The sequence below is a fragment of the Sitophilus oryzae genome, unplaced genomic scaffold (assembly GCF_002938485.1).
Source record: "Sitophilus oryzae breed Bouriz unplaced genomic scaffold, Soryzae_2.0 scaffold_1590_pilon_pilon, whole genome shotgun sequence".
NCBI classification, from domain to species: domain Eukaryota; kingdom Metazoa; phylum Arthropoda; class Insecta; order Coleoptera; family Curculionidae; genus Sitophilus; species Sitophilus oryzae.
Window position 1 is genome coordinate 715,884 of NW_022146270.1, and position 144,179 is coordinate 860,062.

The 144,179-nt window shown below is 32.8% G+C and overlaps 3 protein-coding genes across 4 annotated transcripts in view; 2 read left to right on the top strand and 1 right to left on the bottom strand.

The window, feature by feature from the left end:
- The first annotated feature begins 43,763 nt into the window (after positions 1–43,763).
- On the top strand, positions 43,764–101,896 carry LOC115879960. Of its 2 annotated transcripts, none has more exons than XM_030897027.1 (3): positions 43,764–47,543; positions 65,229–65,452; positions 96,731–101,896. In XM_030897027.1, the coding sequence occupies exons 1-2, from the start codon at positions 43,906–43,908 to the stop codon at positions 65,284–65,286; spliced, it is 3,696 nt and encodes a 1,231-aa protein (XP_030752887.1). In that variant the 5' UTR covers positions 43,764–43,905; the 3' UTR covers positions 65,287–65,452; positions 96,731–101,896. The 2 variants fall into 2 exon arrangements, with proteins under 2 accessions (XP_030752887.1, XP_030752886.1); XM_030897026.1 differs by having other exon boundaries at positions 96,727–96,816.
- Positions 101,897–104,490: 2,594 nt separating this feature from the next.
- LOC115879938 lies at positions 104,491–106,629 on the bottom strand. The gene is made up of 2 exons (XM_030897005.1): positions 105,775–106,629; positions 104,491–105,722 (listed from the first exon to the last, which is right to left on the bottom strand). Exons 1-2 carry the CDS (start codon positions 106,574–106,576, stop codon positions 105,082–105,084), a joined length of 1,443 nt encoding a protein of 480 aa, XP_030752865.1. The 5' UTR covers positions 106,577–106,629; the 3' UTR covers positions 104,491–105,081.
- Positions 106,630–141,978: 35,349 nt separating this feature from the next.
- The window catches only part of LOC115879964 (ATP-dependent (S)-NAD(P)H-hydrate dehydratase), a 62,373-nt gene continuing 60,172 nt past the window's right edge, over positions 141,979–144,179 (top strand). Inside the window, exon 1 of the mRNA XM_030897041.1 lies at positions 141,979–142,587. Within this exon, the coding sequence (XP_030752901.1) occupies positions 142,151–142,587 (437 nt within the window). The 5' untranslated portion in view covers positions 141,979–142,150. The remainder of the gene's footprint in view (positions 142,588–144,179) is intronic.

Sequence of the window (144,179 nt, forward strand, 5' to 3'; positions counted from 1 at the left end):
ATGGGTCCTGCCGTTCTTGAATTAAGAAAGAAAAAAAAAAGAAAAATAACTCAAAATAAAAAGGAGCATATAGACATGTATAAAAGATCTAGAGACTAATCTATACATTGATTTGTTTTGTATCAACATATACAGGGTGGTCCGAACTGTATTCCGAAAACTTCAGCAGCATATTCTGCAGATAAAAATAAGTAAAAAAGTTTTTATAAATGTATGACCTAAAATGCTTAGTTTCGGAGATGCAGGGTGTAGAAGTTTCATTTTTATTTCGATTTTTTCCAAATAATTTCTGAAGTAACATCAATATTTGGATGAAATTTCGTGTCTGGCAGTTTTTTGATGTGAGAAATTCGATTTTGATGTCAGTATGGCTCCTACCTGTGCCCTCTACAAGTACATATTTTTAACTAGTTTGAAGAGTAATAACTTTTCGTCCGTACCTGTATAAAACTAATAATTAAAAAAATATACATTTACGACGTTTTTAACGTAAAAAAGATCTCTTAATAAAAATCGCTACGAATAATAGTTCTCGAGATATTTGAAATCGAAATTATCAATACCTGTCATCATTGACATAAATTAAACATGACTAAATAGTTAATAGACGGAAATCATAAATTTGAAATGTTTTTGTGCCAAACCATCATCAAGCATCATATTTTCGAAGAAAATTTTATGATTAATTTAAAAAAATAAAATTTTTCCAATTTTATCTTTTTAGTCAATTAACTATCTACTCAACATGTTTATTTTTTGTCAATAATGACATGTGTTGACTATTCCCATTCTAAATATCTCGAGAAGGGTTGCTCGTACCCACTTTTAGAGATATATTTTACGTAAAAAAATACGAAAATGTATATTTTTGCATTCAGCAGTTCTATACAGGTACGGACAAAAAGTTATTACTATTCAAAACAATTTAAACACATGTAGGTGGCGCTCTCTACAAATAGGAGTAATAATGATATCAAAATCAAATTTCTCATGTCAAAAAACTATCAGACACCAATTTTCATCCAAATATTGACGTTACTTCAGAAATTATTTGGAAAAAATCGAAATAAAAATGAAACTTCTACACCCTGTATCTCCGAAACTAAGCATTTTAGGACATACATTTATAAGAAGTTTTTTACTTCTTTTTTCAAACACATATATTTTATTCATTTTCTTCACTAGTACCTTTGCTTTTATTATTTATCACAGCTCCAACATTCGGTCTTTCCATTCCGTCTTTAGTCTTGTGGAATTCTTGAAAAGCAGATTGGTTCAAGATATGAACAATTATTAACTTTTAGTCAGATCCCTCCCAGGTTACTTTTAAATTGAGGTTATTGTTTTATTTTTAAAGCACATTTTGGTGCTGACTTGTGACATTTTTTTGTCCCATGTCTCACCCTAGCTAGGCCCATGATTATTTTTTTGTCTGATGTTCCCCGTACTAGTAAAATTAATAAAAAATATAAATAAATCCATCAAAAACGGACAAGAAAAAAGAGTATTCAGTTTGCAGAACACAAGCCTGCTATATACAGGAAACTGCAACCTTAGCGAAACTTGGCACTGTTGCCCGGCAACCGTCTGTCTAATGACGATGCACCCCTCAGCGGAATTTTTGTGAAACGTTGCGTGATTCGTGTGTATTTGGTGGGAGCACGTTTTCTTCCCCCTTGGTCCCCCAATTCTTCGTGCTCGCCCGTTTTCCCTTGGCTCCTTTCTATTCCATACAGATTAGCATCTTTGATTGCCATTGGGGGCAGTGTTTTTTGTCTTTGTCGAAAAAGGAGGTAGTATTATATTGAAGGGTTGGTTTTTATAAATAAAATTGTTTGGAAATATAAAGATTTATTTCGATGGCATAAAATGCTATCGATGCGATGGTTTCTTTCTAAAATATTAATACAGATCTTTGAATAAAAAGATTAAGGAAGGCTATCTGTGTATTCTAACATGAGTTGGAACCGAGAGGAACCGTCTCACTTGGGTAAATGTACCGGGTGGGTCAAATTCGACGCTTTTAAATGGAAACACCCTTTTCTATAGGAGACGAAAACTAATATCAGTGTCTGGAGCTCAATTTTCATCAAAAACATGATGGTGAAAACCGCACATCAATATCTGTTACTGTTTCGGAGTTACGGGGTGTTTTTAAAAAATATGCATTTTTAACAAATCGCTGTAACTTTTTTGCTAGGGGGGGGGTGAAGAATAATATTAAAAACACATTTTTTGAATAAAACGTTTACATGAATTTATCAATAAACTTCATAGACTTGGTTATCAAACCGTGTTCCTGTAGATTGCTTAAATACCTACAAATTTTCTAAATAAATAAAAATAAACACATTTTTTGGGCACAAAAAAATAATTTTAAGTAAACAAAACTAGAAAACGCCATTTTTACTACATCACAAGCAAATAAAAATTAATACGTAGCCAAGAGTCGTAATTCAAGATTTCTCTGGGGTTGCCCAGCAGTACCTGGTGGTGACCCGGCACCCACGGGCGCCACTGTAGTTACGCCAATGCTGATTCAGCACTCAAGTCACTTAGCGAAGTAGAAGATCAGTTTATTATATTTTATGCTTAGGTGAGAATGTTTTTCTAGGTTTTTAGTTAATGTTTCTTCTATAGTTTTAATCTTATAAAGCTTTACTTGCACTTTACACTATAACTATAATTTTTGTACTAAATTATTAGCTATCGACATTGACGATGTCACTAAGGAAGTCGGCGTCAACATTACACTCCACCTTAAAGCCCAAATTACATTTACGAGTAAACCGTATACGGGTACTTTACGAGTAACTCATATAGGACTTATAGGAGTACGAGTTTTATTTACATTCAAAGGTTTCGACGCTAAAGCTTCATTCAGAACCTCGCAATTAGTGGAATAAATTAGTGGTGTCAATTACACTTTTTACCTACTATTTAGTTTACGATCATTCACAATGTTTAAAAAACACAATTAAAATTAATATAATATCCTAGCAACAGCTTGAGTTAGGCAGTTGTATCCATAGCGAACGTCTAATATTTATCTTATAAACAATGAAGTTTTGATTTCTAACAACAATTTCTCTTGACGGAAGATAATCAAAGACCAAAATGACATTTCTCACAAATTTTGAAGTATAATTAGTGGAAAAGTTAAAAGTTTGATAACTTTTTCTATACTAATTGAAGATGTCTACCACTAATTTTGACGTTCTGTATACTTAAGCTTCATTCAGAACATCGCAATTAGTTGGAATAAATTAGTGGTTTCAATTACACCTTATACTTTTTAATTTAAGATCATTCACAATGTCTAAAATACACATAGAGAAAGCCAAGTATTTAGCTTATGAAACAATAAACTTTTTATTTCTAATCAAAATTGCTCTTGAGGAATGATAATCAAAGGTTAAAATGATGTTCCCCGCTAAGTTTGAAGTATAATTGGTGGATAAGTCAAAAGTTGGTTAACTTTTTCTACTAATTGAAAATGACTACCACTAATTTAGACGTTCTAAATGTTTACATTAAAATTAAAGGAACAAACTTCTACGCTAATTGAAACCACTAATTGCGAGGTTCTGAATGAAGCTCAATGCTTAAAATTGCCAACGAATAACAAGTATTTCATTGGTAGAATTTAAATTCTGACATATCGAAACGAATATCAAAAAATAAATAAAACCTAAACTCTTACAAATAACGTTTCGTTATTGACTTATTGTTATAAATAAATTAGTTTATCCCTACCCGAACCGGAAGGGACAGTTCCCAAATTGACTTCGTCCCTTTGTACGTCCATTAATTTACTAATTAAACGACAGCGGTACTTCGCTTTTTGCATATATCGGAGGGCGAAACGAGCGACGATACAGCGAGTATAATACAAAAAACTCGATTCGCATGTTAAATGTGATCGCTTTATAATTGGACAGTTAGTGAGAACGGGACTGGTTAAATCAGGGGGTGAAGAGAGACAGGGGGTGTATTGTCCCCTTTTGGAAGGGGTCCCGTTTTGCAACCCTAGGCCTTACTAATCGCTGGTGGTAGAGGAAGGTTTGGTCCAACGGTTGATCAGAAAAACAAACCTAAATATTGTGTGCCGACTTAGAGAGAGTATTATGACTATTTCAAATTCTATCAAAAAATGACAGAAAATGTACTTTACTTTTAAGGTCGAGTCCGGTAGTAAAACCAGGTTTTTAAACTACGCTAATGCTTCATTCAGAACCTCGAAGTTAGTAGAATAAATTAGTGGTTGCAATTATACGATAAGTATTAATTATCAGTTTACGATCATTCACAATGTCTAGAAAATACGACTAAAATTAATAGAATGTTCTAGCAACAACTAGCGTTAGTCAGTTGTATCCATAGAGAAAGCCTAATCATTATCTTATTAAACAATAAACTTTCTATTTCTATCCATATTTTTTTCTTGACGGATGATAATAAAAATTCATTATTCGCTAATTTTGAAGTATAATTACAAAACAAAAGTTAAAATTTGTTAACTTTTTCTGCTAATTGAAAATTACTACAGCTAATTTGAGCGTTCTGAATGCTTAGATTGACATTAGTGTAAAAAACTAAATGAAACCACTAATTTATTCGAGTAATTTCAAGATTCTAAATACCTAAAACTTAAGGATTTTCACATACGGATGAATGACATACAAACTAGAAAAAGTTCTTCTTTGCTGTGGATAATTTCGTAAAAATAATGACAGATATTTTTCAGAAACTGATGTGCAATAATACAAATTTCTGGCAACTTACAGAAACAGAACGGAAGACCATAACCAATGTTAGAAAAGTAATACAACTTCAATTGAAATGGCACATAACAGTAGTTATAGTCATATAATATTTCATGAGACAGACTGTATAGATATATATATATATATATATATATATATATATATATATATATATATATATATATATATATATATATATATATATATATATATATATATATATATATATATATATATATATATATATATATATATAATGCTTGGTGGATGGACTGAAGCGTATCGGAAACAGCGTTGTCAAGTTCTTACATTTGTACCAGCTCTTCGCATCTTAATTAAATTTATTACCTTTTTCAAAAGATAGAAATTTTTGAAATAAAACTGTCGTAATGATATAAATTGTAAAATAAAACACTAAATCACCACAATACACCAAAACACTTTTACTTTTACATTGGACGCGCGTTTCGCTAACCATGTTAGCATAATCAGCAGATGATTATAAACTCAGTTTATCATAATCATCTGCTGATGATCAAAACATGGTTAGTGAAACGCGCGTCCAGTGTAAAAGTAAAAGTGTTTTGGTGTAAAAAACTAAATGAAACCACTAATTTATTCCAGTAATTTCAAGATTCTAAATACCTAAAACTTAAGGATTTTCACTTACGGATGAATGACATACAAACTAGAAAAAGTTCTTCTTCGCTGTGAATAATTTCGTAAAAATAATGACAGATATTTTTCAGAAACTGATGTGCAATAATACAAATTTCAGGCAACTTACAGACAACTTATGATTATAAACTCAGTTTATCATAATCATCTGCTGATGATCAAAACATGGTTAGTGAAACGCGCGTCCAGTGTAAAAGTAAAAGTGTTTTGGTGTATTGTGGTGATTTATTGTTTTATTTTGCTGTGTAACACCAAAGGTTCCAACCCTCAACTGTAATCTTGGACGGCTTCACGGTCAACGGAACTGATGTTTATAATCATCTGCTGATGATGCTAACATGGTTAGCGAAACGCGCGTCCAGTGTAAAAGTAAAAGTGTTTTGGTGTATTGTGGTGATTTAGTGTTTTATTTTGCTGTGTAACACCAAAGATTCCAACCCTCAACTGTAATATAAATTGTACAATAAAAAGTATGGAACTGATACGGAACGGAAGCTTACGTATAGCGTCAATACAATAAAAATACGGAACGGATATGGAATGGATATTGAATGGAAACGGAAGGTGTAGTGAGAATCAACCTTAAAACGGACATCATAAGGAAACTGCAGGTCGTACAATTCACAATGGAACGAAATATGCTGGAAATAACCAAGAAACACCGTAAAAAAAAAGTGGATACGACAAAAGACCAAGGTAATAGATGTCATCCACACAATCAAATCCCTCAAGTGACAATGGGCATGACAGCTGGCAAGAAGGGCGGACAACGATGGGTAGGGAATAATGTCATCGATCGCCATTTTTTTCATCAACTGGACGGCGTTCATAATACGGTACATAACACACAAATCACTGAAAATATAACATCAGTTATGCTATGAAGCAAAATAATTATCTCCATAAAGAACCACTCGCTACCATCCTATTACCTAAAAACCTCAGAGCTAAAAGCATATGTACCTACTAATACAAAACAAACTTTTTACTTAGATTTTGTCTATAGAAGATTAATTGAATTACAAAGTTTAAAATACTATTATTTACTATTATCCAGTATACAGCTGGTGCAGATGGTCATCTCCCAGCTAAACTTGATATTCGGTAATCCTTTCTCGCTAATGTTTCCTTAATCCTGGCGCCATCCTTTTATTCTGCCGTAAATCAAATAGAATGTTTGCCAACACGGCATCGTATTTATGCCACATCGATCTTTAGCAAAATGTAAAGAAACTGGACGAGCCTTTCCAGCATTTTGCAAAACAAATATGTATCGAGGATAAAAATTTATACAGGGTGTTTCAAAAAACATATGTCATCTCTCGTGAGGAGATTCCTCACGTAAAAATAAAATTTATTTTTCATATAAATATAGCGATTCTGCTTTGTTTCGTAGCTACAGGGTGTTAAAGTCTTAATATTTTTTTGATATTATATTATAATTTTCTTTCAAGTACTTTTAGCGTTTCCAATGAAATTTTGATGGTAAAAGTTACTATGAATGCGACATATTTTAAAGCTAAAAAAATGTCAACTTATTCACCAGGGACGTGCGTATGGGTTATCACTGAAATATTCTTCTAAAAAAAGCATGTACGCCACTGATTTTTTTTCTCTTGTTAGCAAAATAGTGTATGCGGATTAAAAGTTGTCTCTTGATATTTTGTCGTTTTCGGCGTCCTTGATGCAATAAACGCAATTTTATTAATTTGTCTTAGTCTAATAGCAACCTCTAAAAAAATAATATAATTAACTTGCGAAAGTTTTAAATAAGTACTCATTGATTCCTCATTAAAAAATATGAAAAATAGTTCATATAAACATGGATATGGAAATGTATAGTTTTAGAGTTACAGGATGTTAAAACTTTTTAAAATTAGGTTTTTTGTAATTATCTTAAATACCATTATTTTTTATTTGAAATTGCTGTATGTTGGACTAATAGTAAAAATAACTAATAGTAATAATAAATAATAATAAATTAGGTAAAATATAAAATTTATTAATTTTATTTTTATTTTAATTTTATTAATTCTGATTAATAAAATTGCGCTTATCTCATCAAGGAGGCCGAATTCGACAAAGTATCAAAAGATAACTTTTAATTAGCATTAAACGGCCTACACAATTCTAATATCAAAAGGAGAAAAAATTAGTGGCGCACGTGGTTTTTTTTTGAAAAATATTCCATTGATAACCCATATGCACGTCCCTGATGAATTTATTGGCACTTTTTTAGCATTAAAATAAGTAATACTTATAGTAACTTTTACCCTCAAAATTTCATTCAAATCACTAAAAGTACTTGGAAGAAAATTACAATAAATCGAAAAAATATTAAGATTTTTTTAGATTTATTTTGCATATCAACATATGGGTCCGATTCTATTTTGTTTGGTAGTTAGAAGGGGTTAAAGTCTTAATTTTTTTCGATTTATTGTAATTTTCTTCTCAAGTGCTTATAGTACCTATACTTTTACCCTCAAAATTTCACTCGAATCGCTAAAAGTACTTGAAAGAAAATTATAATCAATCGAAAAAATAATATTAAGACTACAACCCCTATAGCTAGGAAACAAAGCAGAATCGGACCTATGTTGATATGAAAAATAAGTCTTATTTTTACGTGAGGGATCTTCCTACGAGAGATGGCACATGTTTTTTGAAACACCCTGTAAAATGCTGGAATCTTGTGAAATTCTACTGCAAGGAATATTTACTTTAACCTAACTGTAATTGTATTTTATATTGAGTGTTTTTCAAAAGTGGCTCACTCCCTATAACTTTTTTATTCTTTCAGATAAAAAAAACGAAATTTGATATGATATAAATCAGGAGTGATTGACGGTATTCACCTATTTTTAGTCATTTTCTATTTTACCGGAAATTACTTCAGATTTTGACTTTTAAATGGTGCCCTCGGTATTTTGTCATTTTATTTGATAGAAAACGACACTTAATAGAATTTTATTTGATCGTCTAGTAATTTTCGTGACTTTTCCTGGGCATTTAAAAGGTGCCCAAATCGTATTTTTAGTCATAACTCATTTTTTTCAAATGGAACGAAGGTGGCTCATTAGCATATTTGAAAAAAGCACTTTTTTCCGTACACTCTCTGTGATTGATTTTTCGTTATTTTTTTTAATGTTAATATTACATTGATTAAATACAATACTTATAGTTATAATATTAATACTATATACTAATTTTTCTTTAAGGACAAAAACCAAAAAGTCCAAAAAGGTGTCTTCAAAAAGTATGTCAATTTTTAATTAATTAGCGGTATTTGATTAACTACCAGCTATGCAGTTATTTTGTAATGTTGAACAATATTTATGTGCTGACCCTGACTTTGAAATTCTAATCTACCTTCAAATTATCGGTTAATTCCAGTAGTCAATTAACTCCATAACCTACTTTACATAATGTGCTACAAAATTTTGCGAAATTGCGATGCAAAATCTGTTGCAAAACGAAAATTAAGCTGTTCGACCAGAAAATGAGAAATAGTGCACTAACTTCAATAACTCCTCATAAAGTAAATAAAACACCTCTATATTAATTACTAAATTCTTTGCATCTCCGCCCTTCTATGATAGACTAGGTACTTTAGATTTTAGGTTACTTTAGGTAGGTATCTTCTCATCACATTTCTTGTATAAGTGTTTACCTTGTTTTGTCACTCAGTGTATTTTGTAATCTAGAAAATATTAGGTCATCATTATTTTCCAAAATACCTTCATATCATCGTTTAATTCCAGCAGTCAATTAATTCCCTAACCCACTTTACATAGCATGCTGCAACATTTTCGAAATTGCGACGCAAAATATGCTGCGAAATGAAAATCAAGCTGTTCGAGTAGAAAATGAGAAATAGTTCGCTAAAATCGGTAATTCCTCAATTAAATCGTCGCTTGCCAATTCCAATTTCGTCCAATTTGCACCGTGTGTAACGTTTAACTAAATAAAAAATGGGAATTTGCCATTATGCACTCTATGTTCGAGTTCTCTGTGCCTGATTGAAAAACATTCCGCTGTTGTCGATTAATGAAAAACTGAACAGCATGTGATATAAATAGAGCGAAATAAAACTGATTTGGCATATGACAATTTGCGATTTATCCAATTATTCGTTTATTTACGATTTTTGTCGCTTTTTTAAAGTCATTCTTTTTTAAATATCCCTCCTTTTTGCTAAAAGCGTGCTTATGAAATTTTATAAATAACATTTTTAATACTTTAAGAATCCATTTCACCAAGTACGAAAAAGTAATTATTAATTTACCGTTTTATGTAAAACTGGCTTGGTATTTTTACACAAATGAAGAAAGAAATTAAAGAAAAAGTCGTATTGTATCCGTATTGTAGCACATTTTTAGACAACTTCTTTATTTTTAAGATTCTGATCGTCAAACATCAACAAAATAGTCCTTATGTTTGGAATAAATTTTCTCGAAAATATAGACATAATTTAAAATTCCGTTACAATACGGAAATAGATTGAAGTTTTCTGATTACAATGATATATAATTTAAATTGTTTTGTAACAAATTGCTCACTATTTTATGGCAAATGCTGAAGCACTGCAAACCTTAATAAAGGCTTAATCCAAGCACGTGTGTTTGGAATTCGTGGTGTGGCTTTACAAGATAGGATCGGGCTAAGCCTTAGCCCGTGGTTACATTGGATTCGTATCCGTACGTTTGGTCGTACGTGCACAGGCGTGCACGCAGCAAAAAACAAGCAAATGATATCTACTCAGGCAGTTACATTGCATCGGAGTTTGCGCGTCCGTGCACGTACGTCAATTTCCGTTGGTCGGATAAAAACAAACTACTGGTTTATTTTTTTAATACGTGCACGTCCGAGCATTCAAATTTTTATATCTCTGGGCCCAATACATTTGAATATTTTTGAATACTAGGTTTATTTTTATTTTAGATATATTAATGTTGCTGGAAACATTCTAAAATTTTAAAAAAAAATTGACCGGTTGCTGTTTTAATTCACCAAATATTTTACATATTCATTTTTTCCTCTTTTCTTGCATATAAATAATTTACCTAACATTTTCTTCTGTTCATAAGTAGTTATATTAACATTAAATCCTCAGACAGCATCAAAGTAGTGGCGTCCGTTTTGAGAAACTCGACACACAGGACACCATGAACGCGCATCATCTAATGTAACCACTAAAATAAAATAGTCGGGCGAGTAAATTCCGTCAGAGCTCGCACGTTAAAATAACGCACGGACCCGCATCCAAAGTAACCATGGGCTTAGGCAGATTTCTGAAATATCATATATATTTCCTTCGGCCGCACACCCGCTTTACCCGACCCCTGAGAGCGATCCAAACAGTACAGCGTAATGGACACTTATTAGTACGGAGGGATAAAAAATGATTGAAAAAGTTGGCAAACCTGTCATAAGAGATTTTTCAGAAAAATTTCACACAAATACATAGTGAAAGATAGGTATATTTTATCTGCTAAAAAAATTGTCTATACAAAAAGGAGTTTGTCTTTGTTAGGACTAAACTTAATATTCTGATCAGAGTATTAATTATGATTTTGTAAATTAATACTTAAAATAAAGACAACAAAAGTTATTTTTCCCATGACATATTAAAGAGACAAAGAGTTACTCTTCAAGAGTGTAAACACTTCAACACAAAAGTCAAGTAAATCGGAATTCCCTTAAGATGCGTAACGATTCTATTAGAGGGACATAATGTTTTTCCCGTCTCCCTTCCCATTCGACACTCTTTATCTTCCATTTCGCTCGGATTTGTTTCATTCGGGACAATTGGCTCCATTATTTCCAATAATGGAGAAACGGCCCTTTCATTTGTATCCTTTTCGTTGAGTAATAGAGGCTTTCAATTTTCACTTATCTGGATGGGAACATTGGAATGCGGGAGATAGTGCAAAAGACATAATTTTAAAAATGGGGATGTGTAATACGTTTTAAGCAAAATGACTAATAAATGGTTTGATAAGTTTAATGATTTTTAATTATTAATTTTAGAATGGTATATTGTTTGAGAGGGGAACATTAATCACCACGACTTTATAGATCTATTGTGTCCCCCTTTCTTGAGTTATAACTCATCATACAATCTCAGGGCTTTGACAAAAGCCAGTATTCTGAAACGGTTTTCCAGAGGTTAGTCGTCCATCTCCGATATCAGTCTTATATAGTAGTATCTATAAAGTTTATGGCACGAATGGTTGTCGTCTCGGTACACTCAGTGATGAGGTGTTCTGGTGTTTCCACATTGTTTCCCCTCCGAATCTGCATTCACCGTTATTTCTTACCTTTAATCCACTGAGGTACTCATTGAGGAGACAATATCTTGTTTAAACGCCCGTGATAATCCGAATACTGTTCTCACTTAAGTCAAGAAGAATATTTGATTTGTCTTGGTAGTACTTCTTGAGAAATTTCTTCGAGTGTCTTAAACCGTTGGAAGTTACCCATTCCAGGTTACAGGTGGGGTCTTCCAAGTTCCTGAGTTCTGCTTTAAGTTGATTTCCTCTTGGAAAGCAGAACGATTCTGGTCCAACTAGTGGAGTGTTCTCCTGTGGAGGCACCTTTTCTAGCTAGATCGTTTGCTTTTTCATCACCTTTTGGTAGGTTTGGTAGTTTCTCTCTATTCTTTGATCAACTTCAAATTGATGGTTAATGAGATGATCTTTTTTAAGGCTGCTTGACTATCAGATAAGATGACTATTTCTGGTTTCCGGTAGGATCCTATCTAAGACAAGTTGTACGCAACTTTCCATATACCTATTCCTGCTTTTGTTTTGGAAGCATCAATATACAACGTTATGGTATGGTTTTTTTACTGCTGAGCAAATGTTTCTCTATTCCAATTCTTTTTGTTGCTGTTGCTCAATACTACAGTGAAGTGTTTCTCAAAGTTGTACATTCTTGGTATGTCATCGACTAAGAGTTGGAGGAGTGGAATTTTCCTTGTGAGGGTGTTCCAAGTTCCTGAGCTGACAATTCTCCCAGTACAATGACCATTATTATCATTGTCGCATTGGTATATTTACCAATGACGTGCAGTGGTGTTAGGTCTAGAATGACTTCCATTTCTGATGTTGGGCAGATTCTGCTGCTGTGATAAATGCAAAGAAAATGCAGAGACTGGCATACATCTGCATTTTACAAACGTTCTTTAATTTAGAGTACCAAGCAACTACACCATAAGTAATCATGGGTCTTGATGGTATACATCCAGCGCAAAATGTTAGCGCATTTTTTCCCCAATCTTTGCATATCTTGAAAGCCTTTGTGGCTTTGCTGGAAATATTCTTAATATGTCTGTTCTGCAGGAGTTTACTGTCCAGGGTTATTTCCAGATATTTGACTTCCTGTGATGGCAGTATTTATTTTCCATCTAGTTGGATTATTATCAAGTTTTTCAAACCGCGGTCTTTTGTGAGTTGATGGTTATCCCGACAGTCCTTCACCATTTCTCAGTGATAAGGAGCCTTCTTTGGATAATATTACACAGGATGCCTTCATGTTTCCCCCGAGCCACCATGGCTAGTCGTCTGCCTATCCTATGCAGTGTACGAGTATTCCTGCTAGAGTTAATTTGTCTAGTATAATAGTTGATCCACTATCAAACTCCACAGTAAGGGGGAGGTCATTCCACCTTGTGGAGTTTCTTGCGTTATTCTAGCAGCTATAGTTCTGGATACAGACATAGAAATATCCCAGTGTTTCCGGCATAGGATGGACCCATAATATTGAAAAAAAGAAAAAATCTATATATAATTAACTATACTTTTTAAAAGAGTGGCTTTTGTTCTTTCTCTATAACGCATATGCACATATAATTCGTTTTACATCACCCTTCAATTACATCAGGCGAAAACGTCCTTTGGCTGAAATTTCCACTCGACGCATTTTCGCAGAAAAGGATCGAAATTACCAATTACCGGGTGCGTTGCAGTGTGCATTAAACGGACGGAAAATGGAAAGTAGCCTGGATAATTCGAGTATAGCGAGGGGGAGAGCCAATTACCCGATCCCACCTCAATTTCCCCCCTTTTTGCTGCACTCGGTCCATTAGCGATAAAACTGTTACTGTCACTTGTGAAAGGTCCCTTAATTCGGTTAAAACGTCCACAGTTAGTCGAATCGCTGTATTTATAATTCGATTAATGCCGCTGAATGTTGCAATCGGGGGGATTTTTTTAAAAAAGGCTCGTTGGGAATGTTGGGATGTAAATTAAACGCAATTACAATCTAAAAATTTAATCCAATTTCAGTAAATTCTTTATCGCCAGAGTTGGGCGGCGACACGCCGACTATGTAGTAAATATCGACAATGTCGAGAATGTCCCAGGCATTGAGAAAAAATCAGTACTTACGGAATCAAAGATTTTCCTAGATTTAAGTAAATTCAATCTTCAGATTATCCCATGGAGTGTTTAACAGGACACTGTCTCCTCAATAAACACCTTAGTAGATTGAAGCTTAGAAACAACGGCGAATGCAGATTGTGTGGGGAAAATGGAGAAAGAGCAGAACACTGCACACACCTTTTATTAAAGCCCTCTGAGACTATATGATGAGTTATAACTCAATAAAGAAGGAAGGAAGGATTTTGTATAAGCCGCATCAGCTGCTAAGCCATTTAGCGGCATTCAATAAAGAAGGACACAATAAATGTAGAAGGTCGCGGTGATTAACTATCCCCTGCCGTACATTGTACAATGTACATAGGCACAGATTTGAGGTTAAGTTTGTCATAAGAAGAGGAGTTATTAATTCACCCCCCTTTTTTTGATTGATTAATAATTACTTATTTCTCCGGGTATTTTTGGATATTTAGTTTGACTTAGGCTATCCTGTGAAATTTACAAGCGTGGTTATTTTTTCCGTGTGTTCAATTAATAATTGTGATGGCACATTAGACTTTAGGCCTATAATTATGAGTTTTTAAAAATGTTGAAATATATCAGTAGTATTATAATACTTAATCTTTTCACGTTTTCCCTTCTTGTTAAAATAAGCACTAACATTTTTTAGACATATTTGAAACACTAGAAGATTACGCTGTACTTTCGGGTCGCTCTCAGGGGTTGGGTAAAGCGGGTGTGTGGCCGAAAGAAATCTATACTAATATATAAAATCCTTAAGTGACTGACATACTGATTAATCACGATCCTGCTCAAACCACTCAACATAAGAAGCTCAATTTTGGCATACAGGTTGATTCTAGGGTGTAGAGGTTCGATAAGAAGGGATTTTTCGAAATTCCAGTTCTAAGAGGGTAAAACCACCCCTCAAATATCACAATATTTTTTATTTAAAAAACGGTCAAGTTTCCGAAAAAACGCTTAAACACGTATATTTTATTTTGTTTTTTTACAAATTTTAAGATTTTTCAAAAATGTATACAGGGCGTTTCGAAAAATCTGGTCATTGATTAATCACGATCCTGCTTAAAGCGCTTGACGTAAAAAGCTGATTTTTGGAAAACGGATTGACTTTAGGGTGTAGAGGTTCGATAAGAAGGGATTTTTCGAAATTCGAATTCTAAGGGGGTGAAACTATCTCTCAAATATTAAAATATTTTTTATTCAAAAACTGGTGAGTTTTTCGGAAGAACACTTAAACATGTGTATTTTGTTTTGTTGTATTACATATTTTAAGATTTTTAATAAATTTATATAGGGTGTTTCATAAAATATGACCATTGAGTAATCACGATTCTGCTTAAACTGCTTGACGTTTAAAGCTGATTTTTGGTAAACGGATTGACTGTGGGGTGTAGAGGTTCGATAAGGAGGGGTTCCTCGAATCTCAAATTCCAAGAGGGTGAAAACGCCCCTCAAATATTACAATATTTGTTATTTAAAAAACGGTTAGTCTTTCGGGAAAACGCTTGGACAAGCATAATTTATTTGGTTTTTTACATATTTTGAAATTTTTAAAAAGGGTGTTCCAAAAGTTGGGTAATTTCTTAACCACGATTCTGCTTAAACTGCTTGACGTAAAAGCTTATTTTTGGCAAACGGATTTTTCGAAAGTCAAATTCCAACGAGATGAAACTACCCCTTAAATATTACCAAGTTATATAATAATATCGCCATATTGTTTTTTCTCATGCTGACATAAATGTGAGAAAATTTTATCCAGTTTGTATGTTAATGGAAATTCTTGCTTTGCTTTATCATCACCATTCCAAATGATTAATTCGACGCGAACGAAGTCGCTGGTACACGCTAGTATATTTATATATTATACTAGCGACTTTTCTTGGAACTTTAGTTTCGGAGATATAAATTTAATCGGACCTTTTTAAGAAAATTAATTTTATTTTTCAGAAACTATGTGAGACAGAGTTTACCAAAAATGCTTTTTATATCTACTAGTTGGTAAGTGAATTTGTAGATATATTCCGACTTTTCTTGGAACTTTAGTTTCGGAGATATAAATTTAATCGGACCTTTTTAAGAAAATTTATTTTATTTTTCAGAAACTATTTGAGACAGAGTTTACCAAAAATGCTTTTTATATCTACTAGTTGGTAAGTGAATTTGTAGATATATTACGAATTTTTTTGGAACTTTAGTTTCGGAGATATAAATTTAATCGGACCTTTTTAAAAAAATTAATTTTATTTTTCAGAAACTATTTGAGACAGAGTTTACCAAAAATGCTTTTTATATCTACTAGTGGGTAAACGAATTTGTAGATATATTACGACATTTCTTGGAACTTTAGTTTCGGAGATATAAATTTAATCGGACCTTTTTAAAAAAATTAATTTTATTTTTCAGAAACTATTTGAGACAGAGTTTACCAAAAATGCTTTTTATATCTACTAGTGGGTAAACGAATTTGTAGATATATTACGACTTTTCTTGGAACTTTAGTTTCGGAGATATAAATTTAATCGGACCTTTTTAAGAAAATTATTATTATTTATGAAACACCCTATATAAATTTATAAAAAATCTTAAAATATGTAAAACAACAAAATAAAATATACGTGTTTAAGAGTTCTTCCGAAAAAGTCACCAGTTTTTAAATAAAAAATATTTTAATATTTGAGAGATAGTTTCACCCCCTTAGAATTCGAGTTTCGAAAAATCCCTTCTTATCGAACCTCTACACCCTAAAGTCAATCTGTTTTCCAAAAATCAGCTTTTTACGTCAAGCGCTTTAAGCAGGCTCGTGATTAATCAATGACCAGATTTTTCGAAACACCCTGTATTATACATTTTTAAAAAATCTTAAAATATGTAAAAACACAAAATAAAATACACGTCTTTAAGCGTTTTTTCGGAAACTTGACCGTTTTTTAAATAAAAAATATTGTAATATTTGAGGGGTGGTTTCACCCTCTTGGAACTGGAATTTCGAAAAATCCCTTCTTATTGAACCTCTACACCCTAGAATCAACCTGTATGCCAAAATTGAGATTCTTATATGTCAGTCACTTAAGGATTTTATACAGGGTAGCCCATCGAAAATGTTCCGCAAGGCATAACGGCCAGATTATTTTTTTTTTCAGAAAATTCAAAAACACGTCAATTTTGTTTGTGAGGGGGACAACTTTTGTCCCAAAAATTATTGCAAAATCTTCAACCCTCTAAGCGGGGGTGTCATCCCCCAACTTTTTTCAAATAGGAAGGGGCGTCAAGTGGCGCCGCAATGAAAAGAGCTTTCTATTCTCTATATTTCCCCGCTTAGTTTTTCAAAATCGGTCGAGTCATTGAGAAAATATGAAGGATTGAAATTTGAAAAGTTTATTTAAACATTTATCAAAGTAAATGATAAGGATAAATTTTTTCTACAAATTTTCTGTTTTTTCTTATTATTTCTAGATGTTTACGCATTTTTTCACTTGCCATAAGGTTGAACGATCAGGTGCGGTAGTTGCTAGATAGCTGTTCTGTGACTTGTGCGTTGAAGTTCTTCTCAATATCGTTAAACTTTTTAACAATCATGGTGTACTCACTTGCAGAAAAATTGGAAATAATCGAACTTTATTTTAAAAATAATGAATGTATCGGATTGCGCACATATTCATTGAACGCTATCCTGACAAACACCTTTATGGCAAAATTGTTCGCGAGTTAGTAGCAAATTTTCGCGAAACTGGTTCCGTTATGAATAAAAAGAGGCAGAGGGAAAATCCTGTAGTAAATGAAGCTATGGAGGTATTCGTATTGGGTCAAGTTGCCATGGATAGTACGCTGAGTACAAGAAGTTCCACCCGTACAAAATTCAGTTGGTACAAGAATTCAACGAAGACGATTTTGATCGTCGCTTGCAATTTGGTGAAACTATGAGTGAACGAGTGGCGAATAATAATAATTACCTATTTAAAGTGTGTATTTTGCGGATGAGTGTACTTTCTTTTTGAACGGTGTAGTTAATCGGCACAACTGTCGGTACTGGGCTGAGGACAACCCCTGGGTTTTTCACGAGGTGCACACACAAAACCCTCAGAAATTGAACGTGTGGGCTGGTATTGTTGAAAATTCTATTGTGGGTCAGTTTAACGATATTGAGAAGAACTTCAACGCACAAGTCACAGAACAGCTATCTAGCAACTACCGCACCTGATCGTTCAACCTTGTGGCAAGTGAAAAAATGCGTAAACATCTTGAAATAATAAGAAAAAACAGCAAATTGATCGAAGGAATTTATCCTTATCATATACTCGATAAATGTTTAAATAAACTTTTCAAATTTCAATCCTTCATATTTTCTCAATGACTCGACCGATTTTCAAAAACGAAGCGGGGAAATATAGAGAATAGAAATCTCTTTTCATTGCAGCGCCACTTGACCCCCTTCCCATTTGAAAAAAGTTGGGGGATGACACCCCCGCTTAGAGGGTTGAAGATTTTGCAATCATTTTTGGGGAAAAAGTTGTTCCCTTCACAAACAAAATTGACGTGGTTTTGGATTTTTTGAAAAAAAAATACCCTGGTCGTTAAGCGTTGCGGAACGTTTTCGATGGGCCACCCTGTATATTAGTATAGATAAGCAAGCTATAGTCATAAACACATCACGGTGCGTTTTATGATTGCCTTCGACTTTTATAAGTTCATAATAACGATCGATATGACCTCAGCGAAACCGCGACGCTTTAATGCCTTTCTTTCTGGCCTTTTAAAGCCTTGGCAAAATAATGCGAATCTCATTAAGCTGACTTCAGACGTTTATGTTAATATTCGCGGCGAGTACATCTCTTTATATGGTAAGAGTCAGAGACGGATTTAGTGGGATAGATCATTAATCACGTCGCAAAAATTAATACTTTTTTGACATTTGAAAAAAAAATAGTTTACACTTCAATGCTTCAAAAATGTATCACTGTCAATTTCATAAATTTTATAATAAATTACTTGTGGTCGGAGTATTCCAGAGCCTGATCTAATCCAGTATTTTAAAAAGTCCCATTAAAAATTTCTTCTAAAATCATTAGGAGAGCCAATAAACGACACCCTTAAAATTTATATGGGATTTTTACTTACAATAAGGGATTACTCTTTCAAAATTACTATTACTAATTACTCTATCAAAAAAGTGAGTTTATAATCATCTGCTGATGATGCTATCATGGTTAGCGAAACGCGCGTCCAGTGTAAAAGTAAAAGTGTTTTGGTGTATTGTGGTGATTTAGTGTTTTACTTTGAAGGGATTACTCGTTTGGATTTTTTTTTGTTATTTATATTTTAAAATGTTTTATTAGTTTTTTATTGCAATTCTTCATTCAAAAGTAAATATTCCCTACTCCTGAAAAAGAACTATTTTTCTCGTTTTTTTTTCCACTTTTAACTTTGGAACTCCTTCGACGTAAAAACCTTTCTACTAAATCAAATATTTTGTCACGGTGGGAATTCTCTGCAAAACGCAGAAGGCGTGTGATCAAATAAGGCGATTTGTTCTTCTTGGTTTGGTTTCTATATTGAATTTGAAGCTTTACTGCTGTTTGTCTTATCTTGCGAGGAAAAAAAAAGTTTAAAGCTGAGAAAACTGATATAGGCTAAAACTTTTGAATAAAAAGATTATAAGGAAGGGTCATATCAATAATTTTATGTAGAACGCGATGGGGGAATGGGGGATATAAATTATTTTAATCGGTACCGTTATAATAATTATTATTTAAAACGTACAAAAATATAATATAGGTAGTGCGGACTCAATAATTTGTTGGTTTCGTTTTAGATTATCAATATATGTTAGTAGTTATTAAAATTGTTAAAAATATATTTCTAATAAAATACATAAGTTATTATAGAATTATTATTAATAACAGAAATATAACAGATACGCTACTGAAAGACCTAAGTCAAATTGACGTACCTATCATAATTATTCATTTTACGAGAATTGCACCAAGACGTATAACGATGCCGATTGGACTACCCTGGGCTCAACTTTCGTTTAGCTGAAATCTGTTATATAAAAAATGACTTTATATATGCGTTCTAGAAGGCGTTAGGAGTACAAATATACAAAAATTTTCCTGCGGAAATGCGTCATTTTCATTTTTCGGACTTTAGCATAGCCGAAATCTGTTACATCAAAACTAGTCTTAGGGGTGTGCTTTAGACATTTTTCTAAACATAAAAACACAAAAAAGTGTCTGCGGAAATTTTTGATTTGTATTTTACATATAAAAATGCTTTGACGTTAGAATAGCCGAAATCAGTAACATGAAAAATGACCTTATATTTTTATACGAGCCTTTACGAGCAAAGAAATACAAAAAAATTCCTGCGGAAATATGTCAATGTCATTTTGTGCATTTTGTTTTTCATACATTTTTCAGTTTAGAAGCTTACGGGACCCGGGAGCGAATAGGGGTGCTGGGTAGGGTAAAACATCTTTCGGAGGAATAGCAATTCTTGTAGAATAGATAATATAGGTTCTTGTAAACTATAAGTACCTCGGAATGTTGCACTTATTCTTGTTTTTTATTAAAGCTTTACGAAAATAGAGCTGATTCAAAATAAAAAATCATTGGATCATGCAGTTTTCTTTTATATTTTAATAATTAACTGTGATTTTGCAAAAATATTAGATTGGTTAGCATTTGGGTTGCTTTGGTTAGCTTTTCTTTGTGGAGGGTGTTAAGCTGTGGTTTTTATATTTTATTAATTAACTGTGATTTTGTATAAATATTATTAGGTGTACTATTAGATTGGTTAGCATATTAGACACTTTTAAATATTTTTTTTTGGTTCAAAAGTGATAAAAAGATATTTTTTTATGTATTTATGCTTACAAAAATGGAAAATAAAAATCCAGCATTTCCGCACGAAATTTTTTATTTTCCTGAGTTTGTAAACGCTTCTAAAAGGCGAAAAAAAATATTTTTTATATAACTGATTTCAGCTATTCTAAAGTCTATTAAATTTCCTCAGAAAATGGATACAGTTTATTTCCGCAGGAAAATTTTTATTTTCCTCATTTCGTGAATGCTTCTAAAAGGCAAAAATATATTTATTTTTTATATAACTGATTTCAGCAATTCTAAAGTCTATTCAATTTCCTTAGGAAATGAAAACAGCTTATTTCCGCAGGAAAATTTTTATGTTTATATGTTCAGAAAAATATTAAAAATTGTATTTTTTTATAGCAGATTTGTTATTCTAAAGTGCGAAATTTGGAAATTGCGCATTTCCGCAGGAAAATTTGTGTTTTCCGTGGTTCATAGTAGCTTTTTAAAGACAATTTTTTTTTAATAACTGATTTCAGCTAAACGAAAGTTGACTCCTACCCTGTTCGTCATACCAATCACTCTCTACAGTCTGTGGTCATGTATCACGAACAGAGGGGGGGGGCTTAGGCTTATTAAAATTAAGTAAAGATTTGAAATGGATAAGATGTCATTAGTAATATTATATTTGTGTAAAAAGCCTATAAAAATGCGGGATTTACAACAATAATGACAATAAAGAGCAAATATAAGTGGATAAGACGGATTTTGCTGCAGTGACGTAATTTGTAATGAATTTTATATAGGGATAGGCGACTTTTACTGCAGTTGGAACCTGAGGTTGGAACTATGTTTATGTAGATTTCAGGATCCACTATTAATATATGTCATTACTAAGAAAAATAGTTTTTAAAAGAATATTTTTCAATTTAGTACTAGGTAAATAACGTCATTTTATTATTTCTCACATAATAGAAATTTTTCGCATCATATTTCATTTTTGTCATCTTGTTTTTATTGGCGAAATTTTATATTAAATATGTAATACATTTTACTATCTAGAAGGCTATGTAACACGAACGATGTTTATATGAAATTCTTTTAAGTGATGTTCTAATGTAATAATATCGATTTTGCCAGAGGCGTACTGGAAAGAAAGAAAAATTATGCATAAAAACAAAATTTAATTCTCAAACTCATTCATTCTAATTTTTTGTAATATATCTAAATTACATAAAAAGTTTTTAAGACTGCAACTACTTTAGAAAGTAACGAAACAAGACCGGAAATATCAAAATAAGAGAAAGAGTGCATCTACCCGGTACACTGTAAAGGCAGTGAGTCGTATTTTAGAGGTGACAATAGATTAGGCGAGACTGGAACTATCTGTCAACTGGATGTAATCGGAACAAAAACATTTTTTTTCAAAAAAAATAACGTATATCGCTCAGGGATAATTGACCGCGACCTTGTGAATTTATTGTGTCCTCCCATTCATAAGTTAAAACACATCATACAATCTCAGAGCTTGGTTTGGTTTGGTAAAAACAATCTCAGATGGTTTTACAGAGATTAGTTCTCCATTTACATATTAATTAGTCGTATCAAAGTTTATAGTACGAATGGTTGTCACTCACTGATGAGGTGCTCCGGTATTTCCTCATTTTCTCCACAGAATATGCATTCGCCGTTGTTTCTTAGCTTCAATAATTTACTGAAGTGTTCAATGTAGAGACAGTGTCCTGTTAAAAACCCCGTGACAATCCAAAGATTCTTCTTCCTTAAAACAAGGACGATCTTTGATTGTTCTCTGTCGTAAGTCCTGACTAATCCTTTTGAGTATCTTAGACCGTTGGCGGTTTCCCATGCATTTCAGGTTACAGATGGTGTCTTCCAAATTCTTGAGTTCTGCTTTAAGTTGGTTTCCGCTTGGGAAGCAGTACGGTTCTAGTTAGTGGAGCGTTCGTTCCTTTTCTTCGTTTGCAGTTTCATTGCCTTCTATACCTTGGTGGGCTGGCACCTATAGTAGGAGGACTTTATTCCCTTTGCCTAATTTGTTCAGCTTCTCTAGGCATTCTTTAACCAACTTCAATTGATGGTTACTGAATTGATCGCAATGAAAACTGACTATCGGATAAGATGGCTATTTCTGTATTGAGCCTTAACGAGCATAAAAAAAATATACAACATAAAGTGGAAACACGGATTGTTGAATTTAAGTAAATTAGTGGTTTCAGTTAAGGTAGATGTTTGTTCCTCTCATTTCACTGTATTCAGAACCTCAAAATTATTGGTAATATTTGTCAATTAGTAGAAAAAAATTAAACTTTTAAGGTTCAGAATCTCGAAATAGAATAAATTAGTGGTTTCAGTTAAAGTAGAAGTTTGCTCCTCTAGTTTCAATTTAAGCGTTCAGAACGTCAAAATTCGTGCGGTAGTCATTTTTAATTAGTAGAAAAAGTTAACAAACTTTTAACTTTTTCAGCTAATTATACTTTCAAGAGAAATTGTGGTTATAAATAAAAAGTTTATTGTTTTATAAGGTAATTATTAGGCTTAGTCTATGGATAAAACTCACTACCGCAAGCTGGTGCTAGGATATTCTATTAATTTTAATTCGATTTTTTAGCATTGTGAATTATCGTAAATTCCTTAGTATAAAGTATAATTGAAACCACAAATTTATTCCACTAATTTCGAGGGTTAGAAACTTCTACGCCTAATTAAGACTATTATTTTTTTCTAATAATTTTAAGGTTCTGAATGAAGTTTTAGTGTTTTATCTTGCTGTTGTAACACCAAAGGTTCTAACCCCAACTGTATTATATTAAAGTATCTGACGCCAGATTTTTTATTCTATTCCACACAGACCAGCCTAATCAATCATTACCATCTATCCCCGGTTGACTTGCATTTTTTTCCTTATTCTTCCTTTTTCCACCCCTCACATATACCCCGCCGCTGCTCCCAGCGGGACGGCCTGGCCGATCAATACTCCGCCGCTCCATGTCAAATCTACAATTCTCCCCCCATTCGTCCGTTCTTCACTTGCTCCCCTCTCGCCGCCCCGATACAGCCCAGGGGCGGCAAGTTGGGGCCGAGGTGGCCCTCGACCTAGGGGAAAAACAGCTGTCCCAGTGGACAAGAGATGCACTCACTGTTATAGAGAATATACACGGCCCGGGGATTTTTTGGGGGGAATGTTGGGGTGTGCTGAATTGCGCCAGGGGCTGAAATATTATAGAACAAGGGTTATTAAAAAAAGAACTGGTTATATTAAAAGGCTAGATAAAGCTGATACCTACGCACTTCGCTGTAAAGTAAGATATGGAACGATATATTTCTTTAATACAGGGTGAGTTTTAAATACGTGCAAATAGAGGGTGAGTCTTAAATAAGTGCAAATATTTCTAGGGGTAGTGTATTTCAATCCCAGAAACACGATTATGAGGTTTTTTCGCGAAAAAGTATTTTTTAAAAATCGGAATTTTTTGTATACAAAACATAATCCTAATCATAACCATAGAAAACAGTTAACTCTTCCAGTCTAGTCCAACCTGAAAGTCATTCCTTTTGTCTTTTATTCGTTTTTTCCAGGGAAATCGATAGCCACGGCCACGTCGTAGAACTTTTCCAGTCGCAGAAGAAAATAATGCATTTTTGATTTTTATGTATTATGAAACGAAAAACTGTCTCGTCTGGTCTGGCAAACTTTTGTGCCGTCGGTGTAGCAAACACAAGATAAACGAAAACTGAAAGCTGTCCGAAAAGTTTAGGCTGGAATACGACGACGACGTGGAACATAGAGTGTGAGATAAAACTGAGGCATATTTTAACTACTAGTTGTTATGTAAATTTATCTAATTGCCTTTTCTCAAACTAATTATACAGGGTGAGTCTTAAAAAGTGCCAAAATTTTTAGGACTGGTAGATCTCGAAAAAATAAACATATTTTCTCTTTATTGTTTTTCAAATAAGTCCAAAATAACCGAGTTACTTTACTTCGAAAATTTAAAAAAATATATTTTTTGCTTAAATTATGAGAACCAATGTTGGTATATTATCAATAAATTATGTTTTTAAGTAAAAACTAAATAAAATTACTTTAAAATTTTCCAATTCCAAATTTGCAATCTTTTTTTGCGAAAAAAACCTTGTTGTCGTGTTTCTGGGATCGAAATTTAATATACTGCCCCTAAAAATATGTGATATTATTTCATGAAAAAGATGCATCCAAACTCGTAATATTAACAAAACAAAAAGATAGTATACTAGTAAGACAGGAGAATGCAGATCATTGAAAGAAGTTACTTAGTAGAGCTTTAATTGAAAAGACATATGCCATTCGCCATGAATAATTTATTAACAAAATTAAACAAAATCCTGCTCTTGATCGATTTTTTCCAGTAATTATTTTAAAATGTTATAATTTTCGAAAAAAGAACTGATATATCATCAAACCCTAAGACACTAACTTCTTTTTTATTAAAAGACATGATGAGGCCAATGATTAAAAGCCTTCCATTCGCTGTTTCGGCGATTCCAGTAATTGGTATCGTCGTACACACCCCAGACAAGGCAATTAATCAATTTATTAATCCATCTTAAGACGGTAGCGCTATAATAAATGTATCGTACTTATCGAGCGCTCGACGCTAAGCTCTTATTTCGATCTAATTTTTGGAAATTAATAAAGTTATTAGTGTCAGGATCGATTGTATGAGAAATATTTAAAGAAAATGATTGCAACTGTAAAAATATTAATTTGTGAATTTAATAACAATTTTGAGGGTTATTTCTTGCCACTGATTATTGTAGTAAATTTACCATCCGTTCTTTAGGTTTACAACTCGTTTGTAAAATCGCTGTATGGCATGTATGTAAATATGTTAAAATATATCTTTATATTCACCAATATTCTTTGCGAATTTATTTAAAAAATGTGTATCTCATAGTAAATTTACTTATTCAATGTAAATTTATCTTTTAAAATCGCCAAATTCTTGTAATATTACTAAAGAGTAACAACAAATTAAAACATTTTATTATAGTGAATTTATTTTTATAAATTCACAAAGCGTTCGTAAATTTAATAAAACACATATTTATAATTATAATATTTATTATAAAGGTTAACAAAAAGTCACAAAACAGAACTTATGTATGTAAGATACCCATTGTCCATATTCTTGTCTAAAAGAACCTTACTGGAATTCTACGCCTAACCAAAATAGGAACAAAATTGCCCATTAGATACAAAATAAAAAAAAAACATGCAAGAAAAAGGTATCTAATCAAAACAGTTAACTTACCAGCTTAGAGACTAGGATGTATAGAGGTCCTCTATTAAATTTGTCCTCCGAAACACAGTCTAAAAGAATAAATAATACTTAGAGATATGTTGATAACTTGATATAGAGAGATCGTAGAACAATTATGTTTACATAAAAGAGATTGTATTTTCTTAGAGAGCTGGCTTTATATTTACAGGAACTACATATAAACATAATTAATATAATATACTTACTCTTAAATTATAAAAAGACTAATCAACCACGCTCTGAGGCTTTCTCCTGAACTGTTCTTCGTCTTTCATCCTAACTACGTTTTCAATCGAATAGGTAATGCACATAAGTTTTACAAGAAATCACGTGACGTGGCGTCATTTACAAACTAGTGATACAGATGACTGATTGGCCAAATGAAGTTTTGAATATTCTATTTGTCCACTATTTTCCGTGGAATTTCTATTCTATAATGTCTAGTTTCTACATTTGGACATTTTCATTAGTTTTTCTTTATTCATTTTATGTTTACATTTGCTCAACACTAACTGGTAGATAATCCATTACTGAGTACAAGCTATGGGTTGGTTATGGTTATGGACGAAAAGACAAAGCAAACAAGCATCATTTGAATTAATTATGCTATAGAAATTTGTAGTTTTCGTTAAGTAATATGTCTAATATTTATATTGTTTAGCAAAATACACGTATTTTGAAATTATTTTTATACTAAAGAGTAACAAAGACTGTCTTTTCAGTTGAATGCTTCTGTACCCTTGAAAATAATGAAAAGAAAAAGGCCAGAAAGGTATTTTTGTTAAGTGCCGCGACCTTAAGGGCACACCGCGCTTACAACCGCCTGTATAAATAAAGACAATCGTAGTAAGGTATTTTCCCATGTACACGTCCTCGGTGTCTCGGTGAAGTATCCTCGGGGCTGCGTTGCTATACGCGCAGAGTCAACGGCCTGCAAGGGGACCCCACTCGACGCAAAGGGGAAGTCCCCAAAGGGGGGACATGCCGCCGAATTACACCTTAGAACGGAAATAACAAACGTATTATATGTGGAAATCAGTCAAAACTACGATATATTATTGTCATTGAATACAATATTATACCGGGTGCTTCTCAAAAGTAGCTCATTCCCATAACTTTTTTATTTTTTAAGATAAAAAAAACAGATTTGGTATGTTAGTATATGACATAAATTAGGATTGATTGACGTATTCAATTGTTTTTGGTCACTTCCTGTTTCACCGGAAATTACTATAACTTTTGATTTTTAAACGACTGCCTCAGTATTTTTTAACTTTATTCGATAGAAAATGACACTCTGAATAGAATGACATATCATATGTCAACTGTTGACATTTTCGCAAACGGTTTATTTGAAATTGTAATAGATATGCAGTTCATAACGACAAATATTGCATTCAAATAGGGTCATCAAAAATAAGAATAAAATCGCAAATACTCGGATTTTTTCAAAAAATCTTTGGAAGAATTTGAAATTAATTAACTTTTAAAATAGAATTTTGATCAGCATTTCGCGTTCAGCAAACCTATGTCGATTAATTCCTTTTATCTCAATTCTTTGCCATAGGTACTATTTTAGATCTATACCCAAGATATAAAGACGCCTCTACCATATTTAGAGCTTTAATTAAAACTCTATAAAGGAAGCCATTTCGTTAGGTCTAAGATAAGATTATCCAGACACCACATACAGAACACCTATTTTTCTCCCCAAAAAAGGTCACCCCACGCACAGCATTATTCGCACAAATATAAAGCTTTTATTTTTAATCTCTTGTATGTATGTGGCTTGGCCCTTTGTGACTTTTTTATCCAGTAATCTATTGTGCGGACTTTCCAAAACAAAAATTGGAATATAAATTACTAAACAACCCTTTTTTAATTAACTTTTTGTGGCTGTTTGAGGTTTTGCTGATGAAGAAAAATCACATAAAATCATATTAAAAGTTATCTTTAGATTATAGTAAATAAATAATAAAATAATGTTGTTGAACAGACTTTTTGTAGTAGCTTCTATAGGTATACCGGGTTATGCTATGTTGTTAATAAATTTGAAAACAATAATTAATTATGTTTTAGTTTTATGTTAGATCGATGTAAGTTCTATATATTCAGTCACAGCTTTGTTGTCAAGAGCATTTATTATTTTCTTTAATATTCAAACCCAATTAATTGGTCTGTTCTAATAAACTGAGGTTATAGATAATAAATGAGAAAGAGACTGCGAAAATCCAAACTTTCAAAAGGCAGGATATTATCCCCTGTCAAAGATAAAGGTTCTAAATTGAACAACAGCGTAGACAAAGCAGCGGTTGGGATATATAAGAGAGACCCCACCGATTATTTACTAGTCGAAAGTCAATTATTGGCGGTTGTTATGAATGGAAAGACACAGGAAGCATCCAGTTCCATTATGGAAGTACATAGAGATTGTAATTAAGTTTATTGTTTGCTTGTCTGCCTATTTTGCTTAGAAAAAAAATAATCAATCTGTATACATTAGATAAAACTAGTAAGAAAAAAACATATTAAAAATATTATTGTGCAAAACTCTCCAACAACCCGGTCTAAGACACTCGAAGAAATTTCTCACTACTGACCGAGAAAAAACCCAAGTAGCAAAAAGAAATTCTAAAAGGATTGAATTATTTTATAACAGTCGAATAGCGTTGTCTTAAGGACTGCTTGATTTTATTAAGCGTTTGGTTTCGACCATTCTGTTTTTTAATTAAAGTTGTCATATTAAACTATTTTCTAATGGTTTTTACCACGTATCCTATAACGCATTAAACGATAATTTCTTTTAGTATGATATAACACTTAATAAGACAATGCTATATGATAACAAACATATTATTTTATTAGACTCTTATACCCACCATGTAAGAGTTCTATAATATTCATATAACTAGTAGTCACAATATCATATAATAGTTACTTAAACTTGTCTTATTAAAGTTGTATTACGTTGTATGATAGAATGTTCCTGCGTTAAACTACGGTGCTGTATACAACACCAGTTATATAACCTTATATGATAAAATTGTGATTAACAAAATAAATTCGCTGTAATATCTGCATTATAAAACTGGTAATGTATAATATAACCTCATTTTAAATTTAATGGTATACCTAGTACGAATTTATTTGTTATTGTTGTTGTTGCAAAAGTAATATCTACGTACGAGTATAATCAGTCACAGCTATTATGAATTCTGGACAAAGTTGGAAAAAAATTAACAAACGCAGTGGTAGTTATAAAGAGCATGTAAGAAAAAACTCCTCGAAATTACGGCAAATAATCCCGAGAATTCCCTGGGTTCCCAAAAGCCAAAATATCTCGTGTTGTCTGGCTTCTTTAAAGCATTGTTGCCACATTGATGTAAAAGTTTTACTGTAGTAATGTTTGTATTGTTTTATTGTTGTTTTTCCAAGTCCTTAGGTTGCCGCTCACTCGTCGGGCACGCATGAAATGCATTGCGTGCATGAATCCATGAAAATCTGATCATGTTTGTTAGTTTAAATACTAATCAAATGAGATTTGGCAACATCTATTTGTCACAAATCCCAATATGTCCAAAATAGTTCTATAGTGCCTGGAAATTCTGCGTAATGATAGATATTTATCCTATACCGTTTTATTTTACAACAAAGACTTATTTAAGGGATTCATTTATAATAAAATTGTTGCATTATAATTCGCCATGTTTAAGGCAGAATTTTTGTATGGCCTATGGTCGCCATTATATGAAGCAAAATTAAAAACATCAAAATAAATTGTAAAATGTTATTTTTGAGAACTATTTTGTGATAAGATTCCCACATACAGTAATAAAGTGTTTAATTAAATTAAAAACAGGAATTTTTGAAAATTTTATTTTATTTTATTGTTTAAATTTATACGTAAACCTTAATCGAAATTAAAGCGCTTTATTTTTTTGCCAAATACATACCTATAATCTACCAGTAAAATTTTCGGCGCAACAAAAATTGTCCCTACATTTCAAACCCTATTAATGATTTTTTATATTACATATTTGTTGTACCTTCTGGCTCTACCCGCCATTTTCATTGTCGAGTGAAGTCTCCTTTTTAACAATCCACATCCTCTAGATTCATTTTACGACACGCTTAAAATATAATTTGCTCCTAATATTCTTCGGTAAAAAATAAAATACTCTTTTACCTCGCTAAATGATCAAATGTTTTTATTGTTCTGTTTCTTAGATGTGACCATGTAATACACAATAAAACAAGTTTTATAATAGTTATATAACGCTGTGTAAAATAGTTGCATAAGAGTTGTATACCCTTTTTATAGAACTTCTATACTACTAAACGGTTGTATAAAAATGAGCCTTTTTTGGTTGTAAAGCTATCATATTACGGTCTTATAGCACGTTATATGAATTGAGGTATCCTATAAAAATGATCACATAGCTGTTTATACAGCCTTTATAAAATAAAATTTGCTACTTGGGAAATGCAAGATTTACCTGGATTTAAGTACGAACAATATTCGGTTTGTCATGGGGTTTTTAACAGAACACTGAATGCAGATTCTATGGGGAAAATAAGGAAACACCAGAATACCTTCTCACTGAGTGTACCGAGGTGACAGCCATTCGTGACATGAACTTTAGTACGCCTGATATCGGGCATGGAGAATTAACTTCTCTAAAACCGTTTCAGATACAGGCTTTTGTCAAAGCCCTGAGACTGTATGATGAGTTATAACTTAAGAAAGGGCGACACAATAAATATCGCAGTGATTAACCCTCCTCCCATACATTCTACTGCATTTATTTTATTATTTATGATGTTTCTATTCCAATTTGCAATTCAATTTTTTTTTTGTTTTTAATAAAATGTAAAACGAATCTAAAACTTAATAAGTTTAAAGACGCTATTAAAAATGCAGAAAAAAGAACGGACATAAATTTTAATTAAAAAAAATCTAAACGAACGAAATGCCTTCCAATAAATGCCGGTATTAAGGGACTATTCCAATTGAATTCTAAGCGTGATCAACTTAAAATTTAAATGAAATTGCGTCCTGCAACGGGCCCTTATAGTTCATATCTCTCTCTGAAAGCGCGCTAATGAAGAACGAAATTGCCGCATTAATTAATAAAGCTATTTAAGAAGGCTTAATGAGTCTCTCTTCTTTTGTTCCGGCTTCAGATTTTGTCGTTCGACGTTTAAGATTTTTTATAGACTTATAGGCAGTGGGGATGTACAACCTTAGTTAAATATTCACGCGATCATGACCAACAAAAATACTTTTCAAATATATCAAATCGTCAATCTAAGGCTTTAGTTATAGTGAGATTGTTTAATTTATAGTGTCACTATCCGTGATAGATCCGTCACCATCATTTAATATTAAAAAATAGCCATGCATTGCTAACTTAACTACAAATGCCTGAGCAATACATTTATTTAATTAGACTGTATTAAAAATAACAAAATATATAAATATAATTAGACTGTGTTAAAAACAAATAAAAAATAATCATATAAACGTTGAGGTTTACTTATTTCACTTCAGTCCTTTGTTTCGAGTGTAGAAACCGAAACATGCAGAATGAGTGGGAAGAAGCAGCACACAATATAGAACGCAATGGAGAAAAACTACACTGAAAAAACTAATGCTTTAATGGCAAATGATTCCGCGCATTTGCCGTTTTAGCTTTTTTGCCAAAGGAGACTCCTTAAATTCAATAGCACTGCTTTTGTGCCAAACAAAACCACTGCAATTGGGGTAAATTCACTATGCATATGCCTTGTTGTGCCTTTCAGGCAAATAAATTACTTTTATGTCAAATTTAAGAGTTTCAAATTAAAATCCATGCTTTTTTGGCAAATCGGATTTTAGTAGAAAATTATTGCATTTGGGCCAAATTTTGCGTGTATTCAACTTACTCCTTTCATTGGAATTATATATGCTTTTATCTCCAATGTGAAACTTTTCAGCTGAAAACCATGCTTTTGGTAGGAAGTTGGCGCTCTTGGCATAAATAGCCATTGTTGCCTATATTTGCATCGTGACGCGATCAACCTTTTACGTGCGTGTTAGTATTAGTAAAATCATCGGTCCCTTTGAACAACCAGCAAGTGGTGTGTGTTTTGTCGACGAATATGAGCAGCGTGGAAGAATTTTTGGCCAAGTGGCACCTAGAACAAGCTATCAACATTTCAAGGTACGTAGAAACAATAAGGCGTTGTTTCATTTTGTTTATGCATGATTTCCTAAGAGGATTTATATAAAAACAAATATAAATAAATGGGTGGAATGAACAAAGGTAATATGGTAAAAGGTTTTGCTTAAATTTCTGGAAATAAACTTATACACAGTTTATAAATAACAAACAAAGAGAGTACAAAGAAGCATTTACTATTTACTTTGTTTTTTTTTCTATATTTCACCCATGGTTGGTTATAGGTACTTTTGACTATTCAATCACGGCATAGAATGTTAAAAAAATATGACACAATATAAAGCCGCGATCTACGATTGGGTTATAAATGATTTTTACATAAATTCACCTTGGTAGCACAGTATAATAATATTATTATAGCACTGTGTTGGTTATAGTTTATTTGTTTAGCGAAATAATAGAAGTATCTTAGAAAATTCGTGATTTCATCAGAAAGAACTACAGACAATAAGTTGGTGATGGACGTCCATCTTTTTTCACCTGAAATCCTTCGTGTCCTTAAATTAAATGCGCGGGCATTTGTAGCAAATGCTAAATATTTCATTACAATTGAGTCAATTTTTTTATCAGCTCTTGTTCATATTTTGTATTGTGAATGTCTTATTGGTAAAATATGCTTTGTTTTCTTGCAGAGCAAAATATCGACGGAATCGCTGTAATGCCTTTTACAAGAAGAAGTGAGCATTCTAGTAAATAATGTTCTAGGGGACAAAATCAAATTAATCAAAGCTATTGAAAGTCTGAAAGTAATAAATGAAGTATCCATCAGCCAGCATCAACTTGATGAAAACATTGATGCAAATGATATATATTAGTTTTGTTTATTTCAAATATCAAACTTAAAATGTTCTTTTATTTTTAGCATAAGTTATCTTTAAAAAAGTTTTATTTTGTTAAACAAAGATACATCCAAATAAGCAATAAAATATTTTCAAAATTTTGTATTATTTTTAAATTTACCCTAACCCGAAACATACAAAGTCAATTTTTAATTCAAATATATTTGCTGCAAATAATTGATATTGTTGGGTACTTAATTAGGTATAAATAACGCTACATATACACTCAAATAACACTTATTTGCAAATATATTTGAAAGAAAAATTGACCGTGTATGATTCGGGTTAAGGTGAATTTTTGTTACAAATTCCCAGTGCTTTAGTTACAAAAACCACAGTGCCTTTGTTACAAATTCGCAATGATTTTGTCGCAAATTTCCACTATGTTGTTACAAATTTGAAGTGCTTTTGCCACAAATTCACAGTGTTTTATAACAAATTCGAAGTGCTTTTATCGCAAATTCGCAGTACTTCATAACAAAGTTGAAGTGCTTCTGTCGTAAATTCGCATAGTTTTGATAATGATCTTTGAAGATTTTGGTATGAAGTCATGCAAATCGCAATACTTTTAAGAAAAAGCTGTAGTCTTTGCAACCAGCGATTCTAAAGCGTTTATCCCAAATACATCTTGAAATTACCCCAATTGAACCATGCATTTGGCATATATCAAGAGCATGGCGAAATTGGTTGAAGTGCGTTCGCCCTTGGGCCGATAGATTTGTTTTTTCAGTGTAAACTCAGTTAACAGCGACAACCAAAAAGTAAAGAGGCAACAAAGCAATGAGATTTTTGAATGTCCGCAGTGCGGAAGAGAGATAAAATCGCGTATCGGGCTGTTCAGTCACAGAAAAGCTCATGAAAGAAAACCTTAAGTAACCATATCTTCTGATGCGTGTCAAATACTCGTCAGCGAGTAATGGCAGTATGTAGTATGTATGTATGTATGCAGAAACCGACACGTCATGAAAGTGTCTCGAGACAAATCGAAATTGAATGAGACAACAGGAGACATCCAAAAGTCGCTAAAAATCCCCCCACGCCCTTGTCCGCAATTTCACGAATAGTTTCGAGGCGTTTTAAAGAAATAAAAGTAGGTCAGGACAAATGGAAACAAGCCGAGACAACCGGAGATAAGCCGAGACGAGACAAAATTGGGGAAGGAAACATGACCTTGACCTACTTCGGAGTGTTTTCCGCATAGTGTAGAGGGTGAATTACTCTTTGGCTATTTCAAAATAAGGAGGCTCGGAAAATTGCTAACCTAACTTAACCAACTTTCCGATAATTAACCCTCGAATTTGGCATACTCTGTATAGAGCAGAGAGAAAACTGATTCGAATTCAATCGCTTTCTTTTTAAACGCGGAAGTGTCCGGGGACAGAATGGCCACAGAACGACAATTAAACCTTTCCACAAGACCAACGGTAAGTCAAGGCCCACTAGTGCTTCCTGCGTTTTGTTTTATTAGTCCTGAGGGCCCCGTTAGGTGCCAAACTCGGCAATTTCTTAGACAATAAACCGGCATAATGCCGGGCTTCGATGATACTCTTGGTTAGGAAGCGGAATTTACGATAGCTGCGCTTTATGGGATGAGGCGATAGCCGTTATGTGGTCAGGATATTGAAGAGGTCTAAAAGAAAGAAATATTTTTTGTATTCCTGGTAATGTTTTCGAAAAAAGGATAAATATTGTACTTATTTCTTACTAAATTAATATAAGCTTATATCGTCTTGGTTATGCTAACCATAAAAATAAATTCATAACTTCGTTGGGAAATTTTCAACGGGAATTAAGATGCCATTAGTTTTGAGTAAATAATATAAAACGAAAATGGACACGCATCTAACTACTCCAATAATTTATTTATATCATTAGTGTCACATAAAATAAATTTACTAGAGAACAGTTTCATTAAAATCCCCTGCTTCAATATTTTTCTGCCCCAAAGCCACTGAAGGTATTTTTTTATATTCCTTTTAGCAAATGGATTCACTTTTAAGTGGAAGTAACACTTGTCGTGATTCTTATGCTTTCTTTAACATTTCCTTCATTTTAATGGAAACGAACTGGAACGAATCTAACGAACGAAAGAATACCTAATATAGATATAAAAAAATATGTGTATATGTATTGTGTATGAACTGAAGGTGATAAAAGTACGAATTTGTCACGAACGACGAACAGTTGTCAAAACTCAAAAAGAAAAACATTTTATGGCGTGCAAGCTAAATTTATTGACTTTCCTATGCTTTTATTTTTTATAGATACTACAGCTTTTTCTGAAAAATAAAAATGTGTATATAAATACCTATAAACTGTTATAAATAGCAATCTCTGAAGGCGTTCTCTTCTATCCTAGTGTATGGCCCGGGTCTCCCTCACCCCAGAGACCAGCCACTTGTCATTGACGTAGTCAATATGTCAATTATCACCATCGGGGGTGATTATTTGTGGTCGAGGGACACGGGAGCTGAAAGGGGACAAGCCGGAAGTTCCAAAGAGTTCCGATAGGGGCCCAAGATAGGACATAGCGACTAAAGTTAAGGGAATGGGGTTGTAATTTAAATGGATCTGGTTAAGATTTTTTATCAAAAAGTATTTTATTTTTTTATAGCAAATATTTACACGACAGCTGAGGTAGAAAGTATCGAAAACAAGAAATAACCATTTTAACCGATCGTCAGGCAGCCTTAAAAATGATCAAATCAGTAACCATCAAATCGAAGTTGGTTTAAGTAAGAAAAATTTTTGTCCGTTAAATGCTATGAAGAAGGTGAGTTTTGTTGATGTAAATATTAACTGTTTATACAGGGTGTTTCAAAAACATGTGCCCTCTCGTGGAAGAGATTCCTCACGTAAAAATAAGATTTATTTTTCATTTCAATATAGGTCCGATTCTGCTTGGATTCGTAGCTACAGGATGTTAAAGACTTAATGTTTTTTAGATTTATTATAATTTTCTTCCAAGTACTTTTAGTAATTCGAATGAAATTTTGAGGCTAAAAGTTACTACAAGTGCTACATATTTTAATGCTAAAAAGGTGTCGATAAATTCATCAGGGACGAGCATATGGGTTACTATTAAAACATTTATCAAAAAAAAACATCTTCGCCACTGACTTTTTTTCTTTTGATATCAAAATTGTTTAGGCCGTTTAATGCCAATTAAAAGTTATGTCTTCATATTTTGTCGAATTCGGCCTCCTTGATGAGATAAACGCAATTTTATTAATCACAATTAATAACATTAAAATAAAAATAAAGTTAATAAATTATATATTTTACCTTATTTATTATTAAATATTTTTACTATTAGTTATTATTACTATTAGTCCAATACAGCAATTTCAAATAAAAAAATAATGGTATTTAAGATAATTAGGTACAGAAAAACTAATTTTAAAAAGTTTTAACATCCTGTAATTCTAAAGTATGCGTTTCCATACCCATGTTTATAGGAACTTTTTTTCATATTTATTGATGAGTAATCAATAAGTACTTTAAAACTTTCACAAGTTATTGATTTTTTTAAAGGTCGCTGTTAGACTTGGATCAAGACAAATTTATGAAATTGTGTTTATCTCATCAAGGAGGCCGAAATCGACAAGATATGAAGAAACAACTTTTAATCGCTAAATCCATATGCACGTCCCTGGTGAATATGTCGACATTTTTTTAGCTTTAAAATATGTCGCATTTATAGTAACTTTTACCCTCAAAATTTCATTCGAAACGGTAAAAGTACTTGGAAGAAAATTATAATAAATCGAAAAAATATTAAGACTTTCAGACCCTGTAGCTATAAAACAAAGCGGAATCAGACGTATGTTGAAATAAAAAATAAAGCTTATTTTTACAATCCCCCCACGGGAGATGGTTTCACATGTTTTTTGAAACACCCTGTATATTTATAATTAATTTATTTTTGTTTACTAATATAATTAAAGGAAAATATGTAAAAGTTTGCAACACTGTGCCGGTCAAGCTTAATCACGTGACTAAAAGTTTATTTGATATGAACTATAGATACATTGATGCTGTGCTGACCCATTCCACTAAACTAATCTTAATGTATTCACAACATATCACAATATGATAATCCTATCATAACAACCCTAAAGACGATTTACTTTATTACCTCTTCCAGGGTTGTTTACAACAAACCTCCCGCTCTAATCTATGCAAATGGTATTTGCTCATTCGAATGTAGCCTATTTACATATCAAAGTGTACGAAAAACAAAGCACTTTCCACTTCATTTGGGGTTTTCGGGGGTGTGAGTTATATGAGACGCAGGGGGTATAAGAAATAGAGGGATGAAAGGCGTTTGCACGCACGATTCAAAGAGCAAAAACCATAGAGAATGGAGCCACCACGCTAAATGGAGGGGGTGACTGTGCGAGAGATGATTTAGCGAGATTAAATTGACCATATAAAAAGAGAGAGTTTGTTTTTTTAAGTTAGAATTTTTATGGAGTGTCTTAAAATAGTTATACATAAAATCATGTATTTTACAATAATTCTTTTATCTAAGTATGTTGCTTTTCCGAGATGGCACTGACCTTAGATACAGACAAGTCAAATAAACATGTTCGATAAGAAAATAAACTGGAGGTAAAAGTAAAAACAAATCATAAACCATGTAGAGAAGAAGTTACGTTATGTGACAAACTATTGAAAATTATATCATTTTAACCTTTGAATAAAAAGATGAAAAAGGAATATAATGCTATCCATGTATTCTTCAGTGGCGGCTTAACCATAACATCAAATGGTCAATGCTCCCTAAAAACATCAGAAGAAAATTAGGAAAAACCTATTTAAATTATACTTTTTTGTAAATAACTTTTTTTCATCCTAAGATATTCTAAACTATTCCCAAAAACCATCAATTTATCCAATTTTCGCTTCAAAACGTTTTATTTTACCCATTTTCTCTACTGCCGGTCAAAATTTCATTTTGTCCTTGGTTCCCGCTATGCTTTGCACGTATTAAACTCCAAACGCTCGTAACGCCAACAAGGTAAGGTATAATACATATAGAAAATATAACGGGTTAAGGTGCGATAGATATAATTTATATTGGCCATTGACCGCGTCATTCATAAAAGGATTTTTTTGGAAAAATTTCGCCGTGTGGGTAGTTTAAGTGACTATAAAAACTCAAATTATAAAACAACCTAGGTTTTTGTATCGTTTATCGCGTCTAATGTTTGGTTTAGTCAATATAAAGCAATATTTAAATCTCGCGAAATTTGTGTAGGTAATAATTCATAATTTTCTTGTTGACTTGGTTTTCTGATTGACTGATTCTGGAATAGTTATTTTAAAATAGACAACATGGTGTTTAGTTTTAGTTTGTGAAATTGTGTGGTTAAAAGAAAACAATTGCTTAAATTTCGAAAAACGTTTAGAGAAAGAACGCCGCATTGACATTGATGAAGATATAACAAAATGTGAAATAAAATTTTTAGAATTGTGTAGGTATGTGTATATATGCATTTATATTTTTGTGACATTATTATTTATATGTATTTTAAATGCTACCCTGGAAAATTTGTGTAATTTGACTAGATTTTTAGTGAAATGGTACTATAGACCACCGGTTTAAAAATGTAAGGGTATTAGGTTTCATTTTAACAGATTTTATATTTATTTTCCTTTGACTAAACGTACAAGTACCTTGTAAGAAACCAATTAAATTTGGCCGCGTCCGAGGGCGCGTCTTAAAAAGAACCACGCAATATTTTTAGATATTGACTTCCCTACAATAATGACCACGAGCCGCCACTGGTATTCATGCATTAGAAACGGAATCGACATCAAGAATCTCCTAATTTTTTTGAATTTGATTGGAAATTATGCGAGTTTTTTGTACTTTTCAAAGCTTATTTTATGTCATTTGTTATTTATCCTACAATTATTTTTGTCTAGAGATAGTAAATAAGAAAGACTTTATACAGGGTGGCCCATCGAAAACGTTCCGCAAAGCATAACGGCCAGGGTAATTTTTTTTTCAGAAAATTCAAAAACACGTCAATTTTGTTTGTGAGGGAGACAATTTTTGCCCCAAAAATGATTGCAAAATCTTCAACCCTCTAAGCGGGGGTGTCATCCCCCAATTTTTTTCAAATGGGAAGGGGGTCAAGTGGTACCGCATTGAAAAGGGCTTTCTATTCTCTATACTTTCCCGCTTCGTTTTTGAAAATCGGTCGAGCCATTGAGAAAATATGAAGGATTGAAATTTGAAAAGTTTATTTAAACATTTATCAGAGTAAATGATAAGGATAAATTCCTTCGACCAATTTGCTGTTTTTTCTTATTATTTCTAGATGTTTACGCATTTTTTCACTTGCCACAAGGATGAACGATCGGGTTAGATAAGTGTACTTTCTTTTTGAAAGGTGTAGTTAATCGGCACAACTGTCGGTACTGGGCTGAGGACAACCCCAGGGTTTTTCACGAGGTGCACACACAAAACCCTAAGAAATTGAACGTGTGGGCTGGTATTTTTAGAAATTCTATTGTGAGTCCTTTTTTTCTTCCTGGAAATCTAACAGGTGATATGACTTGGATTTACTGGAAAATACCATCGACCCAGCCCTAACTGACATCATAGAGAACAATCCTGGACACGTTAAAGCGGAACTAATATTTCAAAAAGACGATGCACCTCCACATTACTCTCAAAATATGCGTAATTATTTAAACAATAACTTTTCCGTTCGGTGGATAGGACGAAGGGGTGCAATTGAGTGGCCTCCCCGGTCACCCGACTTGACTCCTTTAACCTTTTTTCTATGGGGACACATAAAAAGTAAAGTGTATAGCACTCCACCCGCCTCATTAGAAGACCTGCGAAGACGAATTATTGATGTTTGTTGCGAAGTGACCCCGCAAGTTCTTCAGAATGTTCTAGAACGGATTGAAAATAATTTGTATTACTGTATGGAGGTTGACGGGCAACATTTTCAGCATTTTCTTCATTAATAAGATAAGTTTTTTTTAATTAATTCAATTTATGCGTTTTTTGCAAAAAAGTACTTTTCAAATTTCAGTCTTTCATATTTTCAAAATGACTCGTCCGATTTTTAAAAACGAAGCGGGGAAATATAGAGAATAGAAAGCCCTTTTCATTGCGACGCCACTTGGCCCCCCTTCCCATTTGAAAAAAGTTGGGGGATGACACCCCCGCTTAGAGGGTTGAAGATTTTGCAATCATTTTTGGGAAAAAGTTGTTCCCCTCACAAACAAAATTGACGTGTTTTTGGATTTTTCAAAAAAAAAATATTATTGGCTGTTTTGCCTTTCGGAACGTTTTCGATGGGACACCCTGTATGTTCGTCAGTCATGGCAAATGTTGTCGGTTATCATGAGATTTTTATTTAGATTAGAACAAGCAAATTTTTTTATGAAGAATGCATTTTTGCCAAATTGTCAATAATAAAAAAGTTTTTCCTCCTGTAAAGACAAATTCTGCAATACGATTATAAAACTTCATTGTTTCACCTCTTTGCATACCTATTCCTTTGTTTTTTATTATGTTTATTAAAATGGTGTTTCAGATATATGCTAAATAATTTTATTTTGCTTCAAAGGGTGGTTCTCTGGGGTAGGTATATGGGTAAATTCTATATACATCGATGAGTATTTGGAGCATCCGGAGGTTACGCAAAGCGTTTTCCTTCACGACCTTTACTCTGACTGAAAAGCCCGTAAAAAAAATACGTTATGTTATCTCTCTTCCACACTTCAGACATTCAAAAATATCATTGCTTTGTTGTCTCTTTACTTTTTGGTTGTCGTTGTTAACCGAGTTTACAATTCTTCTCCATTGCGTTCTATTGTGAGCTGCTTCTTCCCTAATGCATCAAACTGATGATGCATGCTTATCCCCTTTAAGTTTTCGTGAAAAATATCCTTGTACCTTTTGAATTGTCCACCCGGTTTCCTCTTACCCTCTACAAGCTAAGATAAAAATAGTATAAGTAAAGAAGATATTTTGAAAAATAAAAATATGCCTGGTAGTGGACAAGGAGTGTTCCAGTTCTTAATCTCGAGATTATTCCGATTATCTCGTCATAATCCTCAGCAGTAAACGTCATTGTGGTTAAGCTACGGAGCAAAAACCGAGGCTGCCGCTTGTCTTTTTTCCAGGACGTCTCGACGTGTTCGGCATCGTAAAGAATCGGTTTTATCGTCGCGTACTCTAGGCTTCACAATTATAAAGGTGGCCCCAGACGAAACAGAATTTGATCTAATGAAGTAATGAATCAATTTAAGATCTAAAAAGGTCTATCGGGGAACCATTAACTGTCCTAAATCGTACTGGTATGTTCTAAATCGTACTGCTCAATTTGCACAATACAGCATGTAGTGTTACTCTTTAGGTCACATCATTGAAAATAACAAAATAAATAGAAGTAAAGTGATATTTAGCCATGTGGAATGTAATCATTAATTATTACATTCTCTCAAACCATACACAAAATCACTTACCATAAATCATCGAATTAGGTATTTGAGCAGAGGTACAAAGAATCTTTGATAAGTATTATTCTGCAAGCACTCGTGCTACTCGAAAAAGATCTGTTACTGGACGTCTTATTGAGTTTACTAATATACCACAAGGTGTCTCGTCATTGCAGTTATGAACCAGATATTGAAGCGGTAAGCGGTAATTATAGTAGGTAGATACGGTATCGGCAACTTTCCTCTAATGTTTTCTTATGTTAAACAGCCGTGAAAAGATAAAAAAAAAGACTTAAGTATTTGTTTTGTTGTGAACAATAAGGTAGGTCTGAAAATGAACCTAAATGAAACAAAGTAGGTACGTGTTGGTACCTACAACGAACTGGTAGATAAACATTTAGAATAATATTACAAACATTTGAAGGTAAAATTAAAATAAATCAATTATCGTCAACTACTTCTAATGCAGTAACATTTGAAGTAGTAGTTGAGCGAATAGATAAGTACCAAAAACAAAAAACTGCCTTGAAATTGTCGTGTATGGGTACCCTTAAGCATTATTTTTATGGTGAAGTACTGGTCTCGGGAGATCGTAAAACGAGGTACGCGGTTGCCGCTCTAATCGCGCGTAATCGTAGGCCACGATCAGGTAATTCTAGTTACACCCCCTCAAGTCTTTGACCAACCGCGAAGTTGAGGCTCAAGGTTACGGAATCTCGCTGGCGCGGTTGCGTTCAACGCCGCCAGATGACGCCAGCTGTCGGGTTGAGGAAGCCACGTTGTCGGTTGTTGCGGTTTCTAGGATTTCGTATGATTTTTTAGGGAAGTCATAAAAAAGATGTTTTACTCCATATAAAAGCGATTTTGTGTTATTTAATTATGTTATGAATTATTTTTGAATTATAAAAGTAAGCTTATAGTTTAAAAAATCAGGATTGATAATACTTTATATAAAATTGTATCAAAATAAAACCCTAATTTACTACGATATAAAAAAACGCTTACCCTCAAAGCTAAACTCGTAAAACTAGTTTTGTGTTAATGTTTAAAGACAGAAAAACAGGCAAAGCTGTAGCGGGTCTCCTAACAGGGCACTGTAATCTTAATAGAAATCTCAAGCTTAGTTAGTCACTCTGAAGAAAAAAACACAGAATACATTTCATGCCGCTGCGGCAGCCTGGAAAATGTGCAAATATCTTTGTATTATACAATGATAAGCCATTGGAGGGTTCAGTCTCCAAGTTGTTAGACTTTTTAAAAAGGATAGGACTGGAGAATGTGGCCCAGAGATCCAAAGAAGACCACAATGGATCTGAAAAGGCTGCAATGGAAGAGTAGCTACCTCGCAGAATCTAATCTAATCTGTTTAAATGCGGATGTTAACATAATTAGAGAAACGCACGTCCAGTTTTATTATATTTTGCTGTTGTAACACCAAAAGTACCTCTATTATATTAGGGATCTACTGTAAAATTATATAGGTTATAACACCTATCGTCGTTTTTAAAATAACATTGCGTTTTTTTCAATCCTACTGTAACTAAATGAGTATTTATTAATTTTACTAATAAACAAAATTTCAAAAAAATACTTTACCATAAATTATTAAGTAGAACTGTTGACGTCGTTTAAAGAAAATTCATTTTTTAAATGTTTTTTTTTTATATTTTTTTTAATAATTTAAAAGTTAGTGCATATTAAACAACAAAACTATTAACAGAAACTTTTTTTATACATATTTTTTTCCATGCAATTTTTAACAATAGTGTAAGAAGATACAAAAATTTGATTAATATTTTGGAAATCTAACACAACAGAAACTACTTTTATCTATTTACGCGTTACCTTTAACCCGGTAAAGTGTTATTTATTATTTATTAGGTATATACAACCCAAACCAAACCAAACAATACAATAATTGCTATAAGCTAGGTACACAAATTTACTTAAGTCGGTTAAAATGCACATTTAATGTTTTTCAAATAAACGTTTCAATTGTATTATGAAACTAATTTATTAATACGAAAGTTGATAAAAATAAAAAGAATCGCGCTAAAAATGATAATCGAATAAAAGTGGATAATTAAACGAGATAATAAGATTTTGCGGATGAGTGAAGTGGCAACTGCGTGAGCAGATATTTTGCGCAGCGCGCGCACTTGGCACCTCCCTCCGAGGTGGGGTTATCTGCAGCCCGCCTCCAGGCCAACAAACTCTACGCAAATGTTGGAAAGCGGCGAGCAGTTTGCCGCGGCCGTCGATCCGCAACGTGGTCCGTAACACGGTACGAGACACGAGCCCTTCGAGCCCCCAGTTCGCAACGTTGGCGGTGGTGGCCCCGTCGCCGCCATTCTGCCGCCCCGTGCCGCCGCCTGCTGTCCGGATGCGGCGCTCCCCATGAGCCTGGGGCCGGCGCGGCCCCCCGTGCCGGGCCTTATCCCCCTGGCGGCCCTGGCGCGCCCCCGCCGCCCCCGCGAGGCGATCGATGCGGCGGCGGCGCCGTCACGTGGTCCGGAGCCGCGCGCCGCTGCCGCCCCTCGCCGCCCTCACCGGGGTCGGAGTCGTCGCCGCCGCCGGGCCGCTTCTTCTGTTGGTAAACAGAGCCGCAGCTCGTCGCCCGCGCTAGACCGCCCGCCGCGAGTTAACCCCATCTTCGTGTGGGTCCGTCAGGAAGATACGCGCATCGTGGACGTGAAATGCGAGGATTACGACAAGAGGAACCGCATCCTGCTGACCAAGACGGCGCACGGCTGGCGCGCTATCCCCAGGACGGAGATGCTGGCCGCCCCCAGGGCGTCGGCTGAGCTCGAGACCTCGACCGACCCTTGCACGCCGCCGCACCATCGTCACCACAAGCGTCGCTCCAAGCGATCCAAAACAACACACCTCAAGTCCGCTTCCGTACAATTCCCCGAAAACGACGACGAAGTGGCCGATCATGAACAGGAACAGGAACCTGAACATCCCCCACCTCCAGAACCCTCCTGGGTAACATCGGAGAACGTAAACATCGAGTCTCTCCTCCCCTTGCACACGATCCAGGTAAAAAGACCACCCTCCTCAGATGAAGTGAGTCCCTTAGAAAACCTACTGGCTGTAGCCGAACTCGAACTGAAACAACACATCCAATCTGAAAACTGGAACAACCAAAATGATTCAGGTGAACGACCACCGAGCGTGAAATCCCATACCACGGAAGATATTGACGAACTCCTAAAAAGCAAAGCTCAGGAGATGGACATCGTGAGCCAGATCGACTTGACCGATGACGAGCACAAGTCTCAAGGCTGTAGTTATAACGATGACGACGAGATGTCCATGAACGATATTCTGACCAAACTGGAAAGGTCATTGCAAAGCCCTCAAAGCTACGACGACGAAAATGAGTTTGATGGAGAAATAAAACAAGAGGAACTCAAAGATTTCCCTTCTAGTATTGAACCTGTATCTGAATATACTATTCCATCTCTAGAACCAAACGCTCAGTTTGATATAGAAATAAAAGATGAGTTTGAGCATCCTCTTTCTGATGATTTGCATTTAGGAGATGAGAAAGATGAGTCTATTGATAAGCACATAGATGAAGTTGCTAGCCTGTTAGTTGAAAAGATCTTTGAAGAAAACATTTCTACACCAGAAGAAAATATACTTCAAAATACTAATACTGATGATCAAACAGAAAATGTAGAAAATTTGGAAAATGCATTAGAAACAAAGTCCGACAATGAAAATCTTGAAAAAGATGAAGAGACTTTAGCAACACAAGATCTAAAACCTCTAATAGAAGCGACTTCGGAACCGAAAACTCCTGAAACTGAACCTAAAGAATCAGAAACACAAATTGATGTTCCATCATCAGATACTCCAAAAGAAATAGAAAAATCTCCAGATACCCATGTAGAGGAGATAAAGGAGCAAAAAGAAGAAGAACCAGCCATATGTCTTGATTTATCGGTAAAAAAATTACCTGCCCTTACCATCGATGTCAATACCAACCCACCAGATGATAATGAAGACGGGCCTACTGATTTAAGTATACGCAAAACTCATTCTTCTCCTAAGCTTGACTCAACTCGACCGCCATCTCAGAATTCCGAAGCAGTTCAGTCACCCCAACCCAGTGGAATACCTGCTGTTCCTCCATCTCCTGATATCGTCTCGACCAGTACCACTGTTTCAAAGTCCAGGTCAGCATTTTTGGAGTCTCTTCTGTCCAGTTCCATTCAAAAAATGCCTTTGAATTCGGAGGTTACCATCACCAAACAGAAAGAACCTCTTGATTTAGGGAAATGTAGAAAATCTGCCAGTCCCACTGTTACTTGCTCGGAGGAAATCCATAATCCTGATTCTGAACCACCACTAAAGAAAATGAAGCCTGATGACATTACTTTGAAGACTTTGCTGGATAAAGACGTAGAAAATCTGGATCATACTAAAGAGAAAACTCCAAAACCTGCATCTCAGAATCATTCCAGAATAGGAAATTTGTTAAAAACTGTAAGTAATGAACCGCAGGATCCTCTGAGAGAATATAAACAGCTCCTGGCTGAAATGGACATTCCAAATCCCATTATGGTACCAAAAGACTGCTTTGCCAACCTCCTGAAACATCCCAGAAAAGAAATTCTAAGAATTCTTAGTACTCAACCCGATAAGAATATTCCTCTTGATGATATTCTGGTCGTGTACAAAGATAGGCTACTAGCTGCTTTGGAGTCCAACGCAAACAGCGGTGCATCAAGTTCTAACAAAGTGGAAGTTTCGAAGTTACTCCCTAAAACACCAAGTCGACAAACTGAGAGGAACAATAACGAGAAACTTCCAGTCAAAAGAAAACATTCTGAAAGTGCTACTAAACCATCAAATTCTGTACCTGATACATCAGCTAAAAATATTCTAGCAAGTGACATCGAAGCAGCCAACGAAGCTTTGAATCCCCTGTTCTGGTCTTCTTGTCCCAATCCTTTCGAGGCCATGGCGAACTACCAAAACCATAACGAATTCATTCAAGCTTTATATGCTGCATCGTCACTACCATACCTTCCCAATCAGCTTAGTGAGCTTCACCCAGGTCTACAAATGATCCTAGGAAACAAGGCAGGTCCTCCTGTAGGTTTTCCTTCGATGCCTCCAGTGAATTTCAACAATCCTCTTGAGTTATCGCTTTGGCAAGAAGCAATGATGCAGGCCAGTATGCTGAGAAACAAAAATCCTTACGAGAGCTCCATTTTGAATCAGCCGAACTTTCGAACGAATTTGGAAAATAAGAAAGCCCATTCCCATCAAACTCATGGAAATAGACATCATTCCAGGCATCCTTCGAATGCCAATAACGATCACAACAAGAGTATGACTCAAAATCAGGCTTTGCAACAGCAACAATCGTTGCTTCAAGGACTGTATGGACAAAGCTCCATGAGCAATCAATCAGGCTGGCAAAATCCTTATTTGGGATTGGGTGGATTTCAGCAAGGAAGTAACAACCTGGCTCTGAATGTACCTCCATTTAATCCATTCAGTCACAAAAATAACGTCAGTTCGAATAACAAGCACAGTCAACAACTTAGCCCGTCGTTTATGCAAAACTCTAGCAAAGAATCTAGTCTTTTAGCTCAGTTTAATGAACAGGAGAAGAGACTGCATCAGCAAATGATGCAAGAACAACAGAAACTTCAGCAGATGCAACAGGAGAAGATGATGAGGCATCAGCATCAACAGTATCTTCAGCAGCAGCATCAACATCAAATGATGAGGCAAGGTAATGGAACCAAGGCATCAAAGTTTCCATTTCTATTCAACAAGGAAGGATCTCAAGTCGAGAAAGCTCATTCTGATCACCCAAAACAGCTTCAGGGACCTATAGATCTGTCTGGCCCACCGAATATTAGAGCTAAAAGCAAAGGAAGTGGAGCTAATGGAAGCCTAAGAGGAAACCCAAAAGCGATGCTGGATGATGTGCCGGAAGTCGGGAGTACGACGGGGAGTATAGATGAAATGCAGGAGGCGCACGCGCTATGGCATCCTTTATTCGGAAGGTAAGAAACAGCATAAAATTTTATCGATCCTTTATAATAGAAATAAAGCACAGCGCCTACAGTCTTTATTGCAATTTTTACGGTGCATTTCATAAAAGTTTACTGCTATACCGATATTTTAATATTTTATTTTTTAATATACTATTTTTAGTAGTTATTTATTATTTAACAGTTTAAAAGCGAGAACGTTCGATAAAATGCAACTAAAACACGAATTTAATAGAACGTTTTATCACAGTTTAAAGAGTGGTTTTATCCACAAATACATGTAGGTATATATAAAATAGCTAAAATTATAAAAACTTGATGGAACAATGAGCTTTATTTAAATCGAATTAAAGATTTTGTTATATGGTAACTGTGTTAATAAGTACTGAAACAAACAAATCTTGACAAAAGTAAAATAAGAAAAAAGAGAAGTTACCCATAAATATCACACAATAAAATATTATTTACTAATGATATACAAGGTATTCCAAAAAAGATCATACTATTTTCATTTAAAGGAATAGAAGATGCAATAATTATCAAGTTGAGGATGTTAGAGAAGTAGGTTATATGTAATTACTGTAAAAATGGTCAGTAATGTTAAAATTATACCATTTAAGACTCACATGTTTAACTACTTTAATTCAAGAATGCGGTCAAGAAACAGAGAATGGTTTATTTAAAATTAAAATAAAGAATCTTTTAGAAGAAACGAATATGCTAATTTTCTGAAAATAAATCTTAAAAATATTTTTAAAAAGTGTTATTTATAGAGGGTGTTTCAAAACAAATGCGAAAAACTTTAGGGGGCGATTCCTTGTTCAAAATAAAGGGTAGTTTGCTTTATAAACGTTGGGTCAAAAGTCAACCATTAGGGAGATATCGCGGTACAAAGATGGCGGAAAAATAATGTTTTTATTTTTTATCTTGAAAACGAATAGAGATAGACTAATGAAATTTTATGGAAGGATTACTGTTATGAAAACACACTTTCAGGTAATTTTTTTACTTTTTTAAAATGAGTGGAAGGGGTTGAAATAAACTACCCCTATCATTCTTGTTAACGAAATTTAAAGAAAAATCTTATCAAACACATGCAAATGCTTTAATTTGGGTAGTTTAGTTTGTTTAGAAACTTTTTTACCTCTTTTGTTTTTTTGATAAAACTCACCGATTGGAAATTAAAAAATAAAATGTAAAGCATTACATGTCAGGACAAAAAACATTTTTAGATTAAGATCTAGTGATAATAACGATAATAATAATCTAGATAATAACGTATTGCAGTAGAGTAATGTCAAATAAAATAATATTAGGAACATCCTAAAAAGTAAGAGCGGCCGACTAGATTTTTTCCTAAATAAATTACAGCAGCCCACTAGATTTTTTATCAGAAAATGTTTTTTTGTCCTGACATGTAATGCTTTACATTTTATTTTTTAATTTCAAATCTGTGAGTTTTATCAAAAAAATACAAGAGATAAAAAAGTTTCTAAACAAACTAAACTATCCAAATTAATTTTTTTGCATGTATTTGATAAGATTTTTCTTTAAATTTCGTTAACAAGAATGATAGGGTAGTTTATTTCAACCCCTTCCACTCATTTTAAAAAAGTGAAAAAATTACCAAAAAGTGTGTTTTCATAACAGTAATGCTTCCATAAAATTTTATTAGTCTATCTCTTTTCGTTTTCAAGATAAAAAAATAAAAACATTATTTTTCCGCCATCTTTGTACCGCGATATCTCCCTAATGGTTGACTTTTGACCCAACGTTTATGAAGCAAACTACCCTTTATTTTGAACAAGGAATCACCCCCTGAAGTTTTTCGCATTTGTTTTGAAACACCCTGTATATCGTTAGAATTACGAAAAAATATTAAATAAACAAATTTTAGGGAAGCTTGATTTAAAATCATTTTTCATCGGTATACAGGGTGCTTCAAAAGTGTGTGACTGATAAAACATATATACATATTTTTGTAATGTGTCACCGTAATATTTATTTTGTAATTATATTCTGTGTGAAATTCGATAATTTTTTTATACAGGGTGAGTTTCCTACGATGTTCTCTATGGGTATCTCGGAAACTACTGGAAATAGAGAGTCGGTTAAATTGGGAAAGAATTGCAGTTTTGTGGGGTCATAAATATGCGCCTTTCAGATTTTTGAAAAAGTTCATGGCTTACTAGATATTTAGAAAAAAACAAATTTCGGCTATTTTAAAAATTGTCCCTAATTCCATTATAAGCTGTTTTAGACAAAAAGTTTTCAGATAAAAGTTGTAGATAATCACATCCTTAATGAGATTGCGTCCTCCGTTTTTTTCTAAAGCCTGCCATTTTTGACATTTGACACAAACATATGTTTTTTTAAATGGAAACCATAGTTGGCCATGACTTTATAAAAATTGCCATTTTTTAAGCTTTTCAGCGATATAAGCTATAATATGTTTTCTTCGAAAAATTATCGAGTTATAGCCAATTCTTATAATTTTTAGATAATTTCACTTAGTTAGCCATGGAAACAATCGTCTTTGCTCTTATAAATGTGAAGCTGCCACATCCAAACTTTGTAAATTAAAATAAACAAAAATTGTAAATATGAATTTTTCAAATGAAGAAAAGCGTGTAAGATTATTGGTTCAACTTTCTTGACCATACATTTTCGAGGATACGTTGACCGGTGAATGTTATGTTTTTTAGAGAACGATTTTCAAGACTTGTTAGAAAAGTTAAATTTAGTTATAGCCAATTCTTATTTCTCTTGACTAATTTCACTTAGATTGCATGGCATTTTTATTCTTTTGTGATTTATAACTTATAAAAAGTCAGAATATATTACTAAATGTAATGTAAATTCTTTAGAATTTACATTACACAAACTAAAACTTAAAAAAATAATATCGCTGCAGTCGAGTCACTGCATACACTTTAAGTTATTTTAGAAAATGTTCAAAAATTCCATTGTTTTGAGTTACATCTTTTTAAAACTGAATTATTACCTATTCTCACAAAAGGACCGGTTGATTTAATTAAACTTCTCTCGTACCGCCACTTCGAGTGCCTCTCGTAATTCATAAGTTCTTTTGTAAACCTTATTTTAAAACTTAAATTTAAACCTTAACCTGAGTTTATATTATTATGATATCAATAATTTTTAACATTTCTTTCATTATGCGGGGGGGGGGCATAATGGAATCACTCTATTGATGCGCGAGTATCTACACGCTTTTCTTCATTTGAGAAATTCATATTTACAATTTTTGTTTATTTTAATTTACAAAGTTTGAATGTGACAGCTTCACATATCTGAGAGTAACGGCGATTGAACTTGTTTCCATAGCTAACTAAGTGAAATTGTTTAAAAATGATAAGAATTGGCTATAACTCAGTAATTTTTCGAAGAAAACATATTATAGCTTATATCGCTAAAAACTTAAAAAATGCCGCTTTTTATGAAGTCATGGCCAACTATGGTTTCCATTTAAAAAAACATATGTTTGTGTGATATGTCAAAAATGACAGGCTTTAGAAAAAAACAGAGGACACGATCTCATTAAGGATGTGATTATCTACAACTTTTATCTGAAAACTTTTTCTCTAAAATAGCTTATAATGGAATTAGGGACAATTTTTAAAATAGCCGAAATTTGTTTTTTTCTAAATATCTAGTAAGCCATGAACTTTTTCAAAAATCTGAAAGGCGCATATTTATGACCCCACAAAACTGCAATTTTTCCCCATTTAACCGACTCTCTATCTCCAGTAGTTTCCAAGATACCCATAGAGAACATCTTAGGAAACTCACCCTGTATGTAATATTAGATACCTAAAACTAGTATTTTGCGTTAATATTTGTTATAGACAAAATTTTAACCATCATCAAAATTCGCTCAAAAACCAGGGTTTCTAAAATTAATTTTCTAATAAATCCAGAGCATTTAAGCTCTAATAGTTTTATATTTTTAAATATATAAAATTTCCTACAAACACTGTAATTTTCAAAATTTTATGACCTGGTTTTATATGATCTGTTTTTCTAAGAGCCTCAAAACCAGATAAAAAATAGCCATAAATGGGCACTTTTTTCCCTACACATAGTCATGAAAATTGGAATTTTTGGACATGTCAACGATTTTGATAAAACTTCTAACTAAGGGATAGAAAACGAAAATAAAGGCCATTGTGGTCTTACATTTAAGATCCTTTGATGTAGGAAAAGTTTTAACCAACATCAATATTCCCTCAAAAACAAGGGTTCGTGAAATTAATTTTCTAATAAATCCAAAACATTTATCCAAACATTCATATAATTTTTTCTCAGAGCCTCAAAAGCGGGTAAAAAATAGCCTAAAATGGGCAATTTTTCAACTTTTTTCCAAACATATAGTCATGAAGATTGTTGATTTTGGGCGAAATATGTCGATTTTAATAAAACTACTGTTATTTATTGACTAGAAGGTGTAAAAACGAAAATATTTGGCCTTGCATTTAAGGTCCTTGATGTAGGTAAAGTTTAACCATCTTCAAAAACTACTACTACTACTACTGCCATTACTCGCTGACGAGTATTTGACACGCATCAGAAGATGGTCACGCAAGGCGTTTTCTTTCATGAGCCTTTCTGTGACTGAAAAGCCCAATACGTGATGTTATTTGTCTACCGCACTCCGGACATTCAAGAATCTCACTGCTTTGTTGCCTCTTAACTTTTTGGTTCTCGCTGTTAACTGAGTTTACAATTCTTCTCCCATTGAGTTCTATTGTGAGCTGCTACTTCCCACTCATTCTGCACATTAACCCCCTTTAAGTTTTCGTGGAAAATGTCCTTGTACCTTTTGAGTTGTCCCCCAGGCCTCCTCTTCCCGTCTACAAGCTCACCGTAAAGCAGAGATTTTCGTATGCGGTTTTCTTGCATTCTGCATACGTGACCAGCCCATCTTAAGCGGGATTTTGTAACCATGACTTCAATACTCTCGCAGTTAGCTTTTTCAAGGACCGATACGTTTGAGACATGATGGAACCACCGGATTCTTAAGAGTTGGCTGCTGCAACTTGTTTAATGCGTTCATGTGTCGGCGGTACGGCACCCAGGTTTCGCTCCCATATAACATGGTGGGGATTATTATTGCTCGGTACACTGCAAGTTTCGTTTTTGTGCTCAGGTCATGGTTGTAAAAAACCCTGTCTTTTAATTTCCAGAATGCTCTTGAAGCGCTGCTAATCCTGTGCTGAATTTCTGAGTCGATACTGGCCTTTTCCAAAATCAAACTGCCGAGATAATTGAATTCCGCTACATATTCCAGTAGTTCTTCTCCGATCCTTGTTCAAAAACAAGGGTTCAAAAAAAAACAATTTAAAATCTTTAATGAGTGTTGGTTATTATTTATTCATTTGTGTAACTAAAAATTCATAGATTATGTGTTAACATTTAACCCTGATATTGACATGAATTAACATTGTTTTCAATTTGCCTTAAATCTATTTATAGTCACAAATACATGTTAGAAAATCTGTACGACTATTTTTCAAATTTGTTAAATTAAAAATAATTAGTGGTAATATATTACTAAAACAAATATTTGTACTAAACTTAATTTGAGCAAATATCATTTATTTTATTAACATTTTAACACATTTATGTCTAACCTCCAAACCTAGTATCAAGTGTGTTTGTCTAAACCTTGCAAATGTTAGTTATGCGATAATATTGAATTAACACGATTAGCAAATTTTTCAAAATACAACGTTTTTGGCAGACGACCTTAAAAATACAAAATCTCGAAAATACAATTGGATTTTGGATCAAGGTTCATATATATATTTTAAATTATTGTCTAAGTAGTGTATCAGGAAAGATTAAGATTGATGATGGTGATAAAAATGTTTGCAATAATTTTAATTAGATATATTATTCGTGTTTGAAAAAAAATGCACTCTAAAAGTACTTTAAATCAATAAAAATCTACTTGAAAATACACGTTTTTTACTTGAAATTGTATTTTCAGGAGAGGTGATGTGAGTCTAGAAGATCTGTGTTGGAAATACCGCTAATAAAATAACACTTGAAAATCAGAATATCGGATGTTCAGTATTATTGATGTCTGTGGAGACAGAAAATAGACGTTTTTAGACTAAAATTATTAATAATAATAGAACCAAAAAATAATATCTAAACCTTTGGGCCGCGTTGCTAATTGCTTGCAAAGATTTTTTTTGCCACTGAAAGAAAATTTACAAAATAAAAAATAGTTATTTTTTGGAAACACAAAGAAGACCAGTGTTTTTTTACTCATAAAAAAGTGCCTAACCGACAAAGGCAAGGTTACAAGGAAATAGGAGAGTCACAAGTCACAATGTTGCAAAAAAGTTACCTGGACATTCTCTGTTGAAGGAAATCATTCAAAAATCAGAGGAATAACAATCTGCTGATTTTCACAATCCCAAATTAACTAAAATCATCAATAAAGTATAGTGGAAAGAACTATGTATTTTTAAAAAATCTGGCACGAGTTTTGGTCCCGTCCAAATGGTCTTTTGAATATCTGACACACCCGAAAATTTTTTTTCTCATTTTCTAGCTCTTCGTACGACTACTATAAATTACGTACAACCCCAAGCGCGGTTTTAGGGTTAGGGGAGGGGTAATGGGGGTAATTACCCCCCTTAGACTGATCAAACTTCAAAAAAATAATTTAGTAAATTTTACATTAACTTAAACATCAAATGAAAAAATCCCCTTTAGCAATTTATTATTATCTATACTAATATCACAGATAACACATAATCCTAATATCACAGATAACACATAGTGTTATCTGTGCTAATATATAAAATTCTTAAGTGACTGACATACTGATTAATCACGATTCTGCTCAAACCACTCAACGTCTGAAGCTCAATTTTGGCATACAGGTTGATTCTAGGGTGTAGAGGTTCGATAAGAATGGATTTTTCGAAATTCCAGTTCCAAGAGGGTGAAACCACACCTCAAATATTATAATTTTAGTTTCCGAAAAAACGCTTAAACACGTATATTTTATTTTGTTTTTTTACATATTTTAAAATTTTTTAAAAATGTATACAGGGTGTTTCGAAAAATCTGGTCATTGATTAGTCACGATCCTGCTTAAAGCGCTTGGCGTAAAAAGCTGGTTTTTGGCACACAGATTGACTTTAGGGTGTAGAGGTTCGATAAGAAGGTATTTTTCGAAACTCGAATTCTAAGGGGGTGAAACTATCCCTCAAATATTAAAATATTTTTTATTTAAAAACCGGTGAGTTTTTCGGAAAATCTCTTAAACACGTATATTTTATTTTGTTGTTTTACATATTTTATGTTATTTTAAACATTTATACAAGGTGTTTCATAAAATATGACCATTGAGTAATCACGATTCTGCTTAAACTGCTTGAAGTTTAAGCTGATTTTTGGCAAACAGATTCACTGTGGGGTGTAGAGGTTCAATAAGGAGGGGTTTCTCGTATCTCAAATTCCAAGAGAGTGAAAACGCCCATCAAATTTTACAATATTTGTTATTTAAAAAACGGTTAGTTGCTGGTACACGCTAGTATATCATATTTCTGTTAGAATAAGGACGATTTGTTAGAACTAGTAAATAGTATTCAAAATTTCAAATCAGTAAACGTAATTTTTTTACGCTCGAGTCGTATGTTGCCCGGATGAACCTTGTCTCACCCTCCTAAAACGCCGACAATCTTAATTGTAGTTCAGAGTATAGCCTGGGCACCTCGACAATCAGCTCGATGTGCTTCCTTTGCTTATTCTTTTCTATTACCAGTATTTCAAATCAGTAAACTGACTGCGGCACACAACAGTATTTATTAGATCAACATGACATGCCAGTAAGAATCCCTCAGTCTCAGATTTAAGACCAGCAGGTTTAAGAAAAGCAAATGTAAGAATAAAACATTTATTATTGATATTATTTCTATATTAAGCTTCATTCAGAACCTCGCAATTAGTGGAATAAATTAGTGGTTTCCATTCGCAATGTTTAAAAAACACAATTAAAATTAATAGAATATCCTAGCAACAGCTTGCGTTAGTCAGTTGTATCCATATAGAGAAAGCCTAATATTTAGCTTATAAAACAATCAACTTTTGATTTCTAACCACAGTAAGAGAAATTAGTATAATTAGTGGAAAAGTCAAAAGTTTGATAACTTTTTCTACTAATTGGTTCAGAACCTACTAATTAATGGAATAAATTAGTGGTTTCAATTACACTTTATACTTTTTAGTTTACGATCATTCACAATGTCTAAAAAACCACAATTAAAATTAATAAAATATCCTAGCAACAGCTTGCGGTAGTCTGTTGTATCCACAGAGAAAGCATAATAGTTAGCTTATAAAACTTTTGATTTCTAACCAAAATTTTTCTTGGCGGATGATAATCAAAGGCCAAAATGACATTCCCCGCAAATTTTGAAGTATAATTAGTGGAAAAGTCAAAAGTTTGTTAACTTTTTCGACTAATTGAAAATTACTACCATTAATTCGTTCTGAATTCGTTCTAAGACGTTCTGAATGCTTACAGTAAAAATAGGTGACCAAACTTCTACGCTAATTGAAACCACTAATTTATTCCACTAATTGGGAGGTTCTGAATGAAGCTTATGTGTTTTTAATTAAAAAAAATACAAAATTACCCCCCCCCTGGAATTGTTTTCTTTATAACCGCCCTTGTACAACCCTAATTACGTAAAATGTAGGACTCAATTTAGACGTTATAAAAGATAAAATTTACTTTATACTGGCTACTCTATTCAAGATTCAAGTTAGCCAAGGGCAATAATTTTTATTTTTTTATTTCCAGTTTGTTATATATTCGATACAATCAGACATTATAATGACAAATGCTTGTTTCTCCATCAAGTTATTATAGATTATATCGCTGAATTATTTAACCTTGTATCCAAAATCGATATGAATTTTGTAGCACTGAATAATTAATTTAAAAAAAAATGTTTTAAAAAAATAATTGAGGTAATATTAACGAACAATATACTAAGTGATATTGCCTTATCTATGGAATGGAGAGTGCTTTAATATCCACTATAGTTTGACAGTCTGTTGGTCTACCACTAAGTAGTTAGCGATTAGAATTTAAACCCAAAAAAAGTCACGTAAAAACTGAGATATTCTGCCTTGACGTGTTGAAGATCCAGCATCGATTGGATAATGTGGTTAATATTTTCTTGGTGTTTTGTATCCCAGGCCACCTGAACTTCGTTGCGTAGATCCTCTAGTGTTTGTGGGGGGTGCTGTAAATTATGTAGCCTTCTTCCCATCATATCCCAGACATATTATCATGTTATAGGCAAGTATATAAGCTCAGTAGTTTTAGGATTTAGATTATATAGTTCATACTTGATAACGGGCAGTGATAATTCTGGCTTCCGTTAATAAACAAAATAAATAAAGGCAGTGGAAATCCGAACTTAATTTAGTTTCTATTACATATACAGGGTAGTCCGAACTGTATTCCGGAAACTTCGGCAGCAAATTCTGCAGATAAAAATAAGTAAAAAAGTTTGTATAAATGTATGTCCTAAAATGCTTAGTTTTGGAGATACAGGATTTAGAAATTTGATTTTTATTTCGATTTTTCCAAATAATTTTTAAAGTAAAGTGAATACTTGGATGAAAATTGGTGTCTGGGAGTTTTTTGACATGAGAAACTTGATTTTCATGTCAATATGACTCCCACTTGTAGAGGGCGCCACCCAAGAACAGTATTATAAACTAATAGGATTGCTCACCCTCATAAGACGTACGTTTGCCTCTTCCCGCACTTCAACTGACAGTTGTGACGTCATTGTAGTCCTTGTCATGATAGTTTGTATTATGGTAAACGTATAAAGATAACAGCTGAGAAATTTTGACATAATTATTTTGTCGATTTTAAATATGAAAAAGGTTGTTTTTAAAGCTTGTAGAGCTATAGAATGTATAAATACGTTCATTTTGTGTTGTGGATTGTGACTAAGTGCCTACGATATTGTTTATTAATTAATTATTTTAAAGCAAAATATGGAAGTACTCTAAAAAGAATACCTGCAGAAGGTGATGCTGGGAACTGCAGTTCTTAAAAATGCATTATCCGGGTATTTAATTTTCCGAAATTTTCTATATTGCATACATATAAGGTGTTTAAATAAACAAACTAAATAATGAATGTTTTGCATACGGCAACCAATAATACACACACTATCATGACTACAATGACGTCACAAAGCGAGGAGTTTTCGAATGCACCTGGCAGAATTCACCTGGCACTTTCGGCTGAATCAGCAGTTCTATTAGGTTTTATCTGTTCTTGGGCGCCACCTAAATATTTTTTAACTGGTTTGAAGGGCAATAACTTTTCTCGTCCGTGCCTGCATAAAACTACTGAGTGAAAAAATATACATTTCCGTGACGTAAAAAATGCCTCTTGGTAAAAATCGCTACAAGCAACCGTTCTCAAGATATTTAGAATAGAAATAGCCAATACATGTCATTATTGACAAAAAATAAGCACATTGAGTAAATAGTTATTTGACTGAAATAATAAATTTGGGAAATTTTTATTTTTTTAAATTTATTTTTCATCGTTTTTTAAATAATTTCTTCGAAAAAATTATGATAAAACAGTTTCTGTTGAGCTTTTGACACAAAAACGTTTCAAATTTATGATTTCAGTCTAATAACTATTTAGTCAACATGTTTAATTTATGTCAATGATGACAGGTATTGATAATTTCGATTCCAAATATCTCGAGAACCATTACTCGTAGCGATTTTTACCAAGAGACCTTTTTTACGTAGAAAACTTCGTAAATGTATATTTTTTACACAGTAGTTTTATACAGGTACGCACGAATAGTTATTACCCTTCAAACCAGTTAAAAAATTAGGTGGCGCCCTCTACAAGTAGGAGTCATATTAACATAAAATCAAATTTCTCGCATGTGAAAAAACTCCCAGGCACCAATTTTCATCCAAATATTGAAGTTACTTAAAACCAAAATAAGAATGAAATTTCTACACCGTGTAGGTATCTCCGAAACTAAACATTTTTGAACATACATTTATACGAACTTTTTTACTTATTTTTATCTGAAGAATATGCTGCCGAAGTTTCCGGAATACAATTCGGCCCACCCTGTATACTTATTTCACTGAACAATGCTGAAAGGTGTCTTAATGTGCGCACTATGTAAATACATATTGTATAATTAGTGTTTTAATATTTCCACAGAACATGTTTACTGACATTTTACTGTCATAATATCAATAGAGTGTTCGCGAAGCTTAAGAGGCGAAAAAATTTCGAAAAAATTACAGAGAACAAAAAGTTATCGCGTGCAGCCATGGCGATGAAATCAATTATGTAAATTTTTTGACTTAAATTGCCCGGTAAGAGCTGTTTATCTACAACGATCTTTCATGTTGCAGACTGTTGTTGCTAGTTGTGGATTTGAAAGGTTTTAACTTTATTAATGCCCCGACAGAAAGGATTTCAACACGAACTTTAAAATGAGACAGAATTAAATAAAGAACAGAAAATAAACCATGTTGTTGATATTGTGGTATCAGTGTAATTTTAATCAAACTTAATATTTATGTAAGTTTTTGTTTTTATTTGGTTTTCCAATTTTTTACATTAATATTTATCTATTTATATAATTTGTCTGTTCGACTGCGACCTTTTCAGATCTATTTTGGTCCTCTTCTGATCCTTAGGTTACATTCTCAAGTCCTATCCTTTTCAAGGTGGTCCGAACTGTATTCCGGAAATTTCGGCAGCATATTCTGCAGATAAAAATAAGTAAAAAAGTTCGTATAAATGTATGTCCTAAAAAGCTTAGTTTAGGTGATACAGTGTGAAGAAGTTTCATTTTTATTTCGATTTTTTCCAAATAATTTCTGAAGTAACGTCAATATTTGGATGAAAATTGGTGTCTGGGAGTTTTTTGACATGAAAAATTTTATTTTTGATGTTAATATGACACCTACTTGTAGAGGGCGCCACCTACATATTTTTAACTGGTTTGAAGAGTAATAACTTTTCGTCCGAACGTGTATGAAACTACTGAGTACAAAATAACATATTTACGACATTTTTTACGTGAAAAAGGTCTCTTTGTAAAAATCGCTACGAGTAACGGTTCTCGAGATATTTGGAATCGAAATTACCAATACCTGTCGTCATTGACATAAATTAAATATGTTGACTATGACTAAATATGTCGATTCCAAATATCTCGAGAATCATTACTCGTAGCGATTTTTACCAAGAGACTTTTTTTAGAGACCTTTATTTATTGACTGAAATCATAAATTTGAAATGTTTTTGTGCCAAAAGTTCAACAGAAACTGTTTTAATATAATGAAACTGTTAATATAAAATTCTGAAAAAAAATTATGATTGACTAGCGTGTACCAGCGACTTCGCTCGCATCGAATTAATCATTTGTAATGGTGATGATAAAGCAAAGCAAAAATTTCCATTAACATACAAACTGGATAAAATTTTCTCACATTTATGTCAGCATGAGAAAAAACAATATGGCGATATTATTATATAAATTGGTAATATTTGAGGGATAGTTTCATCTCGTTGGAATTTGACTTTCGAAAAATCCGTTTGCCAAAAATAAGCTTTTTACGTCAAGCAGTTTAAGCAGAATCGTGGTTAAGAAATTACCCAACTTTTTAGAACACCCTGTATGATTTTTTAAAAAATTTCAAAATATGTAAAAAAACCAAATAAATTATGCTTGTCCAAGCGTTTTCCCGAAAGACTAACCGTTTTCTAAATAACAAATATTGTAATATTTGAGGGGCGTTTTCACCCTCTTGGAATTTGAGATTCGAGAAACCCCTCCTTATCGAACCTCTACACCCCACAGTCAATCCGTTTGCGAAAAATCAGCTTTAAACGTCAAGCAGTTTAAGCAGAATCATGATTACTCAATGGTCATATTTTATGAAACACCCTATATAAATTTATAAAAAATCTTAAAATATGTAAAACAACAAAACATAATATACGTGTTTAAGACTTTTTTCCGAAAAACTCACCGGTTTTTAAATAAAAAATATTTTAATATTTGAAGGATAGTTTCACCCCCTTAGAATTCGAGTTTCGAAAAATCCCTTCTTATCGATCCTCTGCACCCTAAAGTCAATCTGTTTTCCAAAAATCAGCTTTTTACGTCAAGCCCTTTAAGCAGGATCGTCATTAATCAATGACCAGATTTTTCGAAACAGCCTGTATGCATTTTTAAAAAATCTAAAATAATATGTAAAAAAACAAAATAAAATATACATGTTTAAGCGTTTTTTTGGAAACTTGACCGTTTTTTAAATAAAGAATATTGTAATATTTGAGGGGTGGTTTCACCCTCTTGGAACTAGAATTTCGAAAAATCCCTTCTTATCGAACCTCTACACCCTAGAATCAACCTGTATGCCAAAATTGAGCTTCTTACGTGAGTGGTTTGAGCAGGATCGTGATTAATCAGTATGTCAGTCACTTAAAGATTTTATATATCAGTATAGATCTAAAAAAATATAAAAATTCTCAAATTTATCATTTCAGTCAAATAACTATCTACTCAACATATTTATTTTTTGTCAATAATGACATGTATTGATTATTTCCATTCTAAATATCTTGTGAACAGTTGCTCGTAGCGATTTTTAACAAGAGACATTTTTTACGTAAAAATCACGGAACTATATATTTTTATAGCCTAGTAGTTTTATACAGGACACCCTCTTTATCTCCGAAATTACGCATTTTAGGACATATGTACATTTATACGAACTTTTTACTTATTTTTATCTGCTGAATATACTGCCGACGTTTCCGAAACACAGTTCGGACTACCCTGTATATTTCATTTTAAAATTATCGAAATGATATCTTATTTTTTATAAAATTGACATATCTATGAGCAATCGATAGAAGAAAATTAATTCTATTCCCTTGATCGATGTTCGTTTCAAGATAGTAATTTATAAGTCTTCATAATGAAAAAAGAGAAAGAGAAAAAACATCTAACACAGAAGTGACACGTCAATGAGAAACAACCATTATTAAAAACCGTCTGTCGTTTTAAATGAAATATGCCACATTTCATTTTGTAAATTATAAAACGAGTTCTGAAAGTTCTGGTAGCATTCGCATTTAAAATAATTTATGTGACACAGAAACGGAAAAAAAATGAGGTCGTACGTTATTATTATGACATGAATTAATAAATATCCTTATTGGAGGCTTCACCTCCGTCAATATTGCTATTAAGTACCTGCTTATGTCAAGATCGATAGTAATTATCTGTAATTAAAGGAACGTAGTCTAAAATATTTAAAATTTACGTCAGTTATATATAAAATGTAGAAAACCCCTTTACTTATACAATATGATCGAAAGGAACCGACGTCAGCGATGGCTATATGAAATGAAGATCGCTGTCATTTTATATGTAAAATTATATGGGGAATGTCATTGATTGTCATTTCTAAGCCAACTGAATGCCGATGAGCTAGATAGGCCATCGGCATTATATCTTGATCCAGAGCCAGTATTGGGAATACCCAAATGTATGGCCCGTAGCGCATTAAAATTCTGGATCAGGGAAAAGCAGAATGTCCATTGGAGAAACAGACAGGGACACAGACACAGCAAGGCTTTTATCAAAGGACCTAGCTCTAATACCGCAAAAGAACTGCTAATGCTTAGCAGGAATAAAGTGCGGATTACAACTAATAGTCCTCTAAACAGGACACATGGCTGTCAAGTGTTTCCTGAACAAGCTCAACCTGTATAAAGGAAGTCTCTGCTGCAGACTCTGCGATAAAGATCCTGAAACAGCGGAGCACATAATATGTCATTGCGAGGCTCTGGATCGCAAACGACACTTTTTATTTGGGAAAGCTAGGCTAGAACCGGAGAAACTATGCTCCCATCCTATCAAGGACCTGCATAAGTTAGTGCAGGGCACAGGGATAGGAGAATGGGTGCAGATATAAAAAGGAGAAAAACACAATAGGCCTCACAGGTCGCAGTGTTTCCGGCAGAGGACGACCCCTTGTTATGGAAAACCCTAACCAACTTGATGATGTTTTTTTTTTCGATCATACGGTACCATTATCATATTCAGTTAAATTTAGTTGTACTATACTAGCAGTATACAGTAGTTGGTACATATACTAGCCGAAACAGTTTGAATGAAGTGAGAGTTATTTTTGTCTTGTAGATTGAAACTTTGTCCGTATCAATTGATTTGAGAGTTGTAATTTGTTCTCTATATTTTTGTTTACATTTCTATTCAAGTATTTTCTATATGTTTCAATTTTCCCACTGTTTTCCGTTGAATTTCTATTCTATCATCATCATCATCCATTATTTTAGCTTATTCAACCATTTACAATTATTATGATGTAGCCTCCCTTACATACTTTTTTTGGAGTTGGGCCCATTGTTGTCTATTATTGGTTATGCGGCCCCAAGTTATGCCTGCTAATTTTCTAATACCATGGTCCCATCTCAGGTTCGGTCCTCTTATTCTTAATTCCGTAGTTACTATGCTGTAATTTTTGTAGTCCATCTGTTATACATTCGTCTTGCCAGGTGTCCTGCCCATTGCCATTTGAACGATTTGACTCTATGGATGACATCTATTACTATTATTATTATTTTATGGGTCTTTTGTGGTATCTACTCTATCTATGCATTCTATTCTTTTACGGTCTCTCTTGGTTATTGTCAGCATATTGCGTTCCATTGAATGTTGTGCTACCTGTAGTTTCCTTGTGATGTCCGTTTTAAGTGTCCAGGTTTCGGATGCATAGGTCATGACGTACACATGATGATGAAGTCTAGGTAGTATACATTGATTGAATGTTTTCTTCTTTAGATAGAGTGGCATTCTAGATTTGAATATGACTGAGTTTCTTCCATAAGTACTCCATGCTACTTTAATTCTTCTGTTGATTTCTGGTATTAGAGATCCCGAGCTGTGTATTAGCTGTCTCAAATATATATATTATATTCTTGTACTATTTCCAGTGTTGTGTGATTTATTAGAATGTCTTGTCTTTCCTTTTCGTTCGTTGTACATTACTTTAGTTTGTGTTGGACCCACTTTATTGCTGGCTGTATTTTGTTCATTAATTTGTGCTTGTAGTTCTGAAGGACTATTGGCAATTAGGACTATATATCATTCGCGAATCTTAGATGGTTATATGGCTCCATTCATAAAATATCTTTTAAACAAAATCTTTCACAAATAAATTTTATAGTGTATTAACGGTCTTACACAGTTTAGTTCTCCATCTCCAATATCAGTCATATCAAATTTTATGGTTCGAATAGTTGTCGTCTCGTTGTTTCTAGCTTCAAAATAAATCAAATGATTTATAAGATTTTATGTTTTTTTTTAATTTCGGAACCATAAATTATATCTATATATAAATAATCAAATAATTATTATGTTCTAGGTAGTATAATTCAGGTATCTATGTGGCGTTATAATTTAAGTTTTTATCACAGTATTAAGTATATGAAAATTTAGAAAAATATCGAAAAAAGATAAACAGATAAGAACAAATATATTTGGCTTAAGCTTTTATTTTTAAGTAGTTTGATTGCTGGTAGTAAATATTTACTACATAATTACATTATATTTAATGTATGGTGTATTTTATTTATTATTGTAATAATTTATATTGTCAAGAGGATATTTTAAAAACAGTTAAAATTTTCCATTTAAAAATTTAATTTATATTTGAAGGCGTCTCCTAGAGAGACTAAACACAAAAAAAGCAAAGAGGTGAAACAATGAAGTCAAGTATTGCAGACCATGTGTGGATGTGTGGACCAAGCCGCACAACATAAAATGGTCGTAAGCCCAGATTGTCTACAAGAAACCTCATTTTAAAAAGCATAAATTTATAGCATACAATATATAGTTTTTTATGTATCAAGGAAGTTATACTAGCGAGGGCAAAATTTTTGGCCCGAAAGCTTATGGTTCGAGGGATAATAATTGCTCCAGGTTACTAAGACTTTATAATTCCTATAGTATATTATAAATAGATAATTTTATTTCGTACTGAATTTAGTATATTTTGTCCCATTTTAAAACGATACTAATATTTCATTTATTAATCCTCCGATATATTTGTATTAACGCTGCCGGTAGGAACTTTCTTTGTTGCCAGGTTACTATTGGAAATGGCCTGTTTATAAATTGACGGTTGTTGTCAATCGAGTTCAGGTTTTTTTTTTCAAAAAACGCCTTACGCACGAATTCGAGACACATTCGAGTAGGTACGTTTCCATTAAAATGTAGGGAGTAATAAAAAAAGCTGAAGAAGCACGACAAGCGCTACTTCCACTTAAAAGTGAACCCATTTACCAAAAATAATATAAAAAATACCTTCAGTAGGTGGGACAGAAAAATATGGTAGCAGGGGATGTCGATGAAACTGTTCTATTGTAAATTTATTACTGTGACATTAATGATGTAAATAAATTATTAGAATTGTTAGATGAGTGTCCATTTTCATTATATTATTATATTTATTATTCAAAATCTTTATTGTATTACACTTTATTACATGTTAATATATATTAAATTACATGTTACCCCCCTTTTTTTTTTGTTTCAGTCACAATAAGGGCTACAACCCTTGGACTCTGCCATCGGTGACAGCCACGGGGGAATAACACAGGCTTCCACCTCCAAAAAACCTTTTTTGGAGGACAAACAACTCACACCAGCCGTCCTCTAGGACTAACCAGCCAGAGGCCTCTTTCACAGGGTTCGATCTAAACTCCTTCTTTTCCAAATGAGTGGACAGCGAGCAGAAACATCTTTGGACATCATCAACAGGTCTGTACATTCTGAAATATATTTTTTTGGAATTTATTTTTTTTTAGTATACTGCAATTAGTTAATACTTATATTAATTGGAGAACATAGAAACCCAAAATAAATATATAGGTTGATTACGTTTTGTGGATATTAAAATATTTTTTCTTAACATGAGAAATTCGATTTCGATGTCAGTATGGCCACAGATTATACAGATTATAAACTTATCGTCAAAAGCATTGTTTTTCGTGGTTCCAATTTTCGGAGGCGCGCACTAGTTAGGTTACTAGTTTGCGCACATAGCACGCCCCCACTTATGGTCTCTAAAATTGTGCACAGAGCCTGACCGGCCCAATTATTACGCTGTTTAAATGCGAGTTTGTTTTTGCGCACAGGAAATTTTACTCGTTTGCTCATCATCATAAAAAACAAGATTTTTATCTGTATACATAGTCATACGTACATACCTAATCTGTGGTATGGCTCCTATTAGTGGGAGGCACCATACAAATTTTTTAAGTGTTTTGAAATGTAATAGCTTTTCGCACGTACTTGTATTACATTATTGAGAGAATAGATCATTTTCGCTATTTCCCTGCTACGTAAAAAATGTCTCTTGGTAAAACTCGCTACGAACAACCCTTCTCAAGGTATTTGGGAATGAAATAATCAATACATGTCATCAGTAATAGAAATTAAGCATGTTCACTAGATTGTTAACTTTAAAAAAAGAAACCATGTTTGTTGTAGTTGATAAAACTTTCTGTTTTTCAGTATTAAGAGTACTTACTACAGGGATAATTTATAATATATGAAAGGTCCAGGGAAAAACTTGATAAGCCCCAATTTCTTTATTTTAGGATTTTATAATATTATAGTAGATCTAGCTGGTCCCTGCAAAATGTATAAACTCTGCAGGGAATATACAGGGTGAGTCTTAAAATAAGTGCAAATATTTTCAGAGCTGGTCGATCTCGATAAAAGAAACAAATTTTCTCTTGGGCGTTTTTCAAATAAGTCAAAATAACCGAGTTATTTTGCTTTGAAAATTTCCAAAAAAAAATGTTTTTTGTTTAAATTTTGAGAACCGCTGGATCTTTTTGCATGGGTTTTTCTTTCTTGTAAATTTAATCTACTACCTATGTTGCCATATTGTCAAGAAATTGTCTTTTTTAACTTAAAACTAAAAAAATCGCGCTTATCATGTTTTCCCCTGGACCCTTCATATGCGTTAATATTTTGAAACAGTAATTTAAAAAATCTAGTTTAGGTATCACTTTTTGAAGTTTTTCAGTCTAATACTGAATCATCTTGTGTATTTATAGTTTATGGCACATATGGCATAAAAAAAACATTTCCAATGAACTAGAGCTAGAAAAATTTTCTTTGAATTAACTGACCAAGACAAATATACACTAAAAGTTATTATATTACTTCCAAGTAATACGTTTTTATAACATTTTTACTTAATCACTTTTATTATTATTATTGTTATACACTTTTTAACTTTATTACATTTTAGACAGGACACTCGTGACCGAACAATCGAAACTGCAACAATAACTTATTAATTTTTATTACTTTCGGATTTATTACACAAGGCGCGTACTGAATCGGTAATAGTGCATGTATCATGTGCGAAGTACCACAAAATCCCAAGGCCTGGTTGTACTTTTAATGCTTAAAACTTCAAACTGATTAAAGCAATCATTCTATTTCCACGCTTAAAGGTCGCGCTCGTAAATCCCAGCCATAAATCTATATTTTTTCGTATTTTATGACGGAAAATTGTAGCTTCGAAAATAAGAATTTAAAATAGAGAACGAGGGCATACTTTTATTAGCACCTAGATCAATGGTAAGAATCCGTATATATTACAAGAATTCATACAGTGTGTTTTCAAGAAACTAAATGTTTTTATTAAGTTCCTCAGAAAAGGTTGATTTAAATGTTTCCTAGAATGTTTCAATTTTTAATAGATCTTGAAGTATCTATTACTTGCGGATTCATAATTTATGTAATAGGATGTGTTTTAATTAAAATTTATTAAATATGTTTATACTTGATTTGGTTTCCGCCAGTCCTAATCTCTAGGTAATCTCTCCATTGGCAGTTGAGGAATTTTCTGTAGATGACGTCTGTTATCTTGCTTTTCTACCTTAATGACTCTTCTCTCTTTTGGTCTATCATAAGGACTCTGGAGTTTCCTTATGATTTTTTGATACAATGCCCAAGTTCTACAGCCATATGTCACAACTGCCTTACCATATCAGTTTAAATATTCTTTTGGGCCTGTGTTGGGCCTACATGTGTGTATTCATCTACTACTCCCAGTATATCATTATTTAACATTACTATCCGTAAAATCACTGCTTTATGGTACCCCTGTATAAATCCGTTAGATCACTGCTTTTTGGTACCCCTGTATAAATTTAAGGCAGCAATAACATTTTTCAGTAAAGTTTATTTCTTTGCCTTTAAACTCAGCACAAGAATTAATTCTGAAAAGTAATGTACAGGATGCATATTTAAATATCTTTAAATATCTCAAAAACAAATGATTTTAAACATATTTAACCCTTATGATAAATGTCTTTTTTGGGCCCAAGAATCCAAAATATAATACCTGGTGTTCCATAAGAAAAAATATAACTTTGGTATATTTCAAAATAATTTTAAATTGTGCACATTGACTCCCCACACATACCCATAAAATATTTTGTTTCTACATCTTTCCGTTCTCGTATAATCAACCGAGGCGAATGAGGTGCGCCACCCTGTATATATGTACTTACTATACGTATACAGGGTGTTTCAAAAAACACGGAGATTTGTAAAAATAAGATTTAAGTAAAAATAAGATTTATTTTTCATATCAACATACGTAGTGATGGGATAACTCGAGCGAAAATTCGCTCGATTACTCGATTATTGAAATGATGTCGGTTATTTCAACGATTATGATGCAAGTGACGAGTTACGAGCGACGAACGCAAGCGATCCTAGAATGAAATAAATTGAAATCCGATTTTAATGTGACATACTCCATACAAAGCCGAGCGAATTTTCTACATACATTGCAGGTAGCAAATTTATACGACGTTATCCGTTGCGTTACAAAATGTTACGACCTACATCGACAATACTTCAAAGTAAACTAAATCAAGCGATTACTCGTCGCTCAGTCGCTTGCTACTTGCCATTCATTACCGAAAGAATAGTGGCGTTACGAGTTGCAAGTACAAGCGACGCGCGAAAAACCGTATTTGTAATACGAACGAAAATTCGCTCGAGCGATCGCTCGATTATTGAAATCGCTTAAAACTCGAGTACTCGATTATTGAAATTAATCGGTTTTTTCCGAATCACTAAACATACGGTCCGATTCTGCTTTCTTTCGTAGCTACCGAGTGTTAGTCTTCATTTTTTTTTCGATATATTATAAGTTTCTTCCAAGTGCTTTTAGCGATTCGAATGAAATTTTGAGGGTAAAAGTTACTATAAGTGCTACATATTTTAATGGTAAAAAAGTATCGACAGATTCACCAGGGACGTGCATATAGGTTATCACTGGAATATTTTTCTAAAAAAAACATGTGCGCCACTGACTTTTTTTCCTCTTGTTAGCAAAAAAGTGTATGCGTGTATGCCATCCAATGCCCATTAAAGGTTGTATCTTGTTATTTTGTACATTCCAATTTCCTCGATGAGATAAACAATAATTGTGATTGCAATTGCAATTCATCCACAATTAATAAAATAAAAATAGTAATAATAAATTATTTATTTAATCTAATGCATTATTAAATATTGTTAAAATTTATAACTCTGACGTACACGCAGTACACAGTGATATCTATAGCAAATTCACTAAAAAATAATCGTATTTAAGATATTTACAAAAGACCTATTTTTTAAGTCCTAACATGATGTAACTTTAAAACTATGCATTTCGGCACCCAGGCTTATAGGAACTTTATTTCATATTTTTTGATGAGGAATCAATGAGTACTTATTTACCATTTTGGCCATCAGTGGCGCACATATTTTTTATTAGAAAAATATTCTAGTGGTAATCCATATACACAAATTATCAGATAATTTAAAAATCTAAAAATGCTATCAGTTAGCTCTAATAAAGTGGCATTTAGAATGTGCAATTAGTTTTTTGATTTTCTAAAAAGTAATGAAAGGAAAAAATAAAATTGATTTTCAAAAAAATCCGTTTTCCCAAAAAACTCAGCAATCCTTGAAATTTTTTAAGTATTTTGATAGCATCTTGGTGAACATCCGAAGGCGCAACTTTGCCCCAATTTAACCATCTTCGTATCTATTACGGCTTCTGAGATACCAATGATCGTACCTCGAATTTGTAGCACCCTGTATATGTAAATTGTATAATTTATATTTTTTACTGCATTCATGTAGTGGAAGTTTTTTCTCTCACGTTTAACACAAGACCTTTTGACGTATGTCCAAAGCCTCAGCGCTAATCGAAAATCAAACACGAAACCGAATTTCGTTTTATTTAACGTTGTAATAACTGTGTCCGTTCTTTTGTTGTATTAACAATGGCGTCGCGTTATTCCTTTGTACTTTACCTCGCCGTACAGGAAAGAATATTGCTATTTAGCCAAGAAGAAACCTATTAAGTTCATTGACTCGCGAGTACCTCCCGATGATGGTTTTGTGGAAGTGCCTACTTCGATAGATTGTTGCGAGGAGTAGGCCGTGAGAGAGGCAATAGAAAAAAGCGAAAACCATTAGTGGCATGAGATGAAACAGATAAATCTAACGGATTTTAATTTGAACGTAATTTATTACGATATCAATGAGTTAGAATTGGTTATTAATAGTATCGACCGCATTTTGTTTTAACTCTGATATTTAGCATATGTGGTACTTATTAGACTGGAAAGCATCAGCTCTTCAAAAAAAGTTCGAGCCTCGAAAACTGTTAACAAATAATGGCAACTTTTCTTTTTTTTATGAAAATTGACGATTTTGATTGTGTCACCGATGCGAAAGTACTGTACTATTTACTAATTAGAAGGCGTAGAAAACGATAATATGATCCATTATAGCCTTGCGTTTACGCTTCTTGGTTTGGTGTAGGTAAGGTTCTTTGGTTTTAACCATCATGAAAATTCGCTCAAAAACAAGGGTTCAAAAAATCAATACTCTTGTAAAACCTAAAAATTTAAGCCCTAATAGTTTTATATTTTTTAAAAGTCCATAAAATTTCCTACACATGTAACTGTAAGTTTCGAAATTTTATGATCCAGTTTACTATCTTTCTGACAGCCTCGAAAACCAGGTGAAAATAGCCAAAAATTGTCAATTTTTCGACTTTTTCACGACGATGAAACAGAGGTGAAAATAATAGACGCAACTGAGATGTACTACTGGCGACGATGACTCAGAATATCCTGGACTGCCCGACGAACCGATAAATCCATAAGTCACGAACTGAACATCACAGAACGTCTCTCAACTTCAATACAATCACGTATATATTTAAATATTTGTGCCACGTTATGAGGAGGGATACTGATTGTATGGAAAGACTCATTATACAGGGCAAGGTTCCAGGAAAAAGAGCAAAAGGCCGCTCTCCCTCCCGATGGATAGACCAGCCATCAAAGCTCACCCACAAGCCATTGTACACGCTGGTACATGAAGAGGAAGACAGAGAATTATGGAAACAAACTATACACATCACTTGACCACTACATTCCTCTTTTAGAAATAATAGATAGAGAGAGAGAGAGCCATGAAAATTGACGATTTTGGTCAAATCACCATCAATTTTTATAAAACTACTGGCATTTACTAGTTAGAAGGCGTAGAAGACGAAAATGTAGGCCATTGTGACCTTGCATTTACGCTCATCGGTATGGAAAATGTATGATGCATCATCAAAATTCACTAAAGAACGAGGGTCAAAAAAATCAATTTTAATATAAAACGTAAAAATTTAATCCCTAATTCCTACAAACTCTGTAATTTTCAAAATGTATGACCGGGCTTACTATCTCTCTAAGAGCCTCGAAATAGGTAAAAAATAGCCAAAAATTGACGATTTTGGTCATATCACCAATTTTGATAAAACTATTATTATTTACTAACTATTTTTTCTTAATCTAACGTGAAATATACTATTTATTACTACACCAGCATTGACAACTAAGTGTTATTTGATTACATAAGACCATTTTTTGTCTCTACAAGTTTTTATTTTAGCCCGATAAACTTTACACAAACTAATTTTCTGATTTGATCGATATTAATCTGAATTCGCTACGCCACTGTCTGGCTTTGGCTTTTGCCGGACAATTTGCATTTGAATTCGGACATTGTTCGGAACCGGAAGTACTCTAGCTCCGGCTCTATACGAACGTCGAAAAGCCATTCAATGCCAGCGCGCTTTTAAACAGAATAGAGTTCGTCAATTGTCGTGACCTGTCACGATGACATCGATAGCTCATCACAAAGACGAGGAAATACAGCAGGCAATATTATATAGAGTCACCAATTGTTGCTCTATTTTTATATTTATATTGATAATATTTGATGTATGTTAAAAAATGTCTATATCTATGTGGCGGATTCATCTCTCCAAAAAATCCTATATTATATTTATAGGATTTTTTGGATTGATGTATGTTTTCACATTCTGTCCCTTCTACCAGGAAAATGTAGTTTTGGAATTGGACGTCAAGGCGTCAACTTGTATTGTTGACCTCTGCACGTAGATAATACGTCGACAATGTCGAGAATACCACATGCCCTGTTTTGGTTTGTGATTTGACGAGGAGTGATTAAAGGCTGATTCTCACTATACCTTCCATATCAGTTCCCTTCCGTTTTCCTTCCGTTTACATAATATATCATATCATGAAATGAATAGGACAATGCATACTATCCGTTCCGTTTCCCTCCCGTTCCATATCCTTTTCTACCATACATTTTTTGGCGGACGGACTGAAGCGTATCGGAAACAGCGTTGACAATTTCTTACATTTGTACCAGCTCTGTGAAAATTTTGCTGATATTTATTTATTCTTTCACCTCTTAATTAAATCTATTACCTTTTTCAAAATATACAAATTTTTAACATAAAATGTTCGTAATATTGTAGAATAAAAAGTATGGAACTGACACGGAACGGAAGCTTACGTATAGCGTCAATACAATAAAAATACGGAACGAATATGGAATGGATATGGAATGGAAACGGAAAGTATACCTTATTCTCCTCATGAGAGTCAACCTTAATTCTCCTCATGGATTAATGATTACTCATTCCTCCGGATACTTTTGATTATTTAGTGTTTAGGCTATCCGGTGAACACAAGCGGTGGTTATTGTTTCCCTTTGTTCAATTAATTGCTGTACATTAGACTACATTAGAATTTAGGTCTATAATTATGAGTTATTAAAAATCTTGAAATGTATCAGTTTTACTACTTAATCTCCTTATTGTTAAAATAAGCACACATCATTTTTTCAGGTATATTTGAACTTTTTAGAAAAGAAGTAAACAAGCCTTTATTACTCGACTTAGCGATTATTCGCAAACTGGGGATACACACACCTCTTCGACTGTCATTTGAACATTCAAAAATGTTGGTCCACTTACATTTTACTGTTCCAAAATCAGAATACTGAAAGGAATCTTGATTCTGATTCTGATGGAGCATTCAAGTCACTCAGCAAAGTAGAATATCATTTTACTATATCTTATGCTTAGCTGAGAATGTTTATTCTTTGTTTTTAATAATGATAAGTTTATTCTATGGCTGAAAGTTTTAGTCATATAACGCTTTATAGCTATAATTTTATCTGCCACTTCCGTCTTATAATAAATATTCCACCCTCGCAGTCGGCTCTCAATCGATATCTGCTGGAAACAGCTGAACTTTCCTCTCCAAGGCACCGACCCAGCCTTAGAGTTTTATATTGACTGTAAAATATATCAGAAAACAAGAACATTTTTGTTCTCTTTTGAAGTCAAAATATTACTTAGGCTTCTTTTTTATAGTCTACTAATTTGAATTCTACCAAGTTGATAATACAATTTGACCATTTACAAAAAATGAAATTCATAGGTGAAACAAAATCTCGTTTTTCTACAGTTTTTTTTAAAGTATCTATTTTTGAGTAGGTGACATATAATATTATTATATAAGTCATTGCCTGATAAATGTGCGATTCTTTGTAATTGACAATGATAGGTGAATGACAACGAGCTATACTGTGGATAGACTTTTTGAAAATGATTGGACTGGAAAATGCAATCTAAGGATCAGAAGAGGACCACAGTAGATCTGAAAAGGTCGCGGAAAAAAATCGTGGAAGAGGCCGATAGCCATCTCAAAAATGTAATCTAATTTAAGCAAAGACAAAATAACTGTAGATTTCATATCTTTATTATATCCTTAGACCAATAATATCATATGGCATAGAAATCCGAGAGGAAACAACCAAACTAAAAGAGACAGAATTAAAAATACCGATATCAGACAACAATGTCTAATACAGGACGTAGTGAGATGGGGTAGACTAAGAAAAAGACAATGGTTTGCACACATTGATGAAAACATAGAAGAAACACATACAGGAAACACACAGAAGATTACACATAGAAGAAACCAGGCTACCATGTACCTACAGCTCTGGAAGGGAAACCGGTGGGTAAGAGACAATCTGGAAAACCTCTAAAAATATAGAAAGCCCAGTCCACCTCTCAAAAACAGATCAACAGATCTCAAATAAGTAGAAGAAAATATTAGATCAAAAATAAAGTTGTAAGTTACTGCTGAAACATGCCATGGACGTAACAAAGTTACGTAATAACTTAAAATAAATTGCGTTAGCACCCTCATCCCTATCGAAATCTCTGAAATTTACGTTCTCTATATTAAATAGCCCCACTCGTTCTAAATCGATATCAAGCCGACGGAGACGGCTCAACGAAGACGTACGAACAAACCTTATAAAGGACGGACGGAAAAAATGTAGGTTACGTCAGCTCATCCCCCTGGAAATTGGGCAACACCGCTTGCAACTTTAATAACGAACGCACTTGCTCGCGGTGTTCCTTCAAGATTTTGACACCGGGCGCTACAGGGAGGTACAGGGTGGTGTTGCCAGGTCTTGCATAAAGGATTTCGTGGGATCTCTATTCTTCTATGCGTAGGAATGTCATGAAGCCAGTACCGGTTCCTCAAGAACACATAATCATAATAATACCATATTAACCACACATGAAATACCAACTGCAGAGATAAAAGTAAATTACCAATTGTCTATAAAAAAATTATAAAAAAATCCTATTATACATATAACAAAAGTAGAAAAAAAGATCGAAAATTAAATATGTAATTAATGACTTTTTGTGGATATAAGACACTTTTTAAACAGCATATTTCTTTCTAAGATCCATTTTCCTGCCCAAGTATGAGGCAAAAGTTCTCAACCCGGCAACGTCGTCTTCGATCCGCAGGAAAATCAATAAGGGGGCTAAATACGCTTGGGCCACGAGCGAACTTGTCCACGTTTACGTCGCCTGCCTGCGGTGAGGCATAAAGGAAATGGGGTTGTGGCGGGAAAGTTTTTGTTCATTGAGGAAAATTCGATGGGGAGAAGGGAACGCAAAGAAAACGAAAGGCGTGTTTTTTTCGGTTAGGGTAAACAACAATGGACGAAAAACGAGTTCTGGTGCGGTGAGTTTTGAAGGGCTTTGTCTTGAAAGAACTTTTTTGGTCATTCGGTATTAAAATTAGAATTTAGTTTATTAATATCCTTGCTATCTACAAAAAATATATTGCTCATATATCTGTAAAGTCTGCCCAACGTGTCAGAAAACGTGTCGACAGACGATATCTGAAGAATGACAGAAAGTACAATTTACTTGTGAATTAAAATGACAACAACTAATTACTGTCATTTCATGAAAAAAAATCTGTTTTTTTTGGTAGAAATTCTACAAAATAAAAAAAAATATTTATTAATAATTATAAATAAATTAAAAATAATTTGTAAACACCACTGCATTTAATTCAAACGGAAAGCAGCTTGTCCTGCTTGTCAATGGTGATTATAAATAAATAAATAAATGCCTTTATTGTCAAAAAATTTTACAATTTGTAGACAAAGGTAAAGTAAACAAACAAAGTAAACAAACAAGCTACACAAACAAACAAACAAAAGATAATACAAAACATTATACAAATAATATTGTCAGTCTTATTGTTTAAAATAAACATTTGTAAATGTTTACAATGTCAAAGAATAAAAAAAATAAAAATAATATTCAAAAATATTTAGTTAGTTTATAATAAATATCAATGACCTCTAAATAAATTTATTTCGGTGTCATTGGTAAATATAGCAATAGCAAACATTAGACCAGTGTTTGTGCCAGTGTTTACAAGATCAAATTCGATTATCAAAATATAATTCATTTACGGCCTAGAAAGCCTTGTCTAGTAAATAAGAGTTCAATGCTTTGCGAAATGAAGAAAATGATGTTATGGATTTGATTTCAAATGGCAGGTGATTGTGCATTTTTTTCGAATTGTATAATATTGAACTTTTAACTAACTCTAAGCGTGGGGTAAGTAGATAAAGATCTTGCTCCGCGTTCCTGAGTGGATAAGTGTGAGATGGCCTTTCTTGAGAAGCTGATATATGCTTACGTATTAGGCAAACGGATTCAAATATAAATAAGGAAGGAAGAGTTAATATTTTTAATTTTTTTAAAAAGTCCTGGCAATGAGTTCTGCTGTTTAGTCCCAGTGAATATCGAACAGCTCTCTTCTGGAGCTTGAAAATGCAGTCAAATTGAGTCGCACAACACGTACCCCAGAATGGAAGGGCATACCTGAGGTGCGACTCAAAAAGTGCATAATAAAACAGTTCTAGCCACTGACAAGTTTAGCTCCTTAGAAACAACAAGCCCTAAGAATTTTACAGATTTTACGACGTCATTGGTGGTGTTGTGTAAGTACAAAAGGCTGCAGCGAGTTTTTATACGACAAAGCTTTAGTTTTAGAAATGTTGAGACTCAGGAGGTTCGAATCGCACCAAGATTTAATGGTGATTAAGTCATTTGATATAATCCTATGAAGTGCCGTGACGTCCTTGTTGCTCCAAGTGAAGCTAGTGTCGTCCGCAAAAAGACAGATACACAAAGGTTCTTTACTAGTAAAACAAATTTGCCTAACCGACTAAAAATGACAACGTTTCAAAAGGTATATCTCCTCTCGTCGTCAGAAGCAAAATAGCACAAAGGGAGAACATTATATTTAAGATATCTAATTTGAATATAATAAAATGGGATACAGGAATGTGGTCGGATACAACATTTCTGCAGGATAGACTAACTCGGGTCAAAGTCCGCTGACAGAACAGGAGCTGGAGTATTTGGGAAAAACCAAGGACAAGCTTATCGATTTCATTGGGTAAATACTAGTGATGGGAAAAACCGATTAATTTCAATAATCGAGTACTCGAGTTTCAAGCGATTGCAATAACCGAGCGATCGCTCGAGCGAAATATCGCTCGTATTTAAAAATACGGTTTTTCGCCCGTCCTTTGTTGTAAATACTCGTTAACGCCAAGCGCCAAGCAGTAAGTTTCGTGCGAAGGGCTCATATTCTTTCGGTGATGAATGGCAAGTAGCAAGCGATTCGCTTGATCGCTTGATTTAGTTTATTTCAAAGGATTGTCGATGTAGGTCGTAAAATTTTGTCCCTCGGATACGCAATGGATAACGTCGTATAAATTTGCTACCTGCAATATATGTAGAAAATTCGCTCGGCTTTTTATCGAGTATGTCACATTAAAATCGGATTTCAATTTATTTCATTTTAGGATCGCTTGCGTTCGTCGCTCGTAACTCGTCACTTGCATCGCTCGTTCATAATCGAGCGATGTCGGTTATTTCAATAATCGAGTATTCGAGCGAATTTTCGCTCGAGTTATCCCATCACTAGTAAATACTCATATTCCAGGCAGAAACCCTCGCCATTCTACAAGGCGCGGGAGAAAACACGGAAGAAACTCATCAATATATACTATATGCTCAGACAGTCAGGCAGCACTTAAGGCGCCTATGAGCCCAAAAGTATCGTTGAGACTCGCCTGGGAATGCCAAAGGAATCCAAGACGAAAAAGTCCATGAACTAGCAAGGACCATCGGAATCCTATCTTGGTCCAGAGCCAGTACTTTTTACCCGTATTACATTAAAACTCTGTATCAAAGAGAAGCAGACTCTCCACTGGAGAAACTGCCAGGAGCACAGGCATAGCAAGGCCCTTATCTAAGGACCTATAATTCTAAAACCACAAAGGAACTGGTAATGTTTAGCAGGAATAAAGTGCGGACTATAATAGGTCTCTTGACAGGACATATAGCTGTCAAGTGCTACCTGAATAAACTCAACTTGTATCAAAGAAGTCTTTGCGCAGACTCGGCGATAAAGATCATGAAACAGCGGAACACATGTCACTGCCAGACTTTGGATAGCAAGCGATACTTTCTATTTGGAAAAGCAAGGTTAGAACCGGAGGAACTATGCTCCAACTGCTGAACAGTGCTGAACTATCAAGGACCTGCAAAAGTTGGTGCATTGTACAGGAATAGGAGAGTTGGTTCAGAGATAGAAAGGGGACAAACATAATAAGTACCTATCACAGAACACAGTGTTTCCGGCACTGGACGGCCACTTATCATTGAAAAAAAAAGATATCTAATTAGAACTATTCAAGAAATTTAGTTTTTATCAGATACGTCTAAAACAATTGTATTTTAGGATTCTAAATATAAACGATATAACTCCGAATATACAATTTATACAGACCCATACGATACTACTACGAAAGAATACTTTATACATAAACATGAAAATATTTTCATTGAATATCGAAGATAACGCATTCCTTTATAAATCGAAGAGATTACAGTTTGATATCATTTATCGACATTTTTTTTGAAAACATCATTAATGCCGTAAACAGATGTGTGCGCTTCATTGACTCTCTGACGCACTGCATTGGAATCCGCGTGTAATTCGTCGACCACAGATCCACATTTAAAATGCAGCCGATGTTCGCCTCGGATGATGTGATTCGATTAACGAATTTAATAAGGTCAACGGCGTACTGTCGTGTCGGCCTCCCTTTGATGTTTCGCAACGAGGCGTAAGTGCGTATTCCAGTTTGACCACACAGGCTGGAAATAGCGCTAGTAAACGGAGTACGGGAAGCAGCGCGGCAGCGTTTCAATAGCTTGATCTAATTTTTAAATTAGACCAAGCCATTAGATTTTTTTTAGAAATATATATAAAGCTTATATATTAGTTAGTAATCATAGGAACTACCGGAAACAAAAAATAGCCATCTTGTCGGATAGTCAAGCAGCCATAAAAGCGATCAACTCACTAACAAACAATTCCAAGTTGTTCAAAGAACGCCTAGAGAAGCTGAGCAAATTAGACAAAGAAAATAAAGTCCTCTTACTTTCGGTGCCAGCCCACCAAGGGATAGCAAGTAATGAAAAAGCATATGATCTAGCAAGACAAGGAATGACCACTCCACTAACTGGACCAGAACCGTTTTGCTTCCAATTTAAAGCGGAACCAATTTAAAGCGGAACTTCTGGAAATTCCCATCCTGGAATGAGGATCCTCCAACGGTCTAAGACAGTCGAAGATATTTCTCAAGAATTTCCTTGAATTAAGTAAGAACAATCTTAGGTTTGTCACGGTATTTTTAACAGGGCACTGCAGTCTCCTCAATGAACAACTCAGTAGATTGATGCTAAGAAACAACGGCGAATGCAGATTCTGTGGGGAAAATGGGGAAACACCAGAACGTCTCATCACTGAATGTGTCAAGACGACAATCATTCGTGTCATAAACTTGGTACAACTGACATCGGAGATGGAGAACTAACCACTGTAAAACCGTCTCAGAACTGGTTTTTGTCAAAGCCCGAGACTGTATGTTGAGTTATAACTCAAGAATTTGGTGTTGTCAAGCGTGAGGTTGCCCATTTTTTTCTCAATATTAAAGGACGGCCCTTATATCCTATGCCAAATATATCCCATATATGTATATTCCCCTATGCCATATATATCCATTTATATCCAAACCAAACTAAACCAAACACTGCTACCTGTAATGCCTATTGTATTTGTCCCCTTTCTATGGCTGCTATCCCTTACCCTTCACCAACTTGTCGGGGTCCTTGATAGGATCGGAGCATAGTTTCTCCACTTCTAGCCTTGCTTTCCAAGATATAAGGGATAGTTGTGATCCAGAGCCTCGCAATGCATATGATATAGAGATATTAAAGAAAATGTCGATAAATGATGGCAGCCTAAATTATTTTGTATTTACAGAAGAATTTGATATCTTTTTATGCTATTAATTGAAAGTGTTATTTATGAGTTAATTGTAGTTACTGGCAGGAATTAACACTGCCAAAGTTTTAATTGAAAAATAATCTAGATTGTTGTTCTCCAGAAAAGACAATGCAGCTCGTCCAGAGACACCCTGTTTTAACATTTAAGGATTTTTTCTTAGTTAGATAACTAGAGGTTTATTGCCCATCTATCAGGCAGCGTTCCAACCATCCTCGCTACTCGTTTAATGAAATAATTGGTAGCGGTAATATGGCGTCGTTTCTGCCGAGTGGAAAGCCACTTCCAGCACGTACCTGCCTCATAACCGGCACAAAAGTTTTACGAGACGCGTCTTTTATTAACGAAACGACGATAATCATCAGAATAAAACCGGAGTTTAATGTGCTTCTGCTATTTTTAACATTACAAACACAGATAGCCACATACCAACGACTTGGAAGCTTTCTATTACTATCTTTTAACTTGCTAATATTCAATATTATATCACGAAATTCAGTTTTATTCTTCATTTAGTTATATACCCAGTTGCGGTTCCTCAACAAGTACACATGTGCACGACGTGAAGCTCCAAATTTAATCAATCCGCTTCTTGAATTTTCTTCTGTGTCATAAAGTGAAGAGATGTGGCTATCTATTTCAAAAATTAAATTGTTCGAATGTCATATAATAATGGCCGCAGCTGTCATGGAATTCTTCTTCTTGTAGTACCATCTTCTAATGAAGGTTGGCAACAATCGCGGCGAAACACTGTCTGTCCTGTGCAGCTCGAAACAGTTCGTGTGAGTTCAGTCCAGTCCAGTCTCGTAAGTTTTTCAACCAAGAGTGCTTGCGTCTCCTAAGTCCTCTTCTGCCTTCTACCTTTCCCTTCATAATCAACTTCAGAAGCTTTGCTCTGCTACTGCGCATGACATGGCCCAGATATGCTGTCTTTCGTTTTTTCATGGAATTAAGCGATTAAAAAATTATCATAAATCCAACAACCCCATTTTTTTATTTCACTAATGAAAAGGCTTTTCAATTCGTTACTTTTTGACTATACATATTCCTATACCTTAAATAAAAGTTATTTAAGATTTACTTTTAAAGCATATATTTTTCTTGATTTTAACGAGTAGCCTATGACTTTAAACGTCAAGCGATGTAAAACAATAGATCTGGTCCAATGACTAAAGAATATAAGGACATGTAACGTCCCTATACGGGCTGCAGCAGAATTTGTGACCTTTTTTTTTGTTTTGGTGGCAAACAATGAGTCATCATTTGGTCACCAGCGACAATTTTAGCGATTTTTAATAGTTTGTGTGTAGTAAACTTTGTATAAATTTTATTATAATGGTGATTAGTTGTTCAGCTTTCAAGTGTAAAAGCAGCAGCGATAAGAAAGAGCCAGGAGTTACGTTTCATAGGTAAATAAACAGTCCACTCCAACCTTTTAGCGTTTTCTTATTGAATTCGATAATTATTCTTCAATTTTAATTAATATCTATATGTACTTATATGTGCTCTACGTCGATACTAGTTTTGTACCTTTTGTTAACATTTTAATACGTTTTTTTCGTAATTAATTAGGATGATACACCATAGGCGTAGTCAAAACAATTATCAAAAAATATAAATATTGCTTCAAACAGCTAGGTTAAGAATGTAAAATATGTGCCACGGCACTGTTTGATGGCATCGTCACAATTTGCTCTCGGGTGTTATTTGTCCTTGGATTCTTTAGTCATTGATCTGGTCATGTCATATTGTGATATGTGCGAAAAGCAGTATGTTATCGATTACCATTTCCAAGCCAACTTTACGATGTCTTTTTATTTCGATCATACGGTATATAATTAATAACACAGGGGAACAGTGATTCTGCGGCGCGGGTTCTAAGAGTCGATTTTGAGTAGTTGTGGTGTCCCAAATACGAGGAGTATCGTAAATAATCTTAATTGACTCTAGTTTGTGAGATAAAAAACTTTCATATAAATTAAAACAAAAATAAAATGAAAATTATTTCTATTGAATAGCTATAATTTGAATGCCACCAGCTATTATAGTATGTTATATTAAACTAAAACTAAGCTAATGAAACTAAAATATTTAAAAAAAAGTTAGGAGAAACGTTTGGTATATGACCGTCTCTTGTATCTTTGTTCTGGGCAATCTCTTTGTAAGGTCCAACAGTAATCCGCCATCATGTGGCGATCCCACCGGCCTTGGTATCTTTCTTCCATTACTTTTATGTCCTGATGGAACCGCTCCCCTTGTTCTTCGCTGTAATCGCCCAAGTTATCCGGGAATCGATCTAAATGGCTATGCAAGAAATGCATTTTTATACTCATATTAGCTCCTAGTTTTTCAAAATTTTTTAGCATCTGGGCGACAATTTCGCAATATTCTGCTGCCTTGTGATTTCCTAAAAAGTTTTTCACAACGGATACAAAGCTCTTCCATGCTTCTGCTTCCACCTCACTAATGTGATTTAAAAAGTTCTTGTCATTTATAAGAGTGCGGATCTGCGGACCATCAAAGATACCTGCGTTTAATTTCTCCATGCTAAGGCTGGAAAATGTCTGACAAATATATTTAAAACTATCACCATTTTTATCCAGAGCTTTAACGAACTGTTTCATGAGCCCAAGTTTAAGATGAAGTGCGGAAGAATTATTTTTCAGCTTATTAGGGGTTCATGAATAATATTGGCATTCCCAACAGTCATATTTTCTCTCAACGGCCAATCCTTTCTAGTCCAGTGCTCTCTTTTTGCCCGACTGTCCCATAAACAGAGAAAACAGGGGTATTTAAACAGAGAAAACAGGGGTTATTAGTAACAGTTCACCATTTTTAAATCTACGCATACAGACCACTGATGTTGTACAAACAAAATTTTCTCTAAAACCAGTTTAATGTTTTGGGATTCCTCTTTAAGTTTAGTTGAGTGACCTATCGGGATTGAAGCTAATTTATTTCCATTATGCAGTAAAACACATTTTAAACTGCGTTTAGAACTGTCTATAAAAAGCCTCCAATCTTCTGGTCGGTATTTGGAAAGACCCATTAAATGTAGAAGTCCGGAAACATCGTTACAATAACCAAATTATTTTACTCGGCAAAATACGGAAGAATGGTTTCCTCTCTCGTTCGATAAGATGTTATGTTTACCTCAGGCTGTAGGCACTGTTTTTCTTTAAGTCTTGATGCAAGAAGCTCCGCTGATTACTTACACAAATTTAAATCTCGAATCAAGTCATTTAACTCTCCTTGTGAAAAACCCCTCACTGTTGCAGTTGCACTACAATATTCGAATTCACTGTCGCTGTCACTTTGAAGGTCTATCATTTCGACATCATCACAGGTAAGGTTCGAGAAGGTTCTAAATATCGGCACTGGCAACGAGTCACTATCCAACACTGACGATTTAGCCGACTGTATATTTGGAAAAACCCAAGTACGCTTTTATATTTATTCATACCTTTTATATTCACGGCACAAAAGTAACAATCACCAACATGGTTTGATGGCTCGCACCACGTCATCGGCACACCAAATGGAAGTCCTTTGCGTCCTCCTTGGGTCCAGTACCGAAGTGACTCTACACAAGATTTACAAACTTTATGAGGCACCCACCATTTATCCTGCTGTCCAAGATGCTTGCCAAAATATGCTTGGTATGCTTGTTTTACAAAACCGTTAATGTTTCTTTGTTGTTTTTCTTGACAGAATTTTCCACATATGTAGCAAAATTTGTTGGAATGGTTCATACAACACTTGCGTGAAGAATTCATTGTTGTTTTTAAATATAACACCAACTTAAACGACTTAATGAACAAACTGATATAGTAGCAATTAAAACTAACTTTCTTTTATAAAATGCAGACGGTGACAAAAAAGCACTTGATATCTATCAAAATAATTTTAAACAGACGAAATGAAATGTCAGTGTCATAAAAAGATTTAAGCACTCGATTTTGTTTCATGGCCCGCTTAGATGCGATAAGTAAATTCGCAGCATAGGCATTTTAACTTTCTGTTGCATAGAATAAAATGCGTTAACGCTAACAGCAAATGAAAGTAGAGCCAATTTAAACAAAAAAGTTATATAGTTAGAACTTATTGTGTTTAATGTCACTAAATTTACTACAAAAACTAATGCCGCAGAAAAAAAATTTCTTTTTGTTCCCCAGTGTAATTAATAATATCAACTATTAGATATTACTAAAGAGCAAAAATACGAGACATATTTTCATAAATACACTTTTTAAACTCTTACGACAGGCAGTATTTATAATATAGTAAATTCAAATACTTCGTTTTCTGACAGATGGAAATAAATTTTTGACACTTAATGTCAAAGGAAGCTAGATAAAATCAAGAAGAATATATGTTTTCAAACTAGTTCTTAAATAACTTAAAAACAATTTATTTTAGGTATTGGCACATGTATAGTTAAAAAGTAACGAATTGAAAAACCTTTTTTACTAATGAAATAAAAAAGTGGGTTTCCATTTGCAAAAAATGATTTATGATAATTATGAACCGCTCAATTCCATTAGAGCTACCGCCATTATTATATGATATTTAAACAATTTAAAATTTATTATTTTTTCGAAATAGATAGCTACATTTTTTTTCTTTAGTTATGTCACAGTAGCTGTGGCAATCACTAAATGTGACTTTTAGGCTATACAATTTTTTTTGACAGGGAGTTTTTTTCGTCCACAAATTTTAAATATTTTTTTTTTCTTAAAAACGGTTAATGTTAAGTATAGAGTGTTTAATATCAATATTCATAGAATTTTACAGAGAATTTAAATAAGAAAGCTGCTGTATATTGAAAATAGTTTTAATCGATAGGTCTCAAATGATGTGCAAAAAATCTCCGATCTAGATATTATGGTTCTCTAGAAACGTTTAATGTACGCTCAGCCTGGGACACCCTGTATATATATTCCTGGTATTATATCGGGTATTTACTATGCGGTCGTCGAGAATCCCCTTATAAAATTAGGATATTCACCTAAATTGCCCCATTCGGTTGCAGTTTTGACAGAATTTACTAGCTTTTGTGCATTATTCTACATGCTAATTACTGCGAACAAACAATAATCATAATTAAAAAAATATATTTTAGATTTCGTTCTAGAGTGTCACGACAATAAAGATTACGACAATTTGACTCGAAATACAATGTATGTGGTACCAAATTATTCGTAAAAAATAATTTTTCCTAATATACTAATGATCCACTCCCGTTCCATTTGGCAAAATTGAGTTATGATTAAAAATACGATTTGATCAACTTTTAACCGGCCAGGAAAAGACACGAAAACATTCCACAATCAAATCTATTTTTCCAAGGTTCCTTGAATAAAAATTAGTCGTTTTACCACAGCCATGGCACTTTAGATTGAAATTTAAAAGAACATTTTATAACTCAAAATGTCAAAAGTTGTGATATGATATGTCATTCTATTCAAAATATAATTTTCTATCAAATAATGTAAAAAACTACCGAAGCCGCAATTTAAAAATTAAAAGTTCTAGTTAACTCCAGTGAAACAGGAAGGGACTAATATACCTAATCTCGTTTTTTTCCATAGCAACTGTTAAAATTGCCTTATATCTATCAAAAATAGTAGATAAAATAGTACTTTAACCGCAAGGGTAGATTAAATGATACCTTGACAGCGAGGATAGGTTAAAAAATTTATTTCTTCTTGCACGTTTTTTAATTGCTTCCATTTTTGAAAATTTTTGTATTCCTTTTCATAAGTTATTCGGGATTTAAATGGAAGTAGTTTGGATATGGCGTATGTCGCCTCAGCCTGAATATATGTTGGTAATTTACTTATTTCGTTTTGAGCCATTTCTGGCTCCAATTCAATCAGCAATCGACACAAAAGAGAATTAAAAAATATTGACTCAAAACTGAAAACTAAAGAGACAGCTTTATTTATTTGTCAAATTACATAAAAACCAACGACAAGCCATCACAATATTTTTTCTACTCGTAATAAATTCCTTGAAATAATAATTTCTGAATATTTTTTAAAACGTAACTCGCTATGGAAAAAAATATTGTTTTAGACACGACGATAAAATTGCATTATCGTCTCCCGAAATTAATTCACTCGCGATTTCATAGCTCTAGTGAATTAATCTTTTCGGTCGACGATAAACTACCATTTTATCGTCTTGTATAAAAAATAACTATTTTTTATCTAATAAAATAAAAAAGTTATAGGGTTAGTTAATAAAAGTCGATGTTAAAAATTTTTTATGAATTAATTGTATACGTCAATGTGATGATAAATCAGATTAATAACACCTCTCCCATATACGGTAAACAGACCGACAGAACAGATAGATGGAAAATGCGAAACCGCTATTAAAGTATAATGTGGGCATTAATAGATGATAAATCATCGTAGCGAGCGTGATGTATCATCGCGAAAAATCGAATCGTTTTGGCGGGACGCGGCGACGGCATCAACAAACAGTCCGTGCGATTCTCGCGAGTTTTCAGCGAGAGAGAGAAATTGATGGAAAGCATCGGCAGCAACCTCGACTACTACTGTCATTGACCTAAACGATAGTAGTATTCGCAGTGAAGCGTGAACACTGGAAGCCTGAAATACCTTGCATATCTAGAACTGTTCAATTTTAATGATAAACTGTTAAATATTCTCTAATAAAAGTTTATTATGCAGTTGTTTCGCATCAAAGAAAATCGTTTATCTCTCCACGTTTACATTTCAACGATAAAATAAGTTTGAACCTGGTGAATTATTGTGTCCCCTTTCTTAAGATATAGCTCATCGCACAGTCAAAAACAGGAAGCACAGTCAGCTTTGACAAAAGCCGGTATCTGAGACGGTTTTGCAGAGGTTAGTTTCCCATCTCCGATATCAGTCCTACCAAAGTTTATGACACGAATGGTTAATAGAGAAAGAAATGGTTTTTATTTTGACGCACTCAGTGATGAGGTGTTCTGTTGTTTTCCCACAGAATTTACTGAGGTGTTTATTGAGGAGAGAGTGTTCTGTTAAAAACTCCGTGATAATCCGAAGATTGTTCTTACTTAAATCAAGAAAAGTTTTTGTTTTTTCTCGGTGGTAATCCTGAGAAATGTCTTTCTTTTCTTCGAATGTCCTGTACCGTTGAAGAATTTCCACTTCAGGTTTCGGATGGATTATTCCGGGTTCTTGAGTTCTGCTTTAAATTCACTGAAAAAAATATTGTTCATAATATTAATGAACATTGATTATTAACTGTTGTTTCATTGGGACAATGATTTTTTTCATTAATATAATGATTTGTTAATCATAGAATGATGTCCGATTTATTAATACTATGAATCTAATTTCATCCATATAATGAAAATCTGGTTATTAAATTAAAGTAAGATTTTTAATAATATAATGAACGCGTTCATTATCCCAATGAACGCGTTCTTTATTTTAGTGCTGAAACTTTAATAAACACATATTCATTATATTAATGTACTAAATCATTGATTAATGAGTTGTACATTGTGACAATGAACAATGTTATTAATACAACGAACACACTACATTATATTAATGTACGTGGTTATTAATATCATGAATAAAATATTAGGGCTTAAATGTCGGCCATGTTGATCGGTTACTTTGGCACTTTAATAACGTCTGTGTGGTTGAGTTATTCAGTGAGGCTTTAGTTTCATTAGAGCGGTAAGTATTCTCTTCAACATATATTAAATATTTTAAATAAAAGTCCTATCGTATTGTAGTTAATTTGTTGTGTTGTCAAATCAAATTCCGCTGTGTGAGATCTCTGGTGTGGGTATTCATTAAAACAGCGGTTTCCAAATATGTTTCAGAAGATAAAAAACAAAAAGAAGAAAAACATAGTAACAAGTCGAGGCATGGAACTGATTATGGTAAATTCGAATGTTCTTTTAATATTTGGCATTTTAATTATTTTGATATACGTCTTTTAGAACCGGAAGATGTTGAGACCTGCCTTCAAGCTCTCAAATTCGACAATTTAACATCGGACCCACTTGATGCAACTTGGAAAGCCTGTTGCAAATTCGTCTAGACGTTATCAAGTCTAAGGATACAGCTAATATAATGAAGAAATGGTCTTTTTATAGAAATCCCTCAGGATATCGACTGGTAAATTAATTTTCTTATTATAATTTACCCTAAAATTAATAATAACATTACTATTCTCTTCGTCGATTCGATTTTTATAATTTCTAATTTGTATATGCTATATCGAGTTTAATAAATTATTATTAGTTTATTGCACTTGTTTCTTTATTAATAACCCCTAATGGAAAAATTTACTGTGCTCGTAAGTAAGTCGGCACTATTAGTAATTTTGTTAAATTTGTAGCTAAGGGCTTGTTCAAATGGAAATCTATTTATAATAGAATTATTTCAGGTAGTTGGCTGGGAAATGCCTATCAATGACATTTCATATCAATGACAGCGATCTTCATCATCGATTATACGGTGTAACAAGAATTACTAATAGTGTCGACTTTTAAATGTATAACTAAATAGATTATGAAATTATTTCATTGTATTAATGATACGGTTCATTAATATAAGGATTTAGGTACATTATATTAATGGGATCTGTTCATTGTACCAATGAATGTGTTCTTCAAATTAATGAACACTGTTCATTGATTTAATGAACTTAAAGTTCATAGAGTTAATGAATTACTTTTCATTGTGCCAATGAAATCGTTCATCGGCTCAAAATTAATGATTTAATTCATTATATTAATGAACTTTTACATTATATTTATGTCGACTTTTGGCTCAGCGTTGATTTCTACTAGGGAAGCCAAAAGCAGATAGCTCATTTAGTTTTTTTATTACCTTCTATACCTTGGAGGGCTGGTTTGGTTTCCGAGTAAAAGGACTTTATTTTCATTGTCTAATTTGTTCAGCTTCTTTAATGCCCAAGATAATGGGCATCAAATGATAATAATTTCATCCAATATTCAATTGAGAAAGGGAAAAACCTCTGTCTACCATTTCTAGATGTTCCTGTCAGTAGAAATGGGGAATCTATTTGCATTTCTGTATATAGGAAACCGGCACACAATTATCTGTATTTAAGTTTGCAGTCAAATCATTCTGAAGCAATGAAGAAAGAAATAGAAAATTTTATGTAATCGAACAAACATCATATTATGCATTATGACCAAGCATTATTTAATGTTGAACTAAATAATATTAAAACAGATTTGCCTCAGAATGAAAAGCCTGAAAAGTCCCTCCACAAAATTATATCGAACTGCAAAACATCAGACTCATTAGCGCGCCAGCATGAAGGAGCTGGCTGGATCCTTTGTCTAAAATAGAGTTTTCTTGAATTATGCATAAAATGTTAAAGGAAGTGATACTAATTCAATATAATACATTGAAAATTTTCATTTTTTGAAAAAATTTTCATCAAACCAATATTGTTTGTTTCTTTAAAATTTAATTAACAATTAAATTACTTAAAATAATATTTATTTAAAGATTTTCTATGTAGAAAGTGCCTCTAGCAAAAACCTTTCTTGCAGCAAGACCAAGACTGGACCCTGCAAAACCCAGACTAAGACTACTTATACTGCTCGTCATTAATTGACTCCCTTGCCTTCCTTGGTATAGTCCCCATAACTCCAATGTCTTCAATCAATCAATAAATTTATAAAATCAGTTTAAGAATAATAACTGCCCATTTTTTAGCTCGACTGTATCAAATTAATTTTAGTGTCACAACGACACGCCCTACAACCTCTTAATCCAAGGCGATCCGAATCTTGAGCTTCGTACGAAGAAACAGACAAATAAATAAGCGAAATAAGAACACGAAGAGAGACAGAGAAGGCGACAGGACTAGTCGGTGAACAGGTTTAAATTGGGTTAAAAATTAATCAATCAATCAAGGGCAGAAAGGCGACGCGGACGGCCACAAAGAAGTGAAATCCCTACTTACGCCGCCGTTGGTTGTTCCGAATTCCTAAATAAGGAAAAGCTGATTAAACAGAAACGGTAGCGAAGCGTAGGAATAGCAACATTGCCAGATCGAGACAATAAATTAACATAGGGGCGGGGCGGGGTTGCCAGTGGTCCTACGAAGAGTATATCATTATTAGGAAACGGTCATTTCTTAAGTTGTGAAACTATTAAAATATTGTTTTTTTTTTGGAGTATTATTACTATTTTGTTACAGTGAATATTTCTAGAGCCCGACCAAGCAGGTCTGACAATGCAAAATCACCTCGAATATTCATTTAGTTTTTCATGGGCAAGCAGACTTTGAGGGATTTCCATTCCAGGTTACGGATGGAGTCTTCCAGGTCCATGAGTTCCGCTTTAAGTTGGTTTCCACTTGGGAAGCAGAACGGTTCTGATCCTGTGGAGTGTACGCACCTTTTCTAGCTAGATCGTTTGCTTTAGTGGGATATACAGGGTGTCCCAGAAATGAGTGCAGATATTTTAACTGGTAGTATAGTTCAACCCCAGAAACACGCCTATGAGGTTTTTTTTGCGAAAAAAAAATGTTGAAAATTTTATATTTTTCTTGACATTTTCCGGAAAATGTTGAAAAACTTTTGAGTGCCACTGTTCACTCCCCAGGAAATTCGTTTACCGGGCATAGAGAAGTGTCGGAGAGATGCAACGTTGCCACCTCCTACCATACCCACATTCTGCATGTTTATCTATAAATTCAATTATTTTAAGTTGCTACAGAAAAAAATACGAAAATTAATTTTATTCATATTAGTGTAGACTGCTCTACTAATTGTAGAGAAACGCGCAATATTTTAAATACTTTTTACAGTGGAGTAAACTGAAAAAATAAATCTTAACAATTAGCTTCTTTTTTCGCCATATTACGAAATATTTTCAATCGTTTCGTTAATTATAACCTTTAATGTTTAGTTAGAGCTTACCCTTTTAATGAAAGTGTTTTTTATCCAGCACATACAGGGTGTCCCAGAAATAAGTGCAAATATTTTAACTGGTAGTATAGTTCAACCCCAGAAACACGCCTATGAGGTTTTTTTGCGAAAAAAAAATGTTGAAAATTTAAAAATTTTCTTGACATTTTCCGGGAAATTTGAAAAAACTTTTTAGTGCCTTGCAGTGTTCCTCTATGTGCCTTGCAGTCTTACCTCCTATGTTATCCACATTCTACATAGTTCTACATTTATAAATTCATAGAAAAATTTCTACTCAAAAATTAAGAATGTTAAATTTTCATCAGTGCTCATTATTAATAATTATTATAGAAAAAAAACACATTAATTATTTTTAGTACTTACCCTTTCAATGAAAACTTAACAAAAACCACCGAAAATTAACTAAAACATTACGTTTATGACGTTTACGAAAATGATTCATCATATTATTCACAACCAGGTCACAAAAAGAAATTCCTAAAATGTTTATCGTAATTTAGAATTCAATATTTGTTTTTCTTTCATGTTTCTCTGTTTATTTGAACCACTGATTTACAAAACACCTTGAAAAGCGCACATTACTTTGAATGCCGTCTCTTATCGCCACTTTACGAACTACTTTCAATTTAAGACATGTTTCACTCAACAATTTTAAATACGTATTTTGTTTTTTCGCTATTTTTTCGATGTATTTTGACAACCCGACCGTCGCGTGTCGGCCAAGAGTGCCACGTGTGAACTGGTCCTTTGAGCCGCGCCGTCGTGGCAGGCTTGCGTCAGACGACGATGTTAAGCAACGTTGCCGTAGTTACAACAATTTCAAATTCAAGAGATTCGAAGCAATCAAATTTGTATTAAATTTTAAAAATAAAACAGAGAAACATGAAAGGGAAACAACAAAACGAAAATGAATTGATTATTCGTCGGGCTGTTTTCGATATATTGAATTCTGAATTACGATAAACAATTTAGAAATTTCTTTTTGTGACCTTATCAATAATCAATTCATTTGTTTTTGTTTGTTTCCTTTCATGTTTTCTGTTTTATTTTTTAAATTTAATAAGAACTGATTGCTTCAGTGTCTTAATTTGAAAGTATTGAAAACAATGGCAACCTCTATGACCGCAAGCTCGACACGCCGGCGCGACAAAAAAGCACTGGGCAGTTACCAGCCAGTGATGCGTGGCTGTCTTGGCCGACGGATGGTTGGGCTGTTGACAGGTTGTCGAAATACATCGAAAAAATAGCGAAAAGCAAAATACGTATTTAAAATTGTTGGAGTGAAACTATATTCTTAGATTGAAAGTAGTTCGTAAAGTAACGATAAGTTTAATAGTCTCAACATTTATTCATTCAGAAAGATATTCAAAGTAATGTGTAATGTGTGCTTTCAAGGTGTTTTGCTAAATCAGTGGTTCAAACCAATGATAACCTATACGAAAATAATGTGTTAAGTTAAAATGGGGGCTGTTATTTTAGCAGTTTTATAATAGCACGTATAAGTAAAAGCAGCACAATGAAGTGTATTTTACTTAAGTGTGTATCGAAAAAGAGAACTGTCGCAGGATTACATCGATCTGTCATAAGTATCTTTTTTTTAATGTTGGGGTAAGTTTTTAATTTAACTTTTAAACATTTAACTTTTAATTTATTTTATGTAATAATATCACAATCTTAAAAATGTAATGCATCTCTGCAAACTCCTCAGGTGTTGTGATTTTATGACTTACTTGTAAACATATACTTTCTTGTCCATATGGCAACACAGTGCGTCAATTAACTGAAATCGGGCTTGATCCGGGTAATTGGATGTAGTTGGCAATACCTGCCGGCGGTTCTCAAAATGTTGCGATTATTTTTTTAAATTTTCAAAGTTAAATAACTCAGTTATTTTCAATTTATTTTAAAAATGGTAAAGAGAAAATATGTTTATTTTGACCAGATCTACCACCTCTTAAAATATCTGCACTCATTTCTGGGACACCCTGTATATATACTTGCTTATGTACTGTAATATCATGGATAGACTACTGTGTCATTTTATTTTACAGGTCTATCTTAAGTCAATTCTTCTCAATAGGTGCCTATTGAGAAATGTTCTTATATTACACCTCATCTGGGTCTTCTGTCTTATCCACTCTATCCTTTTGTGTTATCCCTTTTTAATTCTATACACACGTCACTCCGAAGACCTTTTTGCAATATGGAGTTTTCTTCTACCAAATTTTAATTAAATGATATATCAGTTGACTGAAGGATAGTAATATCGTTGATTGAAAGAATTTGGAAGATACGTAACCCATTGGGCGAATTCGTGACAAGGCTGATTTGATTTTCCCTTACCTCTCAAATGCTGTACGGTGGGGACATCAATCGTTTTGCGGTCAACGCATAAAACACTTATTTTCTCTAATTCGGCCAGCGAAGGCATATCGAAGACGGTGTGGATCTGCAAGCGACAGTGTTGTCATATTAAAATGTATAATATTTGTAATACGTTTGACGAAAATATCTTTGGATTAAAATCCGAGTTTATGTATTCAAAATTTATTCGTGTTAAACATAGAATAAACAACAAAAATAAAAGTTCTGTTATAGGTACTGAATATGATCGAAAAAAGTCGTTTAGTTGGCTTGGAAATGACGATTATTGACATTTACCATAATATTTTACATATGAAATAACAGCGATCTTCATCTCCAAGCCTACTCTGACGCCGTTCTTTGTGTAATCGTATAATATTATATTCCATTCCAATCCAAAATCCATAAATCTACGGATTAGTCAGTAGTCTCCGGCAACTCACTCTGTCGACTGAAAGTAGAACTACGGTACAGTATTCTTTATCCGCTGCGCTATAAACAACTATCACCGTGCAGCGGCGCAGAGCTAAACTAAATCTCGGATAGACTGATGGTAACGCCAGCTACATCTCAGACAAGTTTTGTGCCACAAAATCGCCCATAAGGTTGCGCATTTTCTTACTTCTTCAATTAACGATAATATATATGATATTTGTGATTGCTACTTTTGAAATTATCTCCTTGTATACCTGGAAAGCAAAGTTTTTCTCGAGATTTTCTTAGAGAATACCCAACCACACTCCTGTTGCCAATGACCTTAGATCCCTCGAGAAGAAAATTCTTTTGTGTCATTGCATTGTTTATTGGAACGGTTCGCCCATTCTAAGTTGCGAAGAACGAATAGACCGTGAAAATAGTGGAGGTATTAAGTTGGCGACAGCTGGAAACCATCGAAGTAAAAAGGCGTCCGGATTGCGGTTAATCGCTTCTTCTCCGTGAGCATGCTGCGTGACAATGTCGATTTTTCAGTTCAATAGTCATAGATATATATATATATATATATATATATATATATATATATATATATATATATATACTATATCTATATATATATATATATATATATATATATATATATATATGTCTTTGAGCTTTAAATTTTTGCATTTAAGACACGTGATGTATTTAAAGAAATAATTCGTTTCATATGTATATATGTTACAGTGAAAGTCGGAAATCCAGTAATTGTTAACAATAATCATTAGGAAATGTTAACAATTACGCATTGGACCAGCGAATGTGCTAAGTTTAATTCAGCAATAACAATATTCGGATAGTCAGGAGTTTTTGAACAAGACACTGTCTCCTCAACAAACACTTCAGTAGATTCAAGTTAAGAAACAACGGCGAATGCAGATTCTGTAGGGAAAATAGACACACCACAACACCTCATCAGTAAGTGCGCTGAGACAACAACCATTCGTGTCATAAACTTTGATACGACTGATATCGGAGATGGAGAACCAGCCTTTGTAAAACCGTCTCAGTTACTGGTCAATGCCGTGAAACTGTATGATGAATTTTAACTCAAGAAAGGTGGACACAATAGATCTGTAAGGTCGCGGTGATTAATTCCCCTGCCATACACTCTACTAATAATTTAGCAGTCGCTAGTAAGAGTAACATTTACTAAATGCTGTCAGTAAAAGTCATTCTATTCTATTCTACATTAGGGAGTGCGCTGCTGAAAATTAATAGGAACAAATAAAACTTTTAAGAACATTAAATCACCTTCATATATTTAAGCTGATTCTCTCATCTTCAGAAGCACCAAAACTAAAATATTTGCCTTTATAGTAGTTAACATTAAAATTCATCAGTAGTTTAGCCCTGTGATTCCCAAAGTGGCTCGGGTGGACCCCCAACCAACTGCTTACTAATTGAACCCCATTTACCAACAATTTATTAATTGAACCCCATTGGAGATTGGAGATCCAGTTAGCAAATCAGTGTTAACATTCACGGATTTCTGGCTTTACTGTAACATAAATAACGAGTCAGTCTCTAACCGTAAATAAAGCCATGCGATAATTAAAAAAATCAACATCGTTACCGACAAAACCATCGAATTGTAACAATGGGTAATTTTTTCTGCCGTCTCATTGATGAAACGTATACCGAGTTATTGTTTCAGAGCAAAGAAATGAAAAAGCACCGTTCATGTAATCCTCATCGGAAAACAATCTGAAACAGTAAACACTGTCAAATCACGCAATTTTAAATGTCGGTATACCAAAAAAACAGAATGTGCACATTACGTTAAAACTGTTAAAAAATATATATTCAAAAATGTATATCTATTTCTAATCAAAATAGATAAATTATAATAATTACTTTAATAACAAAATTATCAAATAGACTGAAACACCTAAACTTATTATCGTAATTATTTTTGACAAGTTGTTTGCAATAATGTCACTGTTAATTTAAGTCAAGTTGTCACACAATATCCTTCTAGATTTACTACCTCTGAAGAAAACCAAATGTATAATAAAATAAATAATAAATAACATTCGGAAAAGCAAAACACATCAGCAAAATTTTCAAATCAAATTCAAATGTGTCAATTGAAACGTCAAACAGATCTGTCAAAAATGGGGGTTCATGATGTCAATTCCGTCTCTCTAATGCAAGAAGCAAGAATGCATATGGATAGCATATACTCCTTTCTTAATTCTGTATACAGAGTCCGGCAATAGTGTGACCCTTTTCTACCAAACTAGCAATAAATGAAGGAAAATAATGAAAATACTAATTGAATTTCCTAGATATAAAAAGATAATATAAATAACTGTTAATACTTATACAGGCGTAGAGGAAATAATAAAAAAAGCGGGTACGGGTACACGCATTCACAGTTATATTTAACGTTGTGGGGTTGTGGTTTTCAATAAGTAGAGCTGTTTTAAATTACAATGTCTACTTTAGTTGGTTAATTTTTAGTCAAAGTTTATCTTAAAGTCCCGCCTGCACTTACCTGCTTAGTCATAACTTATCATGTAGAAACGGTGGAATATCTAACAAACAGTGTGTAGATGAGAAAACGGTCTTTTTGCTTTAGAGAACTGACGGAACTGATCATTCGTCGGTTTGTCTACACTGAAAAAAATATAAGTAAATTTATAAAACAATAATATGGATATATTACAACAGCATCTTTAATCCACACAGAATCTGCTTTCGTCGTTGTTTCTTAGCTTCAATATACTGAGGTATTAACATAATTATTACACAAACAATATACTATTTTCACAATTATCTTTGTGTGTTTAAAAATAAAATATAAACCATAAATACAATTTTTTAGTGCAATTTCATGTTTTTTCTTTTCAACTTCACTAAACATAACGGTATAATTTATAAAACCTCAAATAAAACTTAGTTTTTAACGCTAGTTTTTAAACCGTCTTACCTGACAGGTAAAACTTTACGTATATGCGGGAATAATTTAACTAATATAGTAACATATTTTTTTATTTAAAAATAATGTTATAAAAAAACAACAAGATATATACATATTTAATTTTATTTTCTTTTTTTTTCAGATAGTTAGCTGCAATTTTCTTCAAGAGTGACACAAACCGTCTGAAATATTTCCCTCATCATCAATACTGTTGTGCGTATACCAAAAAAAACTATTTTAAAGATAAAAGTGTAAATAAAAAAACATAAACATAAACAATAAGACACAAAGTGTTTTGGACTAGAAAAGCAAACTAGGCTTTGTCTTCTGTACCGAGTGTCCAGGAAAACAGTGACATTCCACGCTTAAACAAAAAGTAAAAATGGTTCCTGATGTATTATATATAAAAAGAAAATGTTGCTATATCTAAAGTAGCGGTACAAAATGTGTAAATAGTATTCATAAAAACGTTTTAAGAGCAAATAAAACAAAGTTAGAGATTGAAATCTACACTCTGTGGGCTGGAGAATATATTTAATAGGATATTTTGATGAGAAATTTGATTTAGATTAAGAGTCGCTCTACACTACGCGGAAATTATAAAGCCCGGTTTACGTTCCGTTGAAATTGACATCTAAACTCGACTATAACGTTTCATGCAAATGTTTTATTACATTTTTAATATGCCGTGTTGAGTTACAGTCAGGGTTGGGTAATGTAACAAATTAATAATTTACTACGCTAAATTTAAACGTAATAAATTTAGTTTAAATTTAACCACAGTTGAGTATGTAACAAATTAGCAATTTGTTACACTCTTCTTTTGGTAAAATTTTTGTTCAAGCTGTACTATGTATGTGTAACACGAAACTTTATTTTACTTCTAAAATTAATCAGGGTTGTGTAAAAAACTAAAAAAAACATTTCTTACACTTTTTAGTTTGTTAACATTTTAGTTGCTCTCTCATGAAAACGAATTTTACTTCTATAAACTACCAGGTCTATCATAAACCTAAATTTTACTTCTAAAATTAACTAGAGTTGGGTAAGTATATAACTAATTAACAGTTTGTTACACTTTTATGTAACATTTTATTTCGAACAGCTATATGTTTATCATTCAAAATTAATTTTTGTTTTAAAATTAACCAGGGTTGGGAATGATTCTAATTAACAATTTGTTACACTTTTCATTCTATACTAACCAGTTCCAGCTGTGTTTTATGTTAACCATTTTCATTTAAATGAACAATAATATGACTCTGTAAGAAATTTCAATTGGTCAGTGATAGGTGTGTAACAAATTAACAGTTTGTTACATTATCTTACTTTTACCACTTTACTAAAATAAACAATTGGTTTCAAAGAGTACTTAGACTAAATTGTTGTTCTCTTCAACCACAAATATGTTCTTACTTCTTTAAACTTGTTCTAAGAGGTTTCTTTTGCAGTTATAACAATTGTTACGTTTATAACAATTGATATTGTAAAAATAAAGATCGTAAGAGTTAAATAAATAAAATTTAATGACTTTACTGTATACCAAAATTGAATGGTCTGGTATTTTCAGTCGTAAATAACATTTTAGAACGACAATACTTCTCATAAATAAAGATTCAATCTCCATTCTTTTTCTTTGCTCTTGGAACGGACATAATATAGTATTCTCTCTGGCGTTATATTTTGTGTATGTTTTACTATACCTACTGTATATAGTCACTGTATAAACTAAAATAAAGATGAGATTCGTTAGATGTTAGCTTTATTATGTCGGTTAAAGCAACTTTTTTAGCCGCCCTGTAATCAAACCTATATTATTAGGTAACATTACAACCCTTATTGTTACGTTATTAAAAAAAACACAAAAAGCTTTATTTTTGGTACGATTTAAATGTGTTAAATAATTACTGTCAGTTTTTAAATGTAGAAAAAAATATTTGGTTTGTTAGAAAGTTGGAAACATTGATATATTATTTATTAAACATAGATGATTTAATAAAATACATTTATTTTTATTTAAGTAAGTTTATTTAATTAAAATGTATGCAGGATGTAAAAAAATAGTATACTCTAATCACTCTATCACTTCAGTGAGTTCCTGTGAACATAATATACCCTAATATGCTGCTTGAGGCAGTGGCGGTTCGTTAGTTAAGAAATTAGGTGCAGAGTCTATTTCTTTAAATGGCGCCGCAGGCGAAAATTTTTTTGGCGCATTCACTATTTTGTCAACTTTTTTTAAAATATTATTTGAAAAATTTTTGCTGCATTCACCATTTTGTCAAGATTTTTTTGTTATTATTTATACACTAATACCTATAATATTTTCGTTTTAGTTTGGGCTAAAACGCATTAAGTAAAAAGAGATACAATCAGTTTTCGATAAATACATTATTTTGCATTCCACTGAAAATATAATTAAATTTAATAAACATCAGTGTCCACCATAAAGTTGGATCCATATAGATGTTTTTTTTTTATATTACAGTTTTAAAAATTTTTTTTGTGGCAATCACTTCTGCTTTGAAAACAACTTAAAATGCACCAAGCCAAAATTAACAGCTAACAACTGGGAGCTGTCAAATACAAAATATTTAAAAGAAATTTTTAAAAATTGGTTAAATTATTATTATTTTAACAAAAGTGACTAATTGCGCACCAAGTCATTAATTGGGTTCATTTTTTAACACATGCACACACACAAAACAGTTTTAAAACACAACAACAAAACAAACAGCAAAAATCGGCAAAAATTAACAAGTTAAATCAACAAAAGCCATTAACAAACAACAATAAATAACAACAACAACTTTACAGTCTTTACACTTGGTTACTTCGGCGAGTAATTAACCGAATATTAGCATAAATGCATAAATTATGCGCCGCCGTCACGCATTTCCTGGACAAAAGGAAGACGAAGAGAACTGCCCAAAACCAAAAACTCATTCACATCGGTCACCGATAATAAACTTCGGGGCGGGGATTACATCTGCCGCTAGGCTGACGTCACGTTACCATGGAAACCGTGCAGGCCGCTTGGCTCAGAAATAGAAACATTTTCACCATGATACAATAATTTTCACTGGCACTTCTGACTCTCAATGCTACTTTTTCGGCCGGAATTAACGATGCGGTGGACCTATTATGCAAAGGTCCGCTGGGAAAAAAATAAATAACATAAAAAATTACCATTTTATTATTTAGATGCATGTAAATATATTAAACTAAATTAATATTTTAAGCAGTGAAGTTTTTTCTTTAATTTGAGTATTTCTTCGGTGAAGTGCCCCTTCACCTACTGCACCTGACGAGCCGCCACTGACTGCCTGAGGAAGTTACAACCCTAGGGAGGGTTGTAACCTACGTGAAACATATCTTGTAAATTTTTAGAGCATATCTGATATGTAACTACGTAACTAAATTGTTAATTGTTTTAATACACTGCATTCATTACTAGTTACCTATAAAATTTCTTGGCATCTCATCTATACTAAAATCTAACTAAACGAAGAGCACCTTTCTTACGTAAAAAAGTGGTAGCTTTTTATATCATTTGTTCAAATTACGATACCCGTTAAGATAACAAGTTTTGTGATGAGCTGCCCCCCATCCTAATGGAAAGTACCCTCTCAGAACGGATTTTGCACTCTTTTGATCTGTAGAATCATCCACTGAAGTTTGGTAAAACTATTCTCTTACATTCTGTATATAAAACTGACTCAGTTTATTTAACACATTAAAATTCTCTTTATTACCATATTAATTTTTTAATATTTCTGTGCAATAGTTTTGTTACATTTTTCTTGATGGTTTTCTGTTATGTTTCCATATGTTACACCTACCCCAAGAAATAGAAAAAATGAACTAGAATCGAGCAAAATTCTTGTAGTTTTGTGTAAATATATTTTCCCTTTTTGAGATTACCGCTACTTACATCACAAAAAAAAATTAAGATAACTTTTTAGATAGTTCAATTATTGTACTTTGTTTTGGGGTATTTTTTGATTGGAAAAAATACTTGTTGTTGAAAAAATATTTTAAATGTTTTAATATTTAAGAAAAAAAATTGCAACTATTTGTAGTACATGTTTTCTGACTCATATTCAACGTTTTTGCAATTATATTGGGATATGTTTATATAGGACATTTTCAATGTAGTTCTCCTGTATCTATCTTTTCAAATATTCTTAATAAATATTCTATATTTTTAGATGTTAAATTATATAAATATTATCTGTATCTGTACGGGATATAAATAGATGTTTTTACCTAATTATAACTACAAGATGAATGTCCTAAAGTAATATTCAATTTGTGTTAAAGCTTATTTATGGAATTTCATTCAACACAATGTAAAATAGTAAAAATGCTACGTAGAAAATCATAAATTATATCTTTATCAGTTCTATCTCCGATGAAGAGTTAAAAACTTTTTTACAACCACAAAAGAGCTTTTCATGGAGTAGCATGCGATATAGGTACAATACTACAGCAAAATTCTACAATGCTCATAATTATACAGGGTGTTTCAAAAATCATGTGCTATCTATCGCAGGGAGATTCCTCGCATAAAAATAAGATTTATTTTTTATATCAATATAGGTTCGATTATGCTGTTTCCTATCTACAGGTTTTTTCCGCTTGTTAACAGTACTATGTAGTCCGTTTAATGCCGATTAAAAGTTGTTTCTTGTTATTTTGTCTATTTCGGTCTATTAATTTGCCTTGATCCAAGTCTAAGAACCGCCTTTAAAAAAAATTAATGTCATTAACTGACTAAAGTCTTATATAAGTACTTATTTGAGAAAAAAATTATAAAAAAAGTTCCTATAAACATGGGTGAGGAAATGCATAGTTTTGAAGTTACTAAGATGTTAAAACTTTTAAAAAATAGGTCTTTTGTAATTATCTTCAATACCATTAATATTTTTATGAATTTGCTGTGGGTAGCACTGAATATCAGTGTAATAAATTTAATATAAATTTTATTTTAATTTTATTAATTGTGATTAATAAAATTGCGTTTATCTCATCAAGAAGATCGAAATCCACAAAATATCAAGATAAAACCTTTAATCGGCATTAAACAGCTCACACAATTTTGCTAACAAGCGGAAAAAAATTCAGTGCGGCACATGTTTATTTAGAAAAATATTCCAGTGATAACCCAGATGCACGCCCCTGGTAAATCCATCGACACTTTTTTAGCATTAAAATATGTCGCACTTATAGTAACTTTTATTCTCCAAATTTCATTTGAATGACTAAAAACAATTGGAAGAAAATTAGATTTAATTGCGAAAAAAAAAGACTTCAACTGTAACCACCGTAATAACAAGGCCGAACAGCTTATTCGTGACGTCATCAACTGGAGGCCTAAACTTTGATTGCATTTGATACACTTTATACGTATATAATGGATATAAACTTAAATTGCACCGAATTTTTAATAAATAATAATTAAACATAAAATTTAAAAAACATCAGATTGATATCCCATCTCACATTATCCATCGTCATTGTATTTATTTATGCTGTAAGTGTGTCTAACTTTCTTTTATTTCCTTTTCCAAGTCTATCATTATTTTTTAACAACAGTAGTTTTTCAGACGTGTATTTCTAATAGAATTTATGACAATTTTTACAATAACTTAGCATTATAAATAGTACATTGCGGAAATTTTAATAATGGTGTTATTACTTTTAATGTAATCCAAAGATATTTTTGATAAAAATATTTTTTTATTATGAATTTTGAGAAACTCCTCATAGCTTTGCAAAACTTTGTTAAAAATTATATATTCAAATAAAACTATATTAGTAATTTCATCTTTTGGAAACCCAAGACTGCCTTTAGTAAGGTTTTTTAGTTAATTCTGTTCAATATCAGTGTTGTCTGAAAATGTTTATTATAATATATAATAATATCATAATATATACTATAAAAAATATCTATTTTTTTATTGTTTTTTCTCATATTATACACTATTGTGAACTCAAAATATTCCTTTATTAAATTTGATTGATAAAAAGTGAGAGATAAACATTTTATTGACTGGTATGATTTTTTCCGTATTCAATAAAACTATTTTTATATACTATAATATTTTTAAAAACTCGGAAAAAGACATTTTAAAACTGCGAAATATATCTGGTGAGTGAAAAAAGATCCACAATTTGAACTTTTATCAGGTAATTATCAACGCTGCTAAATAGAGTTCAGCCTCCAGTTGGTGACGTCACGAGATTTTTACGTCACGAGATTTTTACGTCACAGCTGTCCGGTTTTGTTATTACGGTGGTTACGCTTCAACCCCCTGTAGCTACGAAACAAAGCAGAATCGGACCTATGTCGGCATAAAAATAAATCTTAGTTTTACGTGAGTAATCTCCTCTAGTATCATATGTTTTTTAAAACACTCTGTATAAAAGGATTTTTACTATTAAACCTATTTACTCAAGAAACTTTCGAAAATATTTATATATTATATATACAATAAACATGTAACATGTAAAAACTATCTGTGACACATCAATAACGATGTATTTGAGACATATCGGAAATTACCTTATTAGTTTAAACTTATCCTTTCTTTAAACCCATTGTTTTCAACGTGTAGACAATAATTAAAACAAGTTATTGCATTTATTTTTTAAGTAAACAAAGATTGGTGTTATTTAAAAAAACTTATACGCTTAAATCTCTAGAAAATTACTATAAAAAAAACAACTCTAGATGTAAGTTCAACTCAAGAGAGAAGACTCGTTAAAACGAAAAAAAAAATAGAGTCTAAAACTTTATTTTTGATTGAAAAACATCCAAACTGAATGAAAAAAGTCATACAATATTATTAGCAAGCTTTAATACATCTTCTAACTATCTTAAGATATCAAAACTAACGAGTCTTCTTTTAGTGTTTTTCAGTTTTATATAACCCTGTATTTTTCGCGTCAACTTCTGTGTTTTCCGGTATAAAATGAATTTTTTGAATTTTAAACCAAAGAGAAAAATATTTATAGTTTTAGAACATAGCTTAACTGAGGTCCTTTTAGCTGTACTACAATAAAAATATAAAAAAAACAATTAAACATTTTAAAAATGGTGTTTTATTTCGTCCCCAACTTTTTCTGGATGACTTTAAAGATTAAAAAAATGGTGAGCTAATTTCAAATAAGAAACATTATTGCAATAGAATGATAGAAAAAATGGTCACATTTAAAATGTGCAATATATAAAGTTAACAAAAATTGTCATTGTTTAATGACAATTTTTGTTAACTTTATATATTGTTTCTCTAAGCTTTTAGAGAAACTCTGAGAAATAATATAGACAAAATTTAAAAATAATATACAAAATCTTGAAAAAAAAATCAGCAAGTGCGAGTCGGACTAGCCTACAGAGGGTTCCGTATAAAGACTATATTTTTTAAGATATAATTACAAATGTATGTTTTTCAGATTTTTTCCTATCTTTGTAGTATGAGGCGGTATTACTTTACAAATATCATAGTTCCCGTTCAACGAAGAATACCCTATAAATTTTGATTCCCTTGAGAGTGTCGAATTATACGTTTTTTTGCGGCATAAACGGCCGTATCTTTTTTAGCGTTACCTTAGAAGTTTGATTTTTTCACAGTTTCAAGAGACTATAGACCAGGGTTCGGAAGTAGTTAATTGAGACGTAATTTACCTAATTAACTACGTGTAGTTTATCTTTAAAAACTACGTCTTGTCCCGGTCTTTAACTACATGAAAACTACTTTGATAAACTACATATTGTTATTACAAATTACAACAGAAAAACAGCATTATATATAAAAATATTAATTATATAAGAGTTTCTTGCCTTGAACTGCTAATATAGAAATTAATTCCACACTGTGTTCGTCATAATGTGAGTGTGGAATTAATTTCTATATTAGCAGTTTAAGGCAAAAGGCAAGAGGCAAGAAACTCTTATACTCTTATATAATTTTGTTATATCCTAAAAACTGAACAAGAAATGTATTTTCCAAAATAATACACACATTGCCTAGGCTTTTCATTTAATTCAGGAATTATCAGTTTATAAAAAAAACAAGATATAATGGACAAGAAAATATATTAAATTATAAAATATGAACATTTTAACATAAGTAGAGAACATATATAATTTTATAACATCTTATAAGAAAATTTAAGTACCCTACTTAGTTGTATTGCTTAAATGTAATGAGCACATGAGCAGTAGCAATTAGCAATGCACTAATAATAAAATATATTAAATTATCAAATACAAACATTTTAACAAAAGCACAGAACAAATATAATCTTATAAGATTTTAATAACTTAGTCAGTCAATCATTACTATATAGTTGTATTGCTTATAGGTAATGAGTAGTAGCAACGCACTAATAATATAATATAATAAATTACAAAATACGAACATCTTAACAAAGAAGAACACTAGTAAAGAACAAATATAATCTTACAAGATTTTAATAACTTAGTAGTCAGTCAATCAATATTAGTTGTACTTGTATGGCTTAAATGTAGTGAGTAGTAACAATGAACTAATTTTTTAGATTTTTCTGATCCTAAACGATTCCTTAAATCCGAATGTATGAATGACCAACTACTAAAAACCCTTTCCAGCTGGGCAGATGAAGCTGGTATGTTCAATAACTTAACAGCTAATTTTGATAGCTGGTCATGTTTTCTACTTGCTAAACCCCAATATGTTACTGGACAAGTAATCTCCTTTTCAAGTAATATTTTGAATATATCTGCATTCATGTTAAACTGTTGCAGGCTAGACAGTCCTTCTTTATCAAGATTTTCTAAGAGGTACTTTTCAACCTGGTCTATCTGGCCCTCAGTTAACAGATTCCCTCTGTATGAGGGATGCAAATAATTTGATGCTAATGCATAAATATTCAAGGCCATATTTTTTCTATTTTTCAAAAATTCTTGACACTCATCTGGAAGCTCCAACTTCAACCATTTTTCAGAAGCGTCAGCTAGGCTGCACTCTCGAGACTGACATTCATTTATCAAGAGACATACATTATTAGAAACGTCAATAGCTTTCTCCACGTTTTGTATAAATGATTCGTCATAAAGTAAGCTTACAATATTGGTTTTTACTTTAACATTGCCTGAAAAAAAATGTGTTAATATTGTATTTATAAAATAAAACTTCACTCTTACTTTTAGCTGCAATGGTTTTCATATGACCTAAATTTTGTATTAGGCACACAAATGCATCTCTATAAGAAGCCCATCTAGTATCCACTGCCAATTGAATTTTAGATCCTCCATCAGAGATAATGTCTTTCTCCAAGTCTGGATGCTTAAATTCTCTGAGAATTAGAGAAACTTTACTAGCTGTAGCCAAATCTAGAATATCCTTTGCCAATAAATTGCCTGTGTGACTGTTACATGTTGAATGCATCAAATTGGAGGAAAGCCGGCCCATTTTCAACATATTGGCAGCATTATCACTTACGATTGCATATACATCTGTATCATATCTTTCCTTAGCCAAAGTAATAGAATTTTGACAGATATTGTACAACTCCTCTCCTGTTTCTGAATTACCAGTTATATCATATGAATCTAGGAAACAACATTGCCCACCAACAGAGTGCAATATTGTTACCACTTGTTTCGTATTGTTGGAGGAATTTTTCCATCCATCTATTAACATAACAGAAGTTTCCCCAACATTAGCTCTGTCTGTTTTTACGATTTCTTCGTGAACTGAATTTAATAATGATCCTGATAAAGTTTTACTGCATGGAACAGAATATGCAGGTCGTAATTCCTGTATAAATGTTTTAAAAAACCTGGAATCTACAGTGGAGAACGGTAAGTTACAACCTACCACAAATAATGTTAGTGCTCTATCTAGCTTTTCCTTTTGTACATTACTTATATTGTCAAAGAAATTCTTAAACTGATTGTCTTTCTTCCAACCTGATTCTGATAGTCTCTTTCTCTTACAAACCATTTTATTTTTGCTAGTTTCATTATTTACAATTTGGGAAGATGAGTCAATGATTTTCTTCTACGGAAATATTTCTCTAAAAAATCTTGAGAAAGTAAAATAACTAAAAATAATTTAGTTAGTTTAGTAAAGTAAATAATAATAAAATGCTGTAAGAACAAAAGGCTACAAAGTCATTATATTTTCTTACTCAAGGATAAAAGAAGTAGCTTCTTTATTCTGAACAAAGAAGGAAATTTAAAAAAAAGCTGTATTTAACCACTTTACAATACTATTCTGCTCGGATGATGTCGCTTTAATATTTGAAAACCATTAAATGACAGAACCGGCAAAGCGAGGACTTGCAGTCTTGCCTCACAGAGCACTACAAGGACAACAGGGTCGTACTACGTAATATACGAGGGTAAATGAAACAGAACTTCCATTTTTACAAATGCGGTACATATTAAATAAATAATATTTTTAATTATACCGGGTGTTTTTCAAAAGGGGCTCATCCCTTTAACCTTTTTATTTTTTCATATAAAAAAAACTGTAAATTTTTATTCCCCTGAGTGTATGAAATAAGTATACGTTTTCTTGCGGCGTTAAAAAGTTAAGTTTGATTTTTTTACAGCTTCAAGGGACTGTAGACTTGAGTATATGATTTTAGTTTCAACTCCATATGCACCTAAGTTCATGCCTTCACGAGATAAAGGGTTTTGACAGACAGACAGACAGAAAGGCGGGCGCACTGACTTTCTTTTTGAGGTACGTAACCCTAAAAAATGAGCTATGAATAAAAATGCGATTTCGGCATCTTTTAATCGGCCAGGAAAAGACACTAAAAACATTAGACTATCAAACATATTTTTCCAAAGCTCGTGGATTAAAAATTAATGGTTTTAACGCAGACATGACACTTTAGATTGAAATTTAAAATGTTATTTCTTGCCAAAAGAAAAATATGATGTCATTTTCAAAAAATTCTGAAGGTACCATTTAGCCCAGTCAAATTAGAAAAATCGGTGGAAAAAAATCCCATGTCTTAAAAGTCCACGAAGATAGACGATGAGCTCGAGGAGAGGGGAGGGGTTAAATGTCACTTTTATGACTTTTGGGCTTATATCTCGGAAAATATGACACCTACGAAAAAATATCCTATTTAGAAAATTGAAGTCCAAAAAATTCTCTTCAAAATTGGTTGAATGCATTTTTTTCATAAATCTAACCTTTTAAGAGTTACAGGGTTGACAAAATTAACACTATTTCTCATATTGTATTTTCGCATTTAAAATCTAATTAAAGTCTAAATTTAACCTTTCATTATAATAATAGTAATATTAAAGGGTCCTTATGTTATCTTTCAAGTCTGTATTGCATCGGACTTTTCGTCTTCCGTTGGAGAGTACTAGTGCACGCAGGACTTAATAAGAACTGCAAGGTTAAAGATTAATGCATGCCTGCTTTATGGTAAAAAAAAGTATACCACAGCATTTAGCGCACTGCAAATATTGTAGAAAGTATACGAAAACAAAGAATCATGGTTTATGATCCATGATTGCTCAGAGATGAAGATTTCTATCCCCTATTAATGTTAAAGTAGCACGAAGCTTTTGAGGCATTAGCATTTGAAGACTGGTTCCCTGAGGTTGTATATTGCTATGATATTCTACATGATTTCTTCCTGTAGGTACAGTTAACGTAAGCGTAATATTTACGAACTACACTACCCAATTCATTTCGCCAATATAGCATCAGTCTTCCCTCGCAGAATTTCAAAGATTCTTAAAAGGGCATTAGAAAGTGGGATTTCTGAATCTTCTTAACTTACAATAATTGAATACTATAATGGTTTTCACATACATATAACATGAGTCCCCATAATTTAAAATTATCCATATTATTCCATATTATCCGGTTTAGACAAGTAATTTGTATTCAATAACAAAAAGTGATTTATTATTTATAATAAGGCATGTATCGCGTACTTTTTTAATTTAGTAGGTCTTTCAAATTATTTTTTAATTTTCTACAATCGTGTAATATATTATGACATTAAAATTGCAAAAAATCGATGTTATTAAAGATAAGGTGCTTTAATTTTCATTATAAGACTTTTGAATTGAAGAATTTCACGAAGGTATTTCTTATTTCCGAGACAAAAATTAATTCAGAAACATAATAATTCACTATTATTTTATAAATGTATTATTATTTATTTTGTTTCTGTAATATATTATATACATAATGTCGGTTTTTATTCTTTTAATTATACAAATATAAATTACAAATATAAAGCAAAATAAATGAACAGAAAACATTATCCATGTTAAGAAATATCTTGCGCAGTCAATAAGTGATATATATGTGAACGCATCACGTCTAAAATTTATAATATCACAGTAGATATATACTAAAAGTTATACTTAATACTTAAAAAATCATGATATCAGTACGATTTCAGTACGAATATCAGTACGAAATCATGATATCATCTTTCCCTCGAGCGAAAAACGTGCAATGAAAAGAAATGTGTTTGTACGGATTTGGAATATGCCATTTGAGTATCCAATATAGTATCCAAATTTATAAAGGGCATAGTTCGGAAACCATAAGTCCGGGAAAATGTAATCATTTTTATAGAGAATTTTGTCAGCTTTATTTTTATATATACAGCGTTTTTCGGTAGATGCCATATTTTCCGAGATATAAGCAAAAAAGTGAAAAAATTGACATTTAACTCCTCCCCACTCCTCGAGCTCATCTGGGACTTTTGACACATATCAGCCAAAGTCTAAAAGAATCGTTTAAAACCATTTTCAAAACTGTGGGAATTTTTTCCACCGATGGGCCTTTTTTAACTAATTTGACAGGGGTATTACATATTCTATATGAAAAGAACTACATTTAGCAAAGATTTTACTAGAAACGCACACTTGCCCTAAATTCGCTTAAAATGGCTAAGTATAAATGAGTAAGAAAGGGGGACTAAGTCATCTCCATTTCGAGCCTCTCCAATTTTCAATCTGATTTTAATATTGCCATCGTTCACCTCACGATCCCCTTTGATAAATACATACCACACTAATTTAATCTAAAGTGGTATTTATTATGAACGGCCCACACCTTTGACAGTTATTATAATAAGCCTTTGTGATGGTGATTGTGCTCAATATCAAGTAGGCGAGGGCTGCAATTAAAACCTAAAGTCAGTGGCGTACAAACTTGCTGTACAAGAAGGTTTTAAAATTATGATCAAATTTGTAGCTCTTGGGTCCTTCTTGATGCGTTGTTATTCTCCTAAATACCAAATTACCTGTAATTTATAAAATAAATATCTTAAAAAGTTAACCAAGTCTAAAAAATATAATTAGTTCTAAGTGAATTTCATAATTGATTGGTTTACTAGACCTAACATATATTATACTACCTTACTTATATTATACATAACGTATGCTTGACGCTTGATGGGACAGCTACAAGATGTAGCTTTAACAACAAATTCAATATAACCGTACCAGGAAGGAAAGACCGGAGAAAAGGATTACCTTACCCATTCAAGCTGTGGTAACCTGGTATACAGACGGCTCAAGAACGTCGGAAGGCGTAGGAGCTGGAATAGTAGAACCGAAACAAGGAATTGAATTTATCCCCGTAAGCCTATTAAGGATATCACAGTTTTCCAGGCAGAAATAACGGCAATCCACTATTGTGTAGAAGAAAATAGGCAGCAAATACCACATCGTTCGGTGGCCATCTTCACAAACAGCCAAGCAACGCTAAAGGTACTCAGTTCCATGCACGGAGGTCTATTCTAGCCTAGTGCAGGATTGTGTGCGTACTCTAAATACTTTAGGTGAGCGTAGCATTTTTATGTTAGCCTGTAAAAGGCAGATGAAATAGCCAAGCATGGCTCATCAATACCATTCATAGGCCCAGAACTCGCAAGTGGTTCAAACACAAATTTCGAGAATGGTGGAGAAACTCACCAGGGCAGAGACAGGCGAAAAGTTCAAAATAGAACATTCGCCAAAATTCAAGTTCTGTTTGTCGTTTCATTCGGTCGATTGAAACGTCAAACAGCTGTCAAAAATGGGGGTTTTTGATGTCGATTCCGTTTTATTGCCATGAATAAAAGGACAGCATTCTACCTACTGCTTTCTTAGGTTTTCCAGGCTATGAATTTATATTTTATTGAAATTTACCAATTATACTCGTACATGCCAAATGTACTAAAAATTTCCATAATGGCAGCTCCGCAAAAGTATCCAAAATTTCTTAGAGATAGTATGATCGAAAAAAAACGACGTCTAGTTGCCTTGAAAATGAACAGCGATGACGTTCCCCATATAATTTTACATATAAAATGACAGCGATCTTCATTTCATAGCCATCGCTGACGCCTGTTTTTTCGATCATACGGTATATTGTTTTATTAGGAGTAAAAATGATGCTTTTTGTGACGAGGTTGTACGTTGATATTACAGGCAAGGCACACAAAGTAAATTTTTACTCATCAATCAAAAGAACATTTTTTTTCAAACGTCACAAATAATTTTTTAAATAATTTCAAACGTCCCAAAAAATATAAAAAGTAATAACTTGTAAATAATTATTATATATCAAGAAACTATGGTTACACTCAGTGAATTACAGTCACACAATATCAGTTTAATAATATATTTTTGTACTTTTTTGCTTAGCCGTAAAAGTGCTTTCGCAAAAATTAATACTGTTGTGACGTTTGAAAAAAAAGATGACTAAATAAGTATACTTTTCTATTAAATAAATAAAATATAAAATGATACGCTACTGAGCGAAATAGGATTATCCATCATCCTTATACGGAATCCCGTCGCATATGCGCTGTCTCTGTATTTCATTCGTTTTTTTTTATTACAAAAATATACTATATCCCTTTGATTGACGTATCTAGCTCAAAACGAAAATTGCATCGCATTAATATAAAAGTTAGCTGTATATGAACAGAACAGGCAGGCGACCAGTTTTATATTAGCTTATTTTTAAGTTAATAAAAGTGGCACGTTGACTTTTTATAGCTTATAACAGTAAAAAAATAATTTATATACAGGTTTTAATGAGTCTTAGTAATTGCAAAATTATTAATTAAATATCACTACAATTATTATATATCTAAGCTATCTGTGATGTTCTCACAGTGAAATAAAAGTAGCAATTCACTGCTGTTAGTGATGAGCAAATGCAAAACCCAAACCAAGGGCACCTTGGTCTTGCAGTTAAATAGTCATGGTCTAGGCCTTGCAGGATCCAGTCTTGGTCTTGATCTTGTTGCGATATAACCTTCGCAGGTTATATCATAACGAATAAAATAACATCTTCACAAGTATATCTGTGAATGTAATTTTATGTTTTAGTTCAACTCTAGTTTGTAATACCTTATTATAAAAGTTCCGGCTCTAAATTACACTTTTTGTACATGAATGTCCTTTATTGTAATCTGACATTAGAAATGAGGGTATATCTCAATATTTACAATATCAACAAAGATAACAAGCAAAAATAATAAAGTCTAAATGTAACTAATTTCTAAAATTTATATGTTGTATGTACTTCTCTAATGTTCTCAAAATATATCATAAATAAAAATATAAAGCACCACTTGTAAGAGTCCCTATTTCAAAGATGTCATTAAGAACGAAAGTAACAAACTGAATATAACCCCTTTAATATCTTAAATTAAGGGAATAAAACCTTTCACAGACAATTCAAAACCTCACCGAAAATAAACCATAATTCGAAAACAATGACAAAAGAGCCGCTGAAAAAGCCCTTTTATTTTGGCTAGAAGCCCTTTTATGAGATAAGGTAATGGCATCCATTATTCCTCCATTATGGTAGTTTACAAATGGTTTTCCCCCGGAGACGCCAATACAGTTCCTTTTTTTATGTTCGACTGTTCATTTTTCAATTTTATCGTCGATAGAACGTTATTATGGATCGTTTTCATTAGAGAATAATTAATATAGACCGCGTGCTGGCCTGCATAATGCGCATTTAATATTATAGAGTTTAAAAATGGTAAATTACACAGGATTACTCTACAGGGTGTCCCATTTTCGTGTGTTTTACTTGTTTTTTCGCTTGCTTTCGCTTAAAATAATATACATGGTATCGCATCTAAAAAAACATAAGTTTGAGTCAAATTTCGGAAATGACACCTTTTAGCGAAAAACTGGTTAGATACATCACTGGTTTCTACGTAAAATATTCTCTCAGTTTTCACCTTTTCGATAATAATAAATTATAAGCTAACCAAGATACGAAGGAGATCGAAAAGTGCAACATTTTCAAATTCGCCCTATATTTCCGAAACCAAGGGGCTTGGACAAATCTTTGTGTAGCATCTTTGGTTTCATAAAAAGTAGAACAGTGATTAAAACCATATCTTTGTATCTCTACTCATAAACGAGAAATCCCATGAAACACACGAAAATGAGGCACCACAGAATATACTAACGAAAAAGAGAGAGAGAGAGAGAGAGAGAGGTATTGATTTATAGAGCGCGTCAACAGCGAGGGTTTTTTAGCGCTCAATAATAAGCTTTATTTAATATGAGGTTATTTTAAATTAGAAATTAAAGTTTTTTCGTTATGTTGATGCTGTCTAAGAATTCTATAACTTCATTAATCGTCGAAATCTTAAAAGGCGCGAAAATATTCTCATAGGTAACAGCATTAAAGAATCTAGACCTATGGGAGGCAACAGGTAAGCATTCAAAAAGAATGTGCCTCATTGACATTGCATAAGATGCATTTCGGAGGGGGTTCATTTCTGATAATATATGATTTGGTAAGATATGAGTGTCCTGTGAGGGTTCTAACAACTTTACAGAAAGATCCGCTTTCAGGAGAATATATATTTTGATACAGATGAAGAAGTGGCATATGTGATCTAAGTTTATTAGTTCCCTCGAGGATGTTCCATTCGTTTTGAAGTATACTGAAGAACACTTTTTTGCAGAAATTTCTGAAATCGACAACGGATGGAGTTCCTTCAATATGCTGTAAGAGCGTTGCCTCGTTAGCCAGTTTGTCTGCTCGGTCGTTACCAGCAGTGTCAGGAATCCACATAAAGTTAACATTGTAGTTTCTTTCTGTAAGTTTATATACTAGATCTCGAATGCTGCAGGTTAGAGAGTTTTTGGGGTTTAAAGAAGCAATACTGTTGAGGGAACTAAGTTAATCAAATAGTATTAATACTAACGAAAAAGAAGCCCAAGTTCCTTGTAATAAATCGGTTCCATTTTCGTAGCGCCATCTCTAGTTGTAGCTGACATTTACAGGATAGCCAAAGGGGTGCGGGGCCGGGGGGAACAGGCGGGAATTGTAAAATACACTTTTTTATTTTAATTATTTTTATTCGCTATTTGCAATTTTATTTTTAAAACATATTATGTGAAACAATCACATAATATGTTTTAAAAATAAAATTACAAACGGAATCTGAAAATCTACTAAGTTTATTGATAAAAAAGTTATGCTATACAAATTGATATATTAAGTATAACCTCTTTGGTATAACATTGTTAAACTAACATTAACAAATCATAACATATCAGATCATAGAACTAAAAAAAAAGTACTATTACATAAAAACAGGTGGTACAATACTTAAAAATTAATTTTAACATAATATCAAAACCGAAAAATCAAACTGCCAACACAACCACACTTATCACAACAGAAATTAACACACACTTTCTGATCGTTCTGATTGGTCCTGGTGTGGTCCTGGTCCGGTCGTAGCTCACGTCGTATTGTCGGTAAGCAAAATCCCTGTACAAACATTTTTACATGATTTTGACGATCAGCGCCAACAGTCGTCGTATATCGAAAACTTTTGCTAGAACCATTTTGAATATTTAACTTACATGGCCCTATGAGACACCATGTCCCTGTACAGAGTTATCAAAAATATTTAGTGGGATACCTGCCGGTGTACCTATTGGAGAAGCTACCTGAACCGCCAGAAAGTAAAACAGAAATAACAAAATACGATCAGATTTTCTTTCAAAAAAAGATAAAATATGGCGCTCCATTAAAAAAAGTGAAATTATATATTTTTCTTAACTTTCTGATAGTCCTTTGTATATTTTTATTTCACATTCTGGCTGTTCAGGTAAAACCTTACAACTCCTACATTTGAAGATTTTTACTATTTTCTATAGGTAAGCCTGCACTGGCTGCAAGGATACTAAATATATCTCTGAAAACTCTGGACATTCAATATCCATAAGCTAGACACGTAGTCAATTTCTGAATGCCACCATTATTCAATTAACTAAACTAATTACAATTATATTTCCCCCAATTAAATACATTTACTATCTTTCTCACCAGTGGCGGCGTGTGGATGGATACTTTGGAGACCTAAAACAAATTACACTGATCTGCAAAAATATTTTTTTCTCGAGTTCTGGCAACATTCCTGCTGATTCTTATATAAAATGACGTCCTGAATCCAAATAAAGCTTCCGTGTTGTTCTTCCACCCAAAAAAATACATAAGTTTTCTGTGAGCTGAGAGTAAACAAAATAATGAAAGAACGACAAAATTTATTTTTTTCTCAAGAAAAAGCATTAACTTTAACAGTACCCTTATTGTGGAACCAACACTGTTTCTAACTAAAATACGTAGAATCGTTAAATAAATTTCAATTTATATTACAAACACAAAACCAGAAGGGGTAGGCACGTATATCACAGTTGCCGCACTGTTCAGTTTAAATAAATAATAACAATAAGTTTAAACAAACAGTAATAAATCAAAACTCAGGAATAATAAACGAAAGTTCACATAAACAACTATTAAAAAGTTTAAATGGTAATGGAATAAATGTTTGTTTGTAATTTGCATTTTGTTTACGATGGAAATAGAATATTGAATAGAAAAATATGGCAGAATATATACATTTATTGCTATATTATAGTATAAACATTGAAAAATATGTTACAATACACCGTATAATCGAAAAAAAGTGAATATATAGATAAACTTGAAGATGATTAATTTATAAACATATGTTTTAAGATGCTGTTCTGATGTTTCCCCATTCTCCCCAGAGAATCTGTATTTGTCTTTATTTTTTAGCTTCAATCTACTGAGAAATTAAAGAACGCTACAGAAGTGTTCATTGAGGTGACAGTGTCCTGTTAAAAACCCGGTAACAATCCAAAGATTGTTCTTATTTAAATAAAAAAAAATGTTTGATTTTTCTCGGTTGTAAGTCCTGACAAATTTCTTCGAGGGTCAGACTGGATTCCCATTCCAAGTTACGGATGAAATCTCCCAAGTTCTTGGGTTCCGCTTTAAGTTGCTTACTAGTTGGAAAGAAGAGCGGTTTTTGTCAAGTTAGTGGGGGAATATCTTTATATATACTTTTTCATTGCCAACTGGTATGTAACTACATTGATAATTATTTTAATACACTTGATAATTTTTTTAATACATTCAAATTCCTACTAGTGACCTACCAAAATTTTGCTAATACTGAAATCAACATAGTACTTTTATACGCAAATATGTTGCTTAGGTAAAAAAACTCCTAGATTTCTATGTAATAAATTTGTTGAAAATACAGTATCCGTTAAAAAGTTTTGTGAGAAACTACCCTCTACTCTAATGGAAAATATCTTTTCAGAACTGTTACAGATTTCTACACTATCACCATTCGCTTTGGCATTAAAATGTGTTTAAAAATACCAAATTTCAAGAAAAATGTTTTTCCAATGTTCTTAAAAATAAACAAAATATATTATTTTGATCTGCCATTTCAAGGGAACTCAGGAACCATTTCAGGATATAAATATACTTATTATAAATAAAAACTTTTTGATTTGTTTTTATGTGTGTTATTACCCATTGAAGTTTGGTACACTATTTTTTAACGCCCTGTATCAATAAAAGAAGTTATAAAATATATGTATAGTATAGTATGAGAAGGCTCTTTCAGTGTGGATGGGAGATACATCGAACAAAAAATATCCAGACCAGCTAAACTGGTGTAATTCATTCAGTCCATTCAATTTTGTAGGAAGTAAGAGGGTAACTCTTTTTGTTCGGATATATGTTTAACATTCTCAATGTAGCAATGTAGCTCGTTATGTTCCTGCATAATAACCTTGCCACGTTGCCACTTTTACACCCAGGAAAAGAAATTTCTTTTTTAGAGTAACCATTCTGACGATCATACCATAACGTGGTATACTGATGCTTCAAAACCCAAAGCAGGAACGGGAACGAAGTATTTGGGGCAAAAACTAAATGCTCCGAACCAATTGGCACCTACCCCAGCTTCCTACAGGCCAGAAATATCCTCTATCAAAAGATGCGTACCTACAATGTACCTGTAACGTACTACAATTAAATAGGAAATATCAGAAACAAGAAATAACATTTTATCCGATAGTTTAGCAGCCTTAAGAGCGATTAACTCAATAACCATCAATTCGAAGTTAATGAAAGAATGTCTACAGATGTTGAATAAATTAGGCAAAGAAAATAAAGTCCTCCTACTCTCGGTGCAAGGGATCGAAGGTAATAAAGAAGTAAACGATCTAGCTAGAAAAGGAGCGAATACTCTACTAACTGAACCAGAACTGTTCTGCTTCCCAAGTGAAAACCAACTTAAAGCGAAACTTAAAAGGCCTGGAAGAGTCCATTCGTAACCTGGAATGGGATCCTCCAACGGTCTAAGACACCCTAAGAAGTTTCGGAGGAGGGATCTCACGATCTTCGGATTGTCGCGGGGGTTTTAACAGGACAATGTCCCCTCAATGAACACCTCAGTAGATTAAAGCTAAGAAACAACGGCGAATGCAGATTCTGTGGAGAAAAAGGGTTGGGTTGGGAAGAAGAAAATGGGGAAACACCAGAACACTTCATCCCTCAGTGCGCCAGGACAATAACCATTCGTACCATAAACTTTGGAACGACTAATATCAGAGATGGAGAACTAACCTCTGCAAAGCCATCTGAGATATTGGCTTTTGTCAAAGCCCTGACACTGTATGATGAGTTATAACTGAAGAAAGGGAGATACAATTGATCAATAAGGTCGCGGTGATTAATTTCCCTCCTCCCCAATCTACAATCCCATGTAAACAACTGGCCCATGTATGTCATTTTTTTACCTTTCGCACCATTTTTTACTTTCTTATAATCTTACAACAAAGAAAATGTAAAACACATGAAAATCCATTCAAAACAATTCGACCTGGCAACCATGTAGGTTAGTTCCCCGCGATCGCTTACGTCCTTGGCAGCGAGACGAACGCATCGGAATAAAAAGGCCTGCCCCCCGATGCCATCACATCGGACCCCCCTTTCCCAGCCTTAGGCACATCGGGCATAAGGGCGAAAATCGTCGGAGCACAGTCGATGGGCATCGATGCGTTCCAGAGTCTTCTTTGGTCGCTAGAGTGGTCGAACATAAAAGTCGAAGCGAAGCAAGTAACAGTGGAAGAATGACGAAAGGATGGAAGCAGAGATATAAGTACGTGAAAATATATTTAAAAGGGTTGGATATTATGAGCAGTATAAAAGAAAATATAAAGGGTTATTGTAGTTGAATCGTCTTGGAATCGGTCTACTAAAATATGTATTTTGGCACTGTTGTTATTTAATAATAATTAATTAATTCTACTATAGAGAAGTACTTATTTACTTTTTACTTATGAATTTACAATCATTCATAATTCATAATGTCTAAAAAATCCAACTAAAATTAATAGAATACCCTGGCAACAGCTTGAAAAATAATTAGCTTACAAAACAAAAACCTTTTTCTAAAGCACAATTTTTCTTGAAGGATGATAGTCAAAGGCCAAAATGACATTATTCGCAAATTTTGATCGGAAAAGTATAGTTAGTGGAAAAAGTAAAAGGTTTGTTAACTTTTTCCACTAGATGAAAATTACTACCACTAACTTTGACATTCTGAAGCTTACATTGATATTAGATGAACAAACTTCTACGCTAATTGAAACCACTAATTTATTCCACTATTTGAAGGTTCTGAAATGAAGCTTACAACTACTAATTTTTTGGAAATAGCCACCTCATTCTCTCATCATTAAAAAAAGCTTTTATAAACTTTTTCTTTGCGTTTTTATAGCAAAATATTAAATCGTACAATTAGATTTCGAGATATTAGTATTTAAATATAATCCACATTTTTGAAAACTATTAATTTTAACATTTTTAGACAATAAAGTCATATAAGAGTAAACTAATATACACGGCAAGAAAATGAATATTACCATAGGTCTTTCTGAAGATATTGTTATTATTTTTTTCTAATATACAGGGTGGCGCACCTCATTCGCCTCGGTTGATTATACGAAAACGGAAAGATGTAGAAACAAAATATTTTATGGGTATATGTGGGGAGGTAATGTGCACAATTTAAAATTATGTTGAAATGTACAGGGTGTTTCAGAACTAAGATTCATAGCAAAGTTATATTTTTTCTTATGGAACACCCGGTATTTTATTTCATTTTTGGATTCTTAGGCCCAAAAAAAGGTATTTATTGTAAGGGTTAAATGTGTTTAAAATCTTTGGTTTTTGAGATATTTAAATTTGCATGCTACAATAGAATAGATTATTAACACCCTGTACATTACTTTTCAGAATTAGTTCTTGTGCTGAGTTTAAAGGTAGAGAAATAAACTTTACAGAAAAATGTTATTTCTTCCTTAAATGTATACAGGAGTATCAAAAATTGCTGGTCTATTTTAAATATTTATTTTACATAAAAAACTTCGTTATTTCAAATGCAACACTATGTATTTTTTTAACTAAGTCGAAGCAGATTTAAATGCTCTTTCAAACTATATTAGGGTTTCCTATACCTACCTGGCTCAGATTTTGAATAAAAAGCGATTTTTCAATAAAATTGTAATCAAGATGGCTAGTGTTGTCATGGCAAGTTTCTAGTAACAGTTAGTAGCTATTTTCAAAATCGAAATTAGTTTATGGACTTATTTAAATTTATACCAGTTTACTTTTATTTAATTTACCTACAATAGTTTAATAAATAATATTTATTAAATATGTGTATATTATTCTATCAAGAAAAACGAAGAAGTAGTTCTTTGAATTATTTTACGATGACTTGTAGATATATGGATTTTCTATAAAATAGCCAATTACGGCAAATTCATTTTATTGACTTCCAACGACAGGTTTCTGCCTAATAGGGTTTTTATAAACCACACTACCAGGTCTGCGAAATAGGACAAGAAGTTTTTCAAAGAAACGTTTATCAGGAAGATTCCTATTTGGATATCTTTGAGCATAAGCCCTTGAGCAATTTTCCTCACAAAATAAAATCACTAGTAACATATCTATTCGTTCCGCCAGCAGATACTGCTTTATTTTTCTTGATAAAATAATGAATACTTACTTATTAAACAATTGTAGGTAAATTTAAGTAAACTGTAAAAAATTATAAATAATAATGTCCATAAACTAATGTCGACTTTGAAAATAGTTACTAACTGTCACTAGAAAATTGCCATGGCGACACCAGCCATCTTGATTGCAATTTTATTTAAAAATCGCTTTTTATTCAAAATCTGAGCTAGATAGGTATAGGAAACCCTAATATATATATAGTTTGAAAGAGCATTTGAATCTCCTTCGATTTATTTAAAAAAATACAGGGTATTGCATTTGAGATAACAAAGTTTTTATATAAAATATATCCTTAAAATAGATCAGCAACTTTTGATAGCCCTGTATAAATTTAAGGAACCAATACCATTTTTCAGTAAAGTTTATTTCTCTGCCTTTAAACTCATAAGCATAAGAATTAATGCTGAAAAGTAATGTACAGGGTGTTAATAGTCTATTCTATTGTAGCATGCAAATTTAAATATCTTTAAATATCTCAAAAACTAAAAATTTTAAACATGCCTTTTTTGGGCCCAAGAATCCAAAAATGAAATAAAATACTGGGTGTTCCATAAGAAAAAATATAACTTTGATATGGATCTTAGTTCTGAAACACCCTGTATATTTCAAAATAATTTTAAATTGTGCACATTGTCTCCCCACATATACCCATAAAATATTTTGTTTCTACATCTTTCCGTTTTCGTATAATAAACCGAGGCGAATGAGGTGCGCCACCCTGTATATAATATTAATATACATAAACTAATTATTTTATTGATTGATTCTCTGTAGTCCAGTTCTTTGTTGACGGTCCAACCCCAAATGTTAACGCCCTAAACTCAGAACTGCCTTAACAGGATTTAGGCTTGATCCGATTTGGGCAATGCTATTTCTAACGAGACTACGAAGCAAGCCAATCAAGCCAATCAATCCCGTCCGTGCAGAATACGTGGCATTGAAATAGGAGAAAAATTAGCCCTTATCTTAGAAATAAAATACCTGGAGAATATCGAAATTATAAAGAAGGAGATTTCTATAAATTACGTTTTTTATTAGACACTTATGTGAGAAATTTCTGAAATGGTTTTTAAACTCGTCTGTGTCGTATAATTATGACAAGTCTACCACTTTTTTCTCCTTTTTTGGACCTCACGGTTTGGTCTCTTTGTTTCATCTGTACTAATGAAGAGTCTTGCAGAGTTCCAACTATTGACCACCCATGCTCCCCCCCCCCCAATGTATAATTGAGTTGGGAAATTAGTCATGACAACGCGACGTCTAAATCCCAAATTTGTAAAAAAAAAAAATTGCCGCTGCACTAATTTGAAGCGGATATTGCCATCAACTTAGATTTACAAAAAATAATAACAACTTGGACCACTTTGAAGACCAGACGACTAGTCTATACTAATATATGTATAAAATCCTTAAGTGACTGACATACTGATTAATCACGATCCTGCTCAAGCCACTCAACGTAAGAAGTTCAATTTTGGCATACAGGTTGATTCTAGGGTGTAGAGGTTCAATAAGAAGGGATTTTTCGAAATTCCAGTTCCAAGAGGGTAAAACCACCGCTCATATATTACAATATGACAATTTGGTGAAGGAATCCTTATAAATAAGTATACAGTTTGTGTGTTATAAGTTAGTATTGTGTGTATAAAGTGGAGAAAAAAAATTGGTCAAGTTTCCGAAAAAATTAGTAAACACGTATATTTTTTAACAATATTTTAAGATTTTTTAAAAATGTATACAGGGTGTTTCGAAAAATCTGGTAATTGATTAATCACGATCCTGCTTAAAGCGCTTGGCGTAAAAAGCTGATTTTTGGAAAAGAAATTGATTTTAGGATGTAGAGGTTCGATAAGAAGGGATTTTTCGAAACTCGAATTCTAAGGGGGTGAGAACTATCCCTCAAATATTAAAATATTTTTATTTAAAAACCGGTGAGTTTTTCGGAAAACTCTTAAACACGTATATTTTATTTTGTTGTTTTACATATTTTAAGATTTTTATAATATAATTTATACAGGGTGTTTCATAAAATATGACCGTTGAGTAATCACGATTCTGCTTAAACTGCTTGACGTTTAAAGCTGATTTTTGGCAAACGGATTGACTGTGGGGTGTAGAGGTTCGATAAGGAGGGGTTTCTCGAATCTCAAATTCCAAGAGGGTGAAAACGCCCCTCAAATATTGCAATATTTGTTATTTAAAAAACGGTTAGTTTTTTAAAAAATCATGCAGGGTATTCCAAAAAGTTGGGTAATTTCTTAACCACGATTCTGCTTAAACGGCTTGGCGTAAAGAAAAAAAAAGAGCTTATTTTTGGCAAATGGATTTTTCGAAAGTCAAATTCCAACGAGATGAAACAACCCCTCAAATATTACCAAGTTATATAATAATATCGCCATATTGCTTTTTCTCATGCTGACATAAATGTGAGAAAATTTCATCCAGTTTGTATTGTTAATGGAAATTTTTGCTTTGCTTTTATCATCACCATTATGAATGATTAATTCGACGCGAACGAAGTCGCTGGTACACGCTAGTTATTAAATAAAATATTAAGGATGGTACGATTTTATTTTAATTTTAGAGTTGTCATAACAATAATTATTTATGCATGTTATAATGTTCAATAATGTTAAATTTAAATTTTAAATTAATAAAACAATTTTTTTAAAACAAGGGTTTTTATTCATTATTATTATTTATCACGATACATTATTACATATATTATGGCCTCTAAAAAAAGTTGGGAAAATTGCTTGTCCCCCCCCCCCCCAAAAAAAAAGTTCTAGCGTCACCACTGAAAAAGGTAGTCATGATGCTTTGGAACAGGATCTGTTATTTTCGAAACAGGTTTGTTTTGGAACTGATTTGGAACAGGTTCATGTGCTATCCTGTACCAGTTCCAGTTCCAACTGTTCCAGCTGTTTCAAATCACTTCGGCACAAATTAGCATAGAAAAATAAATATAAAGACGAGTGTAACTGGAACTTATTTATTCATGTGGAACAGTTTGGGGCTTGGAACAGTTTGCGACTTGGAACAGTTTGGGACTTGGAAAAGTTTGGGATTTGGAACAGTTTGAGACGTGAAACAGTTTGGGACCTGGAACAGTTTGGGACTTGGAACAGTTTGAAACGTGAAACGGTTTGCGACCTGGAACAGTTTGGGACTTGGAACAGTTTAGGACTTGGAACAGTTAGGGATTTGGAACTGTTTGGAACAGTTAAGGAAAAAAAACTGGTTTGAGTTGAGAATCGAGGTCGTATATCACTTTTGCTAGTCTAGCGGACGGGACCGTTCAGCTGTTATCTGTTATCGGGATAGAAAAGAGAGACCTAGACAGCAAGTGTGACGGTATTTAATATATTTAATTAAAATTCAACTAAATTTTTATTATAAATTTTAAATAGGAAGAGTTTTTTTAATGCAAACAGAATACGATGAAGAAATTTTTTATAATAAAAAAAGTGCTGGTAGTTTTTTTTTGAAAAATACAGTGTAGAACAGTTGGTTATTGTATTTTTATAATAAATATAGTAGATATAATTTAAACACTTCCAAGAATGTATTTTTTAAGTATATAACAGAATTATAAATCTATATTTATTCATACACAGGGGTCTTAAATAAGTGCACATATTTTTAAGGGTGGTTTATTTCGATTCTCATGAGGTTTTTTCGCGAAAAAATCTTTTTGAAAAGTTTATATTTTTCGAAAATTTGTTGGGATTTTATTTTAATTTTTAGTTAAAAAACATTATATTTCGTAATATAGCAACTTAGATAGTAGATTAAATTTAGAGGAACGAAAACAAAGAAAAAATCCAGTAGTTCTCATTATTTAACAAAAAATATTTTTTTATACTGTACATTTAAAAAGAAAAATAACTCGACTATTTTGGATTTATTTGAAAAAGGGTAAAGAGAAAATATTGTTTCTTTTATCGAAGTCTACCAGCCCTGAAAATATGTGCATTTAGTTAAAACTTACCGCGTATAATACAGAGGATGCCGTAACGGCAACGTCCAAACGTCGGCAACAACTCGGAGAACACGCTACTACTAGTGAAACAGGGAGTACCGAAACAGAATGATATCCAGTACGGTATTAATTTACGTTTTGGAACAGTTTGGAACTGGAACAGGTTTCTTGGAACAGGCATCTTTTGCAACTGGACCAGGTTGTACCTGTTATTAAAAAATCGCTGTTCCAGCTATGACTAGAAAAAGGATTGCGGCTGCTTTTAGAAATATTACTCCACATATGCCTTTTAACAAGAAAAAATCTCTTGAAAAGAGAATCATTTTATGCAGTAAACCGGAAAGGAAGCATTTTGAGTATTTGGTTTCATGTAGCTAATTTTTTTCACATAAATATACGTTTTAAGTTTACATATCTAGTTCTAATTCTGTAATAACTAAAATATGTTTTAAGCATGTACCTCTTTATTAGCGTTGAATATTTTACTCTACATCCTCTATTTTTTTGTTAAATTAGGGATAGGCCAGAGCCATCTAGATTTCATCAAATAATAAATATCTAAAAAATGTCTATACCTATGTGGCGGATTCCTATATGGGTATTTTTTATGAGTATCTGAACCCTTAAATGTTCGAATTAAAGAACATAAAGATTATTTAAGAAAGGAAGATTTTCACAGATCTAAAATTTGTCAGCATTCATGGGACACAGGGCACAGAATAAATTTTTAAGGCTTTTTTAATACAATCTAATAAAAATAAATGTATTGCTAATGCATGTGTAGATGTTAGTAATGTATGGCAATCGCTTCTTTGATTTTAAAGAACATAACATAAATAAACATAACATACATAAAAATTAAAAATAATCATACAGAAAGTTTGGGGCTTTTTGGTTTTACAAAATTATTATTAAGTGGTTATTGTTATCAGGTAGTAATTATTAATTTTGAAGTTTAACTTGATATAATGTCATTTTAACAGAACGTCAACGGTTTTTGTAGACGTATCTGTTTTAAAAAGCTAAAGTGTCCTCGAATAGTTGAATTTAAATATTTTAAATAGTTTTTTTCTTTATTATTAAAGAAAAAAAGAGATAAACTTTCCGAAACGCTAAGTATTTTTTTATTCGTTACGCAAATTTATATATCTGTAAACCTAACTTCTGACAAGTAGTTTTTTTGGGTTTACAAAAAATAAGAAGTGTTTACAAAAAATAATTATTTTATTTTGTAGATTTTCTTGCAGTGGCGAAATACCTATATAGGATTTTTTGGAGAAATAAATATCTACTGGCCATTAAATATTAAAAATGAAAATATCTACGAAAATCTTAATAGTGTTTTGAAGATATATGAATAATTCTCCATTGAATGTCGGAACAATATACAGGGACTGAATGCTTTTAATAAATTTGAATAAATTGATTTTAAAAATGAATAATGTTCAATATTAATTTTGTCTCACTCTGTATATCTTTATCTTTTCGGGTAAAATTTTAATTTGCTTTTAACACAATAGTTACTTAACTAAATATAAGATTATACAGGGTAAATTACAATTTATTATTAAATATATCAAACATTTTACATTTTATCCATATGCTTCTCTCATGAAACTCACCATTATTTTTTTCTAGAAATCAAAAATCAATTAATATACATATAGGGTGGTAGCTAACCTAACCATTACAAAATATAAAACTTTGTTTGTAACTTTTTTTGGACACCCCGTAGAAAATTAACCTACATTGGACCTAAGTTATAAGCAAAAAAAATAATTTCAATACAAACTGTCGTTCTCCTTGGAATCTCCGGGTTGTATGAGAGGCGCCAGCCTGTATAATAAGCATTCAACTCAAATCAATATAATATATCTCAAAAAATTAAAAATATTTATATTTTCTATCCCTGAGATGTCATATCCATTAAAACCCAACTCCTTTATCTGAACTTTCTTCTTCCTACATATACTTTCCATCATTTCCCCATTTTCCTTAATCTAGAAACAAAATCTAAACCGCAACAACGTGGTCCATCAAAATTCGCCATATCCCTAGGGAACAGTTGGGTCTATCCCCTCTCTTTTCCTTCTTGTATCCCCTCCCCATTCTGGGTAAGTTTACACGGTCCAGGAATAAAAGAATAATCCACTTTCTGGAAATAATCTCGACCCTTTCTTGGCCTGGAACGAGCCTTAATTTAATTGCTGCAGCCAAGAAAGGAGTCCCTCAAGATGAAGGGCAGAACAGTGATGGACGAGATAAACGTTATAAAAAAAGAATTACTTTTTTAATTTTATAAAATGGAAGTCTTAGAATTGTTTTTTTTTTGTAATCTTAAATGCTTTTTAGAAATTAAATTCTGTTTAATATCATTTAATGAATAGATATTTATATTATCCTACAATATACCAACAAATATTATCAATTTCTCTATTGCTAGACAAGAAATTAAATTCCTCTGTTGTGCTTTATAGTTTCTCTGTACGTTTTATATACGACATGTGTGATATATAGTCCTGCAAAATATTAGAAATTCCTGCACGGACACAGAAATTTAGCTTCATTCAGACAGAATGTCGAAACATATTTCTATAAAAATACTGCTGTACAAAGATAATAAACTAGCTGATTTTGAAAAGAGATATTAAATTTGAGGAATTTAAACCATCTATAATAAAAATTAAAAGCAAAAATAAATTTTATTTCATACTGTATCGTAAAACACACCTTTAGACACTTAATTTCAGTCCGGAAAATAAGATTTTACAGTAATAAGTCCGGTAAAAAAAATTTACAGGACTAAAATGATAAAAAAGATGTATTTTTACTCTGATATTTTTTTTTTTTGGTATCAACCGCCTTGTGGCCTCGTTCGATTGCTACATCCGTGTTGTGACAATTTCAAATGTTAATACCATTGCCGAATGAATGTTAACGCGTAAAGGAGAACTTAATTAGGGCATTGTTGAGTGCAATAACATTCAACAACTTTTCGGGATATTCAACTCTCCCGAAACAACATTTTATAGCTTCATGGTTTCTCACACCGATTTGATCAAAAGCAAAAATGGATTCAAGCAGTTCGACAAAACAAGCGAGTAAACAAAGTGCTCGTAACATAATCAAAAAATTAAATAGACATACTATGAGAGGATAAAATATAATTTGCAATATTAATGGTCTACTTTTTTTAATCAACTAGTGATTAAATGTTTTATGAACATCTTCTAAAATTATAATTATGTACCTTTAAAAAATTTCGTTATGGCCGAAAGAACCCCCATTATGTCTTATTAAAAGTTTTTTAACTAGAATAATAAATTATAATACATGTTAGACCTTCTGCAGATATCAATATATTATTTTTTTTATTTTTATTTTTAGAATTTTTACAAATTATACTTCCTAACACTTTTAGAATAATTAAATAATTAATTTTTGGTATACTCGCTATTTAAACACGTGTATTTGTATATACTAGTTGTTTACGATATTCTCGGATGGTGGCAGCACCGGCGGAGAATGCACCAAGCCTATAAATAGTATCCAAATTTAAGACTTAAAAAAAGTCCAAACAGGATGAAATGAAACATTGTACGCCATTCGTGGTGGAATTAACTTTTACAGTATTCGTTCCTAAAATTTTAGATAAACATCTCAATTATATTGTAAAAGTGGTGATTTACCGAATTTATATCGTAAATATCTCTTACATTTTGTTTTTTACCGAATATCGTGTATCTTGTATAATGAATTTGAGAATAACATCTCACCCACAGATCTTGTTTCAGTCAACCTATTCATGGTTCATCTTCTAGAGATATAAAAGATCTAGGTTCAAGCCGAAGATACTGAACATGGACTTAAAATAAAATATAGACTGAGCATCTCATTCATAAATAGCTGGAACATGCGGTCAGACAAAGTCTTGTTATTGTTGTGTTATTGTTTTAAGTTATAACGAGTGCGACACAAGCGATAGATAGGTTGTCTCTGTCGTAACGGTCGTTCCCTGACGACTCTGACGAGAAACGCAACACTGTCTTTCGTTTCTCAAGTACACCTGAACTCTCCGTATCATAGCTGGGTATTTTTTTTATTTTAATGAAGCTATAATTAAATTAAAAATATATCGTATTTAAACTTTTTTTATATTTTATTAAGATTTAGGAGAGGTTTTTTTTATATAAAAGTTTAGGAAAAACGTCTTAGAGTCCAAAAAGGATAAAAATAATAAAATACATGTTATAGAAGAAATTTTATAATCGAAATTACGTAATTTTTGAAATTGATAATAAATTATTAATTTTAGTCAAACATTTACAACCCCTAATATTAATCAAAACAGGATCTATTCTACAGATATAATAGAATCGGCGACAGGGAGAGAAAAAAAAATTATGATTGTTGTAATTTTTTTTCTGGTTAAGTGATATTATATAAATTAGAGAAAACATAAATCTGTTCCATTAAAAACTACATTTATTTAACTCGGTACTGTCTTTATTATACCGGATGCGTACCAAAGGTGGCTCGTCCCCATAATTTTTTTAATTTTTCAAATATAAAAACAAGATTTAGTATGTTAGTATATGACATAAATTAGGATTGATTGACGCATTCAATTGTTTTTGGTCACTTCCTGTTTCACCGGAAATGACTATCACTTTTAATTTTTAAATGGCACCCTCGGTATATTCTTCACCCTCGGTATATTCTTTACTTTATTCGATAGAAAATGACACTCTGAATAGAATGACATATCATATGTCAACTTTCGACATTTTCGCATATGGTTTAATTGTAATTGTAACACGCGGTTCATAACGACAATTTGACTCGAAATACCAAGTGTGTGGTATCAATACATTCATAAAAAAAATGCTTTTTCCAAATATGCTAATGAGTCATCCTTGTTCCATTTGAAAAAAATGACATATGATTAAAAATACGATTTGTACATCTTTTAACCGGCCTAGACAAGACACGAAAGCCATGCTCCTTGATTAAAACTTAGTGTTTTTAACAGCACCATGGCACCCTGGATTGAAATTTAAAATACGATTTGTTTTTAAGCGACAATGTCAAAAGTTGACATATCATATGTCATTGTATTCAGAGTGTCATTTTTTATCGAAGCAATATACCGAGGGTCCCTTTAAAATCAAAAGATGTAATAATTTCCGGTGAAACAGGAAGAGACCAAAAACAATTGAATACGTCCAATCAATCCTAATTTATATCATATACCTACTAACATACAAATCTGTTTTTTTTTATCTGAAAAAATAAAAAAGTTATAGGAGGTGAGCCACTTTTGAGACGAACCCGGTATATTAAAAAATATTTTTTCATAATATAATATCATTTTAAAATTCTTGTATGTTATTTTGGATTCTGAAGACAATTTTAGAATAAACCGGAATATATTTTTTAGTGTAGTCTATATTTTATTTTAAGTCTATGATACTCAAGATCGTTTCACGATATAAGGGCATGAGACTCCAGAATACTTTCCTCAAAATCCCCCCAATTCCCCAATGGATCGGGGGGGGGGGGATTTCTCTTTTCTATCTATTTGCAAAACAATAAGTGTGCAAAATTATACAAAATTAGGCGATTCGTTTGATATAAACATAATTCAATTTCGTAGCAGTTAGAGCAGTAGGCGGTGGGGAGGAGCAAGTTTGAGCTTGTTTCTTTTAGGTAAGTGTGCAAAATATTACGGTGTGCAAATTTGTGCAAAATGTGTGCAAAATAGTGGTATTTCTATTTCTGAATTTATTCTATTACGGGGGGAACCTCGACCGAGCCGATTCAAAACGAGTCGAAGTAAGGAGTCGGAAGCCTTCTCAAAGTCTATAAAGGAAGAAGTCTATAAAGATAGTATATGTATGTACACTAACATTATTAGACATTATTTTAAGATATAGGTATATTTTCCAGAAAAGTAGTTGGTTCTGCATCTAATATACCAGTTGTGTGCTAAAAAAATTGCTAACAATGTACAATAAAAATAAGCATAAATATTAAATACGAAATAATGAATTTAAACATTTTTTACTTATATTATTTTTATTTTTGTTTTTCTTTAACTGTAACGAAACACATTAATGCTAGATTTATTTAGTATAGGGTGGTATAGGATTAATTTATAAGTGATTTATAATAATTAATGTTATGTTTGTATCAAATAATATTATGTCTAGACTGAGGGTAAATTTAATCGATATTCCAAAATGATGAGTATTCTGGACCCTTGTCCAGTCTCATATTGAGCCTTGTCGATCAGTATCACAAATGTTTGTCCAGTCTCGCCATCGAACATGTAAGATATTAACTACAGCTTTACCCTATAATGTACTAAATTAACTTGTGACGTATCTTAATTACATCTAGGAATTCAAATTGTACATCGATGTTAATAAGAGGCCGTCCTGTGCCCGAAACACTGCGACCTGTAAGGTTTATTGTGTTTGTCCCCTTTCTATGCCTGCACCCATTCTCCTATCCCTGTACTCTCCACCAACTTATGCAGGTACTTGATAGTATGAGAGCGTAGTTCCTTGGTTCTAGCTTTATTTTTCCAAATAGAAAGCGTCGCTTGCGATCCGGAGCCCCGGAGTGACATATTATGTGCTCCGCTCTTTCAGGAGCTTTATCGCAGAGTCTGCACCAACGACTTCCTTGTTACATGTTCAGCTTGTTCAGTTCAATCCAGATTTTATTCTTGCTAGCAGTTCCTTTGTGGTTTTAGAATTAGGTCCTTGGATAGAATAGCGTTGCTATGCCTGTGCCCCTGTCTGTTTCTCCAGTGGACATTTTGCTTTTTTCTGATCCAGAATTTTAGTGCAATACGGGTTATACATTTGAGTATTTCCAGTACTGGCTCTGGACCAAGACAGGATTCCGATGATCTCCTGTTTGCCCTGTTTAATATAATAATCCAAATGGTTAATATTAATCACATCCAATGAAAAAGGAATATGACTTTGAAAGTTATAAATATATTTTTTCACCTGAAAAAAAACAAAACAAAGGAAATAAAAAGAACTCTCCTTCACATAATTTATCATGTATTAAATTTTAATCCCCGTACATCATGTCAACATACGTCATGGTACGTTTTAATAAAAAATTCCACCCCCACCCGAATTCATATATAAAATGTGAGGGATGGCATCCAGGAATGAGGTAGAAGAATAGTAGAGATGTGGCAAAGTATCGATAGATTTTAAATATTGATTTTTGTTCTTAATATTATTATTTTACAAGCTTCTTTTTAAGATTTAAGATAATCTCATTATTATGCAGATCATGTTTGAGAAAAATATTTACATATAACTATAATAACTTAATAAACAGCAATTAGTAGAAAATAAATACAAAAATGTCAAAGAAATAGTCAAACAGAACTGACAAAAGAGGGATCTCAAAATGGCGTTTCTTCCATTTTTAATGTACGAATTTAAAAAAATGTCTTGGTTGATCCTTCAATCTTTGTATTCAACGTATTTTTATTAAAATTTTATTAAGGTCCATGCAATTATTTTATACCGATTTTCAAACCACACGAGTAGGCGTTTACGAAAAATGTTGCATCTAGGGTTGGAACTTTATTTTTCACTATTCTCATTTTACTACAGCTGTAATAGATTATAGTATTTTATTTATTTCATCCTTCTCTTTTGTTCTTCTTAATCCTTTTCTCTAAATCCTTGTCAATTACGTAGCATAGTGTCTTTTTGTTCTGTCTTTTACATTCTTCCCAGTGAGTTCATTTCTTGAAAAAATCCTGTTTTTTTTTTCAGGCAATGAACTGGCGGGCGGTTCCTTATTTGTCAGTTGACCTAAACATAACGAAGTAATATCAGCTTTGGATACATGTATACAATAGCTTGGATATCTCAGGATATTATTCCAGTACATTCTATTATTTCACTAAAAGCGCTTCGTAGGCAAGCTGCATTACAAAAAACATAAACAGCAGGAGAATTTTTTTTAAAGCTCATCAACAAAAGAACAGTTCAAAACCAATGTGAGATTAATGGTTATAGTGATGTGCAGTTTTTTTTTTGTTTTCGAAAGGTAATATCGTATAGATCGATATTTAGATGTATCGATATGTTGAAACATCCCTAAAAGGGGTAAAGGGAACAACGGTCCCGCTACAGAGAACAGACAAATGAAGAGATTATAGTCCCCAGGGATAGGCAGGAAATAAAATTGCTACATTTTTGACGATTACATTAAAAGCCTCTTTCTCTTCTCCCGGATATTACAAACGAAAATTGGGGGAGATGGGAGCAATATCGACCCCCCTCTACCTACAATAAGCTAAAGAATGATGCAAAATTAATGAAGCGTTGTATTCGTTTGAGGTGTTTGTTTATGAATGTTTTATTGTGGCTTTGTTTTGGTGGCAGCACGTCGATAAGCATTGATTTTGATCGTCTTTTTATGTGGCCTTGGAGACACTTTTTGATGGCCTATATAGAATTTAATGGCATTTGGAGTCAAGGAATCTGAATCTATTACTTATAAAAATTGTTAGAGAATACAGGGTGTTTCAACGCTACTGACTTTTTTCTGTTAGCAAAATTGTGTAGTCTGTTTAATGCCGATTAAAAGTTGTCTGATATTTTGTCGATTTTGGTGTCCTTGATGGGATAAATACAATTTTATTATTTTGGCTTAATCCTAGTCTAATAGCAACTTTTAATTTTTTTTAACGTCATTGACTGATCATAGTGTTAAATAAGTACTCATTGGTTCCTCATCAAAAATATGAACAAAAGTTCTTATAAACATGGGTGCGGAAATGCATAGTTTTAAAGTTACAGGATGTAAAAATTTAAAAAAATGGGTCTTTTGTTATTATTTTAAATATCTGTTTTTCTTTAGAAAATTATTCCAGTCATAACCTATATGCACGTCCCTGAAGATTCTGACTACACTTTTTTAGAATTAAAATATGTAGTACCAGGGCCTATTTTACCATAAGGCCCGGGCCTTGGGCCCGGTGGTGTGGGGGGCCCGTTAAATGTTGTAAAATATTCATAATTTCTTGAATTTTTGAATTTTATTGGAAAAGAGGGCTCAAATTTTTACTTGGGCCTTAGGGCCCGACTAGATGAAAAATAGACCTCCTGTGTAGTACTTATAGTATCTTTTACCCTCAAAATTTTTCATACGAATTGCTAAAAGCACTTGAAAGAAAACTATAACAAATCGAAAAAAATCAAAACCTTAACCCCTGTAGCGTAACAAACCAGAATCGAACCTACATTGTACGAGAGCTGACACATGTTTTTTTAAACACACTGTATATCTACGTTATTGACAATAAATTTGCACTTTTATATGTTTCGCATGATCTAATCAGTCTGGATTCACACAATAACTGGCCAGTTTTAACGCGGAATTGTAAAATTATTATTGTTTATGGTACCCTAGAATGGCACTGTTAATTCAATATCACAATGAGGCGTTCGTTAGTGCCCAAGTTATATCGTCGTATACGTCCTCCTAACTGCTCCATTTCGCATCAAACGTTATTTCGCATGGATTTTATTACGCTTCGTAATATAACGTAGGTTTTCCTATAAATATTTTACTGTATTGTATTATACGTGTGTGGCATATTAGACCGTATAAACTACATAGATACCTAAATATTATCTAAATAATATATCTGATTAAGAATCTATATTTGATATCAATTAAACTTTTAGTTACGTAATCAACGGCGCGATTTTTACATAACTTCTTTATTTTTAAGATTTTTTTAAGGTTTTGTAATAAATTGTTCGCTATTTTATGGCAAATTGTGAAGCTCTGCAAACCTTAATCAAGCCTTAAACGGCCTACACACGTAAAGGTTTATCGTACTGCATGCAGTACGATATCCATCGAAACTGCCGCATTAACGATAAATCGTGGCGTGTGTAGGGAAATCGGATGGTTTGCAGTATGCAGTCGTCAAATCGTTTGCAGTACGGAGCTTCCGTAAAATATCGTATCAACGGGTCGTGTCTGGGGTGGGGTTTGAACGAAAATCTGAACGTGTGGAGTGTATTCCCTGCCGCCAGCGCGCAGTTATGATATAATTTTTATTTATTTTTGGTTTAATCAATATTATGGATTTAAAAAATAAGACGTTCTGGGAAGACTTTATTGATTTATATAGAGAAAAGAGATGCCTATAGGATGTGAAATCAAAAGATTATGCAAATAAAATGAAAAGAAATTCCAGTTATGAAATTTTGTTTAAAAGATTTAAGTAATTGTTCCCAGAAGCATCACAAGAAGTGATGAAAAAGAAAATAAACAATATAAGAACATCCTGCTGCTAAATATCTTAGTGTTGCAACCAATCTTTCTTCAGCAGATATTGCGTTTCTCGTAATTGTTATCTTGCTTCGTAATTTTATTACAAACTAGGTAAATCCATCAAACACGTAAAGGCATCAGAATCCATTCTTAAATAGTTTTTAAACTCAAGAGGTTCTTCTTTTTCCATCACTTTTACCAACCTAATATGTGAATATTTCTTTCTCTCCAGTAATCACTTTTTACATCATTTTCGCTTTTTGATTTCCTTTTGTTCATCATCTTCATCTATCAGCAATACCGCAGCTACAAGCACGGCAGCTTTCTTCTTTGAAATTCTTGATATAACGGTAGCCCATCTCGACGAAAAGTGAATAAGCTGAACTGCGGCAGTACAATGTGTTGCATCGTGTGTATAGAAAATGGCTGTACTGCAAGCCGTACGATATATTTCTACTTTATGCGATAGAAAATGACAACTTTTGACATTTTCGCATATGATTTATTTGAAATTGTAACATCCGGTACATAACGGCGAACAATTCATAACAATTTGACTCGAAATACCAAGTGTGTGGTTTCAAATTATTCGTAAAAAATGCTTTTTCCAAATTTACAAATGAGCCACTCTTGTTCCATTTGAAAAATTAGGATATGATTAAAAATACGATTTGGCCATCTTTTAACCGGCCTGGACAAGACACGAAAAACACACTCAGAAAAAAAATGCATTGTAAAATGCACAATAAATCACGTTAAAATAATTAACTCGTTCTATTGAATTGGATTTACCTAGTTATTTGTTTCATAAATGATTGCTGATAATATAATATTGTTTTATATACATAATAAAAAATAAAGCATTCGAAATAAAGTGAATACTGTTTTATCGGATATCTAATATTTAGTCCTTTTAAAGTAATTATTACTCTATATGTTTCAAAAGAACCGCTTTTAAAATAAACTGGAATTGCCTTATTATTTTTGAAAAGTGTTGCTTGTCTATTTATTCCAATAAGACGTCCTTATAATAAATTTATTTTAAGCACGAGAGTATTTTATTTCTATAAGAATTGCTAACATTTCTGTTAGGATTTTGCCACGTGATTAATATTTTCAATAGAAAGTCATTCATTTGAGGTGGACATCGAAAGATGGTGTTTGGCGGTATTGACGGGATAAGCCCGATCAGCCACTGTATGATTTTTGTCGCGTTCCATTATTTTGAATAGTACAATGATATTTATAGTATATGACAGTTGTTAGTGACAAAAAGGAGAATTGTATCGTTTACAGGTAATGTGTTGTTTAAGTAGTTGTTTAGAATGATCAAACGTTAATATTATTTCAGTAGCATTATGGCGGCCAAAGGTTTTCTTGAAGAGTGATGGAAACGACGCCGGCCGATATCATGCATTGAGATTTTGAATTTAACGCTGGACGATTTCAACAATTCAAATTTGCAAAGTAATATTTCGCTAGACGATGAGAATTCAGATGTAGAGGAATACGAAGTCAAACTAGCAAAATTGTTAAAAAGGTGGAACTTACTATAGCTTATAAAAGGTAAAAAAATATATTGATAAACATTACAGAATGTACAGGGTGAGTCAACGATAGAGTAAGGTCATTATCTCCTTTGTTTTGAGATTTACAAAAAATGTTAAATATAAAAGTTATAGGGAGGGTTAAGATACACATTTCAAAATTATTGTAGAATATACAGAGTGCTTCAAAAAAGTGTTGCGGATATAACATGTTTTTTTAAATGCAACACCCTATTTTTTATTTAATTTTTAAATTCTACGTAAAATTCTACAACTCTATCGTTGACTCATCCTGTACAGAACTGAAATTTGTACAGGGTGGAAAATTTAATGTATTAACCAACTACAATATTTTTTCGCGAAAGAATAAGTGATTGACTTTCGAGTTTTTCAAGAAATTTAAAAACCCCACTTTTTTAAATTCAACATAGCGCGGTTTTCTCATCTATAGTGGCGTTAGAAACCTAAAAAATATTGTTTTTTGCAATTATACGATTCAGAAAACCTGCAAATCCTGTATACCCTGTATAGAAAAATTTCTGTTTCAGGTTAACTCCAGTTTTAAGATGGAGAATAGTATATCATATATTTAACTAAACGTTGCTTTCTTTTTTAGAATCTCTGTGACCTTTAAAGGAATCTAATAAAGACAGATCAATTCCAGGACATTACAAAAACCATTCGTGACTAGACAAAATTCACCAGGATACCCTTATATCTATTTTTTTTTTATTTTGGAAGACATTCAATACAATTGTATTTACCTACTTATCACCAAAAGATTAATTCCGAAATAAAGTTATTTTCCTAATAAATTTGATATTTATTTCATTTAAATTGTTAGTACTGATCCTATTCGATTAAAATCAACTCAAGCTTTAAACAAAGTGACATATTAATAAATCATTAAGCATTGCATTTGAAAATATAAAGAGAAAGGCTTGAAATAAAAGGAATGTATTTGAAAAACAAAAGGAAAACACTAACAAACAAATGTATATTTCTTTAAATCAAATAGGCAGCATTTTTATTCTAAATCTGATATACCACTAACAATGACAATGATCATGTATGTTTTATATGTACGAGTATATGCATAAAATCAATAGATATCTTATTAATTCAATTATGACCATTAATGAGGCCAAAACATGTTTGATTTTATTTGATTCATTAGCATTATTTTTGATTTTACAACGTTTTTTCTCTCAGTGCATTAGACGATCAAATCTATTTTTCCAATGCTCCTTGTAAATTAATAAATCAGTGTTTTAATATCATGGCACTTACGCACAACATAATCATGGCACTCTAGATTGAAATTTAAAATACATTTTTTAAGCGAAAATACGTCAATCGAGCCTAATTTATGTCATATACTAACATACCAAATCTCGATGTTTTATCTAAAAAAAAATAAAAAAGTTATAGGGGTGAGTCATTTTTGAGACGCACCCGGTGTAGAAAAAACAACAACCGTAGACTAAGATTGAACGAAGAGAAGAATTTTGAAATATCTTAAAGTAAAAATTTATTGTTAAAGTAGAATAAATATGCTTAGTTGTAGTTTAAGTATAGTATTGAAGGAAAGAGAGAGTTATAATAACTATGGGGGGGGGGGCAGATATGGTACTCGCCCGGTCTCAATATTTTTCTTCCGCCGGCCCTGCCCTTAAGTGCTATTAAGAAGGTGAGATTTGTTGATGTAAATAACAACAAATGTCAACATACCTTAAGCTGTCAACCTACGATTTTATGATTATCAAATGTAATTGTATTGCTGTCTACACTACTACGTTTTAGTCCCTACACTCTTAAGGTCCGTTTTCACGTTCAATCAGCTTGCGCAAATTGATTTATGCATGCAAATTTGCACAAATCGAACTGAATTGGTGTCTTCGTTTTAACGTTCAGTTTGAACTGCACAAATTAATGGACAAGTGAACCAATAGAGTAGACCTGAATAGTTGCGATTCAACTATTGTGAAGTGTGTGCAGAATAATGGACCAAGAAGACGAACTACTGGCAGCAGCAGGTGTTTTAATAATCCTCTCCCATAAGTTCCTTTTTGTTTGACATTATTTTAACGCCTTATAAATAAAATAACAACAAATATTCAAAAGGAAAAGCCGGATACAAGTAAATAAGACACAAAATTCGCTGCTACAGACATGCGCGGAAGTAGGCGATTGAGTTAAAGAGTTGGAGTGTCGTTTATACGTTCATGCATTTGCGCCAACCACAAGTAAATTATCTGGCCGCTCCAGATTCACTCAAGTCAAACTTTTTGGCTTGTGCAAGTTTGCGATTTCGGTTTTCATGCAACAAGTTACTTGTGCAAATCGGAATGGCATATCATATGTCAACTATTGACATTTTCGCATATGGTTTATTTGAAATTGTAACATGCGGTGCATAACGATGACAATTTGACTCGAAATATCAAGTGTGTGTTACCAAATTATTCGTAAAAACATGCTTTTTCCGAATGTGCTAATGAGCCAAAATACGATTTAGGTATCTTTTAACCGGCCAGGACAAGACACGAAAAACATTAGACGATCAAATCTATTTTTCTTGTTCAAGCTTGTTGATTAAAAATTAGTATTTTTAACACAGCCATGGCACTCTAGATTTAAATTTAAAATACGATTTTTCTTTAAGCGAAAATGTCAAATAAAAAGTTGTAGTAATTTCCGGTGAAACAGGAAGTGACCAAAAACAATTGTCAATTTTTAATCAATCTTAATTTATGTCATATACTAACACACCAAAACTGGTTTTTTTATTTGAAAAAATAAAAAAGTTATTGGGGGTGTTAAAAAATTTTAGGAGTTATCGATTCCAGCACCAGCACCGGCACTGATTTTTCCGGTGTGTGTTAGGTTTTAAAAAAACACTTTTTTATTTTAATTATAAATTTTGATATTTGCAGCAAGTTTTACAGTTTTATGGTATTTTGGTCTAAAGTATGCCACTTATACACTAAAATATATACAATTATAGAATTATACAATGTTTCAAACAAGATCCAGTGCACAAATATGAATAATACTGCCTATATAGTCGGAATTCGAGTTTTTACAACTTTAAATACCCCATTTCCTCTTTGGCAAAGCACATACACATTCACATACACACGGACACGTAACGAACTCATTTATTCTGAACGGAAATTCGTTCATATACAACTTCCTTGTTTATGTCGATCGAAAGCCTTTTGTACCACTTCGATTCATATATTCTATTCATTTTTTCATTCGAAAAATTCAATTCACAGTATCTCTTTTCTCTAACAATATACAGCATGTTCCAAAAAAGCTCCATAAGTATCAATTGGTTCATTATAAGTTTTTTAGGACCTAATTTACCTAAATACAAATTAAAATTATTAATTTAATTATTAGTTATTTCAAGTAATTGTTATTTCCAAGTCTCAAAAGCATTTTTTAGCATTTCACTGCTTCATCAAAAAATATCTTTGAAAAAGTGCCTATTACTTGAAGAAGCAGTTGATATCGGTGCGGTATATTTTGAATGTTTAGGCATTGTAAAAAATTATTAGTAAGTTACTACGAGATATTTTCACCCATTTATATTCATTTTAGTCCGTTTGTCGTCAGAATTAAAGGAAGCTTTATATAAAATTGCTTATACTTACATACGATAGAAAACTTTATATTATAACTCTATTGCCGTATTTTTTCCTACTTGTATTTTACAAAGTTAAGAAAATATATAATATTCAGCATGTTTTTATTAAATAAATAAGTGCCTTCGTATAGCGTTCCCTATATTAGACCCTAGAAATCTGCGAAGGGTATATACCCGTATATCATCATAGAGATATTAAATTTAGGCCACTCCCTCTTTTTCAAATATTTTCCTACATGTTATGAAGGAACGTGTATGTCGTTTATGAATACCGCTTTAGGGTAGAATGGGACTTATATTGACTAGTTTGAAGAGGGAACATGTTTTCTTTTCTGAGAAATATGAATTAGCTGGGTACGTATTCTGTTTGAGTATGTTTGAACAAATGTGAAATAAATATACCTTATTTATTTTTGCCTTTTCTATTAGGTATAGTTTGTTTTAACAAATAGATCAAAGATTAAATAATAGATACACACAAAAATTAGTATTAGAAAACAGAAGATTTTTGCAATATTGTTGAGGATTGTTAATATTCATTGAATTTATTAAATACTATGTGGATAAGCAAATTCGCTTCATTCTTGTTGAAAACATATCAGCGATATTCAATTATAAGACCGTCTCTGTCTTTGACACTGACTTGGTTAAGTGTCTGTCTTTCTTTCAGGTGGTGTAGCTCTGCTGTAAAAAATGTCAAGTTGTCGCATTTATTTATTTATTTCCTAACAATTGTCATTAGTTTTGACACTTTAGTTTTGTATTACGAGTTTTTGGTTTAAATAAATAGTGTCGTGATACTTTAACCTTAAGTTTTATGTTTATGTTACCTATGTAATATGGAATTAATAAAAACCTGTATAAGTAAACCACGTAAAATAACACACTAGTGTCAAAAATGCAAAAGCGTATAAACTAGGGATTCCTGTATATAATAAAAAATAAACTTCAATTATATATTTTTCATGAAACCGAATGACCTAAATCCACTGCGACTTCCGGTTCCTAAGCCTAAATTTAATTAACTAAATTATTTTCTGCCCTATTTCCCTCCCCTCTATTTTCTGAGAAAGTACTCGTGCAACGAATTTCCACTGTCGTCTTTTCATAGAGAAACGAGAAAATAGAGAAAATCCACAAGAATCGCTTTACAAAACCATCAAAGAATTTCCCATTTCCATAGCACCGTTACAAAATACAGAAATAGACTTTTACGGCTCTCACATCACAAATTTTTATTACAAAATCAATGCCCCTATTCCGGGTTGGTCTCGAGTTTCCGGCAAAATACCCAGCGAAAAAGTGCCACTACTGCCATCTATGCATCAACGGATCTACTAAAACTCTGTTTAAAATACAAATCGAAACATTGGGGAAGATTTCCTTGCTGCTTAAAGTTCTGTAAATGGAAATAGGAAGCTATTTGGCAACTATGTAGAGTTCAATGAGCTAAAGTGTCTATTAAGGTGGTATGGAAAATATTAAATCTCTATATACTCCATTAAACATTGTAGAAAATGGAACAGAGTATAGAACAGAGTCTCTAAATAAAAATAAATTTAAAAAAATTAGAATAGAGCCTCATTCAGAAGGAAGCTTTACCGTTTACACTTTTATTATCAAATTACAATACTGAAAACACTTTATTTTTAAGATTTTTTACATATAATTTAACAAAATACATATAAAAAAACTATAGTTAGCTAGCAAACTTAGACATTATTAATATCGGGTGCTCCACTAAGAAACTGAAGATATTAGCAAAAATATAATAAAAACAAAAAATTAGTAGGCCACTTTGATTATGACCATTTTAATAAAAAATCAATTAGACACTGTTAATTAATTCTAATTCGATATTATACCAGAATTCCATAATACCAAATGTTTAACATCTAATAATTAAGATGCCAATGCCAGTGAACAAGAAACGACGGACGCTTGTATTGTCATGGTAGACTTTCGAAAGAAAAGAAAAAAAGTTGGTTTTAAAGTAATAGTTTAAACGTGAAAGTGTGTTTTATCATTTGAATGCTTTTCTAAAAATACCTCTATTACTGGAAGACTGGAAGAAGCCGTTAGATCCTGTGATCCTTGATGTACAATACTTTCTAGTTTTGCCTCAATTTTTCGTGACCACCCTAACACAATTCTCTCCAACGTTGCCAAACTCTGCAATCGAGCCTAACAACCTAGAAAACTCAAAAAAAAACTCTAGGAAAAGTCTTTTTAGTATTTCGGCAAAAAAACGCGAGTTTCTAGGGATATCTGCCTGCCAGTTATCTCAGGGTTAGGCAAACGCAAAAGCGCCAAAGTTCAAAAAATATCGTGCGGCGACTTCTCTGATTCGACGCCGCGTCGCGTCGCGTTATACAGTCCCCTACATTACCTTGAACTAAATCTGGATCAATATTCCGCAAAAGCAAATATTTTGATTCCCGTTTAAACCTAAACATTGCTACGCAACTCGGTTAAACTGTGCTCAATGAATGGCCTTTTTTTCTGTATCCGTTCTTTAATAGAATGCAAACGGACAAAAATAAATTTTAGTTACGTGAAACACTAAATTGACAGTGACCCAAATCCGCGATTTTCTAATTTTCGCGTTTTTTCTTATGGCGGGTGTAAGAAATTCGGAAGAAATAGACATAAACGGTGCTAGTGATGATGTATTTTCTCCAAAACCACCAGAATCAACCGAAGAATGTCAGGAATCTTGTACTTTCGAAGCGCCAGATGACTCTGAGGTGCAAGAAAGAAAATTGGCGGGAGAAACACAATTACCAAGCACCAATGACACAGCTCAAAATGAAATTAATGAGGAATTAGATGATTCGAAGGAATATAATACGGAGGAATTTGAAAATGCGGAAATGCTGGCAAAAAATCCTGATGACGATGAAGATCTTTATATGTACGAAGAAAACGCGAATTATGAAGAAGAAGTACAACAAGTAGAACATGAAGAATGCGATGATAATCGTGAGGATAGAAGCAGGACGTCGAATGCTTCACAACTGGCGAGGAACTTGAAGAAACGAAGCATTAAATGGTAAGTGAGGTTAGGTTTGCACTAGATTCATAACAATAATAAAAAATCAGCTGATTTGTTGTTAAATGTCAAATAAAATGTTTTTCGTGTTTTCATTCTCTTTAGCGCTATTCGGTCCACGGCATAAAAAGGTGCTAATTGTTGTTGTCATAGTTTTAGCTGTCGCTACTAGGGCATATAGCAAATTTGTACCGACGAGATACCGATTATCTCTACCGTGGGGTTAACAAGGGCACGGTAGAAATGCCGATCTTCGTCGGTACAAATTTGCTAGATAGATACCCTATTAACGACAACTAAAACTTTAACAACAATAATTAACACCTTTTTACTACATAAAGATACTACCTTAAGGGGGCTTGCACACACACCGGCAAAATCGATGGCGGTATGTGTGTCGGTACTATTGCAATAAAAATAAATTAGCTCCTTCACATATAGTCCGATCCGGTAAAATAGTCGTGGACCGGCAAATACAATAGAATTAAATACAACTGTCGGAACGGGTGCAAAGCCGGCGCCGGCTCCGGCACCGATTTTACCGGTGTATGTGCAAGCGCTCTAATCACGAAGCTCATTGGTCGTACGTACCCAGTGCTATCGCAACTTATCGAAATAGACGATTGTCGATGCCGTGTACAAAATAGCGCCCCAGGGAAATGGTTTCAGAGATGATATTAGAATAATACTCAAAAAAAGTATTTGAATTTTATTTATATCATACAGGGTGATTATTAAATCACCGTAAATATTTTCTGTGGCAGATAAAGTGACCAGACGTCCGTTGTTCACGATGTCTGTCCCTAATATTTGTCCGTCCAAATGTTCGTCAATCGAATTCAACCAATTCAAAATTATGTTACCTTTGAAAAAATTAACGAGTGGAAGCAAAATACTGGTACTGAAATAGATATAAAATGGGCGGAGGTTTGTCAGCTTTTTTCTTTGACAGATATTTTCTACTATAACCAAATCATTCAAAAAATTATTGATATCCGTTACACTGCATATTAAATGTATAATAATATACAGGGTGTAAAAACATAGTATATCAAACTTCAGTGGGTGATAATACAAAAAAAAATAAATAAAAAATTCCTATGAGCGAAGTTACAGTCATTGAGTCTAAACAGCCCGTTAAGAAGCAATGTTAGAAGATGCGAGTAGATTGACCGTCTGCGGAAACTCTGTCTTGCTCTTGTTCCATAACAGGAGTGTAAAATCTATTGACACACACTGTTCATTCATGCCATTAAAATGTATTTAAGAAACCAAATTTTAAATAAAACAGTTTACAAGTGTTGTATTATTTTTAACTACCCTTTCAAGAGTATTAACTTTCTCGGAAAGCTCGTATTGTATGCGGGAGGGGGGATCTTATATTTCTATTGTGTCCCCCTTTTTGAGTTATAACTCATCATACAGTTTCAGGGCTTTGGCAAAAGCCAGTATATATCTGGGACGGTTTTACAGAGGTTAGTTCTCCATCTTCGAGATCAGTCAAAGTTTATGACATGAATGGTTGTCGTCTTGGCGCACTCGGTGATGAAGTGTTCTGGTGTTACCCCATTTTCCCTACAGAATCTGCATTG

Excerpts from the sequence above, each read along its gene's own strand:
- LOC115879960 (XM_030897027.1), top strand. The coding sequence starts at position 43,906 with ATGAGCCTGGGGCCGGCGCGGCCCCCCGTGCCGGGCCTTATCCCCCTG. Across the intron at positions 47,544-65,228 it reads TGGCATCCTTTATTCGGAAG|TCACAATAAGGGCTACAACC; the intron begins GTAAGAAACAGC and ends TTTTTGTTTCAG.
- LOC115879938 (XM_030897005.1), bottom strand. The coding sequence starts at position 106,576 with ATGGTTTGTAAGAGAAAGAGACTATCAGAATCAGGTTGGAAGAAAGAC. Across the intron at positions 105,723-105,774 it reads GAAAACCATTGCAGCTAAAA|GCAATGTTAAAGTAAAAACC; the intron begins GTAAGAGTGAAG and ends ATTTTTTTTCAG.